This window comes from Erinaceus europaeus, chromosome 2 (genome assembly GCF_950295315.1).
Source record: "Erinaceus europaeus chromosome 2, mEriEur2.1, whole genome shotgun sequence".
Taxonomy (NCBI): Eukaryota; Metazoa; Chordata; class Mammalia; order Eulipotyphla; family Erinaceidae; genus Erinaceus; species Erinaceus europaeus.
In genome coordinates, this window is record NC_080163.1 from 289,709 (window position 1) to 411,845 (window position 122,137).

General features: G+C 47.5%; 3 protein-coding genes across 9 annotated transcripts; 2 read left to right on the forward strand and 1 right to left on the reverse strand.

Moving 5' to 3' along the window:
• Nucleotides 1-20,342: 20,342 nt before the first annotated feature.
• Nucleotides 20,343-52,614, reverse strand: LOC103127025 (neurotrophin receptor-interacting factor homolog). 2 transcript variants are annotated; one of them, XM_060172507.1, is made up of 8 exons: nt 52,477-52,614; nt 50,477-50,550; nt 49,291-49,417; nt 47,695-47,787; nt 34,958-35,437; nt 22,647-22,750; nt 21,752-21,878; nt 20,343-21,363 (listed from the first exon to the last, which is right to left on the reverse strand). In XM_060172507.1, exons 1-8 carry the CDS (start codon nt 52,568-52,570, stop codon nt 20,447-20,449), a joined length of 2,016 nt encoding a protein of 671 aa, XP_060028490.1. In that variant the 5' UTR covers nt 52,571-52,614; the 3' UTR covers nt 20,343-20,446. The 2 variants fall into 2 exon arrangements, with proteins under 2 accessions (XP_060028490.1, XP_060028480.1); XM_060172497.1 differs by having other exon boundaries at nt 22,647-22,753.
• Nucleotides 52,558-80,378, forward strand: ZNF329 (zinc finger protein 329). 4 transcript variants are annotated; one of them, XM_060172609.1, is made up of 3 exons: nt 52,558-52,685; nt 77,971-79,432; nt 80,124-80,378. In XM_060172609.1, exons 2-3 carry the CDS (start codon nt 77,983-77,985, stop codon nt 80,156-80,158), a joined length of 1,485 nt encoding a protein of 494 aa, XP_060028592.1. In that variant the 5' UTR covers nt 52,558-52,685; nt 77,971-77,982; the 3' UTR covers nt 80,159-80,378. The 4 variants fall into 4 exon arrangements, with proteins under 4 accessions (XP_060028592.1, XP_060028570.1, XP_060028575.1 ...); XM_060172587.1 differs by having other exon boundaries at nt 77,971-80,378; XM_060172592.1 differs by lacking the exon at nt 52,558-52,685 and adding an exon at nt 69,402-69,457 and having other exon boundaries at nt 77,971-80,378.
• Nucleotides 80,379-94,818: 14,440 nt separating this feature from the next.
• On the forward strand, nt 94,819-121,210 carry LOC103127027 (zinc finger protein 606). Of its 3 annotated transcripts, XM_060172443.1 has the most exons (7): nt 94,819-94,975; nt 102,354-102,519; nt 102,982-103,146; nt 104,380-104,468; nt 110,624-110,750; nt 112,252-112,347; nt 118,125-121,210. In XM_060172443.1, exons 2-7 carry the CDS (start codon nt 102,501-102,503, stop codon nt 120,104-120,106), a joined length of 2,478 nt encoding a protein of 825 aa, XP_060028426.1. In that variant the 5' UTR covers nt 94,819-94,975; nt 102,354-102,500; the 3' UTR covers nt 120,107-121,210. The 3 variants fall into 3 exon arrangements, with proteins under 3 accessions (XP_060028426.1, XP_016050205.2, XP_007538020.2); XM_016194719.2 differs by lacking the exon at nt 102,982-103,146; XM_007537958.3 differs by lacking the exons at nt 94,819-94,975; nt 102,354-102,519; nt 102,982-103,146 and having other exon boundaries at nt 103,222-104,468.
• Nucleotides 121,211-122,137: the final 927 nt, after the last annotated feature.

Genomic DNA, 122,137 nt, shown 5'->3' on the forward strand with positions numbered 1-122,137 from the left:
CAGAGCCATCTACAGATTTAATGCTATCCCCATCAAGATCCCAAGCACATTTTTTAGGAGAATAGAAAAAATGCTACAAATGTTTATCTGGAACCAGAAAAGACCTAGAATTGCCAAAACAATCTTGAGAAAAAAGAAGAGACCTGGAGGCATCACACTCCCAGATCTCAAACTGTATTATAGGGCCATTGTCATCAAAACTGCTTGGTACTGGAACATGAATAGACACACTGACCAGTGGAATAGAATTGAGAGCCCAGAAATGAGGCCCCACACGTATGGACATCTAATCTTTGACAAAGGGGCCCAGACTATTACATGGGGAAAGCAGAGTCTCTTCAACAAATGGTGTTGGAAACAATGGCTTGAAACATGCAGAAGAATGAAACTGAATCACTGTATTTCACCAAATACAAAAGTAAATTCCAAGTGGATCAAGGACTTGGATGTTAGACCACAAACTATCAAATACTTAGAGGAAAATATTGGCAGAACTCTTTTCTGCATAAATTTTAAAGACATTTTGAATGAAACGAATCCAATTACAAAGAAGACTAAGGCAAGTTTAAACCTATGGGACTACATCAAATTAAAAAGCTTCTTCACAGCAAAAGAAACCACTACCCAAACCAAGAGACCCCTCACAGAATGGGAGAAGATCTTTACATGTCATACATCAGATAAGAGTTTAATAACCAGCATATATAAAGAGCTTGCCAGACTCAACAACAAGACAACAAATAACCCCATCCAAAAATGGGGGAGGACTTGGACAGAATATTCACCACAGAAGAGATCCAAAAGGCCGAGAAACACATGAAAAAATGCTCCAAGTCTCTGATTGTCAGAGAAATGCAAATCAAGACAACAATGAGATATCACTTCACTCCTGTGAGAATGTCACACATCAGAAAAGGTAACAGCAGCAAATGCTGGAGAGGGTGTGGGGTCAAAGGAACCCTCCTGCACTGCTGGTGGGAATGTCAATTGGTCCAACCTCTGTGGAGAGCAGTCTGGAGAACTCTCAGAAGGCTAGAAATGGACCTACCCTATGACCCTGCAATTCCTCTCCTGGGGATATATCCTAAGGAACCTAACACATCCATCCAAAAAGACCTGTGTACACATATGTTCTTGGCAGCACAATTTGTAATAGCCAAAACCTGGAAGCAACCCAGGTGTCCAACAACAGATGAGTGGCTGAGCAAGTTGTGGTCTATATACACAATGGAATACTACTCAGCTGTAAAAAATGGTGACTTCACCGTTTTCAGCCGATCTTGGAAGGACCTTAAAAAAATCATGTTGAGTGAAATAAGTCAGAAACAGAAGGATGAATATGGGATGATCTCACTCTCAGGCCAAAGTTGAAAAACAAGATTAGAAAAGAAAACACAAGTCGAACCTGAAATGGAATTGGAGTATTACATCAAAGTAAAAGACTCTGGGGTGGGTGGATGGGTGGGGAGAATACAGGTCCATGAAGGATGATGAATGACATAGTGGGGGTTGTATTGTTAAATGGGAATCTGGGGAATGTTATGCATGTACAAACTATTGTATTTACTGTTGAATGTAAAACATTAATTCCCCAATAAAGAAATAAATTATTTAAAAAAGAAAAAATCATGTTGAGTGAAATAAGTCAGAAACAGAAGGATGAATATGGGATGATCTCACTCTCAGGCAGAAGTTGAAAAACAAGACCAGAAAAGAAAACACAAGTAGAACCTGAAATGGAATTGGCATATTGCACCCAAGTAAAAGACTCTGGGGTGGGTGGGTGGGGAGAATACAGGTCCATGAAGGGTGATAAATGACATAGTGGGGGTTGTATTGTTAATGTTATGCATGTACAAACTATTGTATTTACTGTTGAATGTAAAACATTAATTCCCCAATAAAGAAATAAATTTTAAAAAAATCCTGCCATCCAGCAATCCTGCCATCCTGCCATCCCAGCCATCCTGCCATCCCTGCTATCCAGCCATCCTGCCATCCCAACCATCCTGCCATCCCAGCCATCCTGCCATCCCAGTCATCCGGCCATCCTGCCATCCTGCTGTTGGTATGCATGAGACCCCTTCTGTTTCATTTGGTTTAAATCCCCCCTGCTTAACACTATTCTATTTACATAACCACTTCATTCTATTTACATAACCGCTGTTAACAAGTTCCACCCTCCCTCCAGGGCATTTGTGGTTCAGTGATAGGATTCTCGCCTAATCTGCCCCCTCTTTGTCACACTCTGATTTTCACCAGTCACTTTTCTCTCCACCCTCTCTATGTCACATCCTGTTTCCACCTTACTTGGCAAGTATATATAAAGACAGCATTGTGAGTTTTACAGTACTGTACTTTGAGTTTAACTTAGCTCGTCTTAGATTGTGCTGCGTCCTGCATGAATAAAGAGATACTGCCTACAGCTCAACCATGAGTCCCTGATCATCTGTTACCTGCCCATGAAGCCAGCCCGGGGAAAACAACATAACCTGTCGAAAACAACATCCTGCCATCCCAGCCATCCTGCCATCCCAGCCATCCTGCCATCCTGCCATCCCGGCCATCCCGGCCATCCTTCCATCCCGGCCATCCTGCCATCCTGCCATCCCAGCCATCCTGGCCATCCTGCCATCGTGCCATCCCAGCCATCCTGCCATCCCAGTCATGCTGCCATCCCAGCCATCCTGCCATCCTGCCATCCCGGCCATCTCTGCCATCCCGGCCATCCAGCCATCCTGCCATCCCAGCTATCCTGCCATCCTACCATCCCGGCCATCCTGCCATCCCAGCCATTCTGCCATCCTGCCATCCCAGCCATCCTGGCCATCCCGGCCATCCTGCCATCCCGGCCATCCAGCCATTCTGCCATCCTGCCACCCTGCCATCCCAGCCATCCTGCTGTTGGGAACATGTGTGAGCCTGATAGAGCTTAGGGAGAACCACCCCCATCTTTGAATAGAGGTCTGAGAAGATAACCTCTTGGTAAGTCTCTCTCAACCGAGGTGAGCATAAGGGGGGAAACTCAGACTTGGTTCTTTCCTTCTTGACTCTCAGGCCCACAGATACCCCAGTACTTCCCTCCATTAACTGCAGGCCACATGGCCGCAGATTCACTCATTCAAAGTCACCTTCTGATCACAGAAGAACACACCTTATCACACACTTCATTACACACCTCAGACCCCAGACAAGAGAAATGCCAAACTATATGGCCTTTTGATATCCATCTTCTCTCTGTCTCACCCTACGGGTTTAACCCCTATGCTTATCTCAAATACCTTTGGATAATTAAGTTGCTTGTGTTATGGAAAATAACTGTCTTGTATCTCATCAATTCCTGTCATACCAGCCCCCTACCTTAGGGGCATGCTGACTGTTAAGAAACCTGTAATTTCTGTCATATTTCAACAATAATTAACTTCATTGCTTTTCTATTTAACTCATGTCCACGTTGCTAATAAACGGACTCTAGGATTCTGGGACTCTAAGGACTCAGATTCTAGATTCACGCTAAGAGTCCCCTGGTGTCTTTTACTTCGTGTCACCCCTGTCATGAGCGAGAAAGAACCAGCCCGTTACCTTTCCCCTGGAGGACACCCTGCCGGAGAAGGAGAGAGACACCCCGAAATCCTGCCATCCTGCCATCCTGCCATCCCGGCCATCCTGCCATCCCGGTCATCCCGCCATCCCAGCCATCCTGCCATCCTGCCATCCCAGCCATCCTGCCATCCCAGCCATCCCAGCCATCCTCCATCCTGCCTTCCTGCCATCCCGGCCATCCCAGCCATCCCAGCCATCCTGGCCATCCTGCCATTCCAGTCATACTCCCATCCCGGCCATCCTGCCATCCCGGCCATCCTGCCATCCCGGCCATCTTGCCATCCCGGCCATCTTGCCATCCCGGCCATTCTGCCATCCTGACCATCCTGCTATACTACTATCCCAGCCATTCTGCCATCCTGCCATCCCGGCCATCCTGCCATCCCAGCCATCCTGCCATCCCTGCTATCCTGCCATCCCAGCCATCCTGCCATCCTGCCATCCCGGCCATCCCAGCCATCCTGGCCATCCTGCCATCCTGCCATCCCAGTCATCCTGGCCATCCTTGCCATTCTACCATCCTACCATCCTGCCATCCTGGCCATCCCTGCCATCCTGCCATCCCAGCCATCCTGCCATCCCGGCCATCTTGCCATCCCTGCCATCCTGGCCATCCCAGCCAGGCCATCCTGCCATCCCAGCCAGCCATCCTAGCCATCCTGCCATGTGGGGAGCCACATGTGCCCTCAAGGTTGCTATTGGCATGGCCATAGAGTCTTTGTTCACAGAAGACATTGCTTAAAAGATAAGTTTCTACTCCTCACCGCTGTACCATTGCTCATAAGTCAGGTGACTCACCTACTTCCCCATGAATCACCCAGGACCTTCCAGATAATGGCTGATCACCATGACAACATGCCACATCAATCAACTATCCCCAACTGCTAACTACCTCCTTGCCCTGGCCTTAAAAACAGCACCTTTGGTGCTAATAAACAGACTTGATCAGAATCTCCTGTCTTGTCTCATTTCTCTTGCGTCTCTTGTCCTCATTCCCTCTCCCTCTTGTCCTTGTCCTCACTCCCTCTCCTAGGTTTACCCATGTTGAAGGTCCCACGGCTCGGGACATCTGGTACCCAACTTGCCCCAAGGAACGAGGGACCCCCGTGAGGACTTCATTAGAGAACCACCACGGAAGTTGCTAGCTAGTGTGGCACAAAGGTCCTCTAAGAATCCAGTGAGATGGCTGATTTCAGTCCAGGACTCAGGCGGTGAGTATTAAGACTAACAGGCACTTTCTCTCTCCACTTTGGCAATTCATGAAAGAATTGACTTTGTCAGTGCAACTGACGGATTCCGGCCAGAGCTACTCTCTTGGTGATTCCTGAAGGCCTGACTTGCGACATTCCAGTATCGGCGTCCAGACAGGCAATTGCCCCCTCTTGACTGAATGAATGCCTCTTTATGAATGCCTGTGTGCGTGTTGTGTATCTCATGGTCACTAGACTACGGGGCATGATTGGGCTCCCAACCTGACTCCGTGGAGTCGTCTCAGCTCAGTGGAGATTCTCAACTTTGTTGAGACCGAGGTCGGGGTTTATATGGCCACTCCTAAGCTAAGACTCCTTAAGGTCCCACGAGGGGCCCGGCTAAGCGAGTGCAGTCGATTGTCACCCTTTGGGGTGCCAGTTCTTTTTCACTCCCTATGCCTGACTTCTATATCCCCCTAGGAAGATTGTGGACTGCCTTTGGCCTCCTACCTGAAGAAGCTCTAGAACAGGTGCCTTCTCCTTTTAAATCTCCCTTTATCCTCCTGCTCTTTCTGCTTTCCTGCATCATTCTAATATCCTTTCTCGTCTATCTTTTCTTCCTCCTCCACTAATTCTAATATGGGACAAGATCTGAGTCAACATGAAAAATTTGTTGACGAGCTTAAAAACACTTTAAAGACACGAGGGACAAAAGTTAAAAAGAAAGATTTAATTAGGTTTCTTAAGTTTCTCCCTGGTGTGCCCCTGGTTTCCCTGAGAAAAAAACTTTATATACAGAAATATGGGGGAGACTAGGTAAAAAAATTAAGAGAGTTTTATGTCTGATATAGACCAAAAAATGTTCCAGCTGAAACCTTTTTACTTTAAAACTTGTTAAGAGTTTTTTTAGACCTTACTCATAAGTTACTTTCACTTTCACAGCGACGTGCTACTTCCCATATAGTTGTTTCTGAGATAACTCCCCTATTTAGAAAGACTACAAAAATTATTATCAAATAATTGGCTTTTGAGAGCACAAATTCTACTTGTCAAACTCTAATTAGTTCTTTTAGAGAGTTAGGCTCACATACCTTGGCCGCTGCCACTGCCTTCTCCACCAAAAAAAAAGAAAAGGGACAAAAATTCCTTTCCAGCCTTTGCTTCAGTTTCTCATCACTGGGGCCAAAAAAATCACCATTAAAAAACCCCTGGTTAAATAGAAATGTTTGCTGATAGACAAATGGAAAAGATCAGATGCTCTACTAACATTGGGGCAAGGGTATGCTTGTCTTTACACAAGAAGATTCTCCCATTTAAATTCCCATCTCTGCCACAAAAAGTACTCTCTTGTTTAGAACAGTGTCAGCTAGACAAGAAGATGTTTATGTACCTTTGTCTAGATTTGTAGATCAGGTTTTAAATATCATGTCACAAAAAGAAAAAACACAGATAATTATCAAACAATTGACTCCTGACTTGTCAGACCTTAATTCGCCCTTTAAGAAAAACGGGCTCTTTAAGTGATTATATATGAACCTGTTCAGAGTTTATTCCACCCTTCCTACAAGATATAACTATAGCTGCTGGCCTACAGAGAGAAACTTGTACTTAATTCTTAAATAAACTAAATAAGAAAGCAAATGGTGCCACCAAAAAAATTGAGAGATATTTTCCTATAGACAACAGGTAAATAATAATAATATATTAATTATAATAATTTAATAATTAAATTTAATAATGATAAACATTAAATAGTAACAAAAATAGTAACAATTATTAAATAATAAAAATAATTATATACATGTTTGTATGTGTGCTTTGAGTTTGGCTTTATGGCCTGAGAAACATTAATTTTAAGGTTAAAAGTGTAAATAATCTCAAAGTCACATTCTTAACAGACTAGGTTAAAAAAAAGAGGGTTTACATCACAGTTCTTATGTGGTAATCTAAAAATAAAAATTATTTTGCTAAGGTAAATAAATATTTAAAGTAAAAGCCTAAGTATTTAAATTGACTAACTTCTTAAAAGTGTCAACATGACAATTCTTCATCTCCAAATTAAAATACAAATTATATGTATGGTTTTAAGTAGGAGAGGTTCCGGGGCATTATGGAGGGCCCCCATAATGCCCTGTGAAACTATTTCTGTAAAACTTAGTCCACAACAAAATTTGTTGTTTCTTTGGCACTGTAAATCATCTGAGAAACATTGTCACAAATGTGTGTTAACTCTTTAAGTAACTTAAGTTTGTTTAAAGTAAAATTAATTTAAAAATCAATATGCTTTAGTTATTAAATTTGGTTTAAAGATCCTGACAATCAGAGATTGGTAGATAAGGTTAAATAAGCTAGACTTTAGATTTACTTCCTTTAAAATTCAAACAGAGCCTTTTAAAATAGATATCACACAGTTAGGGTGTGTCTCAATTTTAACTGAGTGTGACAAAAGACTAAAAGAGATATTATTGATATACATAAAGTTGTCAAGTACCTTCTCATTTAAAAAGATATAATAAACCTAGATAAACAAAAAAAACTTGTCAATGGTTATGCTGATAAATTTCATGCCTAAAGCTTTTGTTCTGGTACCCCTCTATATATCTTTCCACATTTAAAAATATCTAATTTATTTCAAAATAGTGTCAAAAGTTTATTCTTGATAAGTTAAGTTGATACATATATATGTTTCTGATCTGATAAAAAGTTTAATATTTGATAAATCCTTATTAAACAAAATTACTCTAAAGATGTCATTATAAGATGGTGTAAAAGTAAAAGATTATTTTAAATGTATATGACTTTTATAATGAGTAAAGTACTATGATCCTAACATATTTAAACAAATTCTCAGTCATTAGATTATCATTTTAATATTTTTCCTAGCCTTGTGTATGTCTTGCTGGTCACAAATAAAAGACTACAACTGTGACAAGCCTTCACATAAAAAAAAAAAGCCTTTCATATGGTGAAAACCTTTCTTAACATAAAAAACCCCTATATGTAGTCCAATTTCAGTTTATGTGTCTTAACAATGTTTTTATGTTTTTCCAAAGATAATAAAATCTCAGCTGATTCCAACAGCCTTAGTAGTCTTTACTGATGGGTCTTCCTCAAAGACAGGCCATTGTTAAACATGCTAATAAAACACTAAAACAATTCATGTGTTTTGAAAAATAAAAAGGGGGAGACAGGACCACAGACTCCATACAACATTCTTAATAGAGCACTCTTTACCATTAATATTTTAAATTTGGACACACAAGGGAAATCTACCAGTGATAGGTTCTAAAAAACTACAACTAACAGTAGATATGCACTGGTTAAATGGAAAGACCCCCTGTCAGGGTCCTGGAAAAGACCAGATCCTGTCCTCATAAGGGGACGAGGGCATGTTTGTGTTTTCTCCCGTACAGATAATGAAGCCTGCTGGCTACCAGAGAGGCCCATCCAACAAATGGAAGAGAAGGAGACAAAATGCCTGCAGATGCCAAGACCTATGAAAATTGACAGAGAGGATGGAGAGGCTGAGGCTTGAGATCACCCCCAACCCCAGCTGTAAGACAACCCAGGGAGATAAAGGCCTTGGCTCCTCTGATATATATTGGAAAACAATACAGAACTCTGAAGATGGCTCCGAAGAAGCTCAGCCGTAAGATGCTTCCCTTTCATCTCTACACACCCCTACTATTGGTCATTCCTGCTTGCACTGCTCTCGTCTATCAATGGGATATCAATGGGATATCTATCTATCCAGGTTAGAGAAACACAAACCAAAGATACACACACTACAATCCAGAACATTGGCACGGCATGCTGTCCTCCTAAAGGTTGCCAGGAAACTGTCATTATTAACATCGCTCCTAAGACTATCTCTAGCACATATCGGCCTTATGCCTGTTTCCCTTTGATAATAAAGATAGAAGTGGATGCCTCACTGACGTCCCCACTTATGGAGGCTGCCGCTACTGGTCCTGCATTCTCCATGACACCCTCTCGCTAGAGACTAAAGCCAGAAAACCTAGTATCCTCAGGTTGCAGGGGTCCCAATTCACTATTCAGATCTCTGATCCTGGGATGCTCGTTGGCAAGAGGGAGTTACAGGCAAATTATATAATGATGGGTACTCCTCACGCCCTGCAGGGACTATATATATATCTCCCGGCAGCCGACATTGGCCGAGCGCAGAGAGCAGATAAATCAAGTCATTATAGATACAGAGAATAATCTCCGTTCGGCTTTACAAACTAACTCAGCCATGGAAACTAATAATAATAAGTGGGCTACTTGGCCCCTATACCTTCAATATGCAGTTAATCTTTTAAATCACTTTCAGATCATTCCCAGCGCTTCCCACTGCCTGCTGTGCGCATCCCTTTCTCGACCCATCCTCGCTGCAGCACCTTTAAATAACACACCACTGACCCTCCCAAATGCTACCACAAAAAGCCCCCCTGCGGGGCCATATCCCCCTGTCCCCTCAGTTCCACCGTTTTTAGAACATATAAGTAACGCATTCATCTTGGTATGCCTCTATACCAACAACTCTAGCCCAGTTAATTTCACTTGTACCCGTAATGTCTCAATAAGCTCTGTCCATACATCGTCTGACTTACTATTGGTGCTGTGGGACACTCCTGACTACTATAAATATCACCACCCCCGGACCCTGCCTCATGGTGGCCATAGTCCCCCAACTTACACTGTACGAACCCAACGAGTTTGCATGGCTCCTACACTCCACTCATAAAAGAGGTGTTTTCCTCCCATTAATAGTTGGCATAGGGTTAGCCACTTCTACCGGCATAGCTGGTGGCGCGCTAGGACACTCTATATATTCCTCCCATGAATTTTCTGACAAATTACAACAGGTTATAGACTCCACCACAAATAGTCTTGAGTCCCTACAGAGACAGATTACATCCCTAGCAAAAGCTACCTTACAAAACAGACGAGCCCTTGCCAGTCCCTGTTCAGGCACCATTTGCCGGGCTAGCTTCACTGGCTGGAGACGGACGACCAGGGACTCATGGCTGAGCTGGGAAGGCAGTTCGGGATGCAGTTCAGCAATCTAATCTCTTCTAATCCAATCTCTCTTCATTCCATAGCCCTGTCTTTTATGTCTCCTGAGGCGGAAGTGTCAGGAAGAGGAAGCAGGTAGGCTAGGGGGTGGGGAGAAGGAAAATAGCGCGGGAAGCAGTGGGGATGAAACCAATGAAAACAGCGATGATGTAACTAGACCACAGCCTCAAGCAATGCAACAGAAGGGGTCTTAGAAGCAGAATTTAGAAACAGACCAACAAGCTCTTGACCTGCTTACTGCAGAGAAATGGAGGACCTGCTTAGCCCTACAAGAAGAATGTTGCTTTTACATTAATAAATCAGGGATCATAGAAGAAAATGTTAAAAACCTACAAACACTCAGTCGAGAACTATGAAATAGATATGATCCCGCCTCTTCACACCAATGCATAAATTCCCCCTTCCTTACCTGGCTGCCCTCAGTTGTGGGACCCTTGCTTGTTTTACTTCTTCTGCTCACAGTAGGTCCTATAATTCTTAACAAGCTCATGGCGTTTTTGCAGCAATAGATCGATGGCATAAAAATGCAACCTATACAAGCTCACTATCATAGGCTGGACATGGTAGAAAATGGAGTTTCTGCAGAGGCTTTGCCCCCCTCCGTCAGGACGTCCACCATGTAGAGGGCTGGGTAGCCAATGACAGGTAAGAGGAAACTAGCGCCATCCAGTCAACCTAAGACAGGGCACCTGGTACTACTGGGCAAAAAACGACCAGGTGTTCCAATGACGGGTAAGACGGAAGGCAACCCAACCTGAGACAGGCACAGTCCACCTGCCACAAAATAAATTCCGCCAAACATCAGAACATGCACCCTTGTGTATATATATGGAAAGGGGACATGTGGGGAGCCACATGTGCCCTCAAGGTTGCTATTGGCATGACCACAGAGTCTCTGTTCACAGAAGGCCTTGCTTAAAAGATAAATTTCTGTCTCCCAACTCTACTTCCCCATGAATCACTCAGGACCTTCCAGATAATGGCTGATCACCATGACAACATGCCACATCAATCAACTGCCCCCAACTGCTAACTCCCCCCTTGCCCCAGCCTTAAAAACAGCACCTTTGGTGCTAATAAACAGACTTGATCAGAATCCTGTCTTGTCTCATTTCTCTTGCGTCTCTTGTCCTCATTCCCTCTCCCTTTTGTCCTTGTCCTCACTCCCTCTCCTAGGTTTAGCCACGTTGAAGGTCCCTCAGGTCAGGACACTGCCATCCTGGCCATCCTGCCATCCCAGCCAGGCCATCCTGGCCATCCTGCCATCCTGCCATCCCAGCCATCCTGCCATCCCAGCCAGGCCATCCCTGCCATCCTGCCATCCCAGCCATACTGCCATCCTGCCATCTCTGTCATCCCAGCCAGGCCATCCCTGCCATCCTGCCATCCCTGCCATCCTGCCATCCCAGCCATCCTGCCATCCTGCCATCCCAGCCATCCTGCCATCCTGCCATCCCAGCCATCCTGCCATCCTGCCATCCCTGCCATCCTGCTATCCCAGCAAGGCCATCCCGGCCATCCTGCCATCCCAGCCATCCTGCCATCCCTGCCATCCTGCTATCCCAGCAAGGCCATCCCAGCCATCCTGCCATCCTGCCATCCTGCCATCCTGCCATCCCAGCCATCCTGCCATCCTGCCATCCTGCCATCCCAGCCATCCTGCCATCCTGCCATCCCAGCCAGGCCATCCCGGCCATCCTGCCATCCCAGCCATCCTGCCATCCCAGCCATCCTGCCATCCTGCCATCCCTGCCATCCTGCCATCCCTGCCATCCTGCCACCCCGGCCATCCTGCCATCCTGCCATCCCAGCCATCCTGCCATCCTGCCATCCCTGCCATCCTGCCATCCCAGCCAGGCCATCCCGGCCATCCTGCCATCCCAGCCATCCTGCTATCCCAGCCATCCTGCCATCCAAGCCATCCTGCTATCCCAGCCATCCTGCCATCCCAGCCATCCTGCCATCCCAACCATCCTGCCATCCTGTCATCCCTGCCATCCTGTCATCCTGCTATCCCAGCCATCCTGCCATCCTGCCATCCCAGCCATCCTGCCATCCTGCCATCCCGGCCATCCAGCCATTCTGCCATCCCAGCCATCCTGCCATCCCTGCCATCCTGCCACCCCGGCCATCCTGCCATCCTGGCCATCCTGCCATCCTGCCATCCCAGCCATCCTGTCATCCTGCCATCCCAGCCATCCTGCTATCCCAGCCATCCTGCCATCCTGCCATCCCAGCCATCCTGCCATCCCAGCCATCCTGCCATCCTGCCATCCCAGCCATCCTGCCATCCTGCCATCCTGCCATCCCAGCCATCCTGCCATCCTGCCATCCCTGCCATCCTGCCATCCCTGCCATCCTGCCACCCCGGCCATCCTGCCATCCCAGCCATCCTGCCATCCTGCCATCCCAGCCATCCTGCCATCCAGCCATCCTGCCATCCTGCCATCCCAGCCATCCTGCCATCCCAGCCATCCTGCCATCCTGCCATCCCAGCCATCCTGCCATCCAGCCATCCTGCCATCCTGCCATCCCAGCCATCCTGCCATCCCAGCCATCCTGCCATCCTGCCATCCTGCCACCCCGGCCATCCTGCCATCCCGGCCATCCTGCCATCCCGGCCATCCCGGCCATCCTGCCATCCTGCCATCCTGCCATCCTGCCATCCCATCCATCCTGCCATCCCATCCATCCTGCCATCCCAGCCATCCTGCCATCCCAGCCATCCTGCCATCCCGCCCAGCCCGGCCATCCTGCCATCCCAGTGTATTGTGAGGAAGATGTGGTTTTGCCTTTCGCTTCTCTTCTGCCTTCAGGGTTATTTCTGGGCTCTGCCCCCCCTGGCCATCTCCCCCATTTTATTGGACAGGACAGAAGTTGAGGGGGAGGGAGAGGAGGACAGACACTGCAGATCTGTTCCACCACTCGCCGTGTCCCCCCTGCAGTGGGGAGCCGGGCTCAAACCTGGGTCCTTGCACTTAGTGCTATATGCACTTGGTACCATGTGCACCACCGCCTGGCCCTCACCTTCCCTTTTTCTTTTTTAAGATTTACTTATTAATGAGAGAGAGGTGGGGAGAGAAGAGAGTGAGGGAGAGAAGGAAGGAGAGGAGGAGGAGGAGGAGCTAGAGAGTCGCTCTGGGACATGCAGCGCCTGGGATAAAACTCAGGATCCCATAATGAAGGTCCGTTACTTTAACCACTGCACCACCTTTTTTTCCCCCTTTGCTTTCACAAACAGTGAGCAATAGCTTTTTTTTTTAATTTGTTTATAATGAAGAAGAAGAGGGCGCACACCTGGGCATCACTCTGCCATGTATCACCTGGGCCTTTAGGACCAGAGGGCTGGGTGGTGGCACGGCCATTAAGTGAATGTAGTACTACGCTCAGGCACCCACACAAGGACCCTAGTTTGAGACCCGCTACCCCCTCCTGCAACAGGGACAGCACGAGCAGTGAAGCAGGTCTACAAGTGTCTCTCTCCTTCCCTGTCTATCTCTGCCCCTCTCAGTTTCCTTCTGTATTGCCAAATAAAATAGGAAAAAAGAAAAAAATGGCTGAAGTCCCAGTGGATCCTTAGCACCGGCACCCAGTCCCAGTGGTGACCCTGCGGCAGTGATTTTAATCACTGCGGCAGTGATTTTAAAAAAAGTGATTTACAAATAGATATAAATGTCAATAGACATGGAAATAGCAGCCTGTCTCTTGCCCTTGGGAGAACCACTGCAGTTTCCAGTGGAGGGAATGGGGACATGGAACTTTGGTGGTGGGAACAGTGTGGAATTGTACTGTCATTTCATAATCTGATATGTCAATATGAAATCACTAATAATAAAAAACAGCTTAGGCCTTTTGCTTTTAAACCAAACGCTCCAGGCCCTGCGTCACCTTCTGGGCTGCACAACCGATTTAGCACATGGATCCTGTACAGTTGTCTATTTCTGGAAAGTAAAAAGTGAAAGTTCAACTAACTGCAAGGCCAACAGGACGGCTTCATTTACAGTTTTCAGCCAGCAGTTCCAGCAGTTTGCCTGCTGATGGTTCTTGCTAACAACACTGTGAGAAAGGCCAGCTCCCTCTTCTTCAGAATCTAAATACTATCAAAGATAATTCACTGCCCCTACATTTAAACCACAAATTCCATTAAAATCCCATCAGGATTTTATTTTTAACCACAGCATGGCTCAGTACTAGTTTGTGGTGTTGCTGGGGACTGAACCTGGGACCTCGCCACCAGAATTGTTTTAACTAATGGAGTGAAAAGAGAGAACCAGAACATCACTCTAACATGAATGATGCTTAGTATTGAACTCAAGACCTCATGTGTGAGCGTTCAGTACTTGTTCTAACCAGTGCGCCACCTCTCAGACCACTTCTACTTTGCCCTTCCCCTGCCTAGGAAATGGGCTATCTGAAACTGTCCATGCTTCATGGGCATTTCAGACTTCGCTTAGATGGAATCGGAGTTTCTATAACAGTGGGAATAACCATATCGCTGTGCAGATATGGTGATGGGACTGTGGGTGGCATCATGCTCGGAGTGCTCAGAGCTCCTCCATGGGGTGAAGGTGGCATGAGGCCCAGGCTACGTGATCCTCTGTGGTCCTACTGCCCGCACTGATCTTTTTTTTTAAAGTTTTATTTTACTGTTTTAATTTTATAAACTTTTTGTTTAATATTTTCCCTTTTTTTGCCCTTGTTTTTTTGTTGCTGTAGTTATTATTGTTACTGATGTCATCATCATTGGATAGGACAGAGAGAAATGGAGAGAGGAGGGGAAGACAGAGAGGGGGAGAGAAAGACAGACACCTGCAGACCTGCTTCACCACCTGTGAAGTGACTCCCCTGCAGGTGGGGAGCCAGGGGCTCAAATCGGGATCCTCATGCCAGTCCTTGTGCTTTGTGCCACCTGTGCTTAATCCGCTGCGCTACCACTTGACTCCCTTTTTTAAGTTTTATTATCTTTATTAACTAGATAGAGAATGTCAGAAATTGGAGACAGGTGGTGGCACACCTGGTTGAGTTTACATGCTGCAATGCACAAGGACGTAGGTTCGAGCCCCTGGTTCCCACCTGCAGGGAAAAAGCTTCGTGAGTGGTGAAGAATTGTTGTAGGTGTCTCTCTGTTTCTCTCCCTGTCCTGACCTGCGGGACCTTCAACGTGGGTAAACCTAGGAGAGGGAGTGAGGACAAGGACAAAAGGGAGAGGGAATGAGGACAAGAGACACAAGAGAAATGAGACAAGACAGGATTCTGATCAAGTCTGTTTATTAGCACCAAAGGTGCTGTTTTTAAGGCTGGGGCAAGGGGGTAGTTAGCAGTTGGGGACAGTTGATTGACGTGGCATGTTGTCATGGTGATCAGCCATTATCTGGAAGGTCCTGGGTGATTCATGGGGAAGTGGAGTTGGGAGACAGAAACTTATCTTTTAAGCAAGGCCGTCTGTGAACAGAGACTCTAACAGAAACTTATCTTTTAAGCAAGGCCCTCTGTGAACAATGTATACGTGGCCATGCCAATAGCAACCTTGAGGGCACATGTGGCTCCCCACATCTCCCTGTCACCCCATTCCCTCTTGATTTCTGGCTCTAATTAGTAAGTAAAGATAAAAAGATGGTCATAAATAGAGAGGGAAAGGGGAGATAAAGAGACACTTACAGCACTGCTTTACCACTAGCAAAGCTTTCCCCCTGCAGGTGGGGACCGGGAGCTTGAACCTGGGTCCTTGCACTTAGTACTATGTGCACTTAACCATGTGTGCCACCACCTGCCCCCCACCCCGCCCTCAGATATACCCTAATATTCTGTGGAATAGTGGGACTGTTGGAGGTAGAGTGAATACTCACATTCCACTTCCTGGGATTGAGGTTTTAATATGGAGACAGAGAGAAAGATGAAGTCCTCACAGCACCAGAGCTCCCCCCAGTGAGGTGAGTGACAGGATAAAACAGGTCACAGGCATCAAAAAACAGGAACCCTGCTAGATGAGCTGTCATGCTGGTTATTCCAAACATAGTCATAGTCTCATCCCTGGGATATGTGAATGTGCTACCATCTGTAGCAAAAGAGACTTGGTAGAATGATCAAACATTTTTTGTATATATTTTTTATATTCTTATTTATTTCCTTTAGTTGCCCTTGTTGTTTTATTGTTGTATTTATCATTGATGTCGTCATCATTGCATAGGACAGAGGGAAATGGAGAGAGGTGGAGAAGACAGGGGGAGAGAAAGACAGACACCTGCAGACCTGCTTCACCGCTTGTGAAGTGACACCCCTGCAGGTGGGGAGCCGGGGTCTCAAACTGGGATCTTATGCTGGTCCTTGCGCTTCGCGCCACGTGTGCTTAACCTGCTGTGCTACTGCCTTGTTGTATGCTTTACATTGGGTTGTTCTAGCTCTCCCCCTGCCAAGAAAATTGGTTCAGTCCTGCTAGTTTCGCGGGCCCGCTTGTCCCCACCCCAAGGAACCCCGAGAGAGTTCCAGAGTTCCAGAGTTTGAGAGTGCTTGGTGCCACTGGGGGGGAAGGAGGCAGGAGAGTTTGGTGATTAGTTTGTCTTAGTTTATAAATCGTTGTTCCTGAATAAAAAAATACAGCTTCCCGGCCCAGCCGTATGTCTCTGGTCGTCTCTGTTACCTGCCTGTGAAGCTAGCCCGGCCAGCTGGAGCCTCCGAATTTTAACAACAAATGGCGCCCAACGTGGGGCACGAACCCACGACCCTGAGATTAAGAGTCTCATGCTCTACCGACTGAGCTAGCCGGGCACTTTTTTTAAGCTGATAAAGTTTTGCCCACAGAGACAAAAAATGCCCCCCTCAGGCCTTCCCTTGGCAGCACACTGGTTCTTGTTACTTGCTTACATGTTTCTCCATGTTTGTGCCAGTTTCTTTTTTAAAAATGCCTGCATGATAGAGGTTTCTGTTCACCCCACACCCCTGATACTGTAGTCATTTAGTTAAAAAGAAAAGGGGGAATTGTTGTATGCTTTACATTGGGTTGTTCTAGCTCTCCCCCTGCCAAGAAAATTGGTTCAGTCCTGCTAGTTTCGTGGGCCCACTTGGCCCCGCCCCAAGGAACCCCGAGAGGGTTCCAGAGTTCGAGAGTGCTTGGCGCCACTGGGGGGGAAGGAGGCAGGAGAGTTTGGTGATTAGTTTGTCTTAGTTTATAAATCGTTGTTCCTGAATAAAAAAATACAGCTTCCCGGCCCAGCCGTATGTCTCTGGTCGTCTCTGTTACCCGCCCATGAAGCTAGCCCGGCCAGCTGGAGCCTCCGAATTTTAACAACATTGCCTGACTCCCCATTTTCTTTTCTTTTTCTTTTATAGCCAGAGCACTGGTCAACTCTGGCTTATGGTGGTGCAGGGGACTGAACCTGAAATGTCAGAGCCTCAGGCATGGGAGTCTCTTTGCATAACCATTATGCTATCTCCCCTGCCCTTATTTAGTTTTCATAGTGCCAGGAAATGGACTTAAGGCCTCATTTGCATGTGGTGGCACTGTGTGGGTCACCTTGGGTCAATTTTTCCATCCTTTATAAAGGAAGAGGGAGACACAGGAGAGCACTGCTCTACCACCATAGAGTTCCTCACATCCACCATGTTATTTTTTGGTGGTTCTGGACCCTGAAACCAAGACCTTGACTTGGAAAGACACTTTAATGCACAAGCTGTTTCCCTATTCTGTTATCAGTGATAGAAGTTTACGTATTCACCTTTAGATGGGTATTTTTTTCCATTTAAAAAAAATTTTGCTTTTTTTCTCCCCTTTTGTTGCCCTTTTTATTGTTGTTGTTATTGATATCACTGTTGTTGGATAGGACAGAGAGAAATGGAGAGAGGAAGGTAAGACAGAGAAGGGGAAAGAAAGACACCTGCAGACCTGCTTCACTGCTTGTGAAGGCACCCCCCTGCAGGTGGGGAGCCGGGGGCTCCTCAAACTGGGATCCTTGGCACCATGTGTGCTTAACCCACTGCACTACCACTTGACCCCTGGGTATATTATTTCTAAATATGCCAAACTGAATTTTCTGATGCTTAATAAAAAGTCTAACAAATATTATTTGTTGCCTCCAGTGTTATTGCTGGGACTCAGTACTCGCACTATGAATCCACTGCTCCTGGTCACCATTTTTTTTTTCTATTTTATTGCATAGAACAGACAAATTGAGGGGGGGGAGATAGGGAGAGAAACATCTGCAGACCTACTTCACTTCTTGTGAAGCATCTCCCCTGAAGGTGAGGAGTCAGGGGCTTGAACTCAGATCCTTGTGCTTAACCAGGTACATCCTTGCCTGGCCCCTTCAGAAAATTTTCTTCATTCATATAATTTTTATGCTGTATGACTTCTCTGATGAGAACTCCAACTGAGGTACTTTCAACTCCTTTCAATTTTATTTAGAGACTGGAGGCAGAGATAAAGAGATATCACAGTATCAAAGCTTCCTTCACTGTGGTCTCGGCCAGAATCAAACTTGGGTCTCACAAATGGCAAAGTGGTGAAGCAGGTTTGCAGGTGTCTGTCTTTCCCAGTCTTCCCTTCCTCTCTGGACTTCTGTTTTACCCAACAATGACAGCAATAACAACAATTATAACTATAAATAACAAGGGCAACAAAAAGGAAAAGGTATCCTCGAGGACAGGTGGATTTGTAGGCAATGAACCCTAGCAATAACCTTGGCAGCAAAAAAAAAAAAAGTCCAGAGTAAGCAAATCTATAAATAAAAATGTTATGATATTTTATTATTTTTTTTTACCAGAGCTCTGCAGAGTTCTCACTGATAGTGGTGCAGGAGAGTGAACTTTGCACCTTGGAACCATGAGAGTATTTTTGCGTAACAATGCTATCTCACCTACTTTTTTTTTTTTTAATAACCAGAGGTTGGTTTATCTTAAGTCTGGTTTATGGTGGTGTAGGGACTGAACCTAGGATATTGGAACCTCAGGCATGAAACTGATGCATTACCATTATGCTATCTCTCACACCCTATAATAATTTTTTTCTTTAATTATTTCCTTTTGTTGCCCTTGTTGTTTTATTGTTGTATTTATTATTGATGTTGTTGTTGTTGGATAGGAGAGAAATGGAGAGAGGAAGGAATGACAGAGGGAGAAAGACAGACAACTACAGACCTGCTTCACTGCTTGTGAAGCAACTCCCCAGGTGTTGCAGGTGGGGAGGCAGGGGCTTGAACCAGGATTCTTATGCCGGTCCTTGAGCTTAGCACCACCTGCGTTTAACCCGCTGCGCTACCTCCCGACTCCCTATAATAATTTATTAATGGGAGAGAACTAGAGAATAACTGGCATACTTCATGCTGTAGAAGCATTGAAGAGAAACCTAGGCAGAAACATTTTCTGCTGGAAAACAAAGAATGAAATATAAAGTGAAACATATGAGAGACAAGGCTGCTCTTTATGACGCAGATAAGATGGGAAAGTTCAGTAATAAGAAGAGAGTTTGGCATGGTTTTTTCAGTGGACTCGAGAGTCTCCATTGGCCAGAGTCCAGCAATCAGGCAGCACTCCTGGAAAACATCTCTGAATCATTCCTAGATTTCCACATGCTTCAGAATAAATTTGACTGCAATATGAAGCCTAAGTGTAGGATGTAGGAATAGAAGATAGTCTTTTTTAAAAAAAAAAATTATTTATTCCCTTTTGTTGCCCTTGTTGTTTTATTGTTGTAGTTATTATTGTTGTCGGAGAGGACAGAGAAAAATGGAAAGAGGAGGTGAAGATGGGGAGAGAAAGACACCTGCTTCACCACCTGTGAAGGGACCACCCTGTAGGTGGGGAGCTGGGTCCTCGAACCAGGATTCTTCTGCCGGTCCTTGTGCTTAGCACCACGTGTGCTTAACCCACTACACACTACCGCCTGACTTCCATAATATAATCTTTTATATAACCATAATACCATCTCCCCAAAATGAGTTTAATTATCTAGGAAACTAGGTCATGCTGACCTCGGGAGACAAACAGTGGAAAACCACTCAAGACAGAATTCTGCGGAAAACCTCAGAGTACTACTATGTACTATGTGTTGTAAGACCACCAGACTAGTTTAGAGGAAGAGACTGATGCAAACTGAAAAGAAATAATTACATAAGTGAGTGATGGATGGGAAGTGGGCCTAAACTGCTATATAAAAATGCCCCAAGTGTGGTACGGGAGGTGGTGCAGTGGATAAAGCATTAGACTCTCAGCAGGAGGTCCTGAGTTCGATCCCCGGCAGCACATGTACCAGAGTGATGTCTGGTTCTTTCTGTCTCTCCTCCTATCTTTCTCATTAGTAAATAAATCTTTAAAAAATTAAAAATGCCCCAATAAATATGTTCAGGGCTCCATTCCCTGAATGGTTCCAAGGTTCCTTGTCCATGTGTCTCATTTACCTCCCCTTCTGCGGACCACACAGAGCTGTACCCTGCAGTACCTAATTCTGGGATGTTCAAAAAACATACACCACAGTAACAATCATTTTTAGCTTTTAATATTTATAATGAAAAAAACAAGTTTAACACAAGTTAAACACCACTTAGGTCATTAATATGAAATTGCTAGGTAAGATGATAATCTTTTTATCTTGCTTGAGTGCTATGAGGTAGGCAGTATTTACTCTTATATTTGCCCTTGTTGTGTGTTTTCTGGTGCCCGATCAGGTGTGAACTCTGGGTGAAGGCCTTTCCACATGTGTCACACTTGTAGGGGCGCTCTCCAGTGTGAGTTCTCTGATGTCTGGTGAGATGGGAGCTCTGGCGGAAGGCTTTTCCACATTGCTGACATGAGTAGGGCTTGGCCCCCGTGTGAGTCCTCAGGTGCTGAGAGATGGCTGAATGGTCATTAAAGGTCTTTCCACATTCCTTACATTCAAAAGGCCGCTCACCAGTGTGAATTCTCAGATGTTGTGTGAGGGAAGAGCTTTGGACAAACGCTTTCCCACAACCCCGACACACATGGGGCTTCTCTCCTGTGTGGATTTTCTTATGAACAGAAAAATACCTTGGATTCTGGAAGATTTTACCACATACACTGCAGCGACAAACCTGGCTCCCTTTGTGAATCTTTATGAAGGTCACCTGCTGAGAGTGCTGCAGGCGGGTTTCCCCTGAGCCACTGCTTTCCCGACCTTTCCGCCCAGTTTTGCTATTCTGGTTAATTTTGGCATATTGACTCTGTGTCACAATTTTGACAGGTGAGACACGCTTACGTGAGTTTTTCCTATGAAGTGCTTTCTGGCGTGAAACATGGCTTCTCTCAGAGGCAGAGTTTGCCTGGGATCTGGGGCGTTCACGTTGCTGTGGTCGAGGGGGGGATTGTTCCTGAGTAAGCTCTACCTCTTTCAGTGCCGTGTCTGAGACTTCTGGGGCCCCAGCCTGTGGGCCATTTCCTGAGTTGGAGGACTCCTCCCTTAAGACTTCTGTGCCCAGGCCAGGTACTTCCTTGGAAGTGCTTGACTCTGGAGTTAACTGTTTGCTTTCCAGTGTAGTCTCCCAACCTGAAAGAAGCCAAAATGTGAGGACACCACAGAGAGAGTATTCAAACAGAGTGCTATCATGGCATAATTAAGGACTGAGAAAGTCGGGCAGGGTGGGGATTGTCTTTCCCCCATTACAGTCATGCCACCTGAGGAGAAAAAATTCAAAAGTGGTGAAGCAGCAAACAAGGGAGCTCTGGCCTTGGCGACCAATAAATGGGGCCAGGGCTAGAGTTTTCCTGTCACACAGCATCACGGTGAGCATCACATCAGTCCCTCCCTGGACCTGACAGACTCACAAAATGCCCACCCTACAGGGTCCCAGAGGAAAGGACTTGTCAAGGCCAAGCTATATTCTCCCAGATAGCAAGTTAGTGTGTGTGTGTGTCCTGCCCAGAGCCAGACTCACCCACAGAGACTAGGTTCCCGAGGGTCTCCAGCATCACATCATGATACTTAGTTCTTTGCGTTGGATCCAGCAGCCCCCACTCCTCCCTGCTGAAGTCGACGGAAACATCCTGGAATGTCACTGACTCCTGCAACATCACACAATTGGTGTCTGTATCTACTCAGCAGGGGCCCAGGAGTCCAAGGTAGGGAGGGACGAAAGTCACCTTTCTTCAGTCAGCTATTGGGATACCCCTACTTCTCTCCAGTACATTTCCTCCCACCAACCAGTCAGGGAAGTGGGTCTCCAGAGGGAAGGCAGTGTGCTTCCTGTGCCTGTGTCTGGAAGGCATTCTGCACAGAAGAGGGAAAGCCTGCTTTGTAAGGAATGGTCACATGTCTCCACACAGGCTGGAGAGACTCCCTCCATCACCTCACTGTGAGGCCAGGTCCAGGCAACTGTCAGGACTTGAGAGCCAGTAACTGGACTCCTATGCACAAGCCAGCTGTCAGCCATCAGCAGCAGAAGCTGTCCTGGTCAATGCCACATACACAGTGGGCCTTGTGGCATTTCCTGCACCTCAGAGCAGGCAGGCAGGTCAGTCCTGTGTCCTCCAAGCCCCAGCTCTGGGTGACACTCGCCAAGGCCAACCCCAGCTCTGACACACTCGTCAAAGCCTGTAGACATTTCCGAAGAGTTGGACGCCTCTGCTCTAACCACTCAGAAATGTCCTCACACCTCTGCCTGCTGCCCTCCCTTCCAAGTGGGTGTGAAGGCTCAGCCCCTCCTCCGTCCTGAGCTTTCTTGACTCCTGCTCCCTGTCCTTCTTGGTCTCTTATGTGCCAAGGTGCTGGAGGGCACAAGCCCTCTCAGGGGAAGCTGTGACCCGAGAAGGAAGAGAGGCATTCTCACTCACCTCAGGGTGAGCCTTCTCTGCACAGGTGGCCGTATCCTTTTCTGCCTCCTTCTCCTGCTGTTGCACTGTGACCTCCAGAGAGCAGGGGGAATCAGAAGGCAGCACTGCTGGGAGGAGTCATCAGTATGTGGTCAGCTGGGTATGGGGCAGACCACCCCACCTCCATTCTCTGCAGCTCCACTCCCTGTCCATAATTAATGCCAGACACCCCACACCTGGACAACTGACTGTCTTATACACACAAAGCATCAATGACACTTCCACTGAGCTGGAGACTCTTAAGATACTGAGAATTCTTGTGGAGATACCATAATGGGTATGCAAAAACTTTCATTCCTGAGGCTCTGAAGACCTAGTTTCCATCTCTAGCACTACCAGAAGCCAAAGCTGAGCCGTGCTGTGGTGTCTCTCTCCTTTTAAGTCTCTAGTAAAATTAAGAAAAATATATGTAAAAGAAAAATTATTGGAATAGTCGTCCCTCCCAAGCTAATCAGTAGTAATACAGTAAATCCAACAATAATTGGGAAGTTATAATTGTACTATCATTTGTAAATAAGCTACAGAATTTAAAAATTACATTCTTGAATTCATACAATCTCCCAAGTTTAGTCATTGGAAATTAGAAAATATGAGTAGTTCAATTATAATCTTAGTAAAAGAGTAATGAAGATCTCCTCCTAAATAAGAGGGCTGGAGAAGACAACATAACATAATAGCTCTGCAAATATCTTTTCCATACCTGAGGTTCTGATGTTCAAAGTTTAATCCCTAGTACGACCAAAAGCCAGAGCCTAGGAAGGCTCTGGTGTATGTGTGAGCACACGTGCGTGCAAATGCATTCATGTGTATATCTGTATCTTTATCTCTGTATATGTCACTAAATAAACAAAAGAAAACCCTAGACCAGATGGTTTTTCTAACAAGTTTTACTTATCCTTCAAGGAGTATCTACCTACTCCTTAAACTTTTCAAATTCCTCTAAAAAATCAAAGGCATGTTGCTATAAATCTGATTACTGTAAAAAATGGCGACTAATCCCTAGCACTGCAAAAACGGTATCATCTGTTTTCCATCTACACCATGCCTCGGCCTCGCGTGAGCTTAATGTGCAGCTTGGCGATACGAGAATCTGGCACGAAGCCCAGCCAGTCTATCTTGGCGTTACTCTCGATCGCACTCTGTCATTTCATGAACATCTCATAAAAACTGCAGCAAAGGTGGGCGCAAGGAATAACATCATTGCAAGACTGGCCAGCTCCTCATGGGGCACAAGCGCTTCCACACTACGATCATCATCTCTGGCATTATGCTATTCCACTGCAGAATACTGTGCCCCAGGATGGTTCCGTAGCCCCCATGTCCACTTGGTCGATTCCAAATTATATTCCTCCATGAGGTTAATTTCTGGAACCATCCGTTCCACCCCGGTTCCATGGCTGCCAGTTCTTAGCAACATCGCCCCGCCAGATATTCGTCGGGATGCGGCATCATCTAAGTTCATTTCCCACGTCTATGCTCGACCAGACCTGCCAATATACGTGGATATCTTCGCCCACCCTGTCCAACGCTTGACGTCTTGTCACCCAATCTGGTCCCCTACGCCTACACTGACCTTCTCTGTTCCAGACTCTTGGAAACAGAGCTGGCAGTCAGCTGAGGTAAAGAACAAACACCTCATCACAGACCCCTGCGAGCGTCCACCCAGCTTTGACCTAGCACGTTATGATTGGGCCCTCCTCAATCGCTATCGAACAGGCCATGGCCGGTGCGCCGCTATGTTCCATCGCTGGGGAGCCAGAGACGACCCGAACTGCCCCTGCGGCTCCAGACAGACTATGACCCACATAGTCAACGACTGCCACCTCTCCAGATTCAAAGGAGGTCTCGAAACTTTACATCAGGCTCAACCTGATGCTGTTGACTGGCTACGGAAGAAGGGAAAACGCTAGAAGAAGAGGAGAATCCTGATACCTAAAGCAGAAGAGACACTGCACAAAAAAAGAAAAATATTGGTCTATATGCTTGGTGAACAGACACTAAAATCCTGACCAAAATCTTACTGTGTGTGAGGACCCAGGTTTGAAACCCCAGCCAAACCACATGAGAGCCCTTCAAATGGGAAGTTTTTATTTTATTTTTTATTTTTCTTTCTCTCTCTCTCTCTCTCTCTCTCCTTTCCTTCCTTCTTACAGCTTTCTTTCTTTTTCTTTTTGCCTTCAGTGTTATTACTGGGACTTGGTTTCAGCACTATGAATCCACTGCTCCTGGAGGCCATTTTTTTTAGCCTAGGACAGAGAAAAATTGAGAGAGGAGAAGATAGAGAAGGGAGGAGAGAGACACCAGCAGACCTGCTTCTCTTCTTGTGAGTTACCCCCTTGCATGTGGGGAACCAGGGGCTCAAACAGGGATCCTTTTATGAGTCCTTGTGCTTTGTACTATGTGCACTTAACCTGGTAAGCTACCACTCAGCCCCTTTATTTTCAATTAAAAAATTATCTTTTTTTATTGGATAGAGGCAAAGAGAAATCGAGAGCATAGGGGGAACATAAGGAAAGAGACACAGAGTCACCTACAGCTCTGCTTCGTCACTCACAAAGTCTTCTCTCTGCGGCTAGGGACCAGGGCTACAAGCCAGGTTCTTACACATTGTAAGGTGTGCTCTAACAGGTGTGCCACCACTTGACTCTTTGAATGGGAAGTTTTATGAGCAATGGAAAGATGTTATGGTGTTTGTCCTTTCTCTGTCTCTCCCTGTTTCTTATCTTCTATCTGGAAAACAGAAATATTCCACTGGGAGTGGGTGAATAATGGAAACACAGTCCAAGCTAAGCCCTGGGGGCAAAATAAAATAAAATATAAAGAAATAAACTAGACTATGCACCAGAATGCCAGGTAGTGGTACTCCATAATGTGCCATTCTCTTCTACAGGGAGTAAGCCTCACAAGTGATGACACAGGTCTGCAGGTGTGGGGAGTCACATGTGCCCTCAAGGTTGCTATTGAGTCTTTGTTCACAGAAGGCCTTGCTTAAAAGATAAAGTTCCTGCTTTTCTACTCCTTAGAGTCTTTGTTCACAGCTGGCCTTGCTCAAAAGATAGGTTCCTGTCTCCCAACTCCACTTCCCCATGAATCACCCAGGACCTTCCAGGTAAGGGCTGATCACCATGGCAACACACCACTTCCATCAACAGTCCCCGACTGCTAACTCCCCCCTTGCCCTGGTCTTAAAAGCAGCACCTTTGGTGCTAATAAACAGACTTGATCAGAATCTTGACTTGTCTCATTTCTCTCGCGTGTCTTGTCCCCTTCTCTCCTTGTCCTCACTCCCTCTCCCAGGTTAACCCACGTTGAAGGTCCCGCGGGACGGGACATGCAGGTGTCTTTGTTTTTCTTTCTTTTACTTATTATTAGATGGAGACAAGAAATTGAGAGGGGGTGGGGAGATAGACACAACTGCAGCCCTAGTTCACCACATGTGAAGCTTTCCCCTTTGCAGGTGGGGACCAAGGGCTTGAGCCTGGGTCCTTGAAGACTGTCGTGTGTGTGCTCATCTAGGTGTGCCACTGCCTGGCCTCCTCTATCTTTCTTCCTAACTTCTCAGTTTCTCAGTCTTATCAAATAGGAAAAAAAAAGGAAAAAAATGGCTGCTAAGTGGGGTGGGCTCATAGTGTCAGCACCAAGCCAAATTGATAATTCTGGTGGCAAAAAAGCAAAACAAACAAAAAAAAGTATGTAGCATAATCAAGTCAGATTAACCTTGTGATGCTAGCAAGGTCTAACGTATATAGGCCAATTAATAGAACTCATTATATATAACAGAGGGCAGGGGTAGATAGCATAACAATTCTGTAAAGATACTCTCATGCCTTAGGCTCCAATAACCCAGGTCAACCCCCAACCACCATAGCCATAAGCTACATCTGAGCAGTGCTCTGGTTTAAAAAAAAAAGTAATAGAAGTTTCAAAAATCATATAATAATTATATCCACAGATGCCAAGAAATCCGTTGATAATACTCAATACCCCTTTATGATTAAAAGTCTACAGCGGCCTGTGAGTTGGTGCAGAGGATAAAGAAAGCACTGTACTCTGAAGCATGAGGTCCTGAGTTTAGTCCCCAGCACTGAATATGCCAGTGATGCTCTGATTCTTCTTAATCTTAAACAAAGAGTTGGGGATTGAAAGAACATTCCTCAATTTAGTAAAGGTTGTATACAATAAGCCACTGCTAACATTATACTTAAAGGTGAGAAACTGAAAGATTTTCCTCTCTGAGTCTGTCATTGCATCTATTTTTTTTTTATCTTTTTTTTTTTTTTTTTAACCAGAGCACTGCTTGACTCTGGTTTATGGTAGTTGGGGGGACTGAACCTGGGACTTTGGAACCTCAGGCATAAGAGTCTCTTTGCATAACCATTATGTTATCTACCTCCACCAGTCATTGAATCTTTTTACCTGATAGTTTTTCAGCAGAAATTTTATTTTTTACTTATTTTTAACCAGTGCATGTTTCAGTTCTGGCTTATGGTGGTGTGGGGGACTGAATCTCGGAGCCTGAGGCATGAGAGTCCTTGCTCAACCACTATGCTGTCAACCCTGCTTAGAAAAAAAAAAAAAAGCCTCCAAGGTTATCACTGGGGTTTGGTGCCAGTACTATGAATCCACAGCTCCCAGAGGCCATTTTTTCCATTTTTTAAAAAATAGGATAAAAGAGTGAGAAATTGAGTAAGGGAAGATAGAGAGGGGGAGAGTGGGGCCAGCTGGCGATGCACCTGGTTGAGTACCCATGTTATAATGTGTAAGGACCAAGATTCAAGCTCCAAGTCCCCACTTGCAGGGGAAAAGCTTCATCATTGGTGAAACAGTATTTCAGGTGTCTCCCTCCCTCTCTATCACCCCCTTCCCTCTTGAATTCTGTCTGTCAAATAAAAATAACACTGGAAAAAATAAAAATGGAGGAGAAAGATACCTGCAGACCTACTTCAATACTTGTGAAATGACCCTCCCTGCAGATGGGGAGCTGGGGCTTGAACTAGGATCCTTGCACAAGTCCTTGTGCTTCATACTATATGCACTTAATCCAGTGTGCTACTACCCGGCCCCTTAGATTTATTTTTTCGCATTTCTTTATTCTTATGTATTTATTAGATAGAAACAGAGAAATCTATAGGGGAGGTGGAGATAGGGAGAGAGATAGACACCTGAAGGCCTGCTTTACCACTCAAGACACTTTCCCCCTGCATGTGGGGTCAAGGGCCTTGAACATGGTTCCTTGTGCACTACAGCAGTGTGAGGGCTTAACCAGGTGTGCCACCATCTGGCCCTGAAAAAAATTTTTTTTTAACTGGCAATAGTAATGCCATGTTACTAGCCTTAACGACATTGGGGTCATTAAGGTACCTGAAAGTGTCGCTATGAAATTTAATAAAAGGAAATGTTATAGGTAACATTGAAAATAATTAACTTACTTTTTTTAAAAAGTGTGTTTTTTTTTAGATAGCAGAGTTGGGCAGCGGAAGTGTGCTGGGCCCATAAAAGTGTTTTTTTTTTTTAAAGTATTTTATTTATTTTGAGAGAGATGCAGATAGAGAAAGACACAGAGAGAAACACCAGAGCCCTGCTCAGCTCTGGCTATGGTGATTCAGGGGGTTGAACCTGGGACTTTGTGGAGCCTCAGGCATGAAAGTCTTTTTGCATAACCATTATGCTATCTACCCCTGCCCGTTGACTTACTTTTTAACAACTTTATGTGGAATTTGTAAATGTTAGTAATTGAATATATTTTTAGGATTAAAGTAAAGAATCTGAGGCTGGAGAGTTGGGCGGTAGCACAGCAGGTTAAGTGCAGGTGGCGCAAAGCACAAGGGCCCAGTAAGGATCCCGGTTTGAGCCCCTGACTCCCCACCAGCAGGGGAGTCACTTCACAAGTGGTGAAGCAGGTCTGCAGGTGTCTATCTTTCTCTCTCCCTCTCTGTCTTCCATCCTCTCTCCATTTCTGTCTTATCCAACAATGACATCAACAACAATAATAATAACTACAATAATAAAACAAGGGCTACAAAAGGGAATAAATAAATATTTTTAAAAATTTAAAAAAAGAATCTGAGACTAGGGAGTGTAAAAATAAAAAAAAATCTGAGGCTAAAGATGTTGAGGAATACTTCAAGTGGGGTCAGAGTGGTGGTGCACTTGGTTGAGTGTACAGCACATGTTATAATGTGCAAGGGCCTGAGTTCCAGCTCCCTATTCCCACTTGCAGGGGAAAAGCTTTGCTAGTGGTGAAACAGTGTTGCAAGTGTGTCTCTGTCTCTCTCCCTCTCTGTCACCTTCTTCTCTCTCAATACTTGGCTGTCTCTATCGAATAAATAAATAAGTAAAGACAATACAAAGATTTAAAAAATTCTTTCTTTGATCAGGAACAATGCAAAGGTGTCCACAATCACAATTACAATTCAACATGGTTTTGGAATTTCTAGCCATAGTGATTAGGCATAAAGAACGAAAACAGGGGTTTAAAGTGAATGATGATACCAGACATAAAAAAACCAAAACAATTCAAGAGAAAACTCTTAGTAATCACTAGGCAACATATTAAGTAACAGCTAGGCAGGCTACACAGTTAAAATATAAAAATCGATGCATGAGGCCCTGGGTACAAGCCCCTCGTCCCCCACACCTAAAGAGAGGAGGCTTCACAAGTGGTGAATTACTCTCTCCCTCCCTGCAATTTCACCCTGTGTCAGTCTCTGTTTCTCTCTCTCCTCTTTCTCTAAAAGAGAAAAGGAAAAAGGAAAAAAAGAAGGCCACCAGGAGTGGTTGATCCAGTTTGTCTGTCTGTTTTGTTTTGCCTTTTGCCTCCAGCAGTGGTTGAGCAAAATAAAACAAACAGACAAACTGGAGACATTCTTCTATGTAAGTAGTAAACCATAAGAATAAATCAAGAAAGTAATTTCATTTAGAATGATATCAAAAGGAAACAGACAGTAGTAAATTTAACAGAGGCAAAAACTTACACGTTGAGAACTATGAAAGACACAAAGAAACTGAATGGCATCCCATACCCTGGATTGGAAGAATTAACATCATTATCTAAAGCAATATACAGATTCAATCCAATCTCAGTCAAAATTGTAATGAACTTTTCTTTAGTCTAACGCTCTCCCAACTGAGCTATTTCGGCACACTCTAATGAACTTTTCTTAAAGGAACTGAACAAATATTACATAAGTTCATCTAGAAACATAAAAGACCCAAAACCACTACAGCAACTCTGAGGAAAGAAACAAGAATGGAGGCATCGTGCTCCATGACTTACAATTGTATTATAGCACAATGGTGATCAAAACTGGCACAGAAACAAAATCAGACCCTGGGATCAATGGAACAGAATTCAAGTCCAGAGGTAAGTCCTCAAATACATGACAATTAATCTACAACAAAGGGACCCAGAACATTAAACATAAATGGTATTGGGGAAGCTGGGAGATAGATCTACAGTAAGTGTATACACATTACTTCATCATGTTTGAGGACACAGGGTCAAGCTCCTGACCACCACATGTGAAGAACCCAGCTTATGGGAAGTTTCATAAGGGTGGAGTACTAGTGTAGTATGATGTCTTCTCTCCCCCTCCCCCCAATCTGTAACTGGAAAGAGTCCACTGTGAACTGTGGAATCGTGTATGTCACAAATGTTCAATGAAACCCTAGTAGTTTAAAAAAAAAAAAAAACGGTGCTAGGAAACATGGATTACTACATATAAAAGACTGAAAGAGGACTACCATGTGTCACCATGCATAGAAATCAAATTAAAATAAACTAGTCTTAGATATTAGACTGTAAACCATAAAATACATAGAAGAAAATATAGGCAAAACACTACACAATGACTGGTTTGGTGTTTGGAAGTGTATTCAGGACACTACATATGTGACACCACCAATGAATGGCCTCCTGAACCACCTTTTAATTTTCATTATTTTTATTTTATTTTTTGCCAGAGCACTGCATAGCTCTGGCTAAGGGGGTTGTGGGAGATTGAACCTGGGATCTCAGAACTTCAGGCACAAGTGTCTTTTAAAATAAGATTTAGCTATACATTAACACAGAGATAGAAGAGAGAACCAAAGTATTACTCTGGCAAATACAATATCAGGGATTCAATTCACCACCACATCCTTTCAAGTCAAGCCACACTGAGTCACCTCTGGGGTCACTGAAACAGACTCTAATGTAAGGAAGATATTCAGACAGCCAATAGGAATTTGAATAATTCTAGAAATCACTGATTAACTGGGAAGTGCAAAAGACAACAGTGTGATACTAAACCCCTATATACACCCATAAGGGCCAATGACAAAACTGACAGAAAAAAAGTGCTAATAAAGACGTGCAGAGAAAGGAGCCCTTATACATTGTGAGTGGGGATGTGAATTAGTCCATTACCTGCAGAAAACACTTTGGTGATTCCTCAAAGAATTAAAAATGTAATTTACCAAGGATAGCATAGTAGTTGTGAAAAGACTCTCATGCCTGATACTCTGAGGACCCAGGTTTATTCCCCTGCACCACCGTTAGCCAGAGCTGAGCAGTGCTCTGGCACACAATAACAAAACTACCATACGATCTGGCAATTCCCCTCATCAGCACCCATTCAGAGAACACAAAAATCTTTTGCATAACCATTATGCTGTCTCCCAGCCCAGACCTGTATTTATTGCAGAGTGATTCATAATAGCTAAAAGTTGGAAACAACCCTCATGTCCAACAACATATGAGTGGTTAATGAGGTTGTGGTATATACATACACACAAGGGAATACTATGAAGTTATAAGAAACAATGAAATGTTATTTCTTGCAAAGTTGAGCAAAGTAAGTCTGAAGGAGGATGAATTCTAGCTGAGAACTCTGTTGGCTCTGGAAAACAAAGTAATACAGGGTGAGTCTTCAATAGACTGTGGCCCACTGAAGCAGATCCAGTGTCTCAGAAAGGGGAGATGAGAAATACTAAGGGAGTTAGGAATCTAAATCCCTAATCCTTCAAGTAGGATTATAATTTGGGAAGATAAGATAATGTATTGGAAATAAACATTCAGGGTGGGGGTTGATAGCATAATGGTGATACAGAAAGACACTCATGGCTGTGGCTCCAAGGTCCTAGGTTCAATCCCCCACACCACTATAAGCCAGAGCTGAGCAAGGCTCTGGTTAAAAAAAAAGTTCATGTCTAAGATACCAAAGGCCTCAGACTTAATCTCCAGCACCACTCATAAGCCAGAGCTGAGCAATGTTCTGGGGGAGAAAAAAAAAAAAAAAACGAAGGAGAAGGAGGAGAGGAAAGAAAGGAACAAAGGGGTGGGGAGAAAAGAAAAACAATGATTTGGTGGGGGAAGAGGATGAGACATACTGACACCTATCAAGGGACCAACTTCAAAAGCACTATCATGAAACAACAATCTTGTAAATCAACATCCCCTCAATAAAGTGATACTTTATCCCAAATCCAGTCAGTCAGAAAAGATTTTATGGGGCTGGGTGGTGGTGCAACTGGTTGAGTGCACCTGTTACAATGTGCAAGGACCTGGGTTTGAGCCCCTGCTCCCCACCTGCAGGGGGAAAGCTTTGCGAGTGGTGAAGGAACGCTACAGGTGTCTCTCTGTCTCTCTCCTCCTTTATCTCCAGCTCCCCCTTCCTTCTCAATTTCTGGCTGTCTATAGCTGATAAAGATACAACAAAAATAAATAAAAAGTTTTATTTACTTATTTATTATTTTTTTGCCTCCAGGGTTATTGCTGGGGCTCGGTGCCTGCACTACAAATCAACTGCTCCTGGCGGCCATTTTTCCCACTTTGTTGCCCTTGTTATTGTTGTCATTGCTGTTGTTGCTATTGTATAGGACAGAGGGGGGCGAGAAAGACAGACACCTGTAGACCTGCTTCACTGCCCATGAAGTGACCCCCCTGCAGGTGGGGAGCCAGGAGTTCGAACCAGGATCCTTACACTGGTCCTGGCGCTTTGCGCCATGTGCGCTTAACCTGCTGCCTACTGCCTGGGCCCCCACAAAAGGTTTTTATTTGAACAATTTAAAAAGGAGATGCTCTGGTGATGAGCAGTGATGCACCTGGTTAAGTGTACAGGTCACCATGCACAAGGACCCAGGTTTAAGTTCCAGGTTTCTACCTAAAAGTAGTGAAGCTGAGTAGCAGGTGACTTTTCCTATCTCCTCTTGTCATATCAAACAAACAATTATGTAAGTAAGGAGATACTCCATATAGAAGCCACACATAGTGAGTGACTATCTGCTAAGGACAGAACAGAGACCAGAAAAAGTATGACACAGTTTAGGAGAAAATTAACACAAAAAAATTTTTTTAAATAAAATTTATTTACTTTATTTGCTAGAACAGAGAGATCTTTATAGAGGGGAGATATAGACAGAAAGATAGCTGCAACACTGCTTCGTGACTTATGAAGCTTTCCCCCTGTAGGTGAGGACCATGGGCTTGAAACTGGATCATTGTTCATTGTAACAAGTGCACTCAACTAGGTACACCACCACCCAGCCCCAGAGGTAATACTTTCATGTCTGAGTTCAACCCCTAACACCACCATAAGTGAGAGTTGAGCAATTATTTCTGCGTGAAAGAAAGGTAGGTAGGAAGGGAAAGAAGAAAAGAATAGGAATATGGAAATGAGAGATCAACATAAACATCACTGGCTTAAAATGAAGGTGTTGGTAGTTATCTTTCTGGAGGCTCTAAGTCTTCTTCCCTATTTCTAGAGTCTATCCACATACTTGTTTCATGGCCCTTTCCTCCTGTCACCCCAAATTTCATAGTCTTATCTCCTCCTCTGTCTCTGCTGGAGTCCTCATGGACAGATTGGGTCTATCTACTTGGAGTTACAAGTTCCAAGATGATCTCGCCACTTCAAGATTCTTTTTTTTTTTTTTAAGATTTTATTTATTTATTCATGAGAAAGATAGGAGGAGAGAGAAAGAACCAGCCATCACTCTGCTACATGTGCTGCTGGGGACTGAACTCAGGACCTCATGCTTGAGAGTTCAGTGGTTTATCCACTGTGCCACCTCAAGATTCTTAATGTGCAAAGTTATTCTTGCCAACAGTGGTAACATACCCACAGATCTGAGGAATTAATTAGAATATGGACATCCTTTGTTGGCCACTATCCTACTGACAACAGCACCCCAGACTCAGTACATGTGAGGCACGTTTTTGGCTGCCTGCGCAACACTCAGTTCTGATTATATACAATTGCTGCTTCCATTTTGGGCCTCCTCAAGTCCTCCTGATCCTGAGTTTTATTCCACACCAGGGCTTGTCTACAGCATTGTAGCTGTCATGGGCACCCGGCATCCTGGAGTCACTCTCAACCCTGCAACTACCACATAATTGGGGCCAGGTGGTGGTGCACCTGGTTGAGCTCACATGTTACAGTGCGCAAGGACCCAGGTTCGAGCCCCTGGCCCCCACCTGCAGGGGGAAAGCTTCACAAGTGGTGAAGCAGTGCTGCAGGTGTCTCTCTGTCTCTCTCCCTCTCTATCACTCTCTTCCCTCTTGATTTCTGTTTCTATCCAGCAAAAAAGATTTAAAAAAATTAAAGATTAAAAAAAAATTCAAAAAAACTACCACACAATTGACATCTTACAGACTTTGCCTCATCTGCTAGACCATAACTTGCTGAGCTCCCTGCTGACCACACTGCCTACTGTCCCTACTATATGCCAGACATTAGAAAGCACTCTACAAAAAGCTGTGACTGAAACACACTCCACAAATAGCTGTGGTAGAATCCAGACCTTTTTTTTTTTTTGGTGCCTCCAGGGTTATTGCTGGGGCTCAGTGTCTGCACTATGAATCCACTGCTCTTGGAGGTTACCTTTTCCCTTCTTGTTGCCCTTGTTATCATTGTTATTGCTGTCATTGTTGGACGGGACAGAGAGAAATGGAGAGAGGAGGGGAAGACAGAGAAGGGGAGAGAAAGATAAGACACCTGCAGACCTGCTTCACAGCCTGTGAAGCGACCCCCCTGCAGGTGGGGAGCCGGGGTCTTGAACGGGGACCCTTTTGCCAGTCCTGGCGCTTTGCGCCATGTGTGCTTAACCTGCTGTGCTACTGCCCGGCCCCCTAGAATCCAGACTTCCTATTAGTATCTTCGCCAAGCAGGGAGTCAAAAGAGATGAAACAAGGTTATTTTAGCATCCAGTGAGAGCTTCCAAGGGCTTACACAGGGTCTGTCTGAATACACGCTTTCAGGGAAGGCTTCCTTCCACACTTCCATTGTACTCACCTTCCTCACTGGAAATCCAGGCTGCATCCTCCACCAAGGCCACTGCCTCATGGCAATCTCTTGGGTGTTGTGACTGTACCCACATCCGGAGCTTCTGGGGAAGCATAACTAGGAACTGCTCCAGCACCAGTATGTCCAGTATTTGCTCCTTAGAGTGGGACTCAGGCTGTAGCCACTGATGACACAGCTCACTCAACCGGGCCAGGGCCTCTTGGGGACCTGCAGCATCTTCAAAGCGTAACCCTCGGAACTTCTGTTGAGCAGTGCTGGGGTCAAGTGGAGAGTTACTCAGCTGCTGTGTGGGCTCCTTGAGGATGCTGGGGCTCAGACTCTCGTCTTCAGCATACAGGGCCTGGATCTGGGTATTCCGGGAACAAGCTACTTCTTTGTTCAGCGTGAGGACTTCAACAACCTGGATCTTCATCAGTGGGTTCTCAGCATCAAGACCTGCTTGTGTATTTGATGGAGCCTTAGGACACTCTAGAGAACAAAAGCAGAGAGGACCAATAGCCAACAAGCATGTGAACAAACGCTCACAGCCAGCAGGGAACCAACACTGTGGATCCCACATTGTCTTCACTAGGATGATTAAAATTTTTTTTTTATTATCTATTTATATATTGGATAGAAATAGCTAGAAATTAGAGAGGGAAGGGAATGGTAGACAGGGAAAGAAACAGAAAGACACCTGTAGCCCTGCTTCAGCACTTGCAAAGCTTTCCCCCTGCAGGTGGGGATGGGGGCTCTAACTGGGTCCTTGTACATTGTAACATGTACACTCAACCAGGTGTGCTACCACCCGCCCCCAGGTGATTTTTTTAAATTAGTTTCATTTATTCTTTTTAATGAGAGCTACAGAGAGGGAGAGGGGCTAGCCAGAGCCCGGTTGAACTCTGGCTGCTGGTGGTGCTAGGAGCTGAACCTAGGTATGAAAGTCCTTAGCATCGTAAATATGATGGTCCCTAAGACCCCACTAAGACAGACAAGTCTTATTAGTGATGAATAATAATATGCTGGTGGTTAGAAAAATAAGAATGCGGGTGGGAAAACGATATAGTTCACCAAACGAAAACACTTCTATGACTCCTCAAGAGGTCACACACAGTTATATCATGATCAAGAAGTTCTCCCCATAGATATAAACTCAAGAAATTGACACGTGTTGTCACAAGGAGTTGTATAAGAATTCATTCAGCGAGGCTGGGCAGTCCTGCACCAGATTACCTGCATACAATACGAAGTGCAAGGACCCACAAAACGATCTCAGTTTAAGCCCCTGGTTCCCCACCTGTAGGTGGGCTGCTTCACAAGTGGTTAAAGCACATCTGTAGGTGTCTTTTTATCTTTCTCTTGCTCTATCTTCCCCTCTGCTCTCCATATCTCTCTGTCCTATCCAATAAAATGGAAAAAATGTTCTTCAGGAGCAGTGAATTCATAGTACAGGCACTGAGCTCCAGCAATAACCCTGGAGGTGGTAATAATAATAATAAATTCAGCGGCTGGGTGGTGGTGCACCTGGCTGAATGCACGTTACAGGGTGCAAGGACCTGAGTTCAAGCCCCTGGTCCTCACCTGCAGGGATAAAACTTCACAAGTGGTGAAGAAGGGCTGCAGGTGTCTCTCTCTCCCTCCTCTACCATTCCCTTCCCTCTCAATTTCTGTCTGTCTCTATGCAGTAAATAAAAGTAATAAAAGGGGAAGCCTCACAAGTGTAGGATGGTATGGTGGTGTTTCTCCTCCTTGTGTTTTTATCTCCAGTTACTCACACTCTATCTAAAGACAAAAATAAAACAAACAAAAAAAGCCAATAAACCAGGTCTGTGAAAGTCTGCTGGGGGAGTGTGTTGCTTTGCCATATGCATGACCCAGGTTTAAGCCTGGCCAACACCACACTGAAGGAAAAACTGGAGGGGAGATAGCATAGTGGTTATGCAGAAAGGCTTTCTATTCCAGAGGCACCAAAGGTTCCAGGTTCAATCCCCAGTACAAGAAGCTGGAGTTTAGCATTGTTCTGGTAAAAAGCCAAAACACCACTACCACCACCAACAAAGAAACAAACAACATTGGTGCTGTGGTAGATTTCATGATCTCTGCTTCTGTTTATATCTAAATAATCTCTTCAGGAAGGTGGTGCAGTGGCTAGATGATGGATTTACACACACGAGGTACTGAGTTCAATTCCTAGCATAGCATGTACCAGAGTGGTGTCCTGGTCTCCTTCCCACTAGTAAAACTTAAAAAAAGAGCTCACTAGGAGTGATGGAATCAAGTATTACTCGGTGTGAAAAGCCTGTCAGTGAAGGAAAAACACAAAGAGGAATGTTTTTTATCAATACTCCCTGTATGTGCCCTAAGTAGAAAACAACTCTAATGTCCACTATATGTACATGCATACAAGTAAATACTGTTTGGCAATGAAAGAAATGAACTCTTTACCTGGATAGTGTGCTGCTATGCCATGTTCTCAACCCAGGTTCAAGCCTGGCCCCCATATTGAAGGAAGCTTCAGTGTTATTCCCTAGCCCACACACACCCCTGCCCCCCATCTGTCTCATTCTTTCCACTTAAAAGAGTCAGCATAGAACAGTGAAGTCCTGGAGTTGACCAAAAAAGCAAAAGAAATGAAGTTCTAATACATGTTAACAGCATGTATAAAACCTGGAAAACATTATGCTGAGCTGGGGAGGCAGCATAATGGTTATGCCTGAGGCTCTGAGGTCAGGTTCAATCCCCAGCACCTCAATCAGCCAGAGCTGAGCAGGGCTCTGGTGTTTCTGTCTGCATCTTTCTCTGTAGCTCTCACATTAAAATAACAATAATAATAATAATAATAATAATAATAATAATAATAATAATAAACATGTTAAGTCTACGGAGTCAAATGTTTTACAAATATTTTTGTATAAAATGCCCAAAACAGATTGGTGCAACTAGCTGAGTGCACACATTACAGTGTGCATGGAGGCAGGTACAAGCTCCTGGTGTCCACCTGTAGGTAGGAAGCTTCTCAAGCAGTGATGCAGGAGTCTGTCTTTCTCCTTTTCTATATTCCCTTTCCCTCTTAATTTCTCTGTCTCTACCCAAAATAAATATACTATAAAAAGAAAAACAATGTATTAGTCTGTAATTTGATCTCAATACTGTGAAAAATCAAAGGGAAATGAGTAGAAGTTCTGTAAAGAAATATATTATGTATAGGGGCCAGGTGGTGGCTCACCTGGTTGAGCACATGTTACAATGCACAAGGACCTGGGTTCGAGCCTCTGGTCCCCACCTGCATGGGGAAAGATTCACAAGTGGTGAAGCAGTGCTGCAGGTGTCTATCTCTCCCTCTCTATAAACCCCTTCCCTCTTGATTTCTGGCTGTCTCTATCCAATAAATAAAAATAATTTTTTCTTTAAAAAAAATAAGTATATTGTGTGTACATGCAGGTAGGAGAAAAAGGACCTGGCCCGACCCCTTGAAGCCAAGACTGAATGCATCTTGTGAGGCTGCAGTCCCCCAGTGCTAGCAGCTCCAAAGTCTGCTCCTTACAGCACGCCTCTGCTAGCTGTCAGGGCCTTCTGAGTCCCCACAGCCTCTTGAAAAGCAGAACTGTCTGGAAGTCAGGTTAAGCACACGTGGCACAAAGCGCAAGGACTGGAGTAAGGATCCTGGTTCGAGCTCCTGGCTTCCCACCTGCAGGGGAGTCGCTTGACAGGCGGTGAAGCAGGTCTGCAGGTGTCTGTCTTTCTCTCCTCCTGTCTTCCCCTCCTCTCTCCATGTCTCTCTGTCCTATCCAACAACGACAACATCAATAACAACAATAACTACAACAACAATGAAAAACAACAAGGGCAACAAAAGGGAAAATAAATAAATAAATATATATATAGAAAAGCAGAACTATCAGCCTGTAGCAAATGGTGTCAGGGCCAATTGGATACTTGCCCTGCTGTGCTGTGGGATCCCTGAGGATGCTGGGGCTCAAGCCCTGGTCTTCAGCATAGAGGGCCTGGATCTGGGCATTCCGGGAGCGAGCGACCTCTTGGTTAAGTGTGAGGACTTCGATGACCTCAATCTTCGTAAGGGGGTTCTCAGTTTGAAGCACATCTGGTTGAGGGCCCAGCGGAAACTCAGCAGACTCTATGAGTCAATAGCAGAGAAGCAGAGCAGGACAGATGGAGATAAAACCCATGCAAGAACAGTTATCACTCACCAAAAAGGAAGAAAAAAAAAAAAAAAGGAAACCAAATGTAGTGCACAGTGTCACTTATACTAAGATGGTGATTGTCAGAGATGGATGGCAAGCACCCAGAGACACAGAGAGGGACAGACAGAGGAGAGACCACAGCACAGTACCCTTTCCTTGGTGTTCCCATGTGAAGCTCAGGGATTGAATCCAGGTCCTCACACACAGCAAAATGTGAGGGTGAGCTATTGCCCAGTTCCCTACAATCCTACTCATTCACCAGAAAACTAAGAGTTTTAGATGCCATATTGTTGTTTCTAGACTTTCAAGCTTACTATTGGTTGATCCTCAAACTCCACTTCTTTTTACTTTTAAAGGACCTTTTAAGATTATTTATTAAGGATTCAACTTCCGGAGGTGGAGCTACGAGCAGCAGATCGCTTTCTCTCCCCTCCCCTCCCATACCCTCCCTTCCTCTCCTCTTCTCTCCCGGATCAACTAGGAATACCAAAGGAGACAACCCGGGACCAAAACAAGACAGGACTAGAATGACCACAGGAATCCAATAAATCACTGGTGAGTACAAACACGTGTGGCTGGTGACAGAGAGGAGAGAGGAGCCTAAAGAGAGATTAAGTGACTGCTAACAGTTCAGCAGTTTATCAGTTGAGACACCACAAGGGGACAGCTTAAGGGAGGAGAGGATTCCCCAGAGACTCACCAAGTGCAACTCTGAGTCTCCATTGCTACTACCCTCAGAATCTGGAGCAGCGACAGGGAGGGACACCAGGGGACAGAGATCTAATCAGGAAACTCAGGAGAAGACCTATACCTCGGTGAAAGTCTCTTTGCATAACCACTGGATTATCTCTGCCACACCCTGCTTTATCTCTTGGTCAGGAGTCAGTGATTAAGCTAAGAAGCCTATTGATAGTTTAAAAGCCCTCAGGCTCCCATAGCCTACAGGGAAGAAAAAAAAGAGGCTTTTAAACCACTGAGCTCCAACTCAGAGATTTAAATACTATTGAAAAAACGATTAACTTCCACCACTGTGAACCCTTTAATTAACTTACTTAGACACAAGTCAATCCAGGCAATAGTGATCAATAATTTGAAAAGTACTGATAAAGAGAACTTATAACATAATATATAAAATGGTTAAAACAATAAGAAAAAATATTGGAGAATCGAAAAAAGTCCAGCTAAAAGTCCTCCAGAGGGTGAAACACAAAATAACGAGTTCAACATCCAAACATTAGCTAAGGAAATAATAACAGGAGTGAGTAAAGAATTTGAAAAAATTGTAATCAGAAATGCAGGAACAACAAATGAGAATATGGAAGAAAATACTAATTATCTCATGGTTATTAGAGAGCTGAAAGCTGAAATCGCTGAGCTAAGAAGGCAGCTAGCTGAACAAGCTAAAACAGTATCAGAGCAGGGCAACAAAATAGATGAACTCCAGAAAACAGTAGAGGGCAGAGAGAATAGAATCTATGAGGCTGAAGACAGAATTAGCAAGATTGAGGATGAATTAGAGACAACTAAAAAAAAGTTAGAGATCTCAAAAAGAGATTAAGAGATGCTGAAAACAACAACAGAGTCCTATGGGATGACTTCAAAAGAAACAATATACGCATTATTGGCTTACCAGAGGAAGAAAGAAAAGGAGAGGAAGAAAGCATTTTCCAGGCCATAATAGCTGAAAATTTTTCTAGTCTAGACAACACCAAAGACATAAAGATTCAAGAAGCCCAGGGTCCCAAACAGAATTAACCCAGACGTAAAGACACCAAGACATATCATACTTAGAATGGAAAGGAATAAGGATAAAGAAAGGATCCTCAAGGCTGCAAGAGAAAAACAGAGTCACCTACAAAGAAAAACCCATAAGATTAGCAGCAGACTTCTCCATACAAACACTACAGGCCAGAAGAGAATGGCAAGATATCTATTGAGTGCTCAATGAGAAAGGCTTTCAGCCAAGAATACTATATCCTGCTAGACTGTCATTCAGACTAGATGGAAGCATCAAAACCTTCTCAGACAAGCAACAGTTGAAGGAAGCAACCATCACCAAGCCTGCCCTGAAAGAAGTTCTGAAAGGTCTCCTATAAACAACCAGACCACCACAAATAGGACATATATCAAAACACTCTAAAACTCTACAAGAATGGCGTTAAAATATCTTCAATCTTTGATATCAATAAATGTCAATGGCCTGAATTCACCTATTAAAAGACACAGAGTAGAAAGATGGGTCAGAAAACACAACCCAACAATATGCTGTCTACAGGAAACCCACCTAACTCAACAAGACAAACACAGACTTAAAGTGAAAGGATGGAAAACTATCATACAAGCCAATGGCCCACAAAAAAGGGCAGGAACAGCTATTCTCATATCTGACATGATAGACTTTAAAATAGATAAGATTAAAAAAGATAGGAATGGACACTACTTAATGCTCAGAGGATCAGTCAATCAAGAGGACTTAACAATTATTAATATCTATGCACCCAATGAGAAGCCATCTAAATACATCAAACTTCTACTGAAAGAGCTACAGCAATATATTAACAGTAACACAATCATAGTAGGGGACTTCAACACCCCACTCTCTCAACTTCCTGATGACAGATCATCCAGGAAGAAAATCAATAAAGACATAAGGGAGCTAAATGAAGAGATAGATAAACTAGAACTATTGGACATTTTCAGAGTCATTCATCCCAAGAAACTGGAATACACATTTTACTCAAATCCACATGGGTCATTCTCAAGGATAGACCATATGTTAGGCCACAAAGACAGCATCAGCCAATTCAAGAGCATTGAAATCATCCCAAGCATCTTCTCAGACCACAGTGGAATTAAACTAACACTTATCAATCAACAAAAGATTAGTAACAGTGTCAAAATGTGGAAGCTCAACAGTACACTTCTTAACAACTTCTGGGTCAAAGAGGAAATCAAGGAAGAAATCAAAATGTTTCGAGAGTGTTGGGAACATGTGTAAGCCTGATAGAGCTTAGGGAGAACCACCCCCATCTTTGGATGGAGGTCTGAGAAAATAACCTCTTGGTAAAAGTCTCTCTCAACCGAGGTGAGCATAAGGGGGGAAACTCAGACTTGGTTCTTTCCTTCTTGACTCTCAGGCCCACAGATACCCCAGTACTTCCTTCTACTAACTGCAGGCCACATGGCTGCAGATTCACTTATTCAAAGTCACCTTCTGATCACAGAAGAACACACCTTATCACACACTTCATCACACACCTCAGACCCCAGACAAGAGAAATTCCAAACGATATGGCCTTTTGATATCCATCTTCTCTCTGTCTCACCCTACAGGTTTAACCCCTATGCTTCTCTCAAATACCTTTGGATAATTAAGTTGCTTGTGTTATGGAGAATAACTGTCTTGTATCTCATCAATTCCTGTCATACCAGCCCCCTGCCTTAGGGGCATGCTGACTGTTAAGAAACCTGTAATTTCTGTCATATTTCAACAATAATTAACTTCATTGCTTTTCTATTTAACTCATGTCCACTTTACTAATAAACGGACTCTAGGATTCTGGGATTCTAAGGACTCAGATTCTAGATTCACGCTAAGAGTCCCCTGGTGTCTTTTACGTCGTGTCACCCCTGTCGTGAGTGAGAAAGAACCAGCCCGTTACCTTTCCCCTGGAGACCACCCTGCCAGAGAAGGAGAGAGACACCCCAAAACGAGAGTTCAATGAAAATGAAGACACAAGCTATCAAAATATTTGGGACACAGCTAAAGCAGTCCTAATAGGGAAGTTCATAGCTATACAAGCACACATTAGGAAACAAGAAAAAGCACAAATAAACAGCCTGATTGCACATCTTAAAGACCTAGAAGAAGAACAACAAAGGAACCCTAAAGCAACCAGAAGGACAGAAATCACTAAAGTTAGGGCAGAAATAAATAACATTGAGAATAGGAAAACCATACAAAAGATCAACGAAAGTAAATGTTGGTTCTTCGAAAGAGTAAACAAAATCGACAAACCTTTAGCCAGATTCACAAAACAAAAAAGGGAGAAGACCCAAATAAATCGGATTGTAAATGAAAGAGGAGATATCACAACAGACACTGCAGAAATTCAACATATCATGCGATGTTGGTATGCATGAGACTCCTTCTGTTTCATTTGGTTTAAATCCCCCCTGCTTAACACTATTCTATTTACATAACCACTTCATTCTATTTACATAACCGCTGTTAACAAGTTCCACCCTCCCTCCAGGGCATTGGTTCAATCCCCACTGTTTCATGATATGTTTTTGCTCCACCCTGATCCCCTCCCTCTTTGTCACACTCTGATTTTCACCAGTCACTTTTCTCTCCACCCTCTCTATGTCACATCCTGTTTCCACCTTACTTGGCAAGTATTTATAAAGACAGCATTGTGAGTTTTACAGTACTGTACTTTGAGTTTAACTTAGCTCGTCTTAGATTGTGCTGCGTCCTGCATGAATAAAGAGATACTGCCTACAGCTCAACCATGAGTCCCTGGTCGTCTGTTACCCGCCCGTGAAGCCAGCCCGGCGAAAACAACATAACCCATCGAAAACAACAATGCGAGGCTTCTATGAACAACTATATGCCACCAAGCTAGAGAACCTGGAAGAAATGGATGATTTCCTAGATACCTACCAACTTCCAAAACTAAGTAAAGAGGAAGTGGATAACATGAACAGGCCCATCACAGCTAATGAAATTGAAACAGTTAACAAAAATCTCCCCAAAAATAAAAGTCCTGGACCAGATGGTTTTACAAGTGAATTCTACAAAACCTTCAAAGAAGAAATAATACCTCTACTTTTAAAACTCTTCCAGAAGATTGAAGACACTGGAATACTCCCTGCCAGCTTCTATGAAGCCAACATCACCCTGATACCAAAAGCAGACAGGGACACAACCAAAAAAGAAAACTACAGACCAATATCTCTGATGAACACAGATGCGAAAATATTGATCAAAATTCTAGCCAACCGGATACAGCAGTATATCAAAAAGATTGTTCATCATGACCAAGTGGGGTTTATCCCAGGCATGCAAGGTTGGTTTAATATACGTAAATCAGTCAATGTGATTCACCACATCAACAAAAGCAAGACCAAAAACCACATGGTCATATATCAATAGATGCAGAGAAAGCCTTTGACAAAATACAACATCTCTTTATGATCAAAACACTACAAAAAATGGGAGTAGATGGAAAATTCCTGATGATAGTGGAGTCTATATATAGCAAACCTACAGCCAACATCATACTTAATGGTGAAAACCTGGAAGCATTTCCACTCAGATCAGGTACTAGACAGGGCTGCCCACTATCACCATTACTATTCAACATAGTGTTGGAAGTTCTTGCCATAGCAGTCAGGCAGGAGCAAGGAATTAAAGGCATACAGATTGGAAGAGAAGAAGTCAAACGCTCCTTATTTGCAGATGGCATGATAGTATACATGGAAAAACCTAAGGAATCCAGCAAGAAGTTTTTGGAAATCATCAGGCAATACAGTAATGTGTCAGGCTATAAAATTAACATTCAAAAGTCAGTGACATTCCTCTATGCAAACACTAAGTTAGAAGAAATTGAAATCAAGAAATCAATTCCTTTTACTATAGCAACAAAAACGATAAAATATCTAGGGGTAAATCTAACCAAGGAAGTGAAAGACTTGTATACTGAAAAGTATGAGTCAATACTCAAGGAAATTGAAACAGACATGGAAAGAAATGGAAAGATATTCCATGTTCATGGGTTGGTAGAATTAACATCATCAAAATGAATATACTACCCAGAGCCATCTACAAATTTAATGCTATCCCCATCAAGATCCCAAGCACATTTTTTAGGAGAATAGAAAAAATGCTACAAATGTTTATCTGGAACCAGAAAAGACCTAGAATTGCCAAAACAATCTTGAAAAAAAAAGAACAGAACCAGAGGCATCACACTCCCAAATCTCAAACTATATTATAGGGCCGCTGTCATCAAAACTGCTTGGTACTGGAACATGAATAGACACACTGACCAGTGGAATAGAATTGAGAGCCCAGAAATGAGGCCCCACACCTATGGACATCTAATCTTTGACAAAGGGGCCCAGACTATTACATGGGGAAAGCAGAGTCTCTTCAACAAATGGTGTTGGAAACAATGGCTTGAAATATGCAGAAGAATGAAACTGAATCACTGTATTTCACCAAATACAAAAGTAAATTCCAAGTGGTTCAAGGACTTGGATGTTAGACCACAAACTATCAAATACTTAGAGGAAAATATTGGGAGAACTCTTTTCCACATAAATTTTAAAGATATTTTCAATGAAACAAATCCAATTACAAAGAAGACTAAGGCAAGTATAAACCTACGGGACCACATCAAATTAAAAAGGTTCATCACAGCAAAAGAAACCACTACCCAAACCAAGAGACCCCTCACTGAATGGGAGAAGATCTTTACATGCCATACATCAGATAAGAGTTTAATAACCAACATATATAAAGAGCTTGCCAGACTCAACCACAAGACAACAAATAACCCCATCCAAAAATGGGGGGAGGACTTGGACAGAATATTCACCACAGAAGAGATCCAAAAGGCCGAGAAACACATGAAAAAATGCTCCAAGTCTCTGATTGTCAGAGAAATGCAAATCAAGACAACAATGAGATATCACTTCACTCCTGTAAGAATGTCAGACATCAGAAAAGGTAACAGCAGCAAATGCTGGAGAGGGTGTGGGGTCAAAGGAACCCTCCTGCACTGCTGGTGGGAATGCAAATTGGTCCAACCTCTGTGGAGAACAGTCTGGAGAACTCTCAGAAGGCTAGAAATGGACCTACCCTATGACCCTGCAATTCCTCTCCTGGGGATATATCCTAAGGAACCCAACACATCCATCCAAAAAGATCTGTGTACACATATGTTTTTGGCAGCACAATTTGTAATAGCCAAAACCTGGAAGCAACCCAGGTGTCCAACAACAGATGAGTGGCTGAGCAAGTTGTGGTATATATACACAATGGAATACTACTCAGCTGTAAAAATGGTGACTTCGGGAGTCGGGCGGTGGCGCAGTGGGTTAAGCACACCTGGTGCATAGTGCAGGGACCGGCGTAAGGATCCTGGTTCGAGCCCACGGCTCCCCACCTGCAGGGGAGTCGCTTCACGGGCGGTGAAGCAGGTCTGTAGGTGTCTATCTTTCTCTCCCCCTCTCTGTCTTCCCCTCCTCTCTCCATTTCTCTCTGTCCTATTCAACAACAAAAGCAACGTCAACAATGGCAATAATAACCGCAACGAGGCTGCAACAACTAGGGCAACAAAAAAGGGGGAAAAAATGGCCTCCAGGAGCGGTGGATTCATGGTGCAGGCACCGAGCCCAGCAATAACCCTGGAGGAAAAAAAAAAAAGGTGACTTCACTGTTTTCAGCCGATCTTGGATGGACCTTGAAAAAATCATGTTGAGTGAAATAAGTCAGAAACAGAAGGATGAATATGGGATGATCTCACTCTCAGGCAGAAGTTGAAAAACAAGATCAGAAAAGAAAACACAAGTAGAACCTGAAATGGAATTGGCGTGTTACACCAAAGTAAAAGACTCTGGGGTGGGTGGGTGGGGAGAATACAGGTCCATGAAGGATGATAAATGACATAGTGGGGATTGTATTGTTAAATGGGAAACTGGGGAATGTTATGCATGTACAAACTATTGTATTTACTGTTGAATGTAAAACATTAATTCCCCAATAAATAAATAAATTAAAAAAAATTATTTATTAATATGAAAGGTAAGAGTAGAGAGAGAACCAGGTAACACTCTGGTACATGTGCTGCTGGGGACTGAACTCAGGACCTCATGCTTGAGAGTCTTATAAGTACCTCACACTAATCGATTATGCTACTGGAACTATAATGCTTGAGAGTTAAATGTATTATCTATTGCACAACTTCTTGGACCATGCCAAACTCCATTTCTGAATATTTTACCTTCAAAAACCTCACTTTACAGTGAAGAAATAAAGAAAACAAACAAACACAACATGCAGCAGCAGCATCCATCCATATACTATATAAGAACCTGAATGTCCATCAAGAATAGAAATCAAAATGTGAACTCCACTGTTGCTGTTTTGAAGTATATTTGTTGAGTGCCCCAAACACATATGCAAGATTGTATACTCACAAACACACAAATTGATATGTACATGCCTACATATATGAAATAATATAACAGAAATATACACCAGCCACTGGTGAATACAAGAGGTAGGACAGAAGAATGAGTGCAGAGAAGGGAGTCCTACTGTCCAGCTACCACCAACACAGGTCCACATTAAAGCCAACAGAGCTCTGGAGTCTCGGGCCAGAGCCAAATGAGAAGTGGGACATAGTGTGTTATGTTGTTAGTCCCAGCATCCCACCTGGGGCTGCTCTGTTCACCTTCTTTCCAGAGACCCAAGCTCCCGGTGAACCAGTGAACCCCTCTCCCTGCCAGGACTCCCCCGTGCCTGCTTCTCACCTGCAGACTTGTCTTCAGTTCCTCTCTCCACAGACCAGAGCTCTTCGGCCTCCTCCAACTGAGACACCACATCTGGCTTGGAAAGCTGGTGTTCTGCCCGAGGGGAAGAGACAGAGCTGGGCATCTATGTTCAGCAGAGAATGTTTCCCTGCCAACACACATGCTGACCCTGCAATCTCCTCTGCGAGGGTGCAGCTGCCTGTCCAGGGCAATGATTCAAACCCTATTTATTTCTTTTGCCATGAACTTGCCTTGTGGTTCCCTTTGCCAGAAAAGGTGGCAGTGCAACCCAGTTCTGGTCAGCAAGACAGAAAAGAAAAGCTGTCAGTTGAGGACCTTTGACTTTTAAAATACATGACAGCTGGGCTGGGGAGATAGGTTAGGAGAGAGCTTAGACTCTCCTGCATGAGACCCTGAGGATTGAACCTCTGCCAGGTTCAATCCCTAGCACCATCATAAGCCAGAGCTGAGCAGAGCTCTAGTTGTTTTTTTTTTTTTTTAATCTTTATTTATTAGATAGACACAGCCAGAAATTGAGAGGGAAGGGGGTTATAGAGAGGAAGAGAGACAGAGAGACAAGAGAGACACCCACAGCACTGCTTCACTACTTATGAAGCTTTCCCCAAAGCAGGTGGACCAGGTACTCAAACCTGGCTCCTTGCACTCTGTAACATGTGCGCTCAACCAGGTGCGCCACCCCCCTTTTTTTTTTATTTTACCAGAGAGCACTGCTCAGCTCTGGCTTATGGTGGTGCAGGGGATTTAATCTGGGACTTTGGAGCCTCAGGCATCAGAGCTCTTTGCATAGACAGCTATGAAGGTCAAACAAGTCAGGTTTTTTAAAATTTTATTTTAGTGGGGACATGATGCTTGGAGCAACAGTCACGCAGCTATAAGCAGAAAAGTTCACACTAACTGCAGAGATGGAAGGGGTCAGAATCTGACTGTACTGTATAGTGAGACATTTACACTCTGTCCCTGAGAGTTCTCGTTACAAAAGCACATAGTATGAAGCACAAGGACCCATGCAATGATCTGGGTTTGAGCCCCTGGATCCCCACCAGCAGGGGAGACATTTCACAAGCAGTGAAGCAGGTCTGCAGGTGTCTTTCTTCTTTCTTTTTTCTTATCTCCTCTGCTCTCAATTTCTCTGTCACATCAATTAAAATAAAAAGTGGGGGGGTGAGAAGATAGATAGCATAATGGTTTTGCAAAGAGACTCTCATTCAAGCTTAAGCCCCAGCACCACCATAAGCCAGAGCTGTTAAGTGCTTTGATAAAAAAAAAAAAAAAAAAAAAAAAAAAAAAACCACCTGCTAAGAGTGGTGGATTTGTAGTGTTTGCATTGAGCCCCAGAGATAACCCTGGAGAAAAAAAGAAAAAGCAGTACGCATCTACTACTGAAGCCGAAGACGGCACTGACAGACCCACCCCTAGTACTGTAGGCTTCAGAGAGATAAGACTTGGTGAAGCTTTAGATGTCATACAAGATGCCCCTTTCCTCTTCTTTCAGCCTGACCCAAACAGACACACTTCAGAGGCACCTCACTTGTGCTGGAAAGCACAGATCTATATAGACATGAAGGTCTGTCTTACCTACAGAGACCAGGTTCCTGTAGTTCTCCAGGATCACCTCCCTGTACAGAGACTTGTGTTCAAGGTCCAGCATTTCCCACTCCTCCAGAGTAAAACTCAGGGTCACATCTTCAAAGGTCACTGGATCCTAAAAGGCAAAGTTTGCTCTTTAGATAGGGCCTGTCAGCACTCAAAGCTAATGGGAACTGGGGGATATAGTGATGAAGGGACTTGAGAACATTTAATTTGCCTCAAATGTGCCACTGCTTTCGTTACAAATTCAGTAAGCTCAAACTACACCTACTTGTAGTCAAAATAAAGGAGACAATGTATGAGCCTGTGCAGAACCACAGTTATTCACTCTGGAAAACTTTTTTTTTTTTTTTTTTTTTGCCTTCAGGGGTTGTGTGTGGAGGGGGAGATAGAGAGGGAGAGAGAAGGAGACATCTGCAGACCTGCTTTGCATGTTCCTGTTGCAGGTGGGGAGCCAGAGGCTCGAACCTGGATCATTGCGTGGGTCCCTGCCCATAGTACTATGTGTGCTTAACTGGGTACACCATCACCCAACTCCTTATTATTTCTTCTTTTTTTTTTTTTTTTTAGCAATGAAGGAAAAAATGGAAGGAGGAAAGAGGAAGAAAGGTAAAAGGAGGAAGAAAGGAAGTAGAAAAAAATGAAAGCAGAAGAAAGGAAGATAGAAAGGAAAGGGGGGAAGGGGAAAGAAGAGGAAGATCTTCATTTCCTATTGATAAATGTGGGAATTCTGACACTGGTATCAACATGCAGGGCTTTTACCATGGACTTTCCAAATACAACAGTCACACCCTGGGCTTCAGCCCCACCCACTGTCCCTGCTGGCTTACTACCTCCCCCCTCAAAGACATGTTCCCAACTCAACTCTTATTCTAGTCACTGCCTCATGTCTCCTGTGAGTTGACATTATAGTAGCTGCTCAAATGAGACTGAAACTGGCTTAAGCCACCAAGCCTCCCCCACCAGATCAAAATCTGAAGTAGAATTCCCCACTACCCAGGGGGTACTCTGCCCACTCCCCTGAAAAGTTAAACCTGAGACTTAACATCCAGCAGGCTCTCTGGTGGCCAGAGAGGTGCTCCAAGAGGTGCTCTGGGGCCTGGGGCAGCTCAAGGAAGGTGGCATTGCACGGCCACCCAGAGACAGTCAGGGGCTCAGTGATGCTTCTACTCACACGGAACCAAGCTGTGCCCAGTCTGGAAGCCATAACTTTCTCTTCCTCCAGGTGTTCGGTCTGATGCCCGAGTCCTGGGAAGATGGATTAGTGATGAGGCAGAGGGATGTGGCAATGACACTCCCCACCCCACTCTTGGAAAATGACTAGAGGGCTCCACTCTGAGTTACAGGGGTCTCCTCACCCAGTCCCAGTCAGGGGGTCTCCTCACCCAGTCCAAGTCAGGGGGGGGTCTCCTCACCCAGTCCAAGTCAGGGGGTCTCCTCAGTCAAGAGGATCTTCTCACCCAGTTAGGAGGTCTCCTCACCCAGTCAAGGGGTCTTGCCACCCAATCAGGGGGTCTCCTCATCCAATCACAGTCAAGGGATCTCCTCACTGTCAGGGGGTCTCCCCACCCAGTCAGGGAGTCTCCCCATCCAGTCAGGGGGTCTCTTCACCCAGTCAAGGGGTCTCCCCATCCAGTCAGTGGGTCTCCTCATCCAGTCAGGGGGGCTCCCCACACAGTCAGGGGGTCTCCTAGCCCAGTCAGGGAGTCTCCTCAACCAGTCACAGTCAAGGAATCTCCTCACCCTGTCAGGGAGTCTCCCCACTTAGAGGGTCTGCCCTCCCAGTTAGGAGGTCTCCTCACCCAGTCAGGGGGGTCTCCCCACCTATTCAGGAGGTCTCCTCGCCCAGTCAGGGGGGGCTTCTAGCCCAGTCAGGGGGTCTCCTCACCCAGTCAGGGGGGTCTCCTCACCCTGTCAGGGGGTCTTCTCACCCAGTCAGGGGATCTCCTCACCCAGTCAGGGTGACTCCTCACCCAGTGAGGGGGTCTCCTCACAAAGTCAGGGAGTCTCCCCACCCAGTCAGGGGGTCTCCCTATCCAGTCAGGGGGTCTCCTCATCCAAACACAGTCAAGATTATCTCCCCACCCTGTCAGGGGATCTCCCCACCCAGTCAGTCAGGGTGTCTGTCTCCTCACCCAGTCAGGGGGTTTCCCCATCAGTTAGGAGGTCTCCTCACCCAATCAGGGGATCTCCTCACCCAGTCAAAATCAGGGGGTCTCCTCACCCAATCAGGGGGTTTCCCCACCCAGTCATGGTGTCTCCTCAACCAGTCAGTGTGTTTCCTCACACAGTCAGGAGGTCTCCCCACCCAGTCAGGAGGTTTCCTCACCCTGTCAGGGGGTATCCTCACCCAGTCGGAATCAGGGGATCTCCTCACCCAATCCCAGTCAGGGGGTCTCCCCACCCAGTCAGTTAGGGGGTCTCCCCATCTAGTCAGGGGGTCTCCCCATCTAGTCAGTGGGTCTCCCCACCCAGTCAGTGGGTCTCCTCAGCCAGTCAGGAAGTTTCACCAGCCAGTCAGGAAGTCTCCCCACCCAGTCAGGGAGTTTTATCACCCAGTCAGGGGGTCTCCCCACCCAGTCAGGGGGTCTCCTCAGCCAGTCAGGAGGTTTCACCACCCAGTCAGGGAGTCTCCCCACCCAGTCAGGGAGTTTTACCACCCAGTCAGGGGGTCTCCTCACCCAGTCAGGGGGTCTCCCCACCCAGGCAGGGGGGGGTCTCCCCACCCAGTCAGGGAGTCACACCACCCAGTCAGGGGGTCACCCCACCCAGGCAGGGGGGTCACCCCACCCAGGCAGGGGGTCACCCCACCCAGGCAGGGGGTCACCCCACCCAGTCAGGGGGTCTCCCCACCCAGTCAGGGGCTCTCCCCACCCAGTCAGGGGGTCACCCCACCCAGTCAGGGGGTCACCCCACCCAGTCAGGGGGTCACCCCACCCAGTCAGGGGGTCTCCCCACTCGGGCTCCCAGGGGCCCCCCATCTCCCCCCAGTGGGGTGACCCACGGCCCCTCGCTCCTCAGAGCGCCCGCGGGATCGGCGCCCTCAGGCCGGGTGGCAGCGCATGCGCAGCACGGACCCAGCCGCCCGCGGGGGTGTGGGGCAGGCGGCGCCCGGGGTCGGGCCGGGGCTCCACGGGGCCCCGGGCGCCCACCAAGCGGGCGCGGCTCACTCACCGACGGGACGGAGCCGCGGGCTAGGGGGCCCAGGGCGCCTGCGCGGACTACAACTCCCAGGCGCCCCCGCGGCACCCGTCCCGGCGGCGGCCATCTTGCGGCCGGCGGGATCAGCCCCGGGCCCTTACGGGAGCCGCGGGCCTGCGGAGACCCCCACCCGGGGAGGAGACGGCGGCGGCGCACGTGTGGCAGTGAGGCCGGCGTCTAGGGTGAGGACGCGGGTGGCGGCGCGTGTGGGCAGGAGGCGCGGTGACGGCGGCAGCCGGCTGGGCGGAGGGGCGGGGCCTCGTCCTCGCGCTCGCGGCCGACCAGGGAGGGGCGGGGCCAGGCGTCGGGGGCGGGGCTTCAGCCCCTCTGAGAGCGGGCGGCCGCCTTTGGGGCGCTGCGTCCCGGGGGTGGAGCTTCCGTTGAGGGCGGGGCTTCCGCCGGCAGGGGGTGTGGCCGTGGGTGGGGGCGGGGCTAAGCACTGGGGCGTGTCTAGGTTTGGGGGTCCCTGGAGCCCTGGTGCAGAGGTGGTGACGGAAGGGACGGCCAGCAGGGCCCCTAAGTGTGTAGTTTACTGTGTACACACTGTGCGTGTCATGCGTGTGCACACACCATGTGTGAGGCTTACTGTGTACACACTGTGCATGTCTGTGTGTATACGCGTGTGCACACACTGTGTAACTAGTTTACTTGTATACTGTGCATGTCTGTGTGATATGCGTGTGCACACACCATGTGACTAGTTTACTGTGTACACACTGCGTGTCTGTGTGTGTATACACGTATGCACACACCATGTGGCTGGTTTACTGTGTGCACACTGTGCCTGTGTGTGTATACGCGTGTGCACACACCACACGTGTAGTTTACTGTGTACACACTGTGTGTATACACACCATGTGACTAGTTTACTGTGTACACACTGCGTGTCTGTGTGTGTTTACTGTGTACACACTGTGCCTGTGTGTATATACGCGTATGCACACACCACACGTATAGTTTACTGTGTACACACTGTGTGTATACACACCATGTGACTAGTTTACTGTGTACACACTGCGTGTCTCTGTGTGTATACACGTACGTACACACCATGTGGCTGGTTTACTGTGTGCACACTGTGCATGTCTGTGTGTATATGCGTGTGCACACACCATGTAACTAGTTTACTGTGTACATACTGCGTCTGTGTGTATATACACGTGTGCACACACCATGTGGCTGGTTTACTGTGTACACAGTGTGCATGTCTGTGTGTATACGCATGTGCGCACACCATGTGTGTAGTTTACTGTGTACACACTGTGTGTGTCTGTATGTATTACTGTGTACACACTGTGTCTCTGTGTACGTGTTCACACACCACGTGGCTGGTTTACTGTGTACACACTGTGCCTGTGTGTATACGCGTATGCACACACCACACGTGTAGTTTACTGTGTACACACTGTGTGTATACGCACCATGTGACTAGTTTACTGTGTACACACTGCGTGTCTCTGTGTATACATGTATGCACACACCATGTGGCTGGTTAACTGTGTACACTGTGTACCATGCGTGTGCACACACCAGTCGACTAGTTTACTGTGTGCACACTGTGTGTATATATGTGTGTGCACACACCATGTGACTAGTTTACTGTGTACACACTGTGCATGTCTCTCTGTGTATATGCATGTGCACACAACGTGTCTAGTTTACTGTGTATACACTATGTGCATGGCTGTGTGTATGTGTGTGCACACACCATGTGACTAGTTTACTGTGTACACACTGTGCGTGTCTGTGTGTATATACCCGTGTACACACACCACGTGACTAGTTTACTGTGTATACTGCATGTTGTGTGTGTGCGTGTGCACACACCATGTGTCTAATTTACTGTGTACACACTGTGCATGTCGTGTGTGTATACACGTGTGCACATACCATGTGGCTGATTTATTGTGTACACACTGTGCGTGTCATGTGTGTGCACAAACGATGTCACTAGTTTACTGTGTACACACTGTGTGTTGTGTGTATACACGTGTACACACACCATGTGGCTGGTTTACTGTGTACACATTGTGCGTGTACACTGCATGTACACACTGTGCATCTTGCGTGTGCACACACCGTGTGTAGTTTACTGTGTACACACTGTGTGCATGTCTGTGTGTGCACACGCCATGTGACTAGTTTACTGTGTACACACTGCGTGTCTGTGTGTACACACGTGTACACACATCATGTGTTTCGTTTATTGTGTACACGGTGTGTGCGTGTCTGTGTGTATATGCATGTGCACACACCATGTTTCTGGTTTACTGTGTACACACTATGCATGTCTGTGTGTATATGCGTGTGCACACACTGTTTAGTTTACTGTGTACACGGCGTGTGCGTGTTGTTTACACACACACACACACACATACACATAGTGAAACGCCTGCTGCAAGGCATGAGGGCGGGTTCGTGAAGGTGGGCGGAAGCTCAATTAAGCACAAAAAGATGTCCTTGGGGACTTCTTTTCTTCCTCTTTCCCTTTTCCTTCTCCTCCTCCTCCCATCTTTTAATTTGTGATTAATAGTCAGTTACAACCTTGTTAGAGGTCTGAGATGGGCTCTCCAGTGTGAGGTCCTGAGTTCAATCCCCAGCAGCACATGTACCAGAGTGATGTGTGGTTCTTTCTCTTTCTCCTCCTATCTTTCTTATGAATAAATAAGTAAATAATTATAAATTTTAAATATTATAATTATTATTTATGCCTCCAAGGTTATTTCTGGGACTTGGTGCTGGCACTATGAATCCACTACTCCCAGTGGCCATTTTTCCTTCTAATTTTATTCCATAGGACAGAAAGAAATTGAGAGGGGGAGGTGTAGAGGGAAAGAGACAGAGAGACACCTGCAGCCCTGCTTCTTCACTCGTGACGCTTCCCCTCTGCTGGTGGGACAACAGCTTGAACCTGGGTCCTTGGGCTTGGTAGTAGGTGCTCTTAACCAGATGCGCCACTGGTCAGCCTCTGTATATAAAGTCTTTAAAAAATTATTAGAGGGAGTTAGGTGGTAGTGCATCGAGTTAAGCATACATGGACCATCGAGTTAAGCATACATTAAGCATAGGACCAATTAAGGATCCCAGTTTGATCCCCAGGTTCCCCACCTGCAGGAGAGTCGCTTCACAGGTGGTGAAGCAGGTCTGCAGGTGTCTGTTTTTCTCTCCCTCTCTGTCTTCCCTCCTCTCTCCATTTCTCTCTGTCCTATGTAACAATGATGACATCAGTAACAACAATAATAATAACTACAACAATAACAAGGGCAACAAAACTGAAAATAAATTTTAAAAATTGTTAGGTTACAAGGTAAAGTTTCACTCCACACCCAAAGTTGTGTATAGGTGGGAAACAGCTTATGGGGATGTCTCACTGAGGGGGGTGTCCCAGGTAATTTGGGAGAGAAGTTATATTTCCAGTAACAGGGCCTGGGAAGGTTTTGCTTTGTTTTTATATTTTTGTGTTGTGAGTAATTATTTGTCTCTTAGATATATTTCATTCATGTTTGTAAGACAGACCCGGCCAATATACATATACATATACATATATATTTAAGACTTTATTTATTTACTCATGAGAAAGATAGGAGGAGAGAGAGGAAGAACCAGACATCACTCTGGTACATGTGCTGCTGGAGACTGAACTCAGGACCTCAGGCCTGAGAGTCCAGTGCTTTATCCACTGCGCCACCTCCTGATCCACCCGGCCACTATTTAGCCCTGGCTTATGGTACCTTTAGGGATTGAACCTGGGACTCTGGGGCTTCGGCCACGCAACTTCTTTTAGTCCTAGAAAGTTGTTTATAAACTGATTCAGCAGGAATCTAGAGAATGGCTTATTATTATTATTATTTTCCCTTTTGTTGTCCTTATTTTTTTATTATTGTAGTTATTATTGATGTTGTTGTTGTTGGGTAGTGTTGCTATGCCTATGCTTCACATTGGTTGGTCTCGCTCTCCCCCAGCCGGGAGATGTGGTTTAGCCCTTGCTAGTTTCGTGCCTCTCTTTCTCCCTGCCCCCTATGCTACATAGTCCCAGAGTTCTGGCCGCAGCCGCCGGAGGAGAAAGATGCAGGACAGATCTGTGTGGTGATTGGTTTGGGTTAGTTTATGAATCGTTGTTCGTGAATAAAGAAAGATAGCTTCTCTGCCCAGCCGTGTGTCCGCGAGTCTCTCTCTACCGCCGCCAAGCTAGCCCGGCCTGCTGGAGCCCGGAATTTTAACGACAGGGTAGGACAGAGAGAAATGGAGGGAGGAGGAGAGAAAGACAGACACCTGCAGACCTGCTTCACCGCCTGTGAAGCGACCCCCCTACAGGTGGGGAGCCGGGGGCTCGAACCCGGATCTGTACACGGGTCCCTGTGCTTCGAGCCACGTGCGTTAACCCACTGCTCTACCACCAACTCTCTCTAGAGAATGGTCTTAAGGGGAAGCTTCGGAGAGTCTGACTGCAGCTGATGAAGCACAAGTGTTTGGCAGGGAGGAGTGGATCAGGACATCTGTAAATGTCTGATTCGATTTTTAAAAAATCTAGATATTTTAGTGACATGGAGGGCGGGGGAGAGCACACAGCCCTCCCCCAGCCCCAGCCAGAGCTCTGGTCACATGCGGCGGTGCTGAGGGCTGACCAGCGGTCTTCCCGGCCCATCTGCTCCGGCTCAGTGGGCCTGGCGTCGCCACCCCTTTCTGTCATTGACTCACCTCCGTATTTCCACTTTGTTTATTTTGTGGTCACTGTTATTGTTGGGACCCCACAACTCTGAACTAAGCAATGGGGAGTCAGGCGATAGCGCAGCGGGTTAAGCGCAGGTGGCTCAAAGCGCAAGGACCGGCATAAGGATCCTGGTTCGAGCCCCCGGCTCCCCACCTGCAGGGGAGTCGCTTCCCAGGCGGTGAAGCAGGTCTGCAGGTGTCTGTCTTTCTCTCCCCCTCTCTCTGTCTTCCCCTCCTCTCTCCATTTCTCTCTGTCCTATCCAACAATAATGACATCAATAACAACAATAATAACTACAACAATAAAACAACAAAGGCAACAAAAGGGAATAAATAGCCTCCAGGAGCAGTGGATTCGTGTTGCAGGCAGCAGGCCCCAGAAATAACCCTTGTGGCAAAAAGAAAAAAAAAAGAAATGGAAAGAGGGGCCGGGTGGTGGTGCACGTGGTTGAGTGCACACGTTATAATATGCAAGGACCCGGGTTCGAGGCCCCAGTGCCCCTTTGCAGAGGGGAAGCTTTGTGAGTGGTGAAACAGTGCTGTGAGTGTCTCTCTGTCTCTCTCTCTCTCTGTCTTCCCCTACCCTCTCGATTTCTGACTGTCTCTATCCAATAAGTAAATAAAGATAATACATAAAAAATAGAGATTGGGGGCCAGGTGGTGGTTGAGCGCTCACGTCACAGTGCACAAGGACCCGGGTACAAGCTCCTGGTCCCCACCTGCAGGGGGGAAGCTTCATGAGTGGCGAAGCAGGGCTGCAGATGTTTCTCTTCCTCTCCATCTCCCCTGTCTTTATCCAATAATAAATAAAATAAAATAAAATAAAAGGAGGAGAGGAGGAGGAGCCTCAAAGCACCGAAGTTTCTCCCAGTGCTTCATACTTCCTTGTGGTGTCAGGGGGCTTGAACCTGGGTCACACACGTGCCCAAGCAGGTGCCTTCCCAGATGAACTGTCTCCTTGATCCAGGTGACTTATGTCTCAAAGACCAGAATCTTTTTTATTTTTCTCCTTTTCATTAAATCTTTTTTCCTCATTCCCTCTGGGAGGGTGGTTTTACCCTGTTCTCATTGTTGCCAGTGCTCTCTGCATCGTGTCATTTCCAGGGGCTGGCTTTTTGTTTCTTGGCCTTTCTTGTTGACAGAGGCTGAGAGACAGAAACAGGAAGGGGGGGCAGAGAGGAGAGACCCCGCAGCACCGACCCGGCCCTGGCGCTACACGTGGAGTGAGTGCTCTGCTCACTGAGGGAGGCACCACTGGGCCAATCATTTTTTTCTTTTAATATTTGTTTGTTTGTTTTGCCTCCAGGGTCATCTCTGGGGCTCGGTGCCTGCACTATGAATTCACCGTTCCTGGAGGCTACCTTCCCATTTTTGTTGCCCTTGTTGTTGATGTCGTCGTTGTTGGACAGGACAGAGAGAAATGGAGAGAGGAGGGGAAGACAGAGAGGGGGAGAGAAAGACAGACACCTGCAGACCTGCTTCACCGCCTGGGAAGCGACTCCCCTGCAGGCGGGGAGCCGGGGGCTCGAACTGGGATCCTTACACCGGTCCTTGTGCTTTGCGCCACCTACGCTACCGCCCGGCCCCCTATAAAAGATATTTTTCAGAAAGAAAAAGTACAGCCCAAGAGGTGACACAGTGAATGAAGCAACTGACAGAAAAGGGTGGGTTCCCGACTTTATTCTGTGACAGAAAACACATGTCTCACCTGAGCAGCGTGTCTGTCCTGAAAAGTCAGGTTATGGTTGTGAACCACCCATCACGACAAAAGAAAAGGTGTGGCAGGATGTTGAGAACGTCAAGATGTGAAGCCCTGTTAGAATTTTTTTTTTTGCCACAGGGTTGTCGCTAGGGTTCAGTGAGGCACTATGAATCCACTTCTTCCGGACAGCCGATTTTTCCTTCCTTTTTTAAAACATTTATTTATTTATTCAATCCCTTTTGTTGCCCTTATTGTAGCTTTGTTGTAGTTATTATTGTTATTGTTGTCATCGTTGTTGGATAGGACAGAGAGAAATGGAGGGAGGAGGGGAAGACGGGAGAGAAAGACAGACACCTGCAGACCTGCTTCACCGCCTGTGAAGCGACTCCCCTGCAGGTGGGGAGCCGGGGGGCTCGAACCAGGATCCTTATGCCGGTCCTTGTGTTCTGTGCCATTTGCGCTTAACCTGCTGCACTACCACCCAACTCCCTTTTAAAAATTTTTTAAATTTTATTTGATAAGACAGAGAAATTGAGAGGGGGAAAAGGGAGACAGAATGAGGGAGAGTTACAGAGAGACACCTGCAGGTGGGGTATAGGAACTTGAACCCGTGCTTTGTACTTTGTATGGCCCCCTTGCCTGCCTCCCCAAATCTTTATTTAACCAGATACTGATTGGCTGCTGGTGGTGTGGGGGATTGAAACTGGGACTCTTGGGCCGGATGGTGGTGCACCTGGTTGAGCACACGTTACAGTCACAAGGATCCGGGTTCAACCCCCTGGTCCCCACCTGGAGGGAGGAAGCTTTTTCAGTGGTGAAGCAGGACTGCAGGTATCTGTCTGTCTGTCTCTCTCCCTTCCTATCACTCCCTTCCCATCACCCCCTTCTCTGTCAATTTCTGGCTGTCTCTATCCAATAAATAAAGGTAAAATATCTTAAAAAAAAGAAACTGGGACTCTTTGCATAACCATTATGCTATCTGCCCCCACACAAAATCTCCTTTTTTTTTTTTTTTTTCCTCCAGGGTTATCTCTGGGATTTGGTGCCTACACTAAGAATCCACTGCTCCAGGAGACCTTTTTTTTTTTTTTTCTTCCCATTTTGTTGTTGTTGCTGTTGGATAGGACAGAGAGAAATGGAGAGAGGAGGGGAAGACAGAGAGGGGGAGAGAAAGATAGACACCTGCCGACCTGCTTCACCACCTGTGAAGCGACTTCCCTGCAGGTGGGGAGCCCGGGGCTCGAACCAGATCCTTACGCTGGTCCTTGCGCTTTACAACACCTGCGCTTAATCTGCTGCACCACTGCCCAGTCCCCAAGTCTACTTTTTTTAAAGGTAGGTTTTTAGTACCTCTTTTTTAGTAATATTTTATTTATTTTTGGATAAAGACAAAGAAATTTGGAGCGAAGGGGGAAGTAGTGAGGGAAAGAGACAGAGAGACACCTGCAGCCCTGTTCCACCACTCTTGAAGTTTCCCCTGCAGATGGGGACAGGAGACTTGAACCTGGGTCCTTGTGCACTGTGACATGTGCACTCAATCAGGTGCACCATCACCTGGCCCCCCGAAATTGATTTTAAATGGCTTTAGGTTGTGAGATAGAACTGTGTTACTTAATCATATTGACTTATTTTTTTTTAATGTTCCTGGGTATGTGTCTTGTGGTTCACTGTAGTTTGATACAAACCTTTTTTTTAAAAAAAGAGTTTATTTATTTATGAGAAAGATAGGAGGAAAGAGAAAGAACCAGGCATCACTCTGGCACATGTGTTGCCGGGGATCGAACTGGGGACCTCATGCTTGAGAGTCCATGGCTTTACCACTGCACCACCTCCCGGACCATCATGGAAACCTTTTTTTTTTTTTTTTTTTTTTTTTTAATTTTACCAGAGCCACTGTTCAGCTGTGCAAGGAGACTGAACCTGGGACTCTGGAGCCTCAGGCATGAGAGTCTCTTTGCAGAACCAACATACTATCTATTCCCGCCTTTTATACCTTCAGCAAGTGAATACCTTAGAAATGCCTTTCCTAATTTTTTGTTTACATGATACAGGACCAAATCATGCTTTTAAGATAAAAGGGGATTCAGAATATATGTATTGCTAAACATTGACTCAGGAAGGTCATTTTAATTTTGTACAATATGAAAGTGTTTAATGATGTATTTAATATTTAGTAATAAAGTGTTTTCTTTTAAAAAATTTTTCAAATATTTATTCCTTTTTGTTGCCTTTGTTATTGATGTCATCGTAGTTGGATAGGACAGAGAGAAATGGAGAGAGGAGGGGAAGACAGAGAGGGGGAGAGAAAGACAGACACCTGCAGACCTGCTTCACCGCCTGTGAAGCGACTCCCCTGCAGGTGGGGAGCCGGGGGCTCGAACCAGGATCCTTACTCTGGTCCTTGTGCGGTCCTTGCACTTCACACTATGAGTGCTTAGTCTGCTGTGCCACGCCCAGCCCCCAAGGAAGATACTTTTTCTTCCTTTCTGCTCAGCTCCGGCCTGTGGTGGTGAGGAGGCTTGAAACTGGGACTGGAGTGGCAGGCCGCAGGTCCCTGTGTGTCGGGTTCTCCCCGACAGCTACTTGCGAGGAGGGAGATCTGGACCAGCCGGACCCCCCTTTCTGGGGCTGAGCGGGAGGGAGAGTGTCGGCGACTTGAGAAAAGAAAAGACACCAAGTCGGGAGTCCTGTCAAGGCAGTGACTCGCTTTATTGAGGAAAAGGCCATTCTCTATAGGCGGGGGGGAGAGGCAGGGATGGGAAGGTAGGGTGATAGGGTGAGATGACGTTAGAGGTGGTGTGCGGTGGTGTCACCGTCGGTGGGGCCTATGCTCTACACATCATCAGCTGGAGGGCAGAGGTGAATTCAGGCACGGCCTACGGGAAATGCTGTGTCACTCTGAGGAAGTTAGTGACTGTCAGCGAAACTCGAGCCAGGCTTACAGAGTGTCTGCTGGGCCTAGATCGGGGCCAAGCAGACCCCAACATATCCCCCTTCTGTTTTTGTAATGCCAGGTCACATAGCTCTTGTCTTAGGTTGTCACCGCACCAGTGATCTTACCCGTCATTGGATACCATGCCTCTGCTGGCTTCTGGATATTGGCTCCATGACCTGTCTTAGGTTGTCCCAGTCTCTCTGAGATCTTACCCGTCATTGGTCTACTGGAGTGCTGGGGAGGGTTCGTAGCCTTCAGGCTCCAGAGTCCTGAGTCGGTGATAGTGGACCTCACCTTGGTGAAGCCGTATTTCTTCGAGCCTTTGCTGGATGAACTGTGCGCTTTTATTGAGCAAGCAAGGCCCCACGGTCAAGAGGAGGAGAAGGAGAAGGAGAAGGAGGGGGTACCCGGATTTCCAAGGGGGAGTATCTGGACCTCCACGGGTGGAAATAGAGTGCAGTTGGTCAGGGGGAGGAGGTAGGTTGGGTTAGCTGGGTATATACTGGCATGGTGTCTTTTATGGTAAGGACTTATCAACAAGGACTCTGTGGATTTTGCAAGAGCAATAATGGCATCCACCATAATAAAAGGAAAACAAAACATGGACATCCAGTGTTTAAAAAAGAAAAAAAAATATGTCTCTATGAGTGGAAAAGTGGGTGGCCTTGTCAATGAGATATAATAAACGGACAATTTGAATTTTTGTAAATATTAAAAAGGTTTAGTATAGTTACTTCATTGACACTTTAGCCAACTGAATATTGGGGGGTGCATTCCCCTTTTTTTTAATTAATTCAGCTTAAGGGTTATAGTATAGGGGATACTGAGAGTAATATTCTAAAGGAAACAAAAATACATGGAATGGATATGTCTATTGAAGCAAAACAGGAGAGCATATGGCTCATAAGGTTTTTGAGCTTTTTTTTTTGTTTTAGCTGTAGCCCACATAAATTTAGAAAAAGTACCAATTGAGAAAAAAAAATGTTTTTGTTTATTTAACATGGGCAGGTGAGTTACATCAATCTGCCAGAGAGCATTGGCTTTTATCAATGGGGATTAATCTTAAAAGTCTGAATAGCAGGATCTTAATTAAACAATGTAGGAGCCAGTAAAGTGTTCTCACTATGGCAGGTCAAGCGTTAAATTTTTAAGACACTTGTAAAAAATGAGAGAAAAATTTTAGGATATGAGTGACTGTAGGAGTCATAACACACCCATAAATAAAAAAAGAAAAATGTTTAGTTTTAAATCTTACCATATGAGCAGTCGGTTCTTCATGTGCAGATTGTACCTATAATTATTTACTTGAGAGAAAATAACGTGTACTAAGTTAGAAGTTTAATGGTGGGAGTCAGGCGGTAGCACAATGGGTTAAGCGCACGTGGCGCAAAGCGCAAGGACCCGCTTAAAGATCCCGGTTCGAGCCCCCGTCTCCCCACCTGCAGGGGAGTTGCTTCACAAGTGGTGAAGCAGGTCTGCAGGTGTCTATCTTTCTCTCGCCCTCTCTGTCTTCCCCTCCTCTCTTCATTTCTCTCTGTCGTATCCAACAATGACGACATCAATAACTACAACAGTAAAGCAACAAAGGCAACAAAAGGGAATAAGTAAATAAATAAAAATAAATATTAAAAAATGTTTTTTAAAAAAGAAGTTTAATGGTAAGAATTGGCTTGAGTTCTTTCATAAGATTTTAGAAGGCTCTTTATTAAAATATACCAGTATGTTATAGAAAGTCAATACCTAATGTGTTGACATGATAAAATGTTTACTATTTTTTTTATCACTTAAACAATTTTAAACTTAGTTTGTTAGGATCTTTGCTTATCACAAAGCTTATCACACCCTTAGGGCAGCTATGAACAAGGGTGGGTACACAATTTAATTGATCTTTCACTTTGATTTGGATAGGTAATTTAAAAGGCTAAGACAAACCCCATAGCTTAAATGTTCAAAAATATAAATTTTTACCATTAAATTTTTTTTAGATGACAATTTTACACTAAATAATTTTGTTGAATCACATCTGCCGAAGAAAAAAATTTTTTATCAGCCCAGGAATACCATGTTTAACCCTTTTTTCCTGGCAAGGCCACTGCTCTACTCTGACTGGGTCATTAGAAAGCCAGTCAAAGCATGGAATTTGTTACTAACAGTGGCAGTTGGTATTGGGGTGCTGGTAAGATTTAGAATTCTTACAAGAGTGAGAGAGACTGCAGAGGCGTCTTACCACGCCTTGAGATCTCATAAAAATTTTAACTAATGAACTGATGCAGGTATTAGCTATCAGAAGGACGAAACTGTCCTATATTCTAGTCTGGTAAAGGTGTGTCAACTCTACGAGTCGGGATCTTTAAAATCACATTTAGCTTAACTAAATATTATTTAAAACTTAAAACAAACTCTAGTTATTTCAGAGGGTTAACACACATTGGTGAAAACAACCCTTTCCGCACTCCTGGTCCCTTGCCTTCAGTGCCCCTTCCCTATACAGGAGCCTCCGGTTTAGGAGAAACTCCCCACCTTTACACTGTCAATCTTAATCCAGGGGGTAACAGACCAGCCACCTGGTATCCCTGGGATCCCAGAGAATTAAAAGAACTAAAAAAGGCTGTGGTTGAAGATGGACCCAGCTCACCCTGGGCAGATACTATTCTTGAGGGCCTAACCCACCAGGCCTGCGTCACCCGGGATTGGAAAGAATTGGCAAAAGCCGTCCTGCCTGGGCCCATATTTCTTAAATTTATGGCCTATTTTAATGAAGAGTGCCGAGCCCAGGGAGAAAGAAACCAAAACACCCAACCCCCCATCCCTATCACCGTTGACATGCTCTCTGACACCTCTGACCAATTTGCCCAACAGGCGGCTATCCCCCCCCCCCCCCCATCAAGATCAAATTAGAGCCATTAGCCTCACGGCCTGGCAAAAGCTTGATGAATTCCCCATAGCAGGCATTAATCAAAAGGCCAGTGAGGACCTCCCCTCCTTTATCGATAGGGTCCAGAAGAGCTTACAAAGAAGATTTCCAGCAGGTGAACTTAGGGACCGCTTTGTCAGATCATTGGTTTGGGATGGCATGAACGCTGACCATAAACTTGCTTCTGCTGGGCTACACCAGCAGAGTCTTGATCGTTGGATTATTGCCGCCAGAGATGTTGGCTCTTCCTCCCACCAGATTAGGGCCTTGGCGGCCACCCTTAAAAAAAACCCATAAAGAAGATATTGCTGTCCTAGTTAATACCCTCCAACAAACTTCAACTAGCAAAGGGCACACTTGCTTTGGTTGCAGCAGAAAGGGTCACTTTAAGTGACAGTGCCCTAACCAGGCAAGAAACATTTGAGTCCCTGTGATCTCTCTCCTTCTCCCTATCCTTCACGCTCCAGAGAAGCTCGTGGAGTGGACGCAGAGAAGGAACCTCAGCAGATCAGAACCCTGGCCAGGATCTGAGAAACTGAGTGTCCTTCCCCTGTTTAATCTTTACGAGTCTGACCTAATTTTTCCTCTCCCACTCTTTGTGGCATTTGTTCTAGATTGTCACCTAATTTCTGAGTCAAACAGACATTAAAGTGGACCTAGGCATTGTCTTAAGACTGCTATTTCCTGCCAAAAAAAAAAAAAAGCTTTTTCCCTCTACTCTCAGAAAGCGTTAAACCAATTCTGAGTGAGAGTCGGGGGAGTCGAGGACTTGGAGGAACATGGCTTAATGTCGGGCCAGGGAGCACAACCAAAGGGGTCTAAAGAGGGGTACAAGGGCTCGGAGGAAGGTGGGGGCAATTTATCGGGTGCATTGATCTTTGAGTCAGTCTTAATCTCTGTCTCCTTTTGTGGCCGTCTTTCTTTGGTTTCCTTGGGAGGCCTGGGTGGAAAGCAGCTTTTTAGAGCTGAGATAGTAGGGAGTACCAAGGAATCTCTCCTTGGTCAACCTGGGCCCGAGTGATCAGTTGTTCTACTCGGTCCCAGGTATCCCAGTCGAAGAGGTTGGCAACAGGAAGCCAAGGGGCAAACTTGAGTAGGTACCCCCAAGTCTGAAGGGCTTGATTATCAGAAAGAGGCAAGCCTCGACTCTTAAGTAAAATATGCAAGGATTCAAGGGAGGGATCTGGCTGTGGCCTGGATGAGGTTGAACCCATGATAGGACTAGACATTTTTTAAAAAAGGGGTGAAAAAGAACTGGCATCTGATGGATGACAGACAATCAACTGCTCACCTGGCTGGGCCCCTCGCGGGACTTTAAGAGGTCTTAGCTTAGGAGTAGTCGTATAAGCCCCGACCTGGTCTTGGCATGGCCAAGAATCTCCACTGAGCTGAAACGACCCCACGGACACGCAGGTAGAGAGCCCACTCATGCCCTGTAGCCGTGAAGGCCGTGAGGCTCACATGTTCGCACACAATCACACAGAGGCAATCATTCAGTCAAGGCAGGGCAACGACCAGACCGGCCACCGTTACTGGAATATCCTAAGTCAGACCTTCAAGACTGGAGAGTAGCCCCGGCCACAGCCCATCAGTTGTCGTGACAAATTCAATTCTTTCACGCGTTGCCAAAGTGAGAAGGGGAAGAAAGAGGACTGCCCCATAATTTATGGGGGTACACTCACCAGCAGACCGATTGGCCCATCAGCGTTCTTCCGTTGAGCAGCCTCACATGGGGCACCAGTCTGTTGGGTTCTCCCCGACAGGTAGTTGCGAGGAGGGAGATCTGGACCAGCCGGAAAAGACACCAAGTCGGGAGTTCTGTCAAGGCAGTGACTCGCTTTATTGAGAAAAAGGCCATTCTCTATAGGCGGGGGGGGGGGGGGGGGGGGGGGGGGGGGGAGGGGGGGGCGGGGCAGGGATGGGAAGGTAGGGTGAGATGACGTTAGAGGTGGTGTGAGGTGGCGTCACCGTCAGTGGGGCCTATGCTCTCTACACATCATCAGCTGGAGGGCAGAGGTGAATTCAGGCATGGCCTACAGGAAATGCTGTGTCACTCTGAGGAAGTTAGTGACTGTCAGCGAAACTTGAGCCAGGCTTACGGAGTGTCTGCTGGGCCTAGATTGGGGCCAAGCAGACCCCAACACCTGCATGGCCACTGTGCTATATTCCTGCAGCCTCACCTCAATATCTGTTCACGATTTGACTGGATGAAAGGGTGGCCTCTGTACTTGTGTCGGAAATGCTCTATATGTGTGAGTGTCAGAAATGCTCTGTGTGTGTGTCAGAAATGCTCTGTGTGAGTGTCAGAAATGCTGTGTGTGTGTGTGTGTGTGTCAGAAATGCTGTGTGTGTGTCAGAAATGCTGTGTGTGTGTGTCAGAAATGCTGTGTGTGTGTCAGAAATGCTGTGTGTGTGTCAGAAATGTTGTGTGTGTGTGTGTGAGAAATGCTGTGTGTGAGAGAAATGCTGTGTGTGTGTGTGTCAGAAATGCTGTGTGTGTCAGAAATGCTGTGTGTCAGAAATGCTCTATGTGTGTGTGTGTCAGAAATGCTGTGTGTGTGTGAGAAATGCTGTGTGTGTGTGTCAGAAATGCTGTGTGTGTGTCAGAAATGCTGTGTGTGTGTGTCAGAAATGCTGTGTGTGTGTCAGAAATGCTCTGTGTCAGAAATGCTCTGTGTGTCAGAAATGCTCTATGTGTGTCAGAAATGCTGTGTCAGAAATGCTGTGTGTGTGTGTGTGAGAAATGCTCTGTGTGTGTGAGAAATGCTGTGTGTGTGTGTGAGAAATGCTCTGTGTGTGTGAGAAATGCTGTGTGTGTGTGTCAGAAATGCTGTGTGTGTCAGAAATGCTCTGTGTGAGTGTCAGAAATGCTGTGTGTGTGTGTGTCAGAAATGCTCTGTGTGTGTCAGAAATGCTGTGTCAGAAATGCTGTGTGTCAGAAATGCTGTGTGTGTGTGTCAGAAATGCTGTGTGTGAGAAATGCTGTGTGTGTGTGTCAGAAATTCTGTGTGTGTGTGTCAGAAATGCTGTGTGTGTGTGTCAGAAATGCTGTGTGTCAGAAATGCTCTGTGTCAGAAATGCTGTGTGTGTGTGTGTCAGAAATGCTGTGTGTGTGTGTCAGAAATGCTCTGTGTGTGAGAAATGCTGTGTGTGTGTGTCAGAAATGCTGTGTGTCAGAAATGTTGTGTGTGTGTGTGTGAGAAATGCTGTGTGTGAGAGAAATGCTGTGTGTGTGTGTGTGTCAGAAATGCTGTGTGTGTCAGAAATGCTGTGTGTCAGAAATGCTCTATGTGTGTCAGAAATGCTGTGTGTGTCAGAAATGCTGTGTGTGTGTCAGAAATGCTGTGTGTGTGTGTCAGAAATGCTGTGTGTGTGTCAGAAATGCTGTGTGTGTGTGTGTCAGAAATGCTGTGTGTGTGTCAGAAATGCTGTGTCAGAAATGCTGTGTCAGAAATGCTGTGTGTGTGTGTCAGAAATGCTGTGTGTGTGTGTGTGTCAGAAATGCTGTGTGTGTGTGTGTCAGAAATGCTGTGTGTGTGTGTGTCAGAAATGCTGTGTATGTGTCAGAAATGCTGTGTGTGTCAGAAATGCTGTGTGTGTGTCAGAAATGCTGTGTGTGTGTCAGAAATGCTGTGTGTGTGTGAGAAACACCTTGTCTACACGCAGCCGTGGTCTTAGTCCAGAAACAAGCATCTGAGTTGAGGAGTCGCGCCTCACCCGCACCCTCGGGCTGAGCTGTGCCCGCGGCCCACCCGCACCCGCACCCGCACCTCCTGTCTGCCGTTTCTTCTCTTCCTCATTTATTCTGAATAGACAGTGAGGCTGTGGGAGGGGCGCAGGGTGTGGGCAGACGGCGACAGCAGCCGGGCCGGAGGACTGCGGGGCCCCGTGTTCAAGCCCAGCACCAGGCAGCCAGAGCTGAGCAGGCCGGGAAATAACAGCAATAATAGTAACTGATGCTGATGCCCCGCACCGTCAGCCAGGGCCGAGCCTGGCCCAAATAGTAATAATAATAATATTAGTAATAATAAGAATGCTGATACCCAGCAGCTTCAGCCAGGGCCGTGCCCTGGGGAAATAATAATAATAATATAGTAATAATAATACTGACGATAATGATGCTGATGCCCCGCACCCCCAGCCAGGGCCGGGCCCTGGGGAAACTAATAACAATATTAGTAATAATAATGATGCTGATGCCCCGCACCCCCAGCCGGGGCCGGGCCCTGGGGAAACAGTAATAATAACAATATTAGTAATAATAATGATGCTGATGCCCCGCACCCCCAGCCGGGGCCGGGCCCTGGGGAAACAGTAATAATAACAATATTAGTAATAATAATGATGCTGATGCCCCGCACCCCCAGCCGGGGCCGGGCCGGGCCCTGGGAAGGCCGTCACACGGCGATGGCTTCGGATTCGCGGCGCCGAGGCCGGGCGGCGGGCGTGATGGCGGCGGCGCGCGGAACCCCGGTGCGGGGCCTGAGAGGGGCGGGGGGACGCCAGCGGGGCGCCGCTGACCGCGGAGGCGGGACTTCCGGGGCCGCCACTTCCGGCCGGCATCGCGCAGGCGCGCGCCCCAAGATGGCTGCCGCCCCGCCCCTCGGCCTCCGGGCCCCGCGTGTCGCCCGCGTGTCCCCCGCGTCCCCCGTCCGCCGCCCGTCCGTCCGTCCCGGGACGCGCCGGGCAGCAGGTACCCGCGGCTGGGCGGTGTCGCTGAGGGAGAGACACAGACAGACAGACAGACACCCCAGCCGCTCCGCGAGGCGCCTGCGGGCGGCCGGGCTCGAACCCGGGGCCGCGGTGACGTGGCGCTCAGGGCGGCGGCTTCCGGCTGATGGTGCCGCTTCCGCCTGTCAGTCCGTCCGTCCGCCCGCTCGTCAGTCCGTCCGTCCGCCCGCCCGTCAGTCCGTCCGTCCATTTGCGCGCTCACGCATTCGCCGTCCGCTTGTTCGTGCCCGTCAGCCATCAGGCCTCATCCGCTCTTCACTCATCGACTCATCGTCCGTCCGTCCGTCCGTCTGTCCGCCTCCGGGGTGGGCGCCCGCACTAGGACCCGCTGCTCCTGCGGCCTGGTGGTTATTATTATTATTGTTGTCGTTGTTTATGTTGTAGGACAGAGGCAGCGAGGGAGAGACGGACAGACACCCGCAGACCTGCTCCACCGCAGGTGGGGAGCCGGGGCTCGAACCCGCGTCTGCGAGGGCCACGTGCCCAGCAGCTGCCCCGCCCGCCCGGCGACACCGCCGTCGCGTGAGCTGATTGGCCGGCGGCTCAGGTGGAGCTGGGGGGGGGGCGCCTGGCCGGGCGCAAGGACCCGGGTTCGAGCCCCGGACGGACAGACGGACGGACGGACGCGCCGCAGGGGAAGCTTCACAAGCGGTGAGGCGGGGCTGCAGGTGTCTGTCTGTCTCCCCCTTCTCTGTCTCTCTGTCTCTGTCTGTCTTTCTGTTTCTCTTTCTCTGTCTCTCCTCCTCTATCTCTCTCTGTCTCTGCCTCTGTCTCTTTCTCTGTCTCTCCTCTCTGTCTCTCTCTTTCTCTGTCTCCTCTTTCTGTCTCTCTCTTTCTCTGTCTCTCTGTCTCCTCTTTCTCTGTCTCTCTGTCTCTCTGTCTCCTCTTTGTCTCTCTGTCTCTCCTCTTTCTCTGTCTCTGTCTCCTCTTTCTCTGTCTCTCTGTCTCTTTCTCTGTCTCTCTGTCTCCTCTTTCTCTGTCTCTCTGTCTCTGTCTCCTCTTTCTCTGTCTCTGTCTCCTCTTTCTCTGTCTCTCTGTCTCTCTCTTTCTCTGTCTCTCCTCTGTCTCTCTTCTCTGTCTCTCTGTCTCCTCTGTCTCTGTCTCCTCTTTCTCTGTCTCTCTGTCTCTCTCTGTCTCTCTGTCTCCTCTTTCTCTGTCTCTGTCTCCTCTTTCTCTGTCTCTCTGTCTCCTCTTTCTCTGTCTCTCTGTCTCTCTCTTTCTCTGTCTCTCCTGTCTCTCTTCTCTGTCTCTCTGTCTCCTCTTTCTCTGTCTCTCTGTCTCTCTCTGTCTCTCTGTCTCCTCTTTCTCTGTCTCTCTGTCTCCTCTTTCTCCGTCTCTCTGTCTCTCTTTCTCTGTCTCTGTCTCTCTCTTTCTCTGTCTCTCTGTCTCCTCTGTCTCTGTCTCTCTCTCTGTCTCTGTCTCTCTCCTCTCTGTCTCTCTCTGTCTCTGTCTCTCTGTCTCCTCTTTCTCTGTCTCTCTGTCTCTTTCTCTGTCTCTCCTCTTTCTCTGTCTCTGTCTCCTCTTTCTCTGTTTCTCTGTCTCTCTCTTTCTCTGTCTCTCTGTCTCTCTCTTTCTCTGTCTCTCTGTCTCCTCTGTCTCTGTCTCTCTGTCTCCTCTGTCTCTGTCTCTCTGTCTCCTCTGTCTCTGTCTCTCTCTGTCTCTCTCTGAGTTTCTCAGTATCTGTCCATTAATAAAAGTTGGGGTCGCATGGCCGGCGGCAGCACATGGGTTAAGTGAAGCAGGTCTGCGGGTGTCTGTCTGTCTCTCCCCCTTTCTGTTTCCCCTTCCTCTCTCCATTTCTCTCTGTCCTGTCCAACAACGACGACATCAGTAACAACAATAATAGTAACTACAACAATAACAGCCAGGGCAGCAGAAGGGGAAGATGCCCCCCAGGAGCAGCGGGTTCGCGGAGCGGGCGCCCGGCAGTAACCCTGGAGGCAGAAACAGGAAAAGCGACAGTTGCGGCTGCACCGCGGAGACGGCTCAGCGGTCGTGCGAAAGGCCCGCGCGCCAGACGCAGGCCCCGGGTTCAGGCCTGAGCGCCACCGAGGTCCTCGCGGTGCATCTCCGATGAGGAAATGCAGTGGCAGACAGACAGACAGAACGCCTGTAAAGCCGGAGCTCGCGTGTCCGTGTGTCGCTGGGGACGTCTGTCTGCCCAGCGCCTCCGTCAGACAGCAGACAGCAGACAGACAGAACGCCTGTAAAGCCAGAGCTCGCGTGTCCGTGTGTCGCTGGGGACGTCTGTCTGCCCAGCGCCTCCGTCAGAGAGCAGACAGCAGACAGACAGACAGAACGCCTGTAAAGCCGGAGCTCGCGTGTCCGTGTGTCGCTGGGGACGTCTGTCTGCCCAGCGCCTCCGTCAGACAGCAGACAGACAGAACGCCTGTAAAGCCAGAGCTCGCGTGTCCGTGTGTCGCTGGGGACGTCTGTCTGCCCAGCGCCTCCGTCAGAGAGCAGACAGCAGACAGACAGACAGAACGCCTGTAAAGCCGGAGCTCGCGTGTCCGTGTGTCGCTGGGGACGTCTGTCTGCCCAGCGCCTCCGTCAGACAGCAGACAGACAGAACGCCTGTAAAGCCGGAGCTCGCGTGTGGGGAGAGTGCAGCCTGGGGAAGCGGCAGAGGGGCCCTGGAGCTGGGTGCTGTCCCAGGGAGCCGTCACACAGATTTCTGCGCTGGGTTTTAGTTGGGCGGGAGAGTGGCGCTGGGCTCCTAGCGCCAGCCCGGTGGGCTTGAGCAGCCTCGGGCTGGGCACTGGAGTAGAGCCAGACTGGCCGGGCCCTCGAGGCCCAGGCATGACCTCTGCTCCGTGCGCTTTCTTGTGAGAGTAAGTTTATCTTTTTTTAAAAATATATTTATTCCCTTTTGTTGCCCTTGTTGTTTTTCATTGTTCTAGTTGTTGTTCATTGATGTCATTGTTGTTGGATAGGACAGAGAGAAATGGAGACAGGAGGGGAAGACAGAGAGGGGGAGAGAAAGACAGACACCTGCAGACCTGCTTAACCACTTGTGAAGCGACTTCCCTGCTGGTGGGGAGCCGGGGGCTCGAACCAGGATCCTTACACCGGTCCTTGTGCTTTGCACCACTTGCGCTTAACCCGCTGCGCTACCGCCCGACTACCAGTTTATCTTTCTTTTTAAAAAATATTTATTTTCCCTTTTGTTGCCCTTGTTGTTTTATTGTTGTAGTTGCTATTGTTGTTGTTATTGCTGTTGTTGTTGGATAGGATAGAGAAATGCAGAGAGGAGGGGAAGACAGAGGGGGAGAGAAAGACAGACACCTGCAGACCTGCTTCACCGCCTGCGAAGTGACTCCCCTGCAGGTGGGGAGCCGGGGGCTCGAACCGGGATCCTTTCACGGGTCCTTGCGCTGTGCGCCACCTGCACCTAACCCACTGCACTACCGCCCGACTCCCAGTTTATTTACTTTGTTTTTTCACCTTGGTCCGTGTGCTGCGGGGGATTGAGCCCAGGACCTTGTGCCTGAGAGTCCAGTGCTTTATTCACTGCGCCACCTCCTGGACTCTGACAGGGCGCCGGCTGCTTTGTGCCCTTGGCTGCGGAGTTGGTGTTTGTTTTGTCTGCAGTGGTCGGGCCTGATGTTTATGCAGCCTCACCTCCCCCACAGAGAGGAGAGACCCCGACTTGTGTGCTGCTCCGTGGGTGGTGGGCTCGGAGCTGGGCTGCTCCCATGGCAAAGCCACACACTACCTCTTTTTTTTTTTTAATATATATTTTTTATTTTTTAAAGTTATCTTTATTTATTGGATTAAGATAGCCAAATATCAAGAGGGAAGTGGTGATAGTGTTGGATAGGATAGAGAAATGCAGATGGGGGAGCTTCCTGATAGTGGAGCAGTGCTGCAGGTGTCTCCTCTCTTTCCTTTCTCTCTCATGTCAATAAATGAATTATTTTAAAACATAGAAGAGTAAATGACTGCTAGCAGTGGTGGAATCATGCAGGCAGTGAGCTCCAGTGATCGTGACCCGAGTGACTGGAAGCAAAGGGACAGACGCTGACTGATGTGCATTCTGTGCACGGTGACTCTGCTTGAATGAAGGTCTGTGAGGCCCTGTGGCACTGCTTCACTGGTGATGCTCATTCTGCATGTGGGGCTGAGAGGCCCGAACGTGGGTCCTTTCTCATGACCACCTGTGCTCCTGTGCTCCCGACCCGTCGCACCACTGCCCAGCCCTGCTGTTTGTTCTTCCTCTTCCTCCCCTCCTTCCCTCCCTCTCTCCTTCCCTCCTTCCTGTCAGAGGTAAAGAGGAAAAGCAGTCACCACACCAAACCTTCCCTCAGTGTGGCTGTGGCCTGAACTTGAGTTGGCACATGACAAAGCACATGTCCATGTGAGCTATTGCTTTGACCCAGTTTATTGTTCCTTGATTGACTTTTCATTACTAATTTCTCAGGAGGTAGAAAGCATAATGGTTATGCAGAGACTCATATCCGAGGCTCCAAAGTTCCAGCTTCTGTCCTCTGAACCACCATAAACCAGAGCTGAGCAGTGCTCTGGTGAAGAAAACGAAGTGTTCTGGGAGGTGGTGCAGTGGATAAAGCATTGCATTCTCAAGCATGAGGTCCCAAGTTCAATCCCTGGCAGCACATGGACCAGAATGATGTCTGGTTCTTTCTCTCTCCTGTCTTTCTCATCAATCAGTAAACAAATTTTTTTGAAAATCAAACAACAACAATGAATGCAACAAAAGGGAATAAATATTAAAAAAAAGACCAAGGACAACAAAAGGAAATAAATTACTATTAAAAAAGGGGGCAGGGGGCAAAAGAAAAAGGGGTGATCCAGGTTCAAGCCCCTGATCACCTGTAGTGGAGGCAGCAACTTGAGCAGCGAGCAATGATGCAGGTGTCTCTCTATCCCCCCTCTGTGTTTCTCTCTTTTCTTGTCTATTTCTCTGTGTGTGGAAAGATATATATATATCTGTATATATATATATATATATATGACACTGGGAGTGGTGGGCTTATTGTGCAGGCAGGCTCCAAGCCACAGCAATCTCCATGGTGGTCTTTAAAAAGTCCTGGCCTGGGGAGAGAGTATAGTGCTTCTGCAAGAGACTTTCTTAGGCTCTGAAAAGTCTGTTACCCCCAGCACCACTGTAAATCACAGCTGAGTGGTGTTCTAGTCGCTCTGTTTTTTTCTCTGAATCTCTCATAAAAATTAACAAAAATTTTTTTAAAGAAAGCATCCTTAGGCTGGAGAAAGAGTATCATGATTATACAAAACAATGTTCACATCTGAGTTGAACTCCCTAGTTCAATCTATAGTACCACCATAAAAATAAAGGTGGTAAAGCTTTGTTCAATGCAGTTGGACGGCATACATTGCAAAGTAGCACTCTGTCCACAAGAGCTGTGTTTCTGTTTCTGCAAGGTTCAGTGCAACATGCCAGTGTAGTTCGATTTGGTGATTTTGACTTAGAGTTCTGGTTAACTTTTGCCATTCTCAGGTATGTTGTTTATGTAGACATCTTTGTAAATGTCAGTAGCAGCTCAGGCCTTTATCATTGGTGTTTATCATTTGTTGTTAAGGAACCATGCCATCCTTACTTTGCTTTCATTACCTTGTGCTTTAGCTTTGCTTCTTATAAACACTTCCATTTGGGGCAGGGTAGACAGCATAATGATCATGTGGAGATTCTCATGTCCAGGTTCAGTTCCCTGCACCACCATTAACCAGAGCTAAGCAGTGCTCTTAAAAACAAAAACAGGAAAAAAAAAAAAAAAAAAACAGGGAGTCGGGTGGTAGCTCAGAGGGTTAAGCGCACGTGGCACAAAGTGCAAGGACAGGTGTAAGGATCTCGGTTCGAGCCCCCAGCTCTCCACCTGCAGGGGAGTCACTTCATAGGCAGTGAGACGTGTCTGCAGGTGTCTGTCTTTCTCTCCCCCTCTCTGTCTTCCCCTCCTCTCTCCATTTCTTTCTGTCCTATCCAACAACGACGACAATAACTACAACAGGTAGTGAGGCGGTAGCACAGCGGGTTAAGTGCACGTGGTGCAAAGCGCAAGGGCCAGCGTAAGGATCCTGGTTCGAGCCCCCGGCTCCCCACCTTCAGGGGAGTCGCTTCACAGGCGGTGAAGCAGGTCTGCAGGTGTCTGTCTTTCTCTCCCCCTCTGTTTCCCCTCCTCTCCATTTCTCTCTGTTCTATCCAACAACGATGACATCAATAACAACAGCAACAATAAAAACAAGGGCAACAAAATGGAAAATAAGTAAATATAATTTAAAAAATAACTACAATAATGAAACAACAAGGACCACAAAAAGGAGTAAAGAAATAAATATTTAAAAAGAAACAAAGGCAAAGATAAAATACTTCCCTTTGTATGCGGGGCCTTGCGTTATGTTAGAGTGCACACTACTCCTGTGCTGAGTTTATTGTTCTTTTTATATAGAGTGGGAAAGGGAAGGAGAGACACACTAGTGCTCTTCTGCTGTCCCTGGAGCTTCCCTCAGTGCCTTGGTGCTCCTATGTGCTGCTGGGGCTGTAACCCAGGTCCCGAGACGTGGTATGCTATGCCCTCTGCTGGCTGAAGTATCTGCCAGCTGCCAGCAGCAACATTTCTCCTGTTGCCTTGCTTATTGCTAGGGCTCAATACCTCCTCAGCACCATCACTCCTGGCTCCTTTGGTTTCCCTTCTCAGAAAGAGAAGGGAGAGAGAGGAGCAGAGATGCCTGCAGCTCCGCTCCACTATACTTGAAGCTGCTCCCCCGGCAGGTGGGGACTGGGGCCTTGAACTCGGGTCCTTGCATGCGTTGCTGGGTGAGCTCAGTGATCTCTACAAACACATTTTTTGTGTTCTTACATCTCTGAGTGTCACACATTAGTGACACCAGCCGTTTGTGTCCCACCGTTTGTGCAGTCAGTTACTTTGGCCTCTCCCATGTTTGGAGCAGCATCTCTGTCTGAATCTGACTCACTGGCTGCCAGTAGCAGCTGCCTCTCTCGTCATTGCCAGGGGCCCTTTGGTGGTAAGAACTGCCCCTGGCTGAGAACTGTTGCATTATGGTTGTGGAATTTTAGCACTATGCTTACTCTGTCATTTCTGAAGTGGTCAGGCAGGTACTAAGGTCTTAATTTTGTTAACACTTCCCCATGTCACAGGGCACTCACTGCCACTGGTATTTAATTCATTCCATTGTTTACCTCTGAGTCATTATTACTGCTGCACTTATGGCCAGTGCTGGACTTGCTCTAAGAATGTATTTATTATTTCCACCTGTTTTCATTTCCTCTTAAGTTTTTCCTGAAAAAAAAAAACCTATTTTTAGTTTTTTCTTTTGTTTTGTTATTTTTATTTTATTTTTACCAGAACACTGAACAGCTCTGGCTTCTGGTGGTGTGGGAGGTTGAACCTTCGCAGCCTCAGGCATGAGAGTCTCTGTGTAACTGTTATACTATCTACTCCTACCTTGTTTCTAGTTTTTTTCATCATATTCTGATCCTTATAATAAGCCTCCAGTGTGGTCTTTGACAGAGTTTAGAACTTTGTTGTTTTGGTTTGATTTCCTTTGAATTATTGTTATTGTTTGTTTTATTACTGGGGCTCGGTGCCTGTACTACAAGTCCACTGCTTCTGGAAGTCCTATTTTTGTTGCCCTTGTTGTTATTGTTGTTATAGCTGTTGTCATTTGTTGTTGGATAGGACAGAGAGAAATTGAGAGAGGAGGGGAAGACAGAGGAGAGAGAAAGACAGACACCTTCACTGCTTGCAAAGTAACCTCCTGCAGATGTGGAGCAGGGGGCTGGAACCGGGATCCTTGTGCCAGTCCATACACTTCATACCATGTGCACTTAACCTACCTCCCCCCCCCCTTTTTATTATTTATCTAGGATAGATACAGAAGTTGAGAGGGAAGGGGATATAGGGAGAAACGGAAATATTTACTATACTGCTTCATGGTTTGTGAATCTTCCCCTCCTGCAGGTGGGTACTAGGGGCTTGAACCCAGGTACTTGTTCACTGTTCATATGCACACTCCTCTGGGAGGCATCCACCTAGCCACCCCAGATTTTGGAACTTTCAAGTCACTGTCTCCATTTAGTGAAGATAAGTCCATTGTGGATTGTAGACTCAGAAAATGTGTACTAACTGTTGGTGTAGTCAGTGGGTACATATCTGCAATGCATAGTGTGGTATTTACTTGTGAACTATATTGCACCTGAGCTGTTTTTCCATGTGTTATGCTAATTGTTTTGGTGATAATTACCCTCAATACCTTTTCTACTGCTTCCTTTTTAGCAGGATGAGAGTGTTATGTGTTTCTGTACAGAGCTGTTTTGATTTTATCCCTTGACTCTCACTTTACTTACCCCTTGTACAGATAACAGTTGGAAAAAGAGAAGTAGAGACATACATCTGTTTATTTGGCCTGTCATTGTTTTATATTCCTTTTCCACGTGGTTTCATGTACTTAAGCTTATCTTTTTCATTCTTTTCTTTTCAGCCATAATTGATAATGACAGCTCAAAATGTTCCTGAGGAACAGACATCATGTGGCATGGAAATGGAAGGATTTACCAGGGAGGCTTCCCATTTCCCTGTGTTTTGTGACGATTGGGATTACAAAAACCAGGAAGGGCATTTGAAGCAATCAGTCTTAATTCAGGAGAACCCAGGGACTTGTGAAGTAATTTGTGATTATCCTGGATTTGGGGAACATTTTAATGTATGTTCAGACCGTGTGCCATCTCCAAGAATTTCTATAGCAAAAGGCTTTCATATATGTGACTCAGATGTTAAAAGTATGGATTGTGAACCAATCTTTAATGCTTGTCAGAAAAGTTATGCATCTAAGAAAACTGGTGGCAGGAATGTCTGTGGGAAAGCCTTCATCCATTCTATGGAAATGATTCAGTTTGCAAGAAATGAAACAAGAGAGAGACCTTGTAAGTACCCTGATAAGTCTTTCAACCATTTTGCCCCCGTTGGCGAACAAGATGTCGTAAAAATTGGTAAGGAACTTTATGAAAGCAAAGACTTGGCAAATATCTTTCCCCTGAGTTCACCTCTTAATGAAAATGGCAAGAGTCACCCAGGAGATAAAGTGTATAATTGCAGTGAATGTGGTAAGTGCTTCAAACGGAATTCTTCTCTTGTTCTACACCACCGTACTCACACTGGAGAGAAACCATATTCCTGTAATGAATGTGGTAAGTCTTTCTCTAAGAACTACAATCTAATTGTGCATCAAAGAATTCATACAGGAGAAAAGCCCTATAAGTGCAGTAAGTGTGGAAAAGCCTTTAGTGATGGGTCAGCTCTGACACAACATCAGAGGATTCACACAGGGGAGAAACCCTATGAATGTCTAGAATGTGGAAAAACCTTTAACCGAAACTCATCCCTGATTTTGCATCAAAGGACTCATACAGGGGAAAAACCATATAGATGCAATGAATGTGGGAAGCCTTTCACTGACATCTCCCACCTCACCGTGCATCTCAGAATCCACACGGGAGAGAGACCTTATGAGTGTAGCAGGTGTGGAAAGGCTTTCCGAGATGGCTCCTACCTCACACAGCACGAGAGGATTCACACTGGAGAAAAACCTTTTGAATGTGTGGAGTGTGGGAAATCCTTTAACCGTAACTCTCATCTCATCGTCCATCAAAAAATCCACACTGGAGAGAAGCCATATGAGTGCAAAGAATGCGGGAAGACTTTCATCGAGAGTGCTTACCTCATCAGGCACCAGAGAATCCACACCGGCGAGAAGCCCTATGGCTGTGACCAGTGTCAGAAGCTCTTCAGGAACATTGCTGGCCTCATCAGGCACCAGAGGACTCACACTGGTGAGAAGCCCTATGAGTGTAACCAGTGTGGCAAAGCTTTTAGGGACAGCTCCTGTCTGACCAAGCATCAGAGAATTCACACCAAGGAGACTCCCTACCACTGTCCAGAATGTGGTAAGTCCTTCAAGCAGAACTCTCACCTGGTGGTGCACCAGAGACTTCATAACAGGGAGGGTCCCAGTCAGTGTCCTCAGTGTGGCAAAACATTCAGGAGAATTTCTTCCCTCATCCGACATAAAAAGAAACACCCTGGTGACCATCCCATGGAAACATAATGTCGGCCACACTTGTCCCTCAAATTGCTCTCAAAAACTTGAGGAGGAGGAATGTCTTTAGTGATGATGCCTCCTCTCAGTAGGAAAGGATTATTTATGCTGCCCAGTAAACATTCCTTAATCATATTAAGTCTGTACTTTTGGAACCTCCTGGAGAGGAGGGATGAACCATTCTGTACCAGATGCAATGGCTCATACACTGGATTATAACCTGTGAATGTCAAGACGAAACTTTCCTGGATACCCACCTCTTACATCAGAAAGTTTATCTACAAAAACCTGTGAATATGTTCAGTAAATGATATGTCATCATACTGATCAGATCCACCAGTAAGAAGTGTCTACTTTGTTCTGCATAAGTAAATTTGCTAGGACCAAGTGTTATCTGTGTTAGAAGCTTTTGGTAGTTCTTACTGCTTATTATTATTATTATTCTACATCAACAAAGACATCTTGATCAGAGACCCCATGTCACTCCACCGCTTCCAGAAATTTAAAATACTGATTGTGTTGTTTGAATGTATTTCTAGATGCCGAGGACTCATTTCAAAAAGCCAACTTCTGAACAAGATTGCTGGTGAATGAGCAGTGACAGGAAAGACTGAAATGTGCTCATGCTAAGATGGAAAGTGCTACTGCTGAAAAATGTGATAAGTGGTTGTTTAAACAAGATAGTCGTTATGTTTACATTATTACTGCATTGCTGTCCACTGAGGACACTTATAACTTATTACACAAAACTTTGTTGAACCATGATAATAAAGGTGTTGTGATCACATTGGAAATGCTTTTTTTTCTCTTCCCTCCAGGGTTTATCTTTGGGGTTTGGTGCCTGCACTGTGAGTCCACTGCTCCTGGAGGCCATTTTTCCATTTTTGTTGCCCTTGTTTTTATTGTTGCTGTTGGATGGGACAGCGAAAAATTGGGCGGGGGGGGGGGGAACGGGATGATGGGGAATAAAGGACAGACACCTGCAGACCTGCTTCACTGCTTGTGATGGAAACCATCACCACCACCACCACCACCCCGCAGCTGGGGAGCCAGGGGCTTGAACTCGGATCTTTACACTTGTCCTTGTGCTTCACACCATGTGTGTTTAACCTGCTGTGGTACTGCCTGGCCCCATATTGAAATTGTTTATCCTATGACAGGCAACAGTAGAAAGACACAGATTTGCTGTCATGACAGTTATGTACAGAAATGTTCAGGGAACAGATGGTGGTACACGAGGTAGAACACACACATCGCAGTGTGCTTAGACCCAGGCTCATGCCCCTGGTCTACATCTCCCTATCTCCCCCTTCTCTTTCAATTTCTGTCTCTATTCTAAAACATGTTCAGTCTTGTATAGATTCGGAGTTAATTATAGAAAATGTTTATTTTTGCCAGAGCACTGCTTAGTTCTGGCTTATGGTGGTGTGGGGGATTGAACCTGGGACTTGATGGAGCCTCAGGCATGAGAGTCTCCTTGCATAACCATTATTCTGTGTACCCCCGCCCCAAATCATATATTGTTGCTATAAAACTTGACAAGAAATGAAATTAGGAATCTCTCAGGGAATGGAAACTATGGACCAGCAGAGGCATATGCAACCTGATATGCCCTCCTAAGGCAGTAGTGTTGAACTATTTGGCACCTACAGTTCAGTATTCAGCCATGTTGTCCCCCTGACTTCTGTGCCATATACTCTTTCCTTAGGTCCAGAAGGTAGACAGAACTTTGGGGTTTTTGCCTGAAATTAAAGGAGGTCCCCACCCCCCAGCCCCCACCCCAGCATTGCTTAGCCCTTACTGTGATGCTAAGGATTGAACCTTGGATCTCAGAGCTTTGGGCATGAAAACCTTGTATAACCAGCACATTACCTCCCCAGGCCATTTACAGGAGCTTGAATATTACGGCCATAGACTCTGTGCAGTTTTGCTACATTGCCCTTCTAGACAGAATCTATAGGCAGTCTATAGTCCATAGGTAAGGGTGGGGATAAACTTGTATAATTTTTACCTGCAAGGAGAACAGGAGATCTGTGGCAGCAGATGTAATGTCTCTGGCTCTTGAGAAATAGGAATATAGAATAACTATTAAGACTATGGAATGAGTCAGGTCTCTGTCTTGGCACAGGCACTGTGACTTTGACCCAGTCTTTACGTTGCTGGTGGTTTTGAGACTTGATCCTAAGGGGACAAATGGTGGGTGGGTGTTTAGGCAACAAACCATACTTTTCTCCAGGTTGTATCCTGTCCGGTCTGCTGTCTCAGGTGTGGCCAACATAGTAACAATTCCAGAAAGAAGGTATCGCTAACTTGGATGTAGCCCATGGTAGCCATGTCTTGGATAAATGAACCAACTGTCCACAGTAGAGTTAAGGAAGAGATACGTTTTGGCCTGAGGAGACAGTATGATAGTTATGCAAAATCTTTTGTTTAGGGTGTTGTTTGGTAGAGCAGCGGGTTAAGCGCACATGGCACAAAACACAAGGACTGGTTTAAGGATTGCGGTTCAAGCCCCAGCTCCCTGCCTGCAGGGGAGTCGCTTCACAGGCAGTGAAGCAGGTCTGCAGGTGTCTGTCTTTCTCCCCCCTCCTCTGTCTTCCCCCATCTCTCCATTTCTCTCTGTCCTATCCAACAACAATAATAACTACAACAATAAAACAAGGGCAATGAAAGGGAAAATAAATATTTAAAAAAATCTTTTCTTTATAGATGATTTATTTTGGATAGAGACAAATATAAGGATTGTGGGGGGAGAGTGGCTACCTAGTTGAGTGCACCTTACAATGCATGAGGACCCAGGTTCAAACCCCCACTTCCCACTTCCAGAGGGAGATCTTTGCCAGTGGTGAAGCAGTGTTACAGGTGTCTCTGTCTCTCTTGCTCTCTATTACACCCTTTCCTCTCAATCTCTGGCTGTCTGTCTGTCCCGTCCTGCGGGACCTTCAACGTGGGTTAACCTAGGAGAGAGAGTGAGGACAAGGAAAGAAGGGAGAGGGAAGGGGACACGACACATGAGAGAAATGAGACAAGTCAAGATTCTGATCAAGTCTGTTTATTAGCACCAAAGGTGCTGCTTTTAAGGCCAGGCCAAGGGGGGAGATAGCAGTAGGGGACCACTGATTGAAGTGGTGTGTTGCCATGGTGATCAGCATTATCTGGAAGCTCCTGGGTGATTCATAGGGAAGTGGAGTTGGGAGACAGAAACTTATCTCTTGAGCAAGGCCGTCTGTGAACAGGGACTCTAAGGAGTAGAGAAGCAGGGACTTTATCTTTTAAGCAAGGCCTTCTGTGAACAAAGGCTCTGTGGTCATGCCAATAGCAACCTTGAGGGCACATGTGGCTTCCCACATATCCCATATATATATATATATATATATATATATACACATACACACACAAGGGTGCATGTTTTGATGTTTGGCAGAATTTATTTTGTGGCCGGGTGGACTGTGCCTGTCTCAGGTTGGGGATCAGCCTTCCGTCTTACCCGTCATTGGAACACCTGGTCATTTTTTGCCCAATAGTATCAGGTGCCCTGTCTTAGGTTGACTGGACAGCGCTAGTTTCCCCTTTACCTGTCATTGGCTAGCCAGCCCTCTACATGGTGGACGTCCTGATGGAGGGGGGCAAATCCTCTGCAGCAACTCCATTTTCTGCCATGTCCAGCCTATGATAGTGAACTTGTATAGGTTGCATCTTTATGGCATTGATCTGTTGTCGCAAAAAGGCCATGAGCTTGTTAAGAATTATAGGACCTACTGTGAGCAGAAGAAGTAAAACAAGCAAGGGTCCCACAACTGAGGGCAGCCAGGTAAGGAAGGGGGAATTTATCCATTGGTATGAAGAGGCGGGATCATATCTATTTCATAGTTCTCAACTGAGTGTTTATAGGTTTTTAACATTTTCTTCTAATGATCCCTGATTCATTAATGTAAAAGCAACATTCTTCTTGTAGGGCTAAGCAGGTTTCCCCCCTCTGCAGTAAGCAGGTGAAGGGCTCGTGTCTGTTTTGTAAGGTAACTTTTGCTAGGGATGTAATCTGTCTGTAGTGACTCAAGACTGTTTGTGGTGGAGTCTATAACCTGTTGTAATTTGTCAGAAAATTCATGGGAGGAATATATAGAGTGTCCTAGTGCAACACCAGTAAGTCTAAGGGAAGCAGTCAGTGGATGTGATGTCCAGGGGAAGAAACACAGCACATCTGGTCCTCTGGTGGTCGTCAGCACCAACTGATGAAATTTTTCTTCTTCATAGAGGGTCAGCTGTGGAACAAGCGAAACTAGGAGGCAAGGACCAGGTAGAGAAGAATTGACAGGAAAATATAGGATGGTGTTGCACCAAAACACAGAGGAGGTGCATACACATTAGAAGTCAAGGTGAGGTTCCTTGAACATGAGGAATATTGGGAGAAAAGTGAGAGGTCAATAAACATGTAAGGATGAAGTCAGAGACAATGGCTTCTGTATAAAGAGGAATGGAAGTCAGCAGTGGTATGTCAGCAGAAAGAGAAGACTTGGATAGGCTGGTGAGGTTAGCTGGAGTATATGCTGCCATGGTGTCCTTTGTGGTAAGGACTTGCCAACAGGGACTCTGTGGATTTTGCAAGAGCAATAATGTCATCTACCATAATAAAAGGAAAACAAACATGGACATCCAGTGTTGAAAAAAAGAAAAAAATATATGTCTCTATTACTGGAAGAGTGGGTGGCTTTGCCAATGAGATATAATAAATGGACAATTCAAATTTTTGTAAATATTAAGAAGGTTTAGTATAGTTACTTCATTGACACTTTAGCCAACTGAATATTGGGGGGTGCATTCCCCTTTTTTATTAATTGAGCTTAAGGGTTATAGTATAAGAAATATTGTAATATTACTCTGTTTTAAAGGGAACAAAAATATATGGACTGGATATATCTATTGAAGCAAAACAGGTGAGCATATGGCTCATAAGGTTTTTGAGCTTTTTCTTGTTTGAGCTGTAGCCCACATAAATTTGGAAAAAGTACCAATTGAGAAAAAAATGTTTTTGTTTATTTAACATGGGCAGGTGAGTTACATTAATCAGCCAGAGAGCATTGGCTTTTATCAATGGAGATTAATCTTAAATGTCTGAATAGCAGGATCTTAATTAAACAATGTAGGAGCCAGTAAAGTGCTCTCACTATGGCAGGTCAAGCGTTAAAATTTAAGAGGCTTGTAAAAAAATGAGAAAAATTTAAGGATATGAGTGACTGTAGGAGTCATCACACACCCATAAATAAAAAAAGAAAAATGTTTAGTTTGAAATCTTACCATATGAGCAGTCGGTCATTTACTTGGGAAGAAAACTTGTACCAACTTAGAAGTTTACTACAATTGATGATCTAATGCTTAGAATTGGCTTGAGTTCTTCTATATGATTTTAGAAGGCTCTTTATTAAAATATACCAGTATGTTATAGAAAGTCAATACCTAACGTGTTGACATGATAAAATGTTTACTTTTTTTTTTTGAATCACTTAAACAATTTTAAGTAAAATGTTTAATTTAGTTTATTAGGATCTTAGCTTATCAAAGCTTATCACACCCTTAGGGCAGCTATGAACAAGGGTGGGTACACAACTTAATTGATCTTTCACTTCTATTTGGATGGGTAACTTAAAAGGCTAAGATAAACCTCGTAGCTGAAATGTTCAAAATAAATTTTTACTGTTACATGTCTTTTAGATGACAATTTTACACTAAATAATTTTGTTGAATCACATCTGCTGAATAAAAATTTTTTATCAGGCCAGGAATCTTTTTCAATCTAGCCAAAGTTTTAACATGGGTTTATTGTTAGAGACAGTTTGTACCCAATATGTATCAGAGGAGCCAAGACCTTTATCTCCCTGGGTTGTCTTGCAGCTGGGGTTGTCTGTGGATGTCAAGGGTAAGAGGAGTAGCTGAGCCACCCGTTGACCTTTAGTAATGGCAGCGACCCCATATGGGGAGGAGATCATGAGCTTAATTTCTCCTGTATAATCATTATCAACAACACCTGGGGTGATGAATAGGCCTTTAAGGGTTGTGCTGCTCCTTCCTAGTAATAATCTAAACATGTGAGGGGGGAGCAGGCCTTAAACGCTGGTGGGCAAGGGCTGAATACCCATGTCTGGAGTTAAAACTGTGTCGGCAGTGGCACAGAGGTCCAGTCTTGCACTCCCTGTGGTTGTTCTAAAGAGATCTGAGATGAATTGTTGGTGGAAGGGACAAACCTCACTGCCCCAAGGGCTTGTCTCTGGTGGGGGGGCTTGGGGCTGGTCTTGATTCCTGTTTTTCTGATGGGGAGGTAGGGGATTTCCCTGAATGTCTGTTTTAGTGTTTTATTAGCATGTTTAACAATGGCCTGTCTTTGAGGAAGACCCATCAGTAAAGACTACTAAGGCTGTTGGAATCAGCTGAGATTTTATTATCTTTGGAAAAACATAAAAACATTGTTAAGTCACATAAACTGAAGATTGGACTACATATAGGGGATTTTTTATTTTAAGAAAGCTTTTCACCATATGAAAGGCTGGTTCTTTATGTGAAGGCTTGTCACAGTTGTAGTCTTTTATTTGTGACCAGCAAGACATACACAAGGCCAGGAAAAATATTAAAATGATAATCTAATGACTTAAGAATTTGTTTCAATATCTTTATATAATTTTAAAAGGACTTTTTAACAATAAATTGATTATCATCTTTGTAGTATGATTTTAAAATCCCTTAAACAATTTAAGCATATTATTAGAACGTGGTTTAATGTTAGGATCATAGTACTTTACTCATTATAAAAGTCATATACGTTTAAAATAATCTTTTACTTTTACACCATCTTATAATGACGTCTTCAGACTAATTTTGTTTAATAAGGATTTATCAAATATTAAACTTTTTATCAGATCAGGAACATATATATGTATGAACTTAACTTATCAAGAATAGACTTTTGACACTGTCTTGAAATAAACTAGATATTTTTAAATGTGGAAAGATGTATAGAGGGGTACCAGAGCAAAAGCTTTAGGCATGAAATTTATCAGCATAACCATTGACAAGTTATTTTTTGTTTATCTAGGTTTATTTTATCTTTTTAAATGAGAGGGTACTTGACAAATTTATGTATATCAATAATATCTCTTTTAGTCTTTTGTCACACTCAGTTAAAGTTGAGACACACCCTAACTGTGTGATATCTGTTTTAAAAGGCTCTGTTTGAATTTTAAAGGCAGTAAATCTAAAGTCTAGCTTATTTAACCTTATCTACCAATCTCTGAATGTCAGGATCTTTAAACCAAATTTAACTAAAGTATATTGATTTTTTTAATTGATTTTACTTTAAAATTTAAACAAACTTAAGTTACTTAAAGAGTTAACACACATTTGTGACAATGTTTTTCAGAAAATTTACAGTGCCAAAGAAACAACAAATTTTGTTGTGGACTAATTTTTACAGGAATAGTTTCACAGGGCATTATGGGGGCCCTCCATAATACCTCGGAACCTCTCCTACTTAAAACCATACATATAATTTGTATTTTAATTTGGAGATGAAGAATTGTCACCTTAAATACTTAGACTTTTACTTTGAATCTTCAGCTACCCTGGCAAATTAATTTACAGTTATATTACCACATAAGAACTGTGTTAGAAACTCCCTTTTCTAACTTTGATAAGAATGCAGCTTCAAAGCTACTTACACTTTTAAACTTAAAATTAATGTTTCTCAGGCCATTCGCTGAAGCAAAAAGTCATTAATTTTCTTACGTCTATCTCAAGGCTATTAGTCGGTGCCTTGACTTTTTTCATGTGGCTGGTAATCAAAGCTAGAGAGGTGGATGCTGTTTGGCCCATTCCTGCAAAGTGAAAGCAAAGGGGAACACACAGGCACAAAACACGGACAATACAGGCAAGACAGACAAGACAGGCAAGACAGACAAGACAGACAAGCGCACTTGAACGATCTGGTCCTAGCTGGACTAACAAATGTCTAGATAATCTTTCACCCTGGATTATACAGGGGCAGACATCAGAAAGAAACTTAAAAAACCTAATTAAATCTTTCTTTTTAACTTTTGTCCCTCGCGTCTTTAAAGTGTTTTTAAGCCCGTCAACAGATTTTTCATGTTGACTCAGATCTTGTCCCATATTAGAGTTAGTGGGGGAGGAGGGAAAGATAGACAAGAAAGGATGTTGAAAAAGAACTGGCACCTCAAAGGGTGACAGACAATCGACTGCACTCACCTGGCCGGGCCCCTCGCAGGACCTTAAGGAGTCTTAGCTTAGGAGTAGCCGTATAAATCCCGACCCTGGTCTCAACAGGATTGAGAATCTCCACTGAGCTGAGACGACTCCACGGACACGCAGGTTGGGAGCCCAATCACGCCCCGTAGTCTAGTGACCGTGAGATACGCAACACGCACACAGGCATTCATAATGAGGCATTCATTCAGTCAAGAGGGGACGATTGCCTGTCCTGCCGCCGCTACTAAAATGTCACAAGTCAGGCCTTCAGGAATCACCGGAGAGTAGCTCCGGCCAGTATCCATCAGTTGCACTGACAAGGTCAATTTTTTCGTGAACCGCCAAAGTAGAGAGAGAAAGAAAGTGTCTTAATACTCATCGCCTGAGTCCTGGACTGAAATCAGCCATCTCATTATATTCTTGACGCACCTTTGTGCCACGCTAGCTATCAACTTCCGCAGTGCTTCTCTAATGAAGTCCTCACGGGGGTCCCTCGTTCCTTGGGGCGTGTTGTGGCACCATCTGTCCCGCCCCGCGGGACCTTCAACGTGGGTTAACCTAGGAGAGGGAGTGAGGACAAGGAAAGAATGGAGAGGGAAGGGGACAAGACACGTGAGAGAAATGAGACAAGTCAAGATTCTGATCAAGTCTGTTTATTAGCACCAAAGGTGCTGCTTTTAAGGCTGGGCAAGGGGGGAGTTAGCAGTCGGGGACTGTTGATTGAGGTGGCATGTTGTCATGGTGATCAGCATTATCTGGAAGGTCCTGGGTGATTCATGGGGAAGTGGAGTTGGGAGACAGAAAGTTATCTCTTGAGCAAGGCTGTCTGTGAACAGGGACTCTAAGGAGTAGAGAAGCAGGGACTTTATCTTTTAAGCAAGGCCTTCTGTGAACAGAGACTCTGTGGCCATGCCAATAGCAACCTTGAGGGCATATGTGGCTCCCCACATCTGTCCTGTAGGTAAATAAAGATAACACAAAGAAAAAAAAAAGAGGGAATGAGGAGGTCGAGGGAGAGACATCTGCAGCACTGTCTCGCCACACGTAAAGCTTCCCTTCTGCAGATGGGTACTGGGGGCTTGAACCCAGGTCCTTGAGGATGTTAATGTGCACTCAACTGCCCAGTTCCTAGAATAGTTTTTATTTTTTTAAAAAAGAATATTTAACATTTTTATATTTATTTTCCCTTTTGTTGCCCTTGTTTTTTATTGTTGTTGTAATTATTGTTATTGATGTTGTCACTGTTAAATAGGGCAGAGAGAAATGGAGAGAGGAGGGGAAGACAGAGATGGGGAGAGAAAGACAGACACCTGCAGACCTGCTTCACCGCCTGTGAAGCGACTCCCCTGCAGGTGGGGAGCCGGGGCTCGGTGTGACTCCCTATTTTACATTTTCATTGCTGCGAGTGGAGAGAGTGTCGTGGAGGAGGGCGGGAAGATGAGGGGTGGGAATAAGAGGGGAGGGGAGGGTGGTGAAACAATTGTTTACAGGTGACAGGTGTATGGGGAAGCAGGCAAGTACCTCAGTCACCTGGGATGGATGCTGGCAGTGGGACCATCTACTGCTAGGAAAGGTGGAGGGCTGCTGTCTGAATAAGATTCTCTAGAAGGTTGTCCAGGGATTTTTTTTCTTTCTAAATATTTATTTTTATTTTTATCAGAGCACTACTCACTTCTGGCTTATGGTGGTGTGTGGAATTGAACCTGGGACTTTGGAGCCTCAGATACGACAGTTTCTTTGCATAACCATTATGCTATCTTCCCTCTGCCCAGTATTTATTATTTTACTGTTACTGTTTTAGGCAGGTCTTTCACAAATTTCGCACCTCTCTCAGTGGATTCTTTTTCCTTATTTCCAGGTAGAGGGTGAAAGGGGGGAGAGGAGGCGACAGCGCCATGCCACTGCTCATGGAATTCCTCGTTGCACGCTGCTCATGTTGTGTGTGTCCCAAGACTTGAGCCTGATGCGAACTGCAAGGTAAAGTGTGCTCTCTGCTGGAGTGAGCTGTCTCCCTATTCCCTAAAATATTTATCGCTGTGGGGCCGGGTGGTGGCGCACCTGGTTGAGCATGTGTATTACAGTGCAGAAGGACCTGGGTCTGAGCCTCCGGTCCCCACCTGCAGAGAGAAAGCTTTACGGGTGATGAAGCAGGGCTGCAGGTGTCTCTCTGTCTCTCTCCCTATCACTCCCTCCCTCTTTATTTCTGGCTATCCAGTAAATAATAATAAAAATATATATTTATAGCTATTATTTCTTTTTCATTTTATTTATAAAAAAGGAAGCCTTGGCAAAACCATAGGGTAGGAGGGGTACAACTCCACACAATTCCCACCACCAGATCTCCATATCCCATCCCCTCCCCTGATAGCTTTCCCATTCTCTATCCCTCTGGGAGTATGGACCCAGGGTCACTGTGGGTTGCAGAAGGTGGAAGGTCTGGCTTCTGTAATTGCTTCCCCGCTGAACATGGGCGTTGACAGGTGGATCCATACTCCCAGCCTGCCTCTCTCTTTCCCTAGTGGGGCAGGGCTCTGGGGAAGCAGGGCTCCAGACCAGATGACATCAAGTTGATGGGGTTTAGAGTCAACAATATTTATACCCCTTTCCCATATTTGGGAGCTACTCTCTTCCCTGATCCAGCTTTCTGGTCCTTTTCCAGCCATGACATCATCTCCCCAGACAATCACTTGGATCCACCTGCATATCAGGTTTCAGGCTCAGGGGAAAAAAACTAGTCTAGCCACAGGCCCTTTGGAATATGACTAAAATAGGCCTACTAGCTATCTACAGAATGGAGGACCCCCCAGCTCTTCATCTGCACTATTCCAGCCCTTAGGTCCAACAATTTGTTTGGCTTCGTATATTAACTCTCTTTTCAGCCACCAGGTTCCAGATGCCAGCAGGATGCCGACCAGGCTCCCTGGACTGAAGACCCCAGCAATGTGCTATTATTTATTTCTATCTTTGGTAGACTTCCACAGAAGGAGAGGAGGATTGAGAAAGAACCAGACATCACTCTGGTACATGTGTTGCCAGGGACTGCACTCAGGACCTCACACTTAAAAATCTACTATGCTACCTCCCAGACCAATCCTGTTGAGGGATTTTTATGATTGTTTATTTATTTATTGCCTCCTGGGATACTGCTGGGGCTCAGTGCCTGCACTAGGAATCTACTGCTCCCGGAGTCTAATTTTCCCATTTGTTGCCCTTGTTGTTACCCTTGTTGTTGTCATTATCATTGCTGTTGTTGTTGGATAGAACAGAGAGAAATCAAGAAAGATGGGGAGACAGGAAGAGAAAGACAGACACCTGCAGACCTGCTTCACCGCTTGTGAAGCCACTCCTCTGTAGGTGGGGCCGGGTGTTGGGACCATGTGTGAGCCTGATAGAGCTTAGGGAGAACCACCCCCGTCCCTGGATGGAGGTCTGAGAAGATAACCTCTTGGTGAGTCTCTCTCAACCGAGGTGAGCATAAGGGGGGAAACTCAGACTTGGTTCTTTCCTTCTTGACTCTCAGGTCCACAGAAACCCCAGTACTTCCCTCCATTAACTGCAGGCCACATGGCCGCAGATTCACTTATTCAAAGTCACCTTCTGATCACAGAAGAACACACCTTATCACTCACTTCATCACACACCTCAGACCCCAGACAAGAGAAATGCCAAACTATATGGCCTTTTGATATCCATCTTCTCTCTGTCTCACCCTACGGGTTTAACCCCTATGCTTCTCTCAAATACCTTTGGATAATTAAGTTGCTTGTGTATGGAGAATAACTGTCTTGTATCTCATCAATTCCTGTCATACCAGCCCCCTACCTTGGGGGCATGCTGACTGTTAAGAAACCTGTAATTTCTGTCATATTTCAACAATAATTAACTTCATTGCTTTTCTATTTAACTCATGTCCACGTTGCTAATAAACGGACTCTAGGATTCTGGGACTCTAAGGACTCAGATTCTAGATTCACGCTAAGAGTCCCCTGGTGTCTTTTACTTCGTGTCACCCCTGTCGTGAGCAAGAAAGAACCAGCCCGTTACCTTTCCCCTGGAGGACACCCTGCCGGAGAAGGAGGGAGACACCCCGAAAGCCGGGGCTCAAACTGGGATCCTTGAGCTGGTCCTTCTGATTCGCACCACGTGTGCTTAACCCACTGCGCTATTACCTGACCCCCATGAGTGTTTATTTCATTTTATTTTACCATAGTTTTTTTGTTTTTTCTTTTTTTTAAATAATTATTTATTCCCTTTTGTTGCCTTTGTTTTATTGTTGTAGTTACTATTGTTGTTGTTATTATTGTTGTCGTTGTTGGATAGGACAGAGAGAAATGGAGAGAGGAGGGGAAGACAGAGAGGGGGAGAGAAAGACAGACACCTGCAGACATGCTTCACCGCCTGGGAAGCGACTCCCCTGCAGGTGGGGAGCCGGGGGCTCGAACCAGGATCCTCACGCCGCTCCTTGTGCTTTGTGCCACCTGCACTTAACCCGCTGTGCCACCGCCCGACTCCGGGTTAAGCACATGTGGTGCAAAGTGCAAGGACCGGCATAAGGATCTGGGTTCGAGCCCCCAAGCCCCCACCTGCAGGGGGCTTACCCACAAGTGGCGACACAGGTCTGCAGGTATCTCTTCTCTCTTTCATGGTTTTCACAATTTTTTTTGCCTCCAGAGTTATTGCTGGGGCTCGGTGCCTGCACCACGAATCCACTGCTCCTGGGGGCCATTTATTTCCCTTTTGTTGCCCCGGTTGTTTTATCATTGTTGTGTTTATTATTGCTGTTGTTATTGATGTCATCATTGTTGGATAGGACAGAGAGAAATGGAGAGAGGAGGGGAAGACAGAGAGGGGGAGAGACAGACAGACACCTGCAGACCTGCTGCACTGCTTGCAGCTTCCCTCCTGCAGGTGGGGACCAGGGGCTCGAACCGGGGCCTCTGTGCTGTGATGGGAGCGCTCGACCAGGTGTCCCCTGGCCCTACTCCTCTGCCCTGTCTCCCCTCCTCTCCACTTGTCTGTCCCGCCCGAGGTGGAGGCGGGCGGCCACAGAGCAGCGGCTGAGGCCAGACAAGTAAATGAACAAAAAGGAGCCGCGAGGACAGAGCGGGAGCGGCTGCAAATGGGGCACAGGCGGGAAAACAGCAGCAGGAACAGGGCCAGGGACAGGGCCAGGGCCAGGGCCAGCAGACAGGGACAGGGACAGGGCCAGGCCAGGGACAGGGACAGGACCAGGGACAGGGACAGGGACAGGAGACAGGGACAGGGACAGGAGACAGGGACAGAGACAGGGACAGGGACAGGAGACAGGGACAGGACCAGGGACAGGGACAGGGCCAGGGCCAGGAGACAGGAGACAGGGACAGGAGACAGGGCCAGGGACAGGACCAGGGACAGGGCCAGGGAAAGGGAAAGGGACAGGGCCAGGGACAGGGACAGGACCAGGGACAGGGACAGGAGATAGGGACAGGAGACAGGAGACAGGGACAGGAGACAGGGACAGGAGACAGGGACAGGGACAGGGCCAGGCCAGGGACAGCAGACAGGGACAGGAGACAGGGACAGGGACAGGAGACAGGGACAGGACCAGGGACAGGGACAGAACCAGGGACAGGAGACAGGGACAGGAGACAGGGCCAGGGACAGAGACAGGGACAGGAGACAGGGACAGGGACAGGACCAGGGACAGGGACAGGGCCAGGAGACAGGGACAGGAGACAGGGCCAGGACCAGGGACAGGGCCAGGGAAAGGGACAGGGACAGGGACAGGGACAGGACCAGGGACAGGGACAGGAGATAGGGACAGGAGACAGGGACAGGAGACAGGACCAGGGACAGGGACAGGGACAGGACCAGGGACAGGGCCAGGAGACAGGGACAGGGACAGGAGACAGGGACAGGGACAGGAGACAGGGCCAGGGACAGAGACAGGGACAGGAGACAGGGACAGGGACAGGACCAGGGACAGGGCCAGGAGACAGGGACAGGAGACAGGGCCAGGGACAGGACCAGGGACAGGGACAGGAGATAGGGACAGGAGACAGGAGACAGGGACAGGGACAGGAGACAGGGACAGGACCAGGGACAGGGACAGGAGATAGGGACAGGAGACAGGAGACAGGGACAGGGACAGGAGACAGGGACAGGACCAGGGACAGGGACAGGAGACAGGGACAGGAGACAGGGACAGGGACAGGGACAGGAGACAGGGACAGGGACAGGACCAGGGACAGGGACAGGGACAGGGACAGGGACAGGACCAGGGACAGGGACAGGACCAGGGACAGGGCCAGGAGACAGGAGACAGGGACAGGAGACAGGGACAGGGACAGGGCCAGGAGACAGGAGACAGGGACAGGAGACAGGGACAGGGACAGGGACAGGAGACAGGGACAGGGACAGGACCAGGGACAGGGCCAGGGCCAGGGACAGGACCAGGGACAGGACCAGGGACAGGGCCAGGAGACAGGGACAGGGACAGGGCCAGGAGACAGGAGACAGGGACAGGAGACAGGGACAGGGACAGGGACAGGGGACAGGGACAGGAGACAGGGACAGGGCCGGGAGACAGGCAGGGTCTCAGGAGTCTCAGGGTCTCAGGTTCAGGTCCCTGCAGGGCCCTGGGTGAAGTAATAGTAATAATAATAGTAATAATAATAATAATAATAATAGTAATAACAACAGGGCCGGGAGACAGGCAGGGTCTCCGGAGCCTCCCGGCCGAGGGCCCAGGTCCAGGCCCTGCCCAGACCCCCCCACCCTCCTCCCTCTGCCCTCCCCCAGACTCCCCTCCCCCCAGGCCCCCCTCCGCCAGACTCGGCGCCTGATGGGGCGGGGTCTGTGACGTCAGGCGGCGCTTCCGGTCGCCCCTGGAACTACATGTCCCGGCAGCCCTCGCGGTGCCCGGCGGAGACGGCGCTGTCATGGCGGCGTTTCTGGTCGCCCCTGGAACTACAAGTCCCGGCAGCCTCCGCGGCGCCGGGCCGCCGAGCGGCCGCCATTGTTCGCCGCCGAGAAGCCGCCGGGCGGAGCCGGGCCACGGGCGGGAGGGCGGGAGGGCGACAGGGCGGCGCTTCCTCAGCCTCGCCGGGTGCCGGGCTTTGCTGCTCGCGGCGGCCGCTCCCTGCCGGCTCCTCCACGCCAGGTCCGCGCCTCCTGCTTGCGTTCGCGGGGTGGGCGCTGGGGGCTGGGGGCTGGGTGCTGGGTGCTGAGCCCTGGTGCTGGGTGCTGAGCCCTGGTGCTGGGTGCTGGGTGCTGAGCCCTGGTGCTGGGTGCTGAGCCCTGGGTGCTGGGTGCTGAGCCCTGGTGCTGGGTGCTGAGCCCTGGTGCTGGGTGCTGGGTGCTGAGCCCTGGGTGCTGGGTGCTGAGCCCTGGTGCTGGGTGCTGAGCCCTGGTGCTGGGTGCTGAGCCCTGGTGCTGGGTGCTGAGCCCTGGTGCTGGGTGCTGGGTGCTGAGCCCTGGGTGCTGGGGGCTGAGCCCTGGGTGCTGGGTGCTGAGCCCTGGTGCTGGGTGCTGAGCCCTGGTGCTGGGTGCTGAGCCCTGGTGCTGGGTGCTGAGCCCTGGGTGCTGGGGGCTGGGTGCTGGGTGCTGAGCCCTGGTGCTGGGTGCTGGGTGCTGAGCCCTGGTGCTGGGTGCTGGGTGCTGAGCCCTGGTGCTGGGTGCTGAGCCCTGGTGCTGGGTGCTGGGTGCTGAGCCCTGGTGCTGGGTGCTGGGTGCTGAGCCCTGGTGCTGGGTGCTGAGCCCTGGTGCTGGGTGCTGGGTGCTGAGCCCTGGTGCTGGGTGCTGGGTGCTGAGCCCTGGTGCTGGGTGCTGAGCCCTGGTGCTGGGTGCTGGGTGCTGAGCCCTGGTGCTGGGTGCTGGGTGCTGGGTGCTGAGCCCTGGTGCTGGGTGCTGGGTGCTGAGCCCTGGTGCTGGGTGCTGGGTGCTGAGCCCTGGTGCTGGGTGCTGAGCCCTGGGTGCTGGGTGCTGAGCCCTGGTGCTGGGTGCTGAGCCCTGGTGCTGGGGGCTGGGTGCTGGGTGCTGGGTGCTGAGCCCTGGTGCTGGGTGCTGGGTGCTGAGCCCTGGTGCTGGGGGCTGGGTGCTGGGTGCTGAGCCCTGGTGCTGGGTGCTGAGCCCTGGGTGCTGGGTGCTGAGCCCTGGTGCTGGGTGCTGAGCCCTGGTGCTGGGGGCTGGGTGCTGGGTGCTGGGTGCTGAGCCCTGGTGCTGGGTGCTGGGTGCTGAGCCCTGGTGCTGGGGGCTGGGTGCTGGGTGCTGAGCCCTGGTGCTGGGTGCTGGGTGCTGAGCCCTGGGTGCTGGGTGCTGAGCCCTGGTGCTGGGTGCTGGGTGCTGAGCCCTGGTGCTGGGTGCTGAGCCCTGGGTGCTGGGTGCTGAGCCCTGGTGCTGGGGGCTGGGGGCTGGGTGCTGAGCCCTTGTGCTGGGTGCTGAGCCCTGGGTACTGGGTGCTGTGGGTGGTGGCAGTGCTCACAGTCTCTCCCCCTGATGGTGAATGAACCTGCTGGAGGTGCCAAAGATGGACAGAAATGGACACGGCCCCTGTCACTCATGTCCACCACTGTCCCCTCCTGTCCCCTCGGGTCCCTCCTGTCCCCTCCTGTTACTCCTGTCCCTCCTGTCCCTTCCTGTCCCCACCTGACCCCTCCTGTCCCTCCTGTCCTCTCCTGTCCCCTCCTGTCCCCTCCAGTCCCTCCTGTCCCCTCCTGTCCCTTCCTGTCTCTCCTGTCCCTCCTGTCGCCTCCTGTCACTCCTGTCCCTCCTGTTACCTCCAGTCCCCCCTGTTCCCTCCTGTTCCCTCCTGTCCCCTCTGTCCCTCCTGTCCCCTCCTGTCCCCTCCTGTTACTCCTGTCCCCTCCTGTCCCTCTGGTCCCTCCTGTCCCCTCCTGTTACTCCTGTCCCCTCCGGTCCCTCTGGTCCCTCCTGTCCCCTCCTGTTACTCCTGTCCCTCTGGGCCCTCCTGTCCTGGCCTTTCCCCTCCGGTCCCCTCCAGTCCCCTCCTGTCCCCTCCGGTCCCTCCGGTCACTCCTGTCCCCTCCTGTCCCTCCACTCCACTCCTGTCCCCTCCTATCCCCTCCTGTCCCCTCCGGTCCCTCCTGTCCCCTCCTGTCCCCTCCCGTCCCTCCAGCCCCCTCCCGTCCCTCCAGCCCCCTCCTGTCCCCTCGAGTCCCCTCCTGTCCCCTCCTGTCCCCTCCGGTCCCTCCTGTCCCTCCTGTCCCCTCCTGTCCCCTCCGGTCCCTCCTGTCCCATCCTGTCCCTCCAGTCCCCTCCTGTCCCTTCCTGTCTCTCCTGTCCCCTTCTGTCTCTCCTGTCTCTTCCTGTCTATCCTGTCCCTCCTGTCCCCTCCTGTCTCTCCTGTCCCTTTCTGTCCCCTCCTGTCCCCTCCTGTCCCCTCCTGTCTCTCCTGTCCCTTCCTGTGTCCTCCAGTCCCTTCCTGTCTCTCCTGTCCCTCCTGTCCCCTCCTGTCTCTCCAGTCCCCTCCTGTCCCTTTCTGTCTCCTCCGGTCCCCTCCTGTCTCTCCTGTCCCTCCTGTCCCTTCCTGTCTCTCCTGTCCCTACTGTCTCTCCTGTCCCTTCCTGTCTCTCCTGTCCCCTCCTGTCTCTCCTGTCCCCTCCTGTCTCTCCTGTCCCTCCTGTCCCCTCCTGTCTCTCCTGTCCCCTCCTGTCCCTTCCTGTCCCTCCTGTCCCCTCCTGTCCCTCCTGTCTCTCCTCTCCCCTTTTGTCCTCTTCTGTCTCCTGTCTCCTCACGTCCTCTTCTGTCTCTTCCTGTCTCCTCACGTACTCTTCTGTCTCCTGTCTCCTCACGTCCTCTTCTGTCTCCTGTCTCCTCACGTCCTCTTCTGTCTCCTGTCTCCTCACGTCCTCTTCTGTCTCCTATATCCTCACGTCCTCTTCTGTCCCTTCCTTTCTCCTCACGTCCTCTTCTGTCCCTTCCTGTCTCCTCACGTCCTCTTCTGTCTCCTGTCTCCTCACGTCCTCTTCTGTCTCCTGTCTCCTCACGTCCTCTTCTGTCTCCTGTCTCCTCACGTCCTCTTCTGTCTCCTGTCTCCTCACGTCCTCTTCTGTCTCCTATATCCTCACGTCCTCTTCTGTCCCTTCCTTTCTCCTCACGTCCTCTTCTGTCCCTTCCTGTCTCCTCACGTCCTCTTCTGTCTCCTATATCCTCACGTCCTCTTCTGTCCCTTCCTTTCTCCTCACGTCCTCTTCTGTCCCTTCCTGTCTCCTCACGTCCTCTTCTGTCCCTTCCTGTCTCCTCACGTCCTCTTCTGTCTCCTCACGTCCTCTTCTGTCTCCTGTCTCCTCTCGTCCTCTTCTGTCTCCTGTCTCCTCACGTCCTCTTCTGTCTCCTGTCTCCTCACATCCTCTTCTGTCCCTTCCTGTCTCCTCACGTCCTCTTCTGTCTCCTGTCTCCTCACGTCCTCTTCTGTCTCCTGTCTCCTCACGTCCTCTTCTGTCTCCTGTCTCCTCACGTCCTCTTCTGTCTCCTGTCTCCTCACGTCCTCTTCTGTCTCCTGTCTTCTCATGTCCTCTTCTGTCTCCTATATCCTCACGTCCTCTTCTGTCCCTTCCTTTCTCCTCACGTCCTCTTCTGTCCCTTTCTGTCTCCTCACGTCCTCTTCTGTCTCCTGTCTCCTCACGTCCTCTTCTGTCTCCTGTCTCCTCACGTCCTCTTCTGTCTCCTGTCTCCTCACGTCCTCTTTTGTCTCCTGTCTTCTCATGTCCTCTTCTGTCTCCTGTCTCCTCATGTCCTCTTCTGTCTCCTGTCTCCTCACGTCCTCTTCTGTCTCCTATATCCTCACATCCTCTTCTGTCCCTTCCTGTCTCCTCACGTCCTCTTCTGTCTCCTGTCTCCTCACGTCCTCTTCTGTCTCCTGTCTCCTCACGTCCTCTTCTGTCTCCTGTCTCCTCACGTCCTCTTCTGTCTCCTGTCTCCTCACGTCCTCTTCTGTCTCCTGTCTCCTCACGTCCTCTTCTGTCTCCTGTCTTCTCATGTCCTCTTCTGTCTCCTGTCTCCTCTCGTCCTCTTCTGTCTCCTGTCTCCTCACGTCCTCTTCTGTCTCCTGTCTCCTCACGTCCTCTTCTGTCTCCTGTCTCCTCACGTCCTCTTCTGTCTCCTGTCTCCTCACGTCCTCTTCTGTCTCCTGTCTCCTCTCGTCCTCTTCTGTCTCTTCCTGTCTCCTCACGTCCTCTTCTGTCTCCTGTCTTCTCATGTCCTCTTCTGTCTCCTGTCTCCTCTCGTCCTCTTCTGTCTCTTCCTGTCTCCTCACGTCCTCTTCTGTCTCCTATCTTCTCATGTCCTCTTCTGTCTCCTGTCTCCTCACGTCCTCTTCTGTCTCCTGTCTCCTCTTGTCCTCTTCTGTCTCTTCCTGTCTCCTCACGTCCTCTTCTGTCTCCTGTCTCCTCACGTCCTCTTCTGTCTCCTGTCTCCTCACGTCCTCTTCTGTCTCCTGTCTTCTCATGTCCTCTTCTGTCTCCTGTCTCCTCTCGTCCTCTTCTGTCTCCTGTCTCCTCACGTCCTCTTCTGTCTCCTCACGTCCTCTTCTGTCTCCTGTCTCCTCACGTCCTCTTCTGTCTCCTGTCTCCTCACGTCCTCTTCTGTCTCCTGTCTCCTCTCGTCCTCTTCTGTCTCTTCCTGTCTCCTCACGTCCTCTTCTGTCTCCTGTCTTCTCATGTCCTCTTCTGTCTCCTGTCTCCTCTCGTCCTCTTCTGTCTCTTCCTGTCTCCTCACGTCCTCTTCTGTCTCCTGTCTTCTCATGTCCTCTTCTGTCTCCTGTCTCCTCTCGTCCTCTTCTGTCTCCTGTCTCCTCTCGTCCTCTTCTGTCTCTTCCTGTCTCCTCACGTCCTCTTCTGTCTCCTGTCTCCTCACGTCCTCTTCTGTCTCCTGTCTCCTCACGTCCTCTTCTGTCTCCTGTCTCCTCACGTCCTCTTCTGTCTCCTGTCTCCTCTCGTCCTCTTCTGTCTCTTCCTGTCTCCTCACGTCCTCTTCTGTCTCCTGTCTCCTCACGTCCTCTTCTGTCTCCTGTCTCCTCACGTCCTCTTCTGTCTCCTGTCTCCTCACGTCCTCTTCTGTCTCCTGTCTCCTCACGTCCTCTTCTGTCTCCTGTCTCCTCACGTCCTCTTCTGTCTCCTGTCTTCTCATGTCCTCTTCTGTCTCCTGTCTCCTCACGTCCTCTTCTGTCCCTTCCTGTCTCCTCACGTCCTCTTCTGTCTCCTGTCTCCTCAGTCCTCTTCTATCTCCTATATCCTCACGTCCTCTTCTGTCTCCTGTCTCCTCACGTCCTCTTCTGTCCCTTCCTGTCTCCTCACGTCCTCTTTTGTCCCTTCCTGTCTCCTCACGTCCTCTTCTGTCTCCTGTCTCCTCACGTCCTCTTCTGTCTCCTGTCTCCTCACGTCCTCTTCTGTCTCCTGTCTCCTCACGTCCTCTTCTGTCTCCTATATCCTCACGTCCTCTTCTGTCCCTTCCTTTCTCCTCACGTCCTCTTCTGTCCCTTCCTGTCTCCTCACATCCTCTTCTGTCTCCTATATCCTCACGTCCTCTTCTGTCCCTTCCTTTCTCCTCACGTCCTCTTCTGTCCCTTCCTGTCTCCTCACGTCCTCTTCTGTCCCTTCCTGTCTCCTCACGTCCTCTTCTGTCCCTTCCTGTCTCCTCACGTCCTCTTCTGTCTCCTGTCTCCTCACGTCCTCTTCTGTCTCCTGTCTCCTCACGTCCTCTTCTGTCTCCTGTCTCCTCACGTCCTCTTCTGTCTCCTGTCTCCTCACGTCCTCTTCTGTCTCCTGTCTTCTCATGTCCTCTTCTGTCTCCTGTCTCCTCACGTCCTCTTCTGTCCCTTCCTGTCTCCTCACGTCCTCTTCTGTCTCCTGTCTCCTCAGTCCTCTTCTATCTCCTATATCCTCACGTCCTCTTCTGTCTCCTGTCTCCTCACGTCCTCTTCTGTCCCTTCCTGTCTCCTCACGTCCTCTTTTGTCCCTTCCTGTCTCCTCATGTCCTCTTCTGTCTCCTGTCTCCTCACGTCCTCTTCTGTCTCCTGTCTCCTCACGTCCTCTTCTGTCTCTTCCTGTCTCCTCACGTCCTCTTCTGTCTCCTGTCTCCTCACGTCCTCTTCTGTCTCCTGTCTCCTCTCGTCCTCTTCTGTCTCTTCCTGTCTCCTCACGTCCTCTTCTGTCTCCTGTCTCCTCACGTCCTCTTCTGTCTCCTGTCTCCTCACGTCCTCTTCTGTCTCCTGTCTCCTCACATCCTCTTCTGTCTCCTGTCTCCTCACGTCCTCTTCTGTCTCCTGTCTCCTCACGTCCTCTTCTGTCTCCTGTCTCCTCACATCCTCTTCTGTCTCCTGTCTCCTCACGTCCTCTTCTGTCTCCTGTCTCCTCACGTCCTCTTCTGTCTCCTGTCTCCTCACGTCCTCTTCTGTCTCCTGTCTTCTCACGTCCTCTTCTGTCTCCTGTCTCCTCACGTCCTCTTCTGTCCCTTCCTGTCTCCTCACGTCCTCTTCTGTCTCCTGTCTCCTCAGTCCTCTTCTATCTCCTATATCCTCACGTCCTCTTCTGTCTCCTGTCTCCTCACGTCCTCTTCTGTCCCTTCCTGTCTCCTCACGTCCTCTTTTGTCCCTTCCTGTCTCCTCACGTCCTCTTCTGTCTCCTGTCTCCTCACGTCCTCTTCTGTCTCTTCCTGTCTCCTCACGTCCTCTTCTGTCTCCTGTCTCCTCACGTCCTCTTCTGTCTCCTGTCTCCTCTCGTCCTCTTCTGTCTCTTCCTGTCTCCTCACGTCCTCTTCTGTCTCCTGTCTCCTCACGTCCTCTTCTGTCTCCTGTCTCCTCACGTCCTCTTCTGTCTCCTGTCTCCTCTCGTCCTCTTCTGTCTCCTGTCTCCTCACGTCCTCTTCTGTCTCCTGTCTCCTCTCGTCCTCTTCTGTCTCCTGTCTCCTCACGTCCTCTTCTGTCTCCTGTCTCCTCACGTCCTCTTCTGTCTCCTGTCTCCTCTCGTCCTCTTCTGTCTCCTGTCTCCTCACGTCCTCTTCTGTCTCCTGTCTCCTCTCGTCCTCTTCTGTCTCTTCCTGTCTCCTCACGTCCTCTTCTGTCTCCTGTCTCCTCACGTCCTCTTTTGTCTCCTGTCTCCTCACGTCCTCTTCTGTCTCCTGTCTCCTCACGTCCTCTTCTATCCCCCTCCTGTCTCCTTGTGTCCTCTCTTGTCCTGTCCTGTCTCCTCTGTCCCCCTCCATCCCTCCTGTCTTCTGTCCTCCCATCCTTTCCCTGTCTCTTTTTGTCCCCTCCCAATCACCCCTACAGGGTGACCCCACTCAGGCCTTGTGAGTGGTAGTGACAGTAAAGCCCAGGGGGCAGCAGGGCTCGGGCAGCACTTGAAGACAGCACCCCTGTCGCCTCGGGCCCCACCCCACTGCCCCGCAGAGAGACGCCGGCTGCCCAAATTGAAAGGAGCTGGTGCCTGGAGAGGAGAGGTCCCGCAGCCTGCACCAGGCCTCCCACCCCAGGGCTCATGTCTGGGCTGTTGAAGCCAAGAGATTTCTGTCTCTCCCCTCAGCACGTCCGTCCAGGCTTGGCCGTCCGTCCGGCGTGGTCGCCTTCCCTGCCCGTTGCCAGGCTGCCCGGCCTGTTCCCTGCGGCGCTGCCCAAGGACCTGCCGGCAGGAGCACCCTGGCTCTCCCGCCCCCTCTCCCGGCTCTGCGCCATGGCCACCGCCTCCTGGGGTGAGTCCGGCTTTGTCCCTGAGACCCGGCGTTGGGGGGGCTGCAGACGCCCCCCGGGCTGACGGACCGAGGTTGAGTTTCAGGTTAGGGGTTATGGGTTAAGTTTCAGGTTAGGGTTTGGGGGTTAAGTTTCGGGTTAGGGGTTATGGGTTAAGTTTCGGGTTAGGGGTTGGGGGTTAAGTTTCGGGTTAGGGGTTGGGGGTTAACTTTAGGGTTAGGGGTTGAGGGTTAATTTTAGGGTTAGGGGTTGGGGTTAAGTTTTGGGTTCGGGGTTGGGGCTTAACTTTAGGGTTAGCGATTGAGTTTCGGGTAGGGGTTGGGGTTAGGTTTACAGTTATGGTTATGGCTTAGGTTTAGGGGTTGGTGGTTAGAAGTTAGGGTTGGTTTTTGGTTAAGTTTAGGGTTTGTGTAGGGCTTAGGGTTGGCGTGATACGCTATGCTTAGTGTTGGGGTTACGGTTAGATATGGACGGCGCCGTTTGCGGTTGGTTTGGTCACCTGCCAGCTCCTCCGTGTTCCCAGTGGACTCTCCGGACTCCAGGCCTGTGTGGACGCCTGGCAGCGCAGAGGCCACGTCCTCAGGCCCCGGATTCCCTCCACACGCCGCTTTGCTGCATCCTCTGTCCAGGTCTGAGCCCTGTTGCCAGGGAGGCCGAGTGTGGATTCTCCTCCCTCTTCCTCCGGGTTTCCCTTTTTTCTTTTTTCACCGCTTGATGTCTGCCCTGGGATCCACTGCTTTTGCTGGCCATTTTTCCATTTTGTTGGACGGAATAGAGCGATGGAGAGGAGAAGAGGTGGGGAGCCGGGGAGCAAGAGTGTGGTCCGAGAAGTGGTGCAGTGGGTGGGGCTTTGGACGCTTACGCATGAGGTCCTGAATTTGTGCACAGCAGCCGTGTTCCAGAGTGACGTGTATAAGACCTTGTGTCCGCAAGGGGGTGCAGTGGGTAAAGCACTGGACTCTTCAGCTGGAGGCCCGGTGTTCGATCCCCGACAGCGCGTGTGCCAGAGTGACGTCTGACTCTCTGTCTTCTCTATCGTTAATAAATTGATAAAGTGCTAAACACAAATATGATATTAAAAGAAGAGAGGGTGGGAGTTAACGAGAGATGCCTACAGCCCTGCTTCACCACTTGTGAAGCTTTACCCCTGCAGGTGGGGACCAGGGGCTCGAACCCAGGTCATCGAGCGGGTCCTGTGCTTGGTACTGTGTGCGCTTAACCAGGTGCGCCATCTCTCGGCCCTCGGCCTGTGAGTCTCTATTTCAGGGTTACAAGCATCTAAAGGGAAGTGTCAGAGGCCGGGTGGTGGCGCCCCTGATGGAGCACAGGGCACAGGGCGCAAGGACCCGGGTTCAAGGCCGTGGGCCCCACCTGCAGGGGGCTTTGTGAGAGGTGAAGCAGAGATGTCTCTGTCTGTCTCCTCCTCAGTTTCTGGCTGTCTCTGTCAGGTGAGTAAACAAAGCATCAGGCAGCCATGCGGCCACTCGGGTTCTGTCCCCATGGCTCTGTGGCCGTGTCCTGCGTGACGTGACCCATGACCCTCCCAGCCGGCCGACGCTTCTGGCAGGAGGCTCTGCGTTGGGTTTCCTTGCCGCGTGTTTCTGCGGAGCCACGTGGCGAGACGAGAGAGGCTTTGTCCACCCAGCGGGTGCAAGGCGAGAAGCGCATCCTGCGTCTCCTCCCCGTGGTCCCGGAAACCCGGCCTGGGGGTGGCGGTCGGGTGGGTTGGAGGTGCTCACCGTGCCCGAGGCCAGGGCCCCGACCCCCCCTCGTCTGCAGGCCTGGCGGGTCATCTGTGACGCGTGCTCCCCTGGGTCCCCACGGCTGCAGGTGCCACCCTCACAGCCGCACTCTCCCTCCAGCTCTGAGTCCCCTGGACTCCGCCGGGCAGGAGGAGGAGGAGCCCCCTGAGCACGGCAGGACCACAGAGCGCCCAGCAGCCCGCGGCCAGGTGAGGGTGCCCCTGTCTCTGTCCCTCTGTCCTTCCCCAGGAGGCTGCTGTCCTACCCCCTGGAGGAGGGTCTGTGTGGAGGAGGGTGTGAAGGGAGGAGTGTCTGTGGGGAGGAGTGTGTGCGGAGAAGGTTGTGAGGAGGAGGGTCTGGGGAGGAGTGTCTGTGAGGAGGAGGGTCTGGAGAGGGTCTTTGGGGAGGAGGGCCTGTAGGGAGGAGGGTCTGGGGAGGAGTGTCTGTCAGGAGGAGGGTCTGTGGGGAAGAGGGTCTGTGAGGAGGAGGGTCTGGAGAGAGGAGGGTCTGTGAGGTGGAGAGTCTGAGGATAAGTTTGTGAGGAGGAGCGTCTGAGGTGGAGGTTCTGTGGGGAGGAGGGTCTGTGGGGAGGAGGGTCTGTGGGGAGGAGGGTGTGTGCAGTGGAGGGCCTGTGCGGAGAAGGTGTGAGGAGTGTCTGAGGTGGAGGGTCTGTGGGGAGGAGGGTCTGTGGGGAGGTGGTTCTAGGGAGGAGGGTTTGTGGGAGGAGGGTCTCTGCAGTGGAGGGCCTGTGTGGAGAAGGTGTGAGGAGTGTCTGAGGTGGAGGGTCTGTGGGGAGGAGGGTCTTTATGGAGGAGTGTCTGTGGGGAGGTGGTTCTAGGGAGGAGGGTCACTGAGGTGGAGGGTCTGTGAGAGGAGGGTCTCTGCAGTGGAGGGCCTGTGTGGAGAAGGTTGTGAGGAGGAGTGTGTGGGGAGGAGTGTCTGTTGGTTGGTTGTGAGGAGGTGCTTGGGACAGGCCTGTCCTGGAGGAGGGCCTCTGATGTGGAGATTGTCTGTACGGCCTGCTCTGCTCCCCCTGTGCCGCCTGCCCTGGCTCGTCTGCGGGCTTTGTGGCGTCTGGGTGCGGAGCAGCTCTGGGCAGGCCCTGCCGAGCTACCTTCAGGGTCGTCTCCCCTCCCTGCCCGTCAGCCGTTATCTCCTCGCAGCTGGCATTGTGCGCAGAGGACCGAGTGCAGCACCCTCAAGCAGGAGTCCCGCACGCTGGTCTGACTTGACTTGCGTTTCCCGCTTCTCTCGGGGCTTTCCTCCCAGGAGCCTCCCAGGGAGGGGATGCTGCAGCCCCTGACCCTGACCCTGACCCTGGCCCTGGCCCTGACCCGACCCTGACCCTGGCCCTGGCCCTGACCCGACCCCGACCCCGACCCCGGCCCCGTCCCCGGCCCCGACCCCGACCCCGACCCCGACCCCGACCCCGACCCCGGCCCCGGCCCTGACCCCGACCCTGGCCCTGACCCTGAGGAGGCCAAGGCTGCAGCCAGACAGGTTCCACCCTGCTGGGCTCACTTGCTGCCGGGACATCACGGTGGGTCGACCCTGTCCTGGGCTCGTGGGCATGAGTCTCAGCGCATGGACCAGAGTGGGGTCTGTACCCCCCCCCTTCTCTCCCTTTCTTTTCCTCTCTCTCCGCACTCTCTCTTCCTCTCTCCCTCTCCATCTCTCGCTCTCCCCCTCTCTCGCTCTCTTCCTCTTTCCCTCTCTCTCCATCTTTTACTCTTCCCCTCTCTCCCTCTCTCCCTCCTTCTGTCTCTCATTAGTAAATAAAATATAAATATTTTTTTCTGTCTCCAGGGTTATTGCTGGGTCTTGGTGCCTGCACTACGGATCCACTGCTCCTGGAGGCCATTTTCCCCATTTTTGTTGCCCTTGTTGTGTTTATTATTGTTGTTATTGATGTTGTCGTTGTTGGATAGGACAGAGAGAAATGGAGAGAGGAGGGGAAGACAGAGGGGGAGAGAAAGACAGACCCCTGCAGACCTGCTTCACCGCCTGTGAAGTGACTCCCCTGCAGGTGGGGAGCCGGGGGCTCGAACCGGGATCCTTACACTGGCCCTTGCGCTTTGTACCATGTGCGCTTAACCTGCTGTGCTACGGCCTCACTCCCTAAGTATTTTTAAAACAGGAGAAAGAAATCCTTTAAAAAATATTTTGTGGCTGGGGAGAGGGCTCAACTTGTAGAATGTGGTACTTTGCTGCACGAGGTTCCTGGTGCGACCCCCATGCATGTATCAGAGAGTTGTTCTGACGGCCCTCTCTCCTTCATATGTAAAACTCTCTCATATGCAATAAATAAAAAAGTACATCTTTGAAAATATATGTTTTATGTATTTGGGATAGGACAGAGAAATTGAGAGGAAAGGGGGAGGGAGGAAGGGAGCTAGAAAGATGCAGCAGCCCTGTCCACCACTCAGAAGCTTCCTCCGCAGGTGGGGAGCAGGGCTTGAACCTGGGTCCTTGCGCACTGCCACGTGAGCTCAGCCAGGTGCTTTCCAGCCTGCCCCCCATCTCTCCAGAGTAACGTTGTTGGATTGTTATTCACAGACTGTAAAACTCACCTTTAAGTATGTCGTTGAGTGGGCTTCCTAACTTATTTTTAACCCCTTCATTTAGTTATTATTGGCTGGAGTCAGAAATCAGAGGAGGGAGACAGAGTGAGAGACACAGAGACGCCCGCAGCCCTGCTTTGCCACGTGTGAAGATTCCCCTCTGCAGGTGGGGGGCTTGAACCCAGATCCTCTCGCAGTGCGCGGAGTGCCTTCACCCACCGCCGCCCCGCAGGGGGGTTTTACGCCCCAGCCGTCACTGACGTCACTGACGTGTGTCTGGAGCCCTGGGCAGCAGCTGTGTGGCCGCCCGGCCTGTAGTCTGCTTCCTGCACCTGGCTGCTCCGCTTGGCGCCTTCGCCAGGGTCATCACCGTCGGAACTCGTCTCCCTGTTTCCCCGGGATGGGGGGCAGCCACTTCCAAAGCTTTCTGTGTCTTGGGGTTCTCTCCATGTTGTTTCCTGGCAGCTGGTGAGCCCTCTGCTCCCACGGGCCACTCTTCCCTTTCTTGTTTGAATTAGGACGAGAGCAATTGAGAGGTGATGGTGAGATCAGACCTGCTTCACTGCTTGTGAAGTGGACCCCCTGCAGGTGGAGAGTGGGGGGCTCAAACCCCGGTCCTTGCGCTTGATGATGGGTGCTTGGCTGGGCGTGCCGCTGCCTGTCCCCTCTCCATGATGTCAAAAAGATTTTTACATCAAGTCATTAAAATTGCTTTTTGGGGGGCGGGCAGGCGAGGGTCACCTTTCACTGCTCTGGACTTGATCTTCCAGGTAGAAAACGGGAGAGGGATGAGCCTGGGTCGCGCTCCCGGTCGGGTCAGGTCGGGTCAGGTGCGCACTGCCCAAGTCAGCTGCTCCGCCCCACCAGAATCGCTTTTATCCCCAACTCCCAGCTGTGAAAGGCAAAAATGTCCCCATCTTGTGTATTTATTTATTCATTTATTTATTTTCCTCCAGGCCAGCACTACGAATCCACTGCTCCTGGGGGCTATTTTTCCCAGTTTGTTGCCCTTATTGTGGTTGTTATTAATGTCGTTGTTGTTGGATAGGATAGAGAGACATGGAGAGAGGAGGGGAAGACAGAGGGGGAGAGAAAGACAGACACCTGCAGACCTGCTTCACCGCCTGTGAAGTGACTCCCCTGCAGGTGGGGAGCCAGGGGGCTCGAACCGGGGTCCTTACCTCAGTCTTTTCGCTTTGTGCCACCTGCTCTTAACCCGCTGCACTACTGCCCAGCCCCCATTCTGATCTTTTTTTTTTTTAATTGTTTGTTTATTTTAGCAAGAGTGAGAGCGAGTGCACTCATGCAGAGCCCTGCTCAGCTCTGACTCGTGCTGGGGATTAAATCTGGCCTGCAGAGCTCAGGTGGGAGGGCCTTTGGCAGAACCACGATTCTGTCTCTGCAGCCCTATTTTATTTTATTTTAATGACACAGAGAAACAGAGAGAGGCCGACCAGAGCCCTGCTCAGCTCTGGCTGATGGTGCCGGGGACTGAACCTGGGATCTAGGAGCCTTGGGTATAAAGGTCTTCTGCAGAACCATGATGCTGTCTCTGCAGCCCCTGATTTTCTTTCTTTTTTTTTTTTTTTTCTTTATTGGGGGATTAATGGTTTGCAGTCAACAGTAACATACAGTTGTTTGTACATGTGTGACATTTCTCAGTTTTCCACATAAGAATTCAACCCCCTCTAGGTCCTCCTCTGCCAGCACGTTCCAGGACCTGAACCCTCTGCAGAGACTTTACTTTGGTGCAAGTTACCAGTGTATTTTCATTTTAAGCAAAAACAATTGGTTGAGCTAATGAGCTACTATGACCTAAAGACATTTATTCATTCATACTTCTCCCCACATTCAGAGACAATCAGACGAGAAGCCAGGCCGGGCTGAGCGCTGGGCCCTGAGCCATCGTTTGGGAACGCTGTTCCGCGCCCACTGATTCACGCGAGTGTCACTAGAGTCAGTGTGAGAGGATGAAAGTAAATGTCAAGGGGAGTCAGAGTGCTGGCACTCCGTGCACACACTCGCTCTGAAAACGCCAGGCCTGAACCGTGGGAGGCTGTTCTGAGCGGGACTCTAGGTACACAGGGAGATCCCCGTCTCCCCAGATGAGCAGGCCGGGAGGGTTCCGAGGAGGCGGTGAGCTCATGTGTGGGGCCCCAGCTGGTCCCGTGGGTGTCCCCTCTCGCTTCCTCTCTGACCAAAGGCAGTGGTGCACCCGGCTAGGCACACACGGTAGTAACCACAAGGACCTGCGCGGGATGGGGTCGAGCCCCCGGCCCCCCACCTGCAGGGGGAAGGCTTCACAAGCAGCGAGGCAGGGCTTCGGGTGTCTCTGTCTGTCTTCCTCTCTATCTCCCCCTCCTCTCTCAATTTCTGTCTCTAATTAAATAGAAAAAATGGCCGCCAGGGGCCGTGGATTCGGAGTGCTAACACCGAACCCCCGAGACAAAGAAAAAATAATATGTTTACTGAAATAAAGCAAGCATCTGGTCACAGGTGCCGCCACCCTTATTATCTGTTGCGTGGTCTGTCCTTGGGAACAGGCTGGGTGGTGATGCTCCATTTGATGACTAAGGAGGGCTAAGCCCATCTGGACGACCCCAGGTACCTTGCTTGTGTCAGCTGTCAGTTAGCTACATATCTGAGACGCTCTTGTGTATTAAGGTGTGGTAGCCATAGGTTCTGGGCGTTTTTTTGAGGGAAAGAGTCAGCTCAGCCTCCTGCTGGACACACACGTTCACCAACCTCAAGAACTGGCAACTTCCTGCTGTCTTTTCCTCGTGGCCTAATAAGCGACCTTTTAATTTAGAAGGAAAAAGATGGGGCCGGGAGGTCATGCACCTGGTTAAGCACTCACATTACAGTTCACAAGGACCCGGGTTCAAGTCCACGGGCCCCACCTTCGGGGGGACGCTTCACGAGTGGTGAAGCAGGGCTGTAGGTGTCTGTCCCTCTCTCCCATTCTCTACCTCCCTTTTCAATTTCATATTTCTATCAAAATGATATTTCAAAAGTTAAAAAAAAAAGATCTATATCTTAATGAGAGAGAAACCAGAGCCCTGCTCTGGCTGATGGCGGTGCTGGGGATTGAACCTGGGACCAAAGAGCCTCAGGCTGGGGAGTCTCTCTGCAGAACCACTGTGCTGTCTCCCTGGCCCACGGCTGTTAAACTCCTGGTAAAAAGCTCAGCTCTGGTTTATGGTGGTGCTGAGGACTGAAACTCTTAACCTCTAAGCCTCAGGTGTGAAGGTCTGTTGTGATGTTTTCCCTGACCTAATTTTTTAAGTTGTATTTTATTTTATATGGGAGTGAGAGTTTCACACGAGAGAACTTCCATTTCTAGCTAGTAAAAAAGAAAGGAAGAAAAGGAAAAAGAAAAATGAACGGGAAAGTCTTACAGGGGCCAGAGAGACGGCTTACATAGTCTGTGCTTGCTTTGCTACGGGTGGACCTCAGGTGTGGGTCCCAACACCACGAGGGAGGTGCTGGAACAGCGTGGGTGCTACGTGCTCCCTCCTCCTCAGTCTGTCCGTCTGCAAAAGTTGATCTGGGACTGTGAAGTCACAATGCCAAAGAAAAAAGGGGAATCTTAGGAGAAGCCTGGTCTCTGGCGATTCACGGCCCAGGCTGCGTGTTTCCTTAGTGGACGTCCCGGGTGAGAGGCGCTGGGTGACTCCCAGGGTGACCTGACGTCCCTGGGGGCCGCTCCTGTCCTGACTCCCCCAGGGCTGTCAGCCTTACTCCACCTCCGGACAGCACGGGAAAGTTGACCCGGGCTGAGGAGGAGTGTGTGTCCTCTTCAGGAGCCGGTGACCTTTTGGGATGTGGCCGTGGACTTCAGCCAGGAGGAGTGGGGGCAGCTGGACCCTGTTCAGAGGACGCTGTACCGGGACGTGATGCTGGAGACCTACGGACACCTGCTCTGTGTGGGTAAGGCGAGAGTGCTCTGCCCATGCAGGCGAAGCTGCTCCCATCACAGTGTGAGTGAGTGAGTGAGTGTGTGTGTGCACGCGTGTGAGTGTGCATGTGAGTGTATGAGTGTGGTGTGTGCGTGAGTGCATGTGTGTGATGTGTGCATGTGAGTGCATGCGAGTGGTGTGCATGTGTGTGAGTGTGTGGTATGTGCACACGTGTGAGTGAGCATGTGAGTGTGCATGTGAGTGTATGAGTGTGGTGTGTGCATATGTGTGAGTGCATGTGAGTGTGAGTACATTCAAGTGTGGTGTGTGCATGCGTGTGAGTGTGCATGTGAGTGTGTGTGTGGTGTGTGGATGTGTGTGAGTGAGCATGTGAGTGCATGTGAGTGTATGAGTGTGGTGTGTGCGTGAGTGTGCATGTGTGTGGTTTGTGTATATGTATGAGTGCATGTGAATGTGTGTGTGAGTACATGTGAGTGTGGTGTTGCATGTGTGTGAGTGCGCATGTGTGTGTGTGGATGCATGAGAGTGTGCATGCGAGTGTATGAGTGGTGTTGCATTGTGTGAGTGTGCATGTGTGTGTGGACACATGTGAGTGAGCATGTGAGTGCATGCGAGTGTATGAGTGTGGTGTGTGCGTGAGTGTGCATGTGTGTGGTGTGTGTATATGTGTGAGTGCATGTGAATGTGCGTGTGAGTACATGTGAGTGTGGTGTTGCATGTGTGTGTGTGCATGTGTGTGTGTGGACGCATGAGAGTGTGCATGCGAGTGTATGAGTGGTGTTGCATGTGTGTGAGTGTGCATGTGTGTGTGGACACATGTGAGTGAGCATGTGAGTGCATGCGAGTGTATGAGTGTGGTGTGTGTATATGTGTGAGTGCATATGAATGTGCGTGTGAGTACATGTGAGTGTGGTGTTGCGTGAGTGTGCATGTGTGTGTGGTGTGTGCACACACGTGATTGAGCATGTGAGTGTGCATGCGAGTGTATGAGTGTGGTGTGTGCATGAGTGTGCATGTGTGTGGTGTGTGCATATGTGTGAGTGCATGCAAGTGTGTGGGCATGTGTGTGGTGGGCATGCGTGTGTGTGGTGTGTGCATGTGTGTGAGTGCATGTGAGTGTGCGTGTGTGTGAGAGTGTGTGCCTGTGAGTGTGTGTGTGCCCGCCCAGGGTCACCTACACTCCCAGTCTACTTGCTCCAGGCTGCCTCATATCAAGAGCCAGACGGGGGGAGATTCCACAGCACCAGTGCTTCTGATGTCAGGGTAGCTTCCCCACGTCGTGCTCATGCCATGACAGGCGGCCTAACCACTGAGCTGCTTTTGTGGCCCCTACAGTCTCCTGAACTTTGAAATCTGACAAGGGCCTCAGAGGGTTAAATTGACGTTGAGCCCCGAGGTCCAAGGACAGGCCGGGAAGACTGCCCTCATCCGGCTCAGGCTGGGCAGAGCAGCGGACACAGAAGGGAGCGTGCATAACTGTCTCTGCAGCTCTGTCTCTCCTTCCCACCTAGGGAGCCAGACCGTGAAGCCCAAGGTCATCTCCCTGCTGGAGCGAGGAGCAGAACCCTGGCCGGTCGGGCAAGCAGCTGCTCCAGGGTCTTGTCCAGGTAAGAGCTGCCTTCCAGCCCCACTCGTCAGCCAGCCACAGTCCTGTGCTAAGAGCTTTTGCCTGGGTCCATTTGTTGTTGACGTTGGTAAGAGCCAAGTGCCCCCCTCACCAACATGTAATGACATGTGGAAACTGCCCTCCCCTTCCACTTCGGTCTCCCGGTGCTCCGAGTCCTTTCTCTAGGGCAGTCTCCACTCGCCTGCCTGCGGTCCCGTCTGCTGCTTTAATGTCATACTTGTTACCTGTAGCCAGATGCGTACACATAAATAGAGATATAAGTATATACTTATACTTTTTTTCCCCCAATCTGGGATAGTAAGTTCTTGGGTTTTTGTTTTCTTTTTTTTTTTTTTTTTAAATCATGGCACTGTCAACTCTGGTTTATGGTGGTGTAGGGGATCGGGATTTAAGAGACTCAGGCATGAAGGTCTTGTTGTGTAGCCATTATGCTATCTCCCCTACCCACTCTTTTGGGTTTTTCTTTGTGAACATCTTGATTTTTGAAAGTTTTGTGTTTTTTTTTTTAATCACATACAGAATTTTTGTCTTGCCTTCCTTCCTACCTACCTTCCTCCCTCCCTCCCTCCCTCCCTTCCTTCCTTCCTTCCTTCCTTCCTTCTCTTCCTCTTCTCCATGGTGAAACTAGAGTCATGTGCCATGTGATGTTGCTCTGGGCAGTGATGGGCCTCACATGACAGTGGCCCTGCAGGCTGCACCATCTACGCCTGTGATCACGCAGTCACAGTTACGTACATGGCCGCCTGGCATTACATTTCTCAGAGCATCCCTGTGCAAGGCCATGAGTTGCTTCTTTCTGGCTACTTTTATTATGATCTATTTGACTGTAACTTTTGACATTTCAACTACGATATGGACATGTAGTGCTCTAGAGTCCCAGAGTGTATATGAGCTTTTCCTTTTTTAGTACTTTATTTGGAGCTGGTGCCTCAGTGCACACAGTTTTACCATGATTAGGCGGTTTTCTTTCTTTTTTAAAAATATAAGCTCAAGTAATGAGTGAATTCTTACTTGCTGTTAGTCACCTCAGAGCCGTTTCAGGTTTGTTCTTCTCAAGTCCTCCACTGAGGTTTCAGTCTGGTGGCCTAACAGTGATTCATGTTGCCTTTCAAGTAAATTTTAAAGGTTTTCTGATTTTACCCCATTATTTGTCTCACTCCATGACTAATTCCTGTGGTTGACTAACATGGGTTCATGCCAACCTTATGTGTACCTCACACGCGCCTTGGCTTGTGGTACTAGCATTCTGTCTACTTTTGAGCCATGCTTGAAGGCTGAGCTCATGTTATTTACCTGTGTGGAACTTTCTGTGATTCTGTCAGTGCTGGCTTACTTTTTCAGCTCCCCTCCTAGCTAGCATCTAGCCCTCAAAACCTCAGTGATAAAGAGTACTTGTGTTGTTCATAACTGTTTCTTGTTATCTGTGGTACTGGATAGTCAAGCCAGTAGTATAGAATGAATGTAGACTTAAGACGAAAATTGTTCATCTATTAGTGAGTTGGTGGTGCAGCACTTTTTAAAGTTTCTATTGAATGGATTAAAAAGCTTTATGAGGGGCCAGGTGGTGGCGCACCTGGTTAAGCGCACACATCACAGTGCTCAAGGACCCAGTTTCAAGCCCCTGGCCCCCACCTTCAGGGGGAAAGCTTTGCAAGTGGTAAAGCAGGGCTGCAGGTGTCTCTGTCTCCCTCTGTCTCCCCTTTTCTCTCAATTTCTGTCTCTATACAATAAATAAAGATAATTTTTTTAAAGTTTTAAAAAATTTAAAAAATACTTTATGAAAAATAATTTCTGGGAGTCGGGTGGTAACACAGCAGGTTAAGCACACGTGGCACAAAGTGCAAGGACCGGCGTAAGGATCCCGGTTTGAGCCCCCGGCTCCCCACCTGCAGGGGAGTCGCTTCATTAGTAGTGAAGCGGGTCTGCAGGTGTCTGTCTTTCCCTCTCTGTCTTCCCCTCCCCTCTCCATTTCTCTCATCCTATCCAACAACGACATCAATAACAACAACAATAGTAACTACAAGAAGAAAAAACGAGCAACAAAAGGGAAAATAAATATATTTTTAAAAAGGAAAAAGAATTTCCTCACTTTTATGAACCAGGCTTAAAACTGTTAGTATGGGAGTTGGGTGGTAGTGCAGTGGATTAAGCACAGGTGATGCAAAGCGCAAGTGTTGTTTTTGACGGGCTATGTTGTTTTCGCTGGGCTGGCTTCACGGGTGGGTAACAGATGACCAGGGATTCATGGTTGAGCTGTAGGCAGTATCTCTTTATTCATGCAGGACGCAGCACAATCTAAGCCGAGCTAAGCTAAACTAAAGGTAAAGTACTCTAAAACTCACAATGCTGTCTTTATATATACTTGCCAAGTAGGGTGGAAACAGGATGTGACATAGAGAGGGTGGAGAGAAAGGTGACTGGTAAAAATCAGAGTGTGACAAGGAGGGGGCAGATTAGGCGAGAATCCTATCACTGAACCACAAATGCCCTGGAGGGAGGGTGGAACTTGTTATCAGTGGTTATGTAAATAGAATGAAGTGGTTATGTAAATAGAATAGTGTTAAGCAGGGGAGATTTAAACCAAATGAAACAGAAAGGGTCTCATGCATACCAACAGCAAGGACCGGCGGAAGGATCCCATTTCAAGCCCCTGGATCCCCACCTGCAGGGGAGTCGCTTCACAGGTGTTAAGCAGGTCTGCAGGTGTCTGTCTTTCTCTCCCCCTCTGTCTTCTTCTCCTCCATTTCTCTCTGTCCTATCCAACAACGATGACAACAATAACAACAATAATAACTACAACAATAAAACCAACAAGGGCAACAAAAAGGAATAGATACATAAACATTAAAAAAAAATCTGTTAGTACCTGTCAGTAATTGAGCTGAATAGAATCTCTTGTTATAGACTTGAGTAGTAAAGATGGAAAATGGTGTTTTTAGAAATACCATTTATTTTGGATAGAGACAGAAAACAGTTTTTTTGCATAACCACTGTACTCCCCAACCCCCAACCTCATTCTTTCCATCTCAAGATCTAGACCATACACATATCTGAGCCCCCCCCCCAGATAAATACATTCATAATTTCCAACAAGTAGGTCATGATTATTGTTTGTTTAGTTTTGGGTGGGAAGCAGTACCTAGACTCTTGTCCTTTTTCTAGGTTTTCTTGTCTCATAAATAAACACCATTTCTGGGGCCAGATAGTAATGCACCAGGTTGACTGCACACATTACAATGCTCAAGGGCCCAGATTGAAGGCTTGGACCCCACCTACAAGGAGAAGCATCACAAGCAATGAAACAGTGCTGCGGATGTCTTCCTGTTCCCTTCTACTTTCCCCCTCCCAAATGTAACTGACAGAAGCATAAGTTAAAATAACATGCTCTGGGTGGGGCATCCTGAGGTTCTAAAGTTCTATGTTCAGTCTCTCATTCCACGATAAGGAACACTTGAGCTGTCCTTTGGCTAAAATAAGAAAATGCTCTGAATATTGGAGGAAAGAAAAACAATAATTCATTTAAAAAGTAAAAATAGGAGCCAGGTGGTGTTGCACTTGGTTGAGTGCACATGTTACAATGTACAAGGATCTGGGTTCAGGCCCCCTGTCCCCACCTGCAGGGGGAAATGAGTGGTGAAGCAGTGTTGCAGGTGTCTCTCCATCTCTGTCACCCCCTTCCCTCTCAATTTCTTGCTGTCTTTATCAAATAAAGATAATTTTTTTAAAATAGTAAAAAAAAGTAAAATAAAATTTAAAAAGACTATATACAAAATAAAAAGGAAAACAAAGAGGCAAATAAAACACACACACACACACTCACTCTCCCTCTCAAAGGAAGATAGAGGAAATAGCTAAAAGCCAAAGATTATAGGCAACTCCTATGAATGAGAAGTGGTGGGGACCGAGTAGTGACACACCTTGTTAAGTGCATGTAGTACTATGTGCAAAGACCCATGCAAGGACCTGGGTTTGAGCCCTCACTTCCCACCTGCATTGGGGATGCTTCATGAATAGTGAAGCAGGTATCTATCTTTTCCCCTCCCTACCTCTCCCCCTCTCATTTTCTCTCTGTCCTAGCAAATAAAAATGGGGGGGGGCAAGAAAAAATGGTGGATTGGTAGTGCCAGCACCAAGACCCAGTGATAACCCTAGAGAGAAAGAGGAGAGAGAAGGAGAGAAATATAGTCCTCTCGGAGTTTTCAGAGGGAAGCTGCCTTGCTTTTAGCATACTAAAAACCATTGTGATTTTCAGAACTATAGGAGAATACTTTATTTTATTTTATTTTTTTGAAAGGACAATACATTTATGTTACCTTAGGCATGATGGTTTGTTACTTCAGCGGTAGGAAGTCAGTATAGACTTCTTCTGTTTTCAGAGTACTGATACTTCAGCATTGATGATCATTTTCATTTAGTGAATTTACCAGACTTTTAGCTTTATTTACATTCTCATTTACATCTCAGAAAAATGAAAAGTAAAACCCACTGAAGATGTCAGAGCAATGTTTAAGTACTACGTGAATTTTTTAATCCTGTGTTTTCATCACAATATGCTGTCTCTTATGTTGTTGCCCTACAAATGATTCATAGTTGTTAGAAGAATTCTAATTTAGGGATCTCCTTAATCTATAGTGTTTTTTAGCTATTGGTTTGATGAATTTTGAGTCATTAACTGAATTCTGTGGAATAGAAAAAAATGCGATGACATCATAAACAACATCCAGCTTGAAGATTGTCCTTTACAGCTCCACTGAGAAAGGACTATTGAAAACTTGGTTTCTTCGCAACTTAGACCCATATGATTTTTCCCTTTGCTGATGTTGCTTTATATCCTTTCCATATAATAAACTTGTTCTGAGTATGACGTCTGAGTCCTGTGAGTCCTTCTGGTGAACCACTGAAACTGGGGGTGACCTGGGGAGTGGGACAAATGACAGAGTGAATGTTAATAAAGTGAAAACATAAGAAATAGCTAGAGGACCTGGTAATAGCACAGCAGTCACACTACAGACTTATGTGCTTGGGTCTCCAAGGTCCTAGATTAAGTTCCCAGGACCACTATAAGCCAGATCTGAGCAGTGCTTTAGTAAAAAAAAAAAAGAAAAGAAAAGAAATAAGTGGCTTAGACTGGCAGATAGCTCACCTAATTGGACATGTGCCTTGGTGTGTATACAACTTGGGTTTGAGCTTTTTCTCTATTTTAGTTTAGATAGACGTAGAGAAAGTGAAAGACTACAGCACTGAAGCTTCCCCTCCAGTGTGGGGCACTGAGTTTGAAGCTTGGTCATGTGCATGCCCAAACAGCACATTGACTTCTCTACCTGAATGAAAAAGTCATTGCACGAGTGATAAAATCATGTATATGTGAGGCCTTGGTTTGTTGAGAAAAACAAAACAAAGTAAGAGAGAGATGAATGACCAGCCCCTTAAAAAGTAGTAGGTGTCTTCTTGGGAATGTGCCAAGTGTGAACACCTTGGGCCTACATAATGAACTCTTTCTTACACACCTTGGTTCTGGTATTTTCATGGGAAATACTCCTAAATGAGTATTAGTTTTTCTAGGACTTGCACTGGTTCCTATTAACTATTTCTTGTTCACTTCTCACTGATCTCTTTAATGATCTTTCTTTGAATGATAAGTCAACTTGAAATGAGGTTTACACTAACTTCCAATGCGATGAGTGGTGAATCTCACCTCTACTATGTTCTTAACAATTTCTTTCTCTTTGCTCTCATGGCTTTTTCTGTTTATTTCAGAGTGGATGAGAAATCTTGAAAGCAAAGCACTGCTCACACCACAGAATGCTTTTGAGGAAGAACAATCCCATAGCATGAGATTGGAAAGATACATATGGAATGATCCTTGGTTCTCCAGGTTAGACGTTTTGGGATGTAAGGATCCATTACAAATGTGCCACATGAACCAGAGTACAGCTATGAGGCAAATGGTCTTCATGCAGAAGCAAGTTCTGTCTCAGCGAGGCTCTGGATTCTGTGAACTTGGGGCAGAGTGTAGTCCGAGTTTCAAGTTTGTACCATCTCAGAGAGTTTCTCAAATAGAACATTTCTATAAGCCTGACACAAATGCTGAAAGTTGGAGCTGTAACTCAGCCATAATGTATGCTGATAAAATTAACTGTGAAACTAACCACTATGACAAAGTCTTCTGTCAGTCCATGCAGCCTCTTCAAGCTGCAAGAATACAAGCTGGAGATGATCTTCTTAAATATACCGATGCTGCTAAATCTTTCAATCATGTGCTGCATTTTGGTGACCGTGATCGAATGCAAAGGGGAGAAAAATTCTATGAATACAAGGAATGCCATCAAATCTTCAACCCACAATTGAGTGAAGATCCAAGACTTCATAATGGAGAAAATCAGTATGATTGCAAAGAATATGAGAATATATTTTATTTCTCTTCCTTTACAGAACATCAAAAAATTGGAACTGTAGAGAAAACACGTAAGTACAACGAATGGGAGAAAGTCTTTGGGTACGACTCATTCCTTGCTCAGCATACAAGCGCTTATGCTGCACAACAACCCTATGGATATAATGAATGTGGAACATCTTTCATCTGGAGCTCTTACCTTATCCAGCACAAGAAAACTAATGGTGGAGAGAAGCCTTATAAATGTGATCAGTGTGGGAAAGTGTTTAGGAATCGTTCAGCTCTTACTAAGCATGAGCGGACTCACACTGGAATAAAACCCTATGAGTGTAATAAGTGTGGGAAAACCTTCAGCTGGAATTCTCATCTAATTGTACACAAGAGAATTCACACAGGAGAGAAACCTTACGTTTGTAATGAATGTGGCAAATCTTTCAACTGGAACTCCCATCTTATTGGACATCAAAGAACTCATACTGGAGAGAAACCTTTTGAATGTACAGAATGCAGGAAGTCCTTCAGCTGGAGCTCCCACCTCATTGCCCATATGCGAATGCACACTGGAGAGAAACCCTTTAAGTGTGAAGAGTGTGATAAAGCTTTTAGGGATTACTCAGCCCTCAGCAAACATGAACGAACTCACTCTGGAGCAAAACCATACAAATGTACGGAGTGTGGGAAGTCCTTCAGCTGGAGCTCCCACCTCATTGCCCACCAGAGAACCCACACGGGAGAAAAGCCCTATAACTGTCAGGAATGTGGCAAAGCCTTCAGAGAACGCTCAGCCCTCACTAAACATGAGATCATTCATTCTGGAATTAAACCCTATGAATGCAACAAGTGTGGGAAATCGTGCAGCCAGATGGCCCACCTTGTTAGACATCAGAGAACACACACGGGAGAAAAGCCCTATGAGTGCAACAAGTGTGGGAAATCTTTCAGCCAGAGCTGCCACCTTGTTGCTCATCGAAGGATTCACACTGGCGAGAAGCCTTACAAGTGCGGTCAGTGCGACAGGTCCTTTAACTGTAGTTCTCACCTCATTGCACACCGGAGAACTCATACTGGAGAGAAGCCCTATAGATGCAGCGACTGTGGGAAAGCCTTTAACGAGAGCTCCTCCCTTATTGTGCATCTGAGAAACCACACTGGAGAAAAGCCCTACAAATGCACGCACTGTGAGAAGGCTTTCTGTAAGAATTCTTCTCTTCTTATCCACCAGAGAATGCACAGTGGAGAAAGACACTTCATTTGCAGTGACTGTGGAAAAGCCTTCAGCGGCCACTCAGCCCTTCTTCAGCACCAGAAAATTCACAGTGGAGAGCACGTCTCTGAATTGAGTTGAGAAAGGATTTTTATGTTACTGTACATCCACTAACACTGAAAGCCCCTACAGGTGTTAACTGACAGGGGAACTGTGTTAGGTAACATTTCTTCACTGATTATTGAATAGGAAATATTTGCCTAACTGAAACTGGTTAGTTAAAAATAACAGGTAAAAGCATCCAGAAGTTAGGTAGCCCTTATTTAACACCAGATAATCAAGGTGAATGCCAAACTCCTCTTGTACAGTCCCAGTAGTCCTATTTGAGGTACTTGAATGCAGAGAATGGGACTTAATAATGGCTTCCAGCTGTTCATGCATCAGAGTGCATTGTTGAGTTTTAAGTGAAAACAGTTTTACTTTGAGATGCATAATGGAAGAACAGAATTTACTGTTAGTGGGAGAGGAGCTGGGTGCCCTTTAAGGAATCGAATATGAGATAGTAAACTGATTTTAAGAAAAAATAGTATTGGGTGGTATATTTACTGTTGCTCAAAAGTAACTTTAGGAAGTATTTATAGATGAGGTTACTAATGGTGGAAAGACGACAGCCTAGATGTATGAGGCTGATGTTGGAACAAGGTAACTGTCTATTCATGTCCCTCAGTTGCTCATTGCTGCACTGTTGGGCAGATAGTCTGTAGTTTTAGGCAATCACTGTAAATTACAACTAGACTGCAGCAGTATAAATAACAAAAGGGTAGAAAGGACACATAGTTGTATATACATATTTAATATAACACCTAAAAATGTATATGGGAAAGGACTGAAGAGATCCATGGAGAAATTGGCCCAGTTAATTAGATATTTAAAAAAAAAAGTTTCACAAACAGCTTTTACCATGTGCAGACTGTTAAATACATCTCCATTTTTGATCGGTCCATTTCCTACCTACTGTTGCCCACATTCTACAAAAACACTGAGGCATTGATGCTCAGAACCCACCTAAGGACTCACAGCTATTAGAACTGAGGCTTTTTTTTTTCCTTCAGATTTCATGTTTCTAACCCTAATCTCATGCTTCCTCTCTAAGGACCTCCCCTCAACTTTCTTGTGTTTATAGTGTTTCTGTAGTAGGTACTTGATAATAAAGGCCAAGACGTTTCTAAACAAGAAGGAAAATTACTTCTCTGTCTTGAAGGTTTTCTTGTAACATCACTGTTAGCAGAAGAGCTAATCTCTCTTTGGGATGTGAAGCCCAGACTGGGGGCCAGTGAGATGGCTTTCCTGGGAGGGTGTGTGTTTCCCTGTGTGTATACTGAGGTTCAGCCTGTCCCCCAATGGAGGAAGTTTTGGTGCCTTAATGTCTTTCCATTTTTCTGTCATTTTCTCTATTTGAAGAAGTTGACATGGAGCAGTGAATCCCAACTACAACAAAACAAACAGACCTGGTGGATTGGATAATTGGAATCACTGATGTTTGTGGGAATTAAGTTTCACTCTTCACAACATTGAGAATTCCAGCATACCAGGGACCAGAGGACACACTGGAAACTTGGGCAGATCGGTAGAATGCTTCTAGGTGGGTCTAGCGCTCCACTCATGATCCAGAGGCCGACAGACACAGCTGCATGAGAGAGTGCCGGTTCTGAAGGTCTCTGAATTGTGCTTATGTTTTGTTTTCTTCAGATGAGAAGACAATTTGAGAGCCAGTGAGACAGCTCACTGGGTAGGACTCATTCTTTGCCATTGAACCACCCAGACTCTACCCTTGGCACCACATGGAAGGAACTATGGCATCAGAGGAAGCTCTAGTACTGTATCCCTTTATCTGAATAAAAAGTAGCCTGGGGTTGTGGAAATGTGTATGAATAAGATCCCAGCTCCCCAGAGAGAGAGAGAGAAGAGGAGGAGGAAGAGAAAAGAAGATAATGACAGTTCTCATAAGGGAAGGACTATAACAACTTTGTTATTTAGAATGAAGTTTTATTGAATAGAGACAGAGAAATTGAGAGGGAAGAGAGAGACGGATGGACACCTGGAGCCCTGCTTCACCACTATGAAGCTTCCCCCCTCAGGTGGGGGTGAGGGGCTCGAGCCTGGATCCTTGTG

Excerpts from the sequence above, each read along its gene's own strand:
- LOC103127025 (XM_060172497.1), bottom strand. The coding sequence starts at position 52,570 with ATGGCCGCCGCCGGGACGGGTGCCGCGGGGGCGCCTGGGAGTTGTAGT. Across the intron at positions 35,438-47,694 it reads AACTGAAGACAAGTCTGCAG|AGTGTCCTAAGGCTCCATCA; the intron begins GTGAGAAGCAGG and ends TTTGTTCTCTAG. Across the intron at positions 21,364-21,751 it reads CGGGAACCTAGTCTCTGTGG|GTTGGGAGACTACACTGGAA; the intron begins GTGAGTCTGGCT and ends GGCTTCTTTCAG.
- ZNF329 (XM_060172587.1), top strand. The coding sequence starts at position 77,983 with ATGACAGCTCAAAATGTTCCTGAGGAACAGACATCATGTGGCATGGAA.
- LOC103127027 (XM_007537958.3), top strand. The coding sequence starts at position 104,052 with ATGACCCTCCCAGCCGGCCGACGCTTCTGGCAGGAGGCTCTGCGTTGG. Across the intron at positions 104,469-110,623 it reads GCCCAGCAGCCCGCGGCCAG|GAGCCGGTGACCTTTTGGGA; the intron begins GTGAGGGTGCCC and ends TGTCCTCTTCAG. Across the intron at positions 110,751-112,251 it reads CGGACACCTGCTCTGTGTGG|GGAGCCAGACCGTGAAGCCC; the intron begins GTAAGGCGAGAG and ends CTTCCCACCTAG.